The sequence below is a fragment of the Ascidiella aspersa genome, chromosome 7 (assembly GCF_963924565.1).
Source record: "Ascidiella aspersa chromosome 7, kaAscAspe10.2, whole genome shotgun sequence".
In the NCBI taxonomy this organism is placed as follows: domain Eukaryota; kingdom Metazoa; phylum Chordata; class Ascidiacea; order Phlebobranchia; family Ascidiidae; genus Ascidiella; species Ascidiella aspersa.
This window is the reverse complement of record NC_139453.1, coordinates 21,630,579-21,774,757: the sequence shown is the minus strand read 5'-3', so window position 1 is coordinate 21,774,757 and position 144,179 is coordinate 21,630,579. Positions and strand designations below refer to the sequence as shown.

Here is a 144,179-nt window from a genome sequence, read left to right as displayed (position 1 = left end):
TAAAGAACGGCATTAAAGCCGGTATTGGCAGCATTTTTACTTTTCTTTTATATTTTTTGTGTTATGACAGCCGCTTTGTAAATATACGAATTTAAACAGAGCAAAACAGGATTATAGTTCGCCGTAAACACCTATTATTTATAGGGTGGCGACATACGTCAGTTAACCCATTCAACAATGGATAGAATTTTGAAACGCGGCAAGCGTGTGAGTGATTTTTGTCATGCGCTCAAACGAGAAAAAACGTTCCAGAACAGTAAGCGGCTTTTTTCGTAGACGACTGATGATTTCAATTTTCAAGAGAGATTCAATTTTCTCGAAACGCAGTTTTAAATTGTACGCGAAGCACAGGATAACTGTTGGAGTGTTCGGTGATTTGAGCCAGGGTATTTAAAGCAATCTGCAGTAGGGTTCCTCTTTTTCCCGGATTTTTTCACTCCCGGGAAACGGGATTGAAAAATGAAACTTCCCGGGAATCCCGGGGTTCCCGACGAAAAAATTATACCTAAAATTACGTCATTATGACACGTTTTAAATTATTTTATATTAGCTCCAAACATTTAATTAAGTTCATTTACGTTTTGTAGCATAGCTTCTGCAATCTTACAAGACCTTTTTGTATTAAAGTCAGGACCCTTATTTGTTTCAATTTAAAAAAAAGCGCATGCAAGGCGCATTTTATTGCTAGAATAAATTTAATTAGGTTTTTTCCGCTGGTAAGAGCAAATAAAGCAATGACGATAACATGGTTTGTACTATTTTTCGCGCTCCTGCACTTCTGCACGTAGGCCTATAAATTTATGCAAAAAACTAAAAAAAATTACCGCATACCATAACGCACATTATTTGGGTTAGCGTTTGGGTGAGAGTGGGTCAAGTGTTATTATATTTATTACTAATAATATCACCTGACCACCCTCATTTAAACGCTAACGCGCACCCCAACGTAAATAATGTGCGCTATGGTATGCGGTATTTGTAGACCGTTTTTTTGCATAACTTTCTACGTGCAGAAGTGAAGGAGCGCCCTATTTTTTTCGTTATATTTGTCAAAAACGAAATTTTTTTTAAAGTTTTGCTATGTTGCCGAATACCCGGGATTTAAAAAAAAATTCCCGGGATTCGGGATTGTTAATTTGCGGGTAACATTCCCGGAGAGGAACCCTAATCTGCAGTACAATATATATAGTGGCAGGATTTTGCATGACGTTAACTAGCGAGAATTTTAAACATTGGAATATAACAGATTGAAAAGATAGTGTGCGCGGGTTTGACTATCAAAGCCTACACCCTTCAGTCACCACTAGAAGTGGAAACGCAAGTCAAGTCAAGCTAAGAGTGTTTCAATAACAAGAGTAGATATTGTTCTTCTTATACCATTCAGAAGACAGTTTGTGGCGTATGCTGGTGCAATGTCACTTTGAAAAACAAAAATACCGGTATAAAAAATGCCAAGGTATTCTTGAAAAGTTGGTTTCGAATCTATAATAACAAAACTCTTTCTTGGCATGAAACGTTAATCGTTCGTACAATTACATTTGATTACCACTTGATAATGATTAGGCCAGAGGCTCCCAAATTTTTTTGGTCTGTGGCCCAAACGTCTATTTTATAGCAATTCGTGGCCCACCACGTGCTCTAAATTTGGACACAAACATTTTCTCCACCACAATAGCTACAACCCATTGTTAGGAGACAATGACCTTTCTTGCTAAAGAATTATTGTTTTTCAAAACAAAGCGCATAATATCTACAGCAGTATAGTGCGCATAATGTGTACAGTATAATGTTCGGCCGAACAAACGCTGACGACGCATCCAATGACAGATTTATTGCAATATTTCAAATTGAAGCAACTTTTTTTTTAAACATGTGTTTTGAAATAGGGGAAAATTATGATCATTGAAAACAACGAAAAATAATTAATTTAGATATTTGTTAAATTAATGTTTTGGGGCTCGAAATATAGCGCTTGGTTTTCCGAAATCCCTCTTACAATAACGCTGAGTAATTATAACAGCAAAAATAACGGTGTTAGTCTGTTTGCCTGATCGGCGCTTGCATAAGCAGCCAAATGTCAGGTATTTCCTTCTATACTTCTGTGCCGAATAAAATAAAAAAAACAGGAGCTGATTAAATTTATTTTGAGGATATGCCTCACCACCTGTGTTGATATTTACAGCCCCCCCCCCCCCCTTTATATTAAATCTCATCGCGTTTGCGAACCTAAAACTGTCGAGAGCTTTACAGACAAGCAGCACATCATGTCGAGAAGGGTTAAATCGCACGACGTAGGAAACTTGGACGGCAACCAGCTGGAGAGCAAGATACACGACCTGGTGGTGAACGACTGGCATCCCGACACTTCCCACAAGTTTAAAGTAGGGCGCAAGCAGGGCTTTACCATTGAGCCCAAGCCAACTCCTGCGCAGCCCGGCAATGGATTGGTGAAGTTTCGAGGCGAAGCGCCAAACTGGAATGAGTTGGAACGCAGCATGGACAAGAACTTTGATCGGCGCTACAGGGACTTTAGCGAAAAGCCATTAAAGGTAAGTAGCCTAAGGCAGGGTTTCCCAAACTGTGGTCCGCGACGACTGCACAGGTGGTTTGTGGCAATATGACAAAAAATTAAAAAGTCACACATATACGTTGTACAGTACGTAACCTTTTAAATATATATGCTACAGTTATTCACAACTTAATGATATCGAAAGCTTTTGCTATCCACTATCGTAAATTTTAGCGCCTTTGTTGTCAAAAAGTTGTTTACGAAAAATTCTCGTATTCCTCGTCTATGGCGTAATAATATATTTTATCGCAATTAGGAATTTGCGGTTTTGTTGAGATTATTTCAACTGTTTGCCTACCAAAAGTTAGCGCCTACGCAAAAGTTTGATGTTGTCAGCTTTTGTAAATAAATAAAATTCGATTGTAACTGTTTTTACTTTGTATTGCAGTCCGCGAAAAAACAGATTCACAAATAGTTGTCCGTGGTCCAAAAAAGTTTGGGAAACCCTGGCTGTAAGCGACTAACTCCTTAAGAAGTGATTGGTAACAATTTCAGAGTCTTTAGCTCTAAAACGACCTTTTTATATATAATAACCCTTATTCAAACTAAACCATAATATCCATTACCGAATGAACACCACTATAGAACAGTTGTTCTGATTTGGCATACTTTAAAAACAGTACAGATTCGCTTAAATGTCTGCAGCTCCGGCGCGACTCTGTTATCACTTGGGGATGTGCGATAACTTTTATGGTTTATTTAAGTTGGCAATTTGATATCAAAAGTCGTTAATACTTTAAATACGAAGTCTGTTGCCTACCCCCTGTGTAAGTCCCTATGTTACATCTCCATCAAATGTAGCAGCTTGTTTTGACTAAACTTAGCCTAAATCAGTTGTAAAAAGTAGCAAATAAAATTCAAACGGCCCCTACACAAAATAACTAATAAACAATAATAGCGTAAAACTTGCAAATCGAAAAATCGTTAAACAACTTTTTCATATACTTAACTACACATCAACACTAAGCGAAGAGTGAAACCATTCAAATTGCTATACATAAAGTAAATATTGTGTAAGAGCTCTGCCCACCCCGTTCAAAAATTGGCTAGGAGAGCGCTATAAAATGACATATCGACTTCTCCTCAAACAAACAATCAAAATTTAAACAATTGAATGAAAACTACTTTATTTTTTAGCTATGAAATTTAGCTTCTTGTACCGTTGACAAAATGAAACCTTTCGGGGAAGTTCCTTACAGGTAGAACAATTTTTTAAAGTAAATTTTCGATGCGTCAATATTCTGTAGTTTTTGTCTTTGAGTGAGTTACAATAGGATATTGAGAATAACATAACCGGAAACAATCTGAAATAATGTTTAACATGTCATGATATATTGATCTAATTCATTTAAAAGCTTGCAATATCGACTTACCAAACTGAAAAAAGTTCGAAACGGTTTTCTGTAGTTGTTGCAAACGAATTACTAAAAAAAATACACAGTTAGATTGACTGGCTTCATGGATATGCTATTGCAAATCACTATATACCAGCATTAACTGAACCCCGACGTTTTCACCAAGGAATCGTTCAATCCGCGCACCAAGTCGGGAAAGGCGTCAGTCTTATCCAAGTTCGAGTCGGCCCGAAGGACCAACCAGGACAGTATGAGTTTCCCCAGCAGGAACGAGGTCCGCCAGGCAACGAGCAGGGCCGTGGAACAGGGGAGACCCCGGGAAATGATTGACGCATTCCGGGGACACCCCCACGATCGGCGCCGGGCCTGCGATCAGCGGTAGGTAGTAATGAATTAATGTAATTGATCCAGTATGGTAGCAAACGAGTGTTGCATGAATTACCGAACGAGACCAAAAAGACTGAAAACGACTGGTAACTAATCGTGTAATGTCTGTCGAATATTTGTTTGGTTGTTTTCTCGTTCGTATAGGTATTTGACCTAAATTTAACAATTCGCAAAAACTAGTCTGTGGTATTCTAACCCTTGACATTTGCAATAACTTACCATCTTAAAAGTATCATTCCTGAGTCATCCTGACGCACTTTCTGGGCCTAAATGACAAAAATTTTGGTTGGGGGTAAAACTTTTCAGGATAAACATTTTTGCAGGTACACCTCACCGGTAAAAGTATGTTATTTTTTACTAGGCCGTGTTCTTTTTCATTTAAACTAATACTTCTAATGTATATTTGTGCACTACATCGAACAACAACCTTAGGCTTCACATGGTTACTTGTTTAAAACGCCCCGTTATGACGCAACTTTATGACGTCATTTCTAAAAAAATATCGTGTCGGTAAAAAATATTTATGTTCAACCCTAGTTAAATTGGGTGATACGTTTAATTAGTAAATTACCTCGTAATTGTTTAATCTCTTTCGTAGTACCATAGATATTTAAAAAGTCGTATAAATTATTTTAAAACACACGGGTTTGTCGAGTTGTTGCTGAGTTTAATTATGTTGTAAATAGACCACTCTTATATAAAGAGAGTGCATGCTCTTGTCACAAACTTAGTGGAATAATTTTATTTGTACCAGGACTTGAAACTGATATTAAAACCGCTGATAAGACAACACCAATATCAAATCGGCCACCTGCTGACTCCCTTTATTGATTCCACAGCCTGGAGAATGTTTATCATTTGTTTAACTTTCAGAATGTGCCGTAACCTCCCGTTTTCGAAGCGCCAATATATTTAGGTCGGTAAAACATTTTAAACAATATATATTTAGGTCGGTAAAACATTTTAATGTGTAATGTCATTCCGTGTTTACGGATGGTTGCCTCTATCATTGCGCAGTGTAAAACCTCGTGCTTGCATTCAACGGTGACTGAGTGGAGTTGGCGCAACTATGGAGTAAAGCTTGCAGTCTTTTGATTAGAGAAACTATAACCTAATGTGTGCAGTTTGTGTGCGTTTGAAACTCGGCTTTGCCAAAATACTCTTCAATAAAAATATTGCTTGCCAAAATAAAGTAATGAAAAACCTTTATCCGTGGATGTTTTCCCCTAATTTCCCTGCGACAAAATATGCACTGGTATACTTTGTTTGCCGATATTTCTAGTTCTATGTGGTATTCATAACTTGCTTTTACTGTGTTTTTCTACAGAGAAAGTGGAAACAGTTCCTACTGGAACGAAGAGTTTGGAAACTGGTAAACAACCTACAAGGGAAAACAGCAAACATCCCAGCCATATAACCCATTAACTTTTATTGTAAAATGATGCCAATTGCGCATTATGCTTCATTTCTGATTCTGTCTTGTATATGGAATTACCTGTAAATATAACATCATCCAAACATTTGTGAAATAAACACAAAAAAACAAACATAGCAAACAAATGTCCCTTTTCTTAAAATTGACGATGTTTTTGCAGGGTTGCCACAAATTATTTAAATCTTTGAAATAATTTGTTTATTGAAAAGTGTTTGAATTGTAGGTATTTAAAAGGCTATAATTTTTTGTCTTTGAATGTCATAAAAGTCTTAATTTTTCCACATAAAACTGTATGGCAACCCTGACTTGTTGCCGGGCGAATAGCGCAAAAACTGAAATATAATAATCTAAACATCCTTTCCAAAAACCCAAAGGTACTATAACATTTTAAAGGAGTTTGTAAAAGACGCTTCAGGTACTTAGTGGACTGGTACCGGCCAGAAAGACAAAAATGAAAAATGATGATTTACTTAGAATCAGGTCACCGCAATTATACATTTAAGAAAGGCTGGCGCATTGCATGGCACAATGAAAAGATTGGCCAAATTTCCCCTATGACGGCGCACGAGGACCGCAAAAAATGCCTACATAAGTTGGACAGAGAATTTAAATGTAAAACAACTATTTTAATGTCGCAAAACGTGTCTGCGACGGTTGTTAAATTGCCATCGTTTCTAATTCTCCGAAAAAAAAAATTGACCGTAGCTAAGCTTCGGAAACAAACACAAAGGTACATTATAGCTTTTTGGTGTTAGTTTTCCCTACATCTACTCCCAGACAACCCTTGCGACCCCCTTGGAATCCCAAGGTTAGAAACCACTGATTTAAAGCACATTTAAGTTGTTTATTTCCCAAATACGGTTCTCAATTACAAATTTGTATGCAGCTCAGTTGTATTAAATAAAACATCAAATAGGACAGCTTTTTCCAGGGGGGGTCAATCAGGGGCGTAACCAGAAAATCAAAAAGGGGGGTCCTGAATTTTCAACTTAGGGAATTCCCCCATTTTTCGTCTGACGTTAATGAATAATGACGTCATAAAACAGTGACAGTATAACGTCATAGAATGGTGATGACAAGACGTGATAAAAAAAACTAATCAGAAACAGCCAAATACGTCCAGCAAAAGCAACCACCTGCGTCGTCGACAATCCTGTCAGGCGCCAGCTGCGAAACCACGCTGTGCAATCGTTAATTCAGGCAAAAAAACAAACCAAGACCGTGAAATATGTGTGATTAATTGTGGTAGAATCACACATAATTCGACTATCAGCAGCGCAGTTTTCAAGTTCCATAAACGAAACGAGCGCTAAATTACAAGCACGTAATTTACCACCTGCAATACTAAACGAAGATCGTTTATTCCGGGTGTTATTATGCCACGATTAGCGCAACATCTGCGCCGAGCTGTGTGCCAAGGTCAGCTAAATTACAAGCTGCGGTTGAGAGGAAATAAGTTGTGTCCATTGCACACTTAGCACGTGGTCTTATAGAGTATGCTTAAAGAGCATAATTTTGCGTTAACCATCATTACTTAAAAATGGAGACTTTAAAACGCGCACGACAGTCACCATTATACCTTCTTTTAAGAATCTGCTTCAGTTAAACAAATGTCGATGTTACACCAATATCGGATATTAGCGCAGAGACCGAACACCGAGGAACATACACTGCGTATAACTCGACGTTTTCAGCGAGAAAAAAAGAAGGAAGATTTGACTTAGCGTTGTCAGTTGTCGAATATACACACTTGCTAATCAGTCAACCTAAACAAATAACGAAAGAGAAAAACTATCCTGCGTTTACGGTCCACCAAACAAAAGACGAAAAACAGCGTTTTGCGCTCGATTTTGGTTTCGCATTAGATTAAGACGCGTGATCCAATTACTTGAAAAGCACGCCGCTTCGAACAGTTTGTTAAACCATGACAAAAACGAAAAAAAAACGATAATATCACTTACAAAAAAGGGGTAAGACCTCCCGCCCCCTGGATACGCCACTGGGGGCAATGGATAATGTATAATATTTTTAACCTTAATAAGTAATAGTCTACTCTTTCAGAGATAGAAAATAACGAAACGGTTATCGAAATAAAACAAGGGCATACTGCCACGTGCAGTGCCCATTCGGATGTGTTTGAAGGCGTGACACTTTTAAGGAAGGGGTCGTACGCTATTCCTATCCATAACGCTCGCTCTATCCATCGCGTCTACAAGAGAACATTTCGGGGTGGTGGGGTTGGCTCTCGACCGAGCGCGAAGCATCGGGAAAGCATATGTGGACGTGCGTTGAGACGTAACTCCGTCTTGCGCGTGTGTAGAGTCATCTATCGAAGTAGATCCGCCAATCAGCGATCAAATACCGGACAGAATGAACCATCTCATACATCCACTGGAAACATATGTATGAATGTCTTTATCCCGAGGTAATTGGTAACCAACGACGTGGTAAGGTTGCTGAACACTTACAAATATTCAACTCAAATATTACTCAGAACAAATATTCAACTAATATATTACTCTTAAAACCGTATCGGAATGATAATATCGCAACTTGATTTCACCTTAGAAGGTGAATTTATCGAAAAAATAGTAGGTTAGCAATGGACGGTAGAGAACTTTCTCTGGGCTTAAAGATTTTTGTCACGTGACAAAACAAATACAGTAGTGATGATCAGGTCAACGACATAAAAACAAATGAATTGAACTCACGTCACGCGATCAAATTTGCGTGTGCACCGTCACGGTCTGATTCAGACACCTACTATTGACCAGTGAACCCGATCGCACATTGTTTATGACCTTTAGACTTTGTTTTATTTCATTGCTGTGACAACAGTTCAGGTAGTGAAAAAAAATAAAAGACATCAAGACAACTGTTAGTAAGTTTATTAAAAAAACATTACATTAGTTTGGATTTTATTTAATTTTTTTGTATGTTTTGCAGTGGTACAGCTTCAGTACAGCCATTTGGTTTACCAACAATAAATGTAAGCCTAATGTTTTTGCGCAGAACAATGCCAAGTATTTGCTGCATCACTTTTTGCCAGAATAGGCCACCAACACATACCATGTTTGCTGTGCCGAATAAAAAAATGTCATGGAACGAAGAATGTGCATAAAATTTAGAAAAAGTTATCGTAAGTCAGCGTGATGATAAAAATATCAAAAAACCTTACCAAAAGCACTTCACAAAAGAGGATATTATCAAAAGTTTGTATAAGCTATATATATTTTTTCAATCGGAAGATTATTTTATATCATTTGCTATTGTTACCATAGTCTTTTTCAGTGGTATTTTCTTTATTTGTCGTTGATCAGGTGTAACGCGAAGCTCTATAAATTCAAGGAATGTATTGTACAAAAAATGAACAAAAATAGAATGCAAAGTAGTTTTACGCCTAATATTTTATCACTTCTTCTTTAAATTCATACATTCACTATGCCAGAAGCTAATAACGCAAAATATGCAAATTGAGCACATGGGCATTCTGCAGTGTCCTTGATAGACCATTGATTTGCCTTACTTTCTGAAAAGGGTACGTGTTGTTACCCTGCCATTATCCTCACCGTTGTACTCGCACAAACCACAAAAGATAGCTCTAAAGAAATGCGGATTGGACATAGTCAACTCAGGGTTGCCAGATAGTCAAAACAAAAACAAAAAAAAACTTGCCTCAAAAAGAGACAAAAAAAGCCAAATCTAATAAAACTCTAACATGCCTCTGCTTGTAAAAAAATGCAATAAATGGTCATGCTGGTACATTGAATTTCTCTTTTTGTGGCAATTTTTCTCAAGCTTTTTTTTTTAATTTTTCTTGGCAATTTTTCGCTTTTTGAGATTTTTTTGTCAGGTTTCCGTTTTTCTGTTAGTTTAATATAACACTTACGAAATTTTTGAACAAAACCCAAAAAAGGCTATAAACCCAAAAAAACAAAGCTAAAGTTCATTTCGATATTTTTTTTTCAAAACATAAAATCCAAAGGGGTTCAAAAATGCATAAATTTTCAAATTTGGCTTTAAAAATCCTAACTGGCAACCCTGAGTCAACTCACTAAGCTGAAATAGAAATATGTTATGATGTAAATTGTATAATTATGCAAACGTGTTTGGAAACATTTCGAATCATACGCTCAAAAAACTTTAATGGCAATTGTAAATTGGATTGAGGTATTTACCTTATTTAAAACTATCCTTATTGTTGAAACAGGAAATTAAGTAGTATTGTGATGCCGTTATCAAAAAAAAAACTGTTCACTAATTGATAGTTGTTTTCACACATTTAATACTTGACTTAATTGGGCTTTACAAAGCACAAAGAACAATTAGGGTTGATGCAAATTTCCCTGGTACTTTGCTCCAAATTTCCCTGGTACTTGTTTCCAGATTTTGACTAACAATGATTTTTTTTAGGAATGTAACTCAGAATTTTATGATGTTGGCACACGCGTTGTATTTCTTCAATGCAAAAATAGTAAATGCAAAAAAGGGAGATATTACCAACTTTGAACCACTGGTCTAAACTGTATTTCTGCCTCTTACATAAGGTATTAGTCAAGTAAATGTTTATAGCAAATAATTGCTGCTGTCCTACCTACCATTATGAATTAAAAAATGTAACAAGCTTAGCGAACCACTTTTAAGGCTTTGGTTGGCTGCATATGGCATATATAGGTGTACTTTATATAGTGTTAACCAGTCGGTATTAACTACAGAACAACAAAAAACTAAACAAAATATAGTACCCGCGTATGCCAATTTTACAAACAAAGTGCCAATATTTTGATTTTTGATACGACGCTCGGCTTTTTCCGTGTGCCTGTATGCTTTTAATCTTGCTATGCACAAGTAATAGTAATAAAATAAACTATAGGTGTGTTATTTTCTTAATTTAACGGTTGTCTTAATGCAGTATTTGCAAAAGATTTGACTGTAATTTCCGAAAAGTTTGTTAAATTCTGTAGTTTTTCAAAAATTCTGTGACGTCACAAGCGAATTGAAACAATGGATTTTGGCCAGGGCAAAGTTATTTTTTACATTTTTTGTCATATTCGTTCAATGTCTTTTGTCGGGAACGACAGAAATTTATGGCAGAAGCGAAAACTATGATTTTTATTCGAATCGACTCGAAACTGTTAGCGCCCTTCAATGGGTTGTTCGGCATTACGTTCGAACCAGAGCAGCCTGCGAATGATTTCCAGGCTTTGCAGAAATGCTTCTATTCAATGGTCCCTGACTCATTGGAGAAACTAAAGACCAACCCGGCTTTTAACATCGCTATGTTGTTGGTCAGTGTGATAATGTTTATCGCACTTTTCGAGGGTGGATGTGTTCTCGTGGAAAGGTAAATATGTTTCCAATTAACAAACTTTATATTTATTGAAGTGTTTTCGTTTCGATAGTCATGTAATTTAACATAATCCACACTTGAGTTTTAACAGCTATCTTACAACGTTGTTTTTTGCGATGTTGTTTAGGTTTGTATCCTTTTTACGAAGAATTGTGCGTTCGATGAACGCTTCGCTTGAAAAAGGCTTGAAGGTAAAGCATAGGTTACACCAGTATTTCAGTTGTTTGATCGGAATAGCTGCATTAATTTAAGTTTTCTTAAAAAAAAGTAAAAACAAAATTCTGAAGTTGTAGGATGCGGCTGAACTTTTGAATGCGATGTTTGCTAGCTAGCCTACTGAAAATAAACGGTATCTATACTAGGACAGTGGTGGGCAAACAGTGGGCCACGGCCCAAATGTGGACCGCAGGCCGCGAGCTATGTTTTATTGTTTTATCATGTAGTTGTGGGCCGCGTGAATGCTGTGCATATATTGTATTGTATTTGGCTACGTGTTGCTAAGAATTATTATATTGTCTCACCGTGGTTCAGGCCTGCGTGGTAAATAAGGCACTGTGAGGGCCTGTCAAATATATTTTTCAACTTTAACTATATGTAATCGCAAATTTTCTTTGTGATTCGTGCATATATTATCGTTTTATAGTAGGTTTTATACATTATGACATCGTTTTCGGCATCAAGGCGCCATGTAATATTTCACCCTTTCTTGGTGTCCACAACCATAACGCTGTGTTGGCTTAGACTCCCTACAAAATACAATTTCTACCAACATTTATCTAGTTAATGTATTATTTTATTTACCATTGTAATATTGCTATTGTATCGTGAGTAACATTTATCCAGCTTTCACTACAAGATTTACATGATGTAATCATTTTATGTGTTTCGTTCGAACTTTTACGTGACTGCGGCTGCCGCCATTCCGCTGTGGAAATGCTATGGTTTTAATCTTTTATACGTCTAAGGCAGTGGTTCTCAACCTTTTTTCTTTCGTGGCCCAGTTACGTTACAAATATATTCTGAGGCCCAATAAATATTTTTGACAGAAAAAACTGTAAAATAGGTTTAGAACAAAACACAGTGGAACATATTTCAAAACAGATTATTAATTCAACCCTGCATTAGTGAGATACTTGCGGCTGGACAATAATTTTGCATTACTTTTTAATTTCTCCGCAAGCCATTATTCCTGTAAAATTAAATATAGTGACACAAAAGAAACTAAATCTAACTTTTCTAAATCGGTCTGTTGCCCACCTCAAATGTTCTTATGGCCCACTGGTTTATAACCGCTGGTCTAAGGTAAACGTTTCGCCGCCTGGATTTTAGCTTCATATTTGCGAACGAGTTCGTTCGAAACAACAGGTATTTCTAAGAGCAATTGTTTTATGGCATAACTTTGTGACGTCATTCTAGTGCCTCCAACTCAAAACAAATATCCTGGATTCGCCCTGTTTTGTAGTTGTTTTACATAGTGAGCCTTCAATAGCTTCAAAAAGAGTAATTTGGGCCGCGACAAATAAATTTGCCGATCACTGTACTAGGATATACGACTTTTTTAACCTATGAGCCTCATTTCATTTAAGGTATGACAATATTATACGGCACAAACTACAAGCAAAATCATAACGTCGGCTTGTAAAAAGTGGTGGAAAAAATGTAACGTCGCCATTCTGTCTCAAATACCTCTACATGTTGTAATAATCTTGTTTTTAATGACAGAATTTTCTGCGAATTAACATGCTTTATTCGGAAAATGCTACATTTATAAACCAAGCAAACATTCATTTTAATTTTAAAGAACTATAGCCCTTAGTAATGCCCTTTTTTTTCGTTCTGCGTAAGCCATTGCAATGACTAAGCTTTCAATGTATAAATCCCATATTGTTGTTACCTGTAAGTGTCTATTTCTAAGTTTGTTAATTTGTGCATGCAATATTTTTTCACAAAGATTTTAAACAACCCAAACAACAATAAGTTGCTGACAATTTGCATTCCGGCAAGAAAGAAATTCGAAAATATAGGATTGCGAGGTAATTGCTGTGGGATTTTATACTGATTGCTGCCTTGGGCTTAGTTGTACACCTTTTTAACCCATCTTTGTGTATTTATAGGTCTACCAAATGTCGCCGTGAAGTCCATTGCGAAACCTTCTCTCAAATTACCATTCGAACCGTTCCTGTTACCTGCTGATATGGTCGTGTTCCTTCAAACAGGGTTTCCGACCAATGGACCACGCGTACATATCATAATCACCTCCGACATGTTTGAAATATTCCTTGCGCACTTGGAAAGGAATGTCTTGACCAAGGCTAAAGCTCTTCTGACTAAAGTAAAGAAGATTAGGGTACATGATGTCTTAACCCCATCGCCTGTAGGTTCACCGATTCTCCCCCTATGTTCAGCACAAAGCAGCCCAACTATTCAGGCCGTGTCTAAATCACCGAAGCAGGTCTTCATTTATTGCACGATTCAACCTGCCAAATCCTCTGTAAAACGCCCAATTACTCAAACCTGCTCAACCCAGACGATTAACTCAGTCAGAGCACAATTCCTATCCGTCGGAAGCCAAACCTTTCAGTTTGTCACAACGCCAATTCCAACACAGACCATCAAAAAATGCTTCATGCCCGCCCGTATCCAAACGATTAATCCGATCCTCAAGTCAGTTCCAACCCAGACTTCCCAATCTGTTGGCAAACCCGCATCCACACAGACCTCTATTTCGACAACCGCCCCTGTTTTCACTCAAACCATTGGACATGACTCGAAAAGTTCACTTGCTGTGTCGACTTCAACTCAGACCTTCCAACGTCCCATGCTCTCAGCGTCAATGTCTAGTCAGACTTCCAAAACTGTTGGTATCACTCTTTCCACCCAGACTGTACCAGTCGTTAGTTCGCCTGTAAGCACACAAACAACTCAAACTCAACCGGATAATGTACTACCATCGGACAATGGAACCCTACAAAAACGACAAAGCACAACCACATTCACCCAAACTATTTTTGGAACTGTTCGAATGTTGCCGGCGCTAAAACCCAGATCAAAGTTCAACAAAGGAACACAAACTACTACTCTTCCTGCGAGGGCTGGTACTTCGAAGAAAGTAAATAAAACTGACAAATCTTCCGTAGTGGCAAAAATACTGCGCCCAGTACTTAGTAAGTCCCATGTTGTCGTCACAAGCTATCCAGGATCAGATGAACTGGGAGGATTCCTTGATCCTGAACATGAATATTGGCTTCAGAAATGGTCCAAATGGAAGCACCCTTTTGTAAAAATTCCAAAATTCAGCAACAACGATATCATAAAGGCAATTAACAAATTGCCCAATGAAGAAAGCGTTGGAACAACTCCCACCGAAGAAGATTGGAAGAGATATTACCAAGAGGAGTTGGCGGAACAGGCAAAAGAATACGCTCAGCGAATGGCACAGAAGGCATATTGCAAAATACAGGACATAAATTCCTTCTGTAATCTCAGAGATACAACGAGCAAAGATACACTTCTTGTAGTTGAAGACATTATGAAAGCCATTAATCAACTACCAAAGAAAAAACACGTTCGCCAGGCCCCTACAGAAGAAGACTGGGAGCGTTACTACCAAGAGGAGTTGGCAGAGCAGGAGAAAGAAGACGCACAGCGGCTGGCGATGAAGGCAAGATCCAAAAAATCAACAAAATATAGGTCTTCCATTCCGTCAAATCTTGGGGAGACACCTAAGACAAAAAAACCTATTGCTGCTGGATGTCACTCCAAATTGCGCACACCAAGCACAATCAAGACAGCGATAAAAGTAAGCACTTCTCAGTTGACAGCTGCACCCACCTCTCGAAAAGCACCCGAAGGTTTTCCTTTTAAACTTTGTCCACCTACAAAACTTAAGGCACCACACAAAGTTGATTCTTCCTTGAAACTCCGTGCGCCGATTTATCACAAGGCTCAAATTGTGGTAAAGAACCAGTCAAAGCTGCGACAGCCAAGCAAGTTAGAACGACCGGTGTCCAAGCGTTGTGAATCCAATCATCAGATTACACCGAAAGACTTGAGTGATGCGCTTAAAATGGTGCCCAAGATTAAGTCGTCTCCGATTTCCGAGTCTCCAACTTTTCATGATGCACCAAAAATCGATGAGAAAAAAGAGAAAGATTGGATGGCAAACATGCAGAGAGCCTTGACAAGGGAGAAGTTGTTCAGGATTCAAGATGATCCAGAGCATCGCTGCACCTCATCCTCGGTCGTCGGCAAGATGAGAAAGCCAACTAGGATGAGAAGAAGAATTTTTGAAGAGGTGGATTTCCTGGATGAAATAAAGGAACTGGCGGAATCTTTCAATCTCGTCCCATGCGTTTCCGGTGGTGCACGGCGGTTAGGAAAAATAAACGTAAAACATGTTCATTGATTAGTTCTTATTCAATATTTTGTATGGTGTTAAACTCTTACTTGATTTACAGCCAGACGATGCCAGCTTTTTCGATCTGGAAACACAACTGCTGGATTTCGTTGACGGATTTACCGACGACCTGCCACTGATTACAAACGAAGATATCCGCCATTTGTGCGATCGAACCCCTCACCTATACAATATGACTGACGCAGAAGAACAGGAGGTGGAGGCTTGGCTGCACACTTGCAATATCCCTAGTCAAATGCAAGTCGATCCACTCATGTTTTGAGTGATATATTTCTCTAAAGACAATGTGATTGCACGGATCACAACCATTCGTCCGGCGCCGAAAAGACGCTTAAATGTTTATTATTTTGTATTTCATGACTTTTTTAATAAATTTTATATATATATTTATGTCGGTATAGGTTATTTATTAGAGAATTAGGGAGACGACGAAAAACAAACATTTGTCATTCGATTTTATTTAAAGTTCAGACCGCAGACTGTTGTGTTCCTCTTATTGTGATATTTTAGTTACAAAATATAGCATTTGTATGTACGTTTGGTGTGTAAACCTCAAACTAAGTGCAACATAATTTTTTGGTTGATACTTAATACATCACGGGAAAAGTGCCAGAAAATCCCCCCAAAAACGACGAGAAAACACACAAGGTGTTTTACACGTCATCCACATTTGGTAAGGCCTTAAAAATTACGCTCAAAATTGGTCTTATATTAACGAGTATACTGAATATAAGAAAAAAGACTAAATACGTCCAAGGCGATAAATTGAGTTGATGAAAGCATTAGAGCGTTATTAACAAAATAAATGGTATATATATCGTTAATTTTGTGATTTAGCGTTGTTCTCGGTCAAACTCGTGCAAAAATAGGGAGCTGAAATCCAAAAAATGCGTAAATTTTGTTTAAATTGGCAAAAAGGAAGGTCGAACGTGCAATTATTTATATAGCGCCTTTGGTTAAATAGATTTGCATAAAACAAGCAAAACGTACTGATATAAGTGATAGAAATAAGTCAGAAAGCATTAACTTGGTAACTTAACAATACAATGAGGAACGTCGCTATGAAACAACTATTTATACTTACATAGAATAATTGAGGTTACAGTCGGACTGGTCATGCACCAGTCGAATTTGCTTACATGTATGCCACGAGTTGTAGACAACATTGAGTTAGTAATCATAACGCTAAAGTGTAGGTTTACTTAATACTTAAACCGTGTTTATTCCGAAAACAGGTTTGTCTTTTTACATAAGTTAAAGCTTTTAATAAAGTTAAAGCTTAAAGCAGTAAAGTCTTGGCGCAAATTCGCTAAAATAAGCGTATACTTGGTTTAAAATTCGAGTCCACACGTCGTCATCCCCCTACTACTATGAAAAAGTGTAATAAAACTACTTTGAGAACGCGATAAATTTTATAGTTAATCTATTTTAGTGTTTGTTAAGCATTTGGGGCAAACCTGGCGAGCTCAGCGAGCGCGATTTTTTTGGTATACCGTTATTTCTTTTACATTTCTTGTTTTTGTTAAATTAAAAAAAATGTTTAAAAAATATTTGTCGATTATGTTTCAATACGTTTTCCGTTTGTCCGCAACGCACTTGGCAGCTTTCCACGGCGCAACAGTAAAGAAGCGCTGATCTAGTTCAAAAAGAGCATCAAAACACACTGGATGTATAAAGATCATTAGCGCGAAGCGCGGAAATTTTTCGCATTTACACACTTAAAATAGTCAAAAAGTATTTAAAATGGACTCGTGTCTAATTTGTCAAAGGGGCGGCGGGCCGGTGGAAGTATATTGGCAGGCTGGTTCCGATGCAGATTTGCACTATCAACACAAAAGCTTTTAATTGTACTTGGATTTAATTTAGTTATTATATAGTCGAGGTCAGCGTACGGTCACTTAAGCAGTCGCTGCATATCTGAAAAACGCCGCTTTGCGCGAGTGCGCGAAACGAATTTTACAATTTTTTTGAAATATTTATTATATGGCGCCATAAGCTCGTACACCACTACAAAACTTAAAAATATGTCTTATTTTGGCGAAAATAGGCCATACTACCCAGGGAACCGCGAAAATAAGTTGCCTATTAAGTAAAAAAATTTTACATATTTTTTAGTTTGGGGGGGGGGGGGGGGGGGCATGGCCATATCGCTACTCTAGTTAAAAAAGCCTGCTAAAATGGTAACTTTTCGGTTTTTTCTAAGGGCTCTGACGTGCTCTGACATTCGGTTTAGAGCAGGGGTTCTTAAACTTTTTTTCACCGCGGACCCCTAAATTGTTTTTTTGCTTCGCGTGGACCACGGTAAGCAAGAAATTAAACAATGACGTCGTAATACAAATAGACTGTACAAGTCTGCAGTTTTTAGTCAACAAAATGCGAAAAGGAGAATAGGAATAGAGACATTCAGTGCAAAAACGTTTTAGTTTCAATAAAACTCTTTCCTTAGAAAAATTGATTACTTAAATATTCACCAATATTTCAATTTTGCTTTCACGGACCCCCTAAAACTAGTTCACGGACCCCAGTTTAAGAACCCCTGGTTTAGACTGAGAGAAGTTCAACTGCTTAAATGCTAAAAATTTCTAGTTTAGAGGTTTAGGCAGGGTTTTGTGTATATATAATTTTCTCCTGTTTATAGAATTATTTTCTAAAGCAGTTTCGTAATCCGACAAATTATATAAAAGTTTGACCTTTAAAAGGTTCTTTAGGCCTACTTGGTTTAATTGGATAAATTCATTTATTAAACGGATAGATTGATTTATTTAAACGGATAGATTCATTTATCAAAAATATTAAAATTTAACTTCTTCAACAACTTCAACCCTTGTTATCCCCAAGTTATTGGGTTTTAACGGTAAAATTGATCCGGCGGTTTTCTGTTCGGATTTCGCTGCCATAGGATCAATAAGTCAAGCATTAGACAGTGTTTCTTCCGACAATTCCGCTCAACCATTGTCATCCGTTGCGAGTTGTTTGGGTTTTTCGCTCCGCCACGAAAATTAGGTTTCGTCAGGTGAAACTAACCTCCACTGTCACGAACCATTTGTCTTTTCCAGACGATCCATATTAGAACTGTCGATAATGTAAGTCATGGGGTTCGTGTTAGCTGTTGTAAAACAAGACTGTTCCAAGGGTTTTACTGGCGGTTTTCGAAACTGTAGAATCTCCGTTTTTCAAGCCAATTGTTTCAAATTTTGACACTGTCTTGAATGCGGAAATGAACCACTTGCTTGTGTAATTTAATTATTTAATGTCAACGTCGGAATATAACCGAAACTTGACTAAAACTATGAGTCGGAATGCGACCTCAATCCGTTAGAATGATGGCTAAATGCCAGAATAAGATTTATCATGTTATCTAATCAACCAATACCCGCTTTAACCAAACTTGAAACCCAAACAATGCACATACAGTCCAGTGACCGAAAATTCCAGAAAGGCCGGTGCCTAAACTGCGGGTCCCCATCGTCCCATATCTTATAACCCTGCCAATTATATAGGCAATTTAAAACTTATTCCGAAGTGCTTTTGACTTATGTCTATAGGTGAAAGACTTATTCTGTCGGGTTGAGGTCTTATTTCTTCATAAATATTATTGCTCATTTATTTTATTATATGTCGTTAATTCTAATACTATTGTATTATATAAAATCCCACTGTAGACATTGTTGTTTTATAGTGTTTACTTCGACTCGTGTCGTCAATTCAAGGTTAATATTTTTGCATTCGCCCGCTCACCTACTGTAAATAGAGAACAATTGGCTTCGGGCGAGTACTGAGTGACACCTACTTGATAAAGCAAAAATGAGTTATGTTCGTCAGACCACTGGGCGCAATTTGTTGATTTGCGATAAATGATCTTAAAAGCCAAAGATTGCAGACTAATTTTTAATTTGCCTTTTTTTCAGCGTAAGTAATTTGCCTAATGTTGTTGCCATCTACCGCACAGACGTTCACTTGAAATAATTTGTCAAAATATATGTTTTACCTCGAATGTGATGGGCCCTTAGGAAATCGTGAGATTAACACATGGCATTGTAAAGTACGACCTTACTTAGCATAACGACTTAAAATATAGGCGTTTTGTCTAAGGTGCCATTTTTTAGATCTGCTTTAACCGTACTTTTTTGTACTAACTTAATGTAACGCGATTTTCCTATCACCTTCGCCGCACGCAACTCTATTCCACTGTTAAAGCGATGTCATATTTTACCTTTTATGACAACTTATTTTCATCAAAATAAATTTTGAAATTGCTACCTGCGCTTAGAATACTAGCAATTAAATTACTTTTTTGTGGTAAACGTTGCCCACCTGCGTTTTGACTTAAATTGAGTTCGTTTTCGATAAGATATTTAATTTGTTAAGCGACTGTTTTATAATAAAACGATTGTTGGTATTATTTATAGAAAAACATACTTATTAACTACTATCTGGCCTTAATTCAGCATAAATAACAACACGCTTTTCTAAACAACATGTTTTAACGTTCTGTTATGATTCCTAGTGCAAAATATATTCTTTTTGTCGAAGTTTAAAAACTCTACATTTTACGTGCGTTTTCGTCTAAATGGATTCCTTGAAGGTACCAAACTTCAGCATATCGAAAACTACCATTACCTAGTTAAATTTATTTTACTTGGTGTAATCATAAAAAAAAAAATACAACTTAAAATTTACAAAGAGTTTCTTTTGTATAAGGTTGACGGGAATGAAAAACGCTTTTGTAAAATGCCAACATTATAATTAATCATATATAACATTTTCCGTTAACGCCACTTTTGGTTGTACGATTTGCAATTCTGCTTTAGGAGGACTACTTTTTAACTCAAAGCTTGCGTCAACTTTTTGTTTTGTATAACTATAAGAAGACAAAAAATGCAACTATATTTTGGAGTTTAACCTGTAGGTTAAAAAGTTGTAAAATGCCCTCAAAACAATACGTATAATACGCTGCTTTCCATATAGGTATTTTCTATTTATTCTACGATTTGAAAAATATTCCTGGAAACTCTGGGTTCACGCACAGACGGTACACTTGAGTGTCGTACTAAGCAGTTAATTAGAAATTTCGGTCTCGTATAGTTAATAAAAAAAGTAATTTTGTTTATGAAATATCAAGAATAATAATGTTATTAGGCGTGGCAAAAAAGGTAGTTCGTATATATATATTTACCTGTAATCCTTAAAATTATTGGAATTTATGATAATAGTTATATTGCGATTCCACTAATCCAGCTTTTTAAAGTAGCTATGATACTGCTTAATTCTAAATTACAATTGTTTTAACCTCTACCTATTTGGTTCTGCTTTCATTTTAGGGTGCACACATGTTGATGGATCACAAATATAATTTTATTTTCTGCATCTTTTTTGTCAGTAAACTAATGGACATATTAACTGTTAATCAATAAATTAAAAAAATAATTAATCAGTCAATTTAACTCACCCGTCGCTGACACCACATCAGATCTCGACAACTAAACTTTAGCTTCCTTCGAACAACACGTGATAAAGGTGCAAGCGATTATGTTTTTTCGCTGTTATCGCGAAAACTTGAGAGAGCTGTAGGACAATCAATATTTAGAACAGTAATAGGTTTTTCAACATAGTTTTTTTCATGCGCACTTAAACTGTAGTAAACTGTAATTCTCGACAATTATATTGACATAAAAGCAGGATAAAACGAAAATACTTATCAGACAATTCCGTCATTAATTAAATGTTAGATAATATCAAATATCAGTAAATTATTTTTTCGCCATTGTTATAAAAACTTTCCTTTTTATGTTGTGAAGTAACTATTTCTATGTTGACATCCGTTACCTGCTCCAAATATAAGATAAATTATAGAGATAGCAAATAACGAAACAATTATCGAAATAAAAAGATGGCATACTGTCACGTGCAGTGCCCATTCGGATGTGTTTGAAGGCGTCTCAAGACACTTTTAAGGAAGGGGCCGTACGCTATTCTTATCCATAACGCTCGCTCTATCCATCGCGTCTACAAGAGAACATTTCGGGGTGGGGGGTTGGCTCGACCGAGCGCGAAGCATCGGGAAAGTATATGTGGACGTGCGTTGTGACGTAACTCCGTCTTGCGCGTGTGGTGATTCAGCTATCGAAGTAGATCCGCCAATCAGCGGTCGAATACCGGACAGAATGAACCATCTCACACATCCAATGGAAGCATCGACATGAATGTCTTTATGCCGAGGCAATAGCAATATAATTTTATTTGTGGCTTTTACGAAATTTAATGAGCCATAAATCTGCCAACAATAAACTGAATTGCAAACTTTCATGATAAAATAAAATATTCATCCTTTGAAATATCAGCGAGATTTTTTTGCCAGTTTTTAAATGGACATACTAAATGGTAATCAATAAATTTATTTCGCCCGTCGCTGACACGAAATCAAAACTCGACAAATAAACTTTCTCCTCCTTCGAACAACATGTAAAATGGTGTAAGCTTATTTTTTTTATGTTACCGTGGAAATTGTAGATAGCGAAAGGACCATCAATATTTAGAACAGGGGTGCCCAACCTTTTAGCTGTTGACGACCGCATTGACCGTCTTTTTTGATCTCACGGCCGCCAGTAAATTTGTTTTAGAGATGACGTCAGAAAGTTAAGTCATAACGTGATGTCATAGACCAACTATTCTTAAACAATTACTTGTTGTTCTCTAATGTTTTCTTGCAAAAATATGGAACTGAAACATAGGCTAGTATAATCGCGCAAAGCGCGAAAAATGCGTTTATTGAGTTTATCATGTGACGTGTGACGCAGCTGAGCAGCTGATCATTAAAACGGCGCGCATGCAGTTCCAGGGTGGTACCAAGTTTTCCCCTAAAAATTGCTTATAAGTCGCGCCTCACTAATTTATTTTTGCATCAATCGTAAAAAAATTAACTTACATTTAGCATATCAACCATTAACGCATGCCAGCACGGACACGGCCGCCAACACATGCCTATTAAAATATGTGTTAACGGCCGCATAACTATTCATCGACGGCCGCATGTGGCCGTACGGCCGCAGGTTGAACACCGTTGATTTAGAACAACAATTTCAGTCTAGTGCTTTTTTAGCCTTCAACTGCAGTAAACTGCAATGCTCTCAAAAATGTTGGCATAAAAAAAGAATAAAACTAATGTACTGATCAGATAGTTCGGTTGTTAGTTGGATAAACAACAACAGTAAATTAGTTTTTCGCCATTGTTATAAAATGTTACCTCTATATCAGGGGTTTGGTAACTAATTCATAGTTCATCCCAGGTTAACCATTTTTTTTTTTTTTTCCGTAAGAACTGACGATCGCGGCCAGATTACTGTACGGATTGGTTTTTTGTTTTGGTTGATCTAATGATCTAAGGAAATATAAACGAATATTTCGCAAAAGAATATATAATAAACTTTTTGTATTTTTCGTTTTTTCAACTTGTTTTAAATGTTTACCTTGTATTTCAATTAAACTGTTACCGGTACCCAACGATTTTCTTAAATAATCAGTATCTTGTTTTTCTTAAAAAAGAACATATTTGAATGGCTGTTGTTTTTGTATTTTGTTAATAGAGGCATTTTTAAGAGATTTGCATTTCTTGGAAAACCAAAAATGCGTTCCCCGGTAGTCAAAACAACAAAAAAATCTTTACAAATGACTCACAACTCTTACAACAAAGCGTTGTTTAAATCAGTGTACACGTAAAATGTCAAAATATTGTTTTTTAATTTCCAGCATTTTAGGTTTAACGGATAATCGTCCAAGTAGTTAGTTATTGACGGTGTGGTTTTCGTTGCTGGTGATCAACATTTTTGTTTTTTTCAATGAAAAATCTTCCATTCTGATAATAATATATAGGCTAATTAATATCATCGTCTGTCGAGTCAGTTGAAAGAGAAACCGACTAAAATAAAAGAGTTATATGTGCTAGCCTAATTTTCGAGTTTGTTACAAGGAAATTTTACACAGTTGCCTACTAACGACGACCCAATGTTTTAGTCCTTGTACGTTATATCCAACTTTTTTAAAGATGAAAATTGCTTTGTCAAAGGAGTAGATTTCGCCTGTGGTGAGTCGTTCACAAACGAAGATATCACCTCTCGTTCAATGCAACAGGCTTGGTAGAAATTCGTCAAACGGTCGTGCCTAGACGGTCGTGTATTATCTGTAATATCACGGTCTGACCCGAGTTACCCGATCCGTTATTAGTGCATTGCCACGACCTCAAGCTCTAAAAGTCTAGACTTTTCTGCCATTGGATGCCCTAATTGTCGTAGACCTTTTTGCTTAGAAATGCACTAATTTCTAACGGATCGGGTGACGGCAGGGGCGCCCGCAGAAAATTTTCCAAGGGGGGGCAATCGGGAGCATAACCAGAAAATCGAAAAGGGGGTCCTGAATTTTTAACTTAGGGAATTCCCCCATTTTTCGTCTGACGTTATTGAATGATGACGTCATAAAACAGTGACAGTTTGACTTCATAGAATGGTGATTGCAAGACGTGATAAAAAACTAATTAGAAATAGCCAAATACGTCCAGCAAAAGCGACCGCGTGCGTCGTCGACAATGCTGTCAGGCACCAGCTGCGAAATCACTGTGTGCAATCGTTAACTTGGGGCGAAAAAACAAACGAAGACCGTGAAATATGTGTGACTAATTGTGGTAGAATCACACATAATTCGACTATCATCTCTAGCTGAGCCATAACCGTAATCTCTAGCTGAGCTATAACCAAAGAAAAATAAGCAGCGGCAATATTTTGTAAATAAAGAAAATCTAAATATTAATCCGTTATAAAGAACGGCATTAAAGCCGGTATTGGCAGCATTTTAACTTTTCTTTTATATTTTTTGTGTTATGACAGCCGCTTTGTAAATATACGAATTTAAACAGAGCAAAACAGGATTATAGTTCGCCGTAAACACCTATTATTTATAGGGTGGCGACATACGTCAGTTAACCCATTCAACAATGGATAGAATTTTGAAACGCGGCAAGCGTGTGAGTGATTTTTGTCATGCGCTCAAACGAGAAAAAACGTTCCAGAACAGTAAGCGGCTTTTTTCGTAGACGACTGATGATTTCAATTTTCAAGAGAGATTCAATTTTCTCGAAACGCAGTTTTAAATTGTACGCGAAGCACAGGCTAACTGTTGGAGTGTTCGGTGATTTGAGCCAGGGTATTTAAAGCAATCTGCAGTAGGGTTCCTCTTTTTCCCGGATTTTTTCACTCCCGGGAAACGGGATTAAAAAATGAAACTTCCCGGGAATCCCGGGGTTCCCGACGAAAAAATTATACCTAAAATTACGTCATTATGACACGTTTTAAATTATTTTATATTAGCTCCAAACATTTCATTAAGTTCATTTACGTTTTGTAGCATAGCTTCTGCAATCTTACAAGACCTTTTCGTATTAAAGTCAGGACCCTTATTTGTTTCAATTTAAAAAAAAGCGCATGCAAGGCGCATTTTATTGCTAGAATAAATTTAATTAGGTTTTTTCCGCTGGTAAGAGCAAATAAAGCAATGACGATAACATGGTTTGTACTATTTTTCGCGCTCCTGCACTTCTGCACGTAGGCCTATAAATTTATGCAAAAAACTAAAAAAAATTACCGCATACCATAACGCACATTATTTGGATTAGCGTTTGGGTGAGAGTGGGTCAAGTGTTATTATATTTATTACTAATAATATCACCTGACCACCCTCATTTAAACGCTAACGCGCACCCCAACGTAAATAATGTGCGCTATGGTATGCGGTATTTGTAGACCGTTTTTTTGCATAACTTTCTACGTGCAGAAGTGAAGGAACGCCCTATTTTTTTCGTTATATTTGTCAAAAACGAAAATTTTTTTAAAGTTTTGCTATGTTGCCGAATACCCGGGATTTAAAAAAAAATTCCCGGGATTCGGGATTGTTAATTTGCGGGTAACATTCCCGGAGAGGAACCCTAATCTGCAGTACAATATATATAGTGCTCGGTCTTTTTTCCCATACAGCCAGTGAGAGAAGTTGCGCCATTCTTTCGCAAATTGATTCTGGCGTAGCCTAAATAAAGATGGAAGTTCCTTTTGCAGTTGGTTAAAGTTAAAGCAAGCTGCCTTGTTTAGTATTTGTTTTCAACCGCGCTCGTGTGTCAATTTGTCAGTATGGCGCAGGATTTTGCATGACGTTAACTAGCGAAAAACATTGGAATATACATCATTTTGGAATATTTAAACATTGGAATATAACAGATTGAAAAGATAGTGTGCGCGGGTTTGACTATCAAAGCCTACACCCTTCAGTCACCACTAGAAGTGGAAACGCAAGTCAAGTCAAGCTAAGAGTGTTTCAATAACAAGAGTAGATATTGTTCTTCTTATACCAGTCAGAAGACAGTTTGTGGCGTATGCTGGTGCAATGTCAACTTGAAAAACAAAAATACCGGTATAAAAAATGCCAAGGTATTCTTGAAAAGTTGGTTTCGAATCTATAATAACAAAACTCTTTCTTGGCATGAAACGTTAATCGTTCGTCCCATTACATTTGATTACCACTTGATAATGATTAGGCCAGGGGCTCCCAAGCTTTTTTGGTCTGTGGCCCAAACGTCTATTTTATAGCAATTCGTGGCCCACCACGTGCTCTAAATCTGGACACAAACATTTTCTATCTCCACCACAGCAGCTACAACCCATTGTTAGGAGACAATGACCTTTCTTGCTAAATAATTATTGTTTTTCAAAACAAAGCGCATAATATCTACAGCACTATAGTGCGCATAATGTGTACAGTATAGTGTTCGGCCGAACAAACGCTGACGACGCATCCAATGACAGATTTATTGCAATATTCCAAATTGAAGCAACTTTCTAAGCCTCTTTTTAGTAACAACTGCTGTTCAACGAAGTGGGCATGGTAACAGGATATTATATTCGGAAATTTTTACACAAAGTCAAGTTGGAAGCTCGGCAGACTGCTTATGATACAATCAGAAGCAACTTTTTTTAAAACAAGGGTTTTGAAATAGGGGAAAATTATGATCATTGAAAACAACGAAAAATAATTAATTTGGATATTTGTTAAATTAATGTTTTGGGGCTCGAAATATAGCGCTTGGTTTTCCGAAATCCCTCTTATAATAACGCTGAGTAATTATAACAGCAAAAATAACGGTTTAGTCTGTTTGCCTGATCGCCGCTTGCATAAGCAGCCAAATGCCAGGTATTTCCTCCTATACTTCTGTGCCGAATAAAATAAAAAAAACAGGAGCAGATCAAATTTATTTTGAGGATATGCCCACCACCTGTGTTGATATTTACAGCCCCCCCCCCCCCCCCCCTTTATATTAAATATCATCGCGTTTGCGAACCTAAAACTGTCGAGAGCTTTACAGACAAGCAGCACATTATGTCGAGAAGGGTTAAATCGCACGACGTGGGAAACTTGGACGGCAACCAGCTGGAGAGCAAGATACACGACCTGGTGGTGAACGACTGGCATCCCGACACTTCCCACAAGTTTAAAGTAGGGCGCAAGCAGGGCTTTACCATTGAGCCCAACCCAACACCTGCCCAGCCAGGCAATGGATTGGTGAAGTTTCGAGGCGAAGCGCCAAACTGGAATGAGTTGGAACGCAGCATGGACAAGAACTTTGATCGGCGCTACAGGGACTTTAGCGAAAAGCCATTAAAGGTAAGTAGCCTAAGGCAGGGTTTCCCAAACTGTGGTCCGCGACGACTGCACAGGTGGTTTGTGGCAATATGACAAAAAAATAAAAAGTCACACATATACGTTGTACAGTACGTAACCTTTTAAATATATATGCTACAGTTACACTTAATGATATCGAAAGCTTTTGCTATCCACTATCGTAAATTTTAGCGCCTTTGTTGTCAAAAAGTTGTTTACGAAAAATTCTCGTATTCCTCGTCTATGGCGTCATAATATATTTTATCGCAATTCGGAATTTGCGGTTTTGTTGAGATCATTTCAACTGTTTGCCTACCAAAAGTTAGCGCCTACGCAAAAGTTTGATGTTGTCAGCTTTTGTAAATAAATAAAATTCGATTGTAATTGTTTTTACTTTGTATTGCAGTCCGCGAAAAAACAAATTCACAAATAGTGGTCCGTGGTCCAAAAAAGTTTGGGAAACCCTGGCCTAAGGGCCAAATGCTTCCACGGGAAATTCTGTGAGCGACTAACTCCTTAAGAAGTGATTGGTAACATTTTCAGAGTCTTTAGGCCTAAAACGACCTTTTTATATATATAATAACCCTTATTCAAACTAAACCATAATATCAATTACCGAATGGAACACCACTATAGAACAGTTGTTCTCTGGCATACTGTCTGGCATACTGTAAAAACAGTACAGATTCGCTTAAATGTCTGCAGCTCCGGCGCGAGTCTGTTATCACTTGGGGATGTGCGATAACTTTTATGGTTTATTTAAGTTGGCAATTTGATATCAAAAGTCGTTAATACTTTAAATACGTAGTCTGTTGCCTACCCCCTGTGTAAGTCCCTATGTTACATCTCCATCAAATGTAGCAGCTTGTTTTGACTAAACTTAGCCTAAATCAGTTGTAAAAAGTAGCAAATAAAATTCAAACGGCCCCTACACAAAATAACTAATAAACAATAATAGCGTAAAACTTGCAAATCGAAAAATCGTTAAACAACTTTTCCATATACTTAACTACACATCAACACTAAGCGAAGAGTGAAACCATTCAAATTGCTATACATAAAGTAAATATTGTGTAAGAGCTCTGCCCACCCCGTTTAAAAATTGGCTAGGAGAGCGCTATAAAATGACATATCGACTTCTCCTCAAACAAACAATCAAAATTTAAACAATTGAATGAAAACTACTTTATTTTTTAGCTATGAAATTTAGCTTCTTGTACCGTTGACAAAATGAAACCTTACGGGGAAGTTTCTTACAGGTAGAACAATTTTTTAAAGTAAATTTTCGATGCGTCAATATTCTGTAGTTTTTGTCCTTGAGTGAGTTACAATAGGATATTGAGAATAACATAACCGAAAACAATCTGAAATAATGTTTAACATGTCATGATATATTGATCTAATTCATTTAAAAGCTTGCAATATGGACTTACCAAACTGAAAAATGTTCGAAACGGTTTTCTGTAGTTGTTGCAAACGAATAACTAAAAAAAATACACAGTTAGATTGACTGGCTTCATGGATGAGCTATTGCAAATCACTATATACCAGCAGTAACTGAACCCCGCAAAGCATCGTCAAAAAGTAACGACAGTCTGAAATGATGTTCAACATAACACATTGATCCAATTCTTTTTGAAGTTTGCAATACATAATTGCCAAACTGAAAAAAAATCTGTGTTTGTTACAAACAAACCGTTAGATGGACTGGCGTTGGGCATATATCATTGCAAATCACTATATACCAGCAGTAACTGAACCCCAACGTTTTCACCAAGGAATCGTTCAATCCGCGCACCAAGTCGGGAAAGGCGTCAGTCTTATCCAAGTTCGAGTCGGCCCGAAGGACCAACCAGGACAGTATGAGCTTCCCCAGCAGGAACGAGGTCCGCCAGGCCACGAACAGGGCCGTGGAACAGGGGAGACCCCGGGAAATGATTGACGCATTCCGGGGACACCCCCACGATCGGCGCCGGGCCTGCGATCAGCGGTAGGTAGTAATGAATTAATGCAATTGATCCAGTCTGGTAGCAAACGAGTGTTGCATGAATTACCGAACGAGACCAAAAAGACTGAAAACGACTGGTAACCAATCGTGTAATGTCTGTCGAATATTTGTTTGGTTGTTTTCTCGTTCGTATAGGTATTTGACCTAAATTTAACAATTCGCAAAAACTAGTCTGTGATATTCTAACCCTTGACATTTGCAATAACTTACCATCTTAAAAGTATCATTCCTGACGCACTTTCTGGGCCTAAATGATTAAAATTTTGGTTGGGGGTAAAACTTGTCAGGATATACATTTTTGCAGGTACACCTCACCGGTAAAAGTATGTTATTTTTTACTAGGCCGTGTTCTTTTTCATTTAAACTAATACTTCAAATGTATATTTGTGCACTACATCGAACAACAACCTTAGGCTTTACATGGTTACTTGTTTAAAACGCCCCGTTATGAGGCAACCTTGTGACCTCATTTCTAAAAAAATATCGTGTCGGTAAAAAATATTTATGTTCAACCCTAGTTAAATTGAGTGATCGTTTAATCAGTAAATTACCACGCGAATTCCTCTCGTAATTGTTTAGTCTCTTTCGTAGTACCATAGATATTGAAAAGTATTTTAAAACACACGGGTTTTAAATTATTTTAAAACACACGGGTTTGTCGAGTTGTTGCTGAGTTTAATTATGTTGTAAATAGACCACTGTTATATAGAGAGAGTGCATGCTCTTGTCACAAACTTAGTGGCATAACTTTATTTGTACCAGGACTTGAAACTGATATTAAAACCGCTGATAAGACAACATCAATATCAAATCGGCCACCTGCTGACTCCCTTTATTGATTCCACAGCCTGGAGAATGTTTATCATTTGTTTAACTTTCAGAATGTGCCGTAACCTCCCGTTTTCTATGCGCCGCATGGTAATTTGTGCGCGGTTCAACAGTATATTTAGGTCGATAAAACATTTTAATGTGTAATGTCATTCCGTGTTTACGGATGGTTGCCTCTATCATTGCGCAGCGTAAAACCTCGTGCTTATAATTGCATTCAACGGTGACCGAGCGGATTTGACGCAACTATGGAGTAAAACTTGCAGTATTTTGATTAGAGAAACTGTAACCTAATGTGTGCAGTTTGTGTGCGTTTGAAACTCCGGTTTTCCAAAATACTCTTCAATAAAAATATTGCTCGCGAAAGCAAAGTAATGACAAACCTTTATCCGTGGATGTTTTCCCATAATTTCCCTGCGACAAAATGTGCAATGGTATACTTTGTTTGCCGATATTTCTAGTTCTAAGAGGTATTCATAACCTGCTTTACTGTGTTTTTCTACAGAGAAAGTGGAAACAGTTCCTACTGGAACGAAGAGTTTGGAAACTGGTAAACCACCTACAAGGGGAAACAGCAGACTTCCCAGCCATATAACCCATTAACTTTTATTGTAAAATTATGCCAATTGAGCATTATGCTTCATTTCTGATTCTGTCTTGTATATGGAATTACCTGTAAATATAACATCATCCAAACATTTGTGAAATAAACACAAAAAAACAAACATAGCAAACAAATGTCCCTTTTCTTAAAATTGACGATGTTTTTGCAGGGTAATTCTCCGAAAAAAAAATTGACCGTAGCTAAGCTTCGGAAACAAACACAAAGGTACATTATAGCTTTTTGGTGTTAGTTTCCCCTATATCTACTCCCAGACAACCCTTGCGACCCCCTTGGAATCCCAAGGTTAGAAACCACTGATTGAAAGCACATTTAAGTTGTTTATTTCCCAAATACGGTTCTCAATTACAAAATTGTATGCAGCTCAGTTGTATTAAATAAAACAACAAATAGGACAGCTTTAGGAATTTTTAAAACATCAGTACTATTTTATAAGGTCAAAGCAGTAAGATATTTTGTTCCGATCGAGGTGTTTTTGCTTTTGTTTTTCCACGAAAAACCTTCCATTCTGATAATTATCAACATCGTCTTTCGAGTCAGTAGGAAGAGAAACCGACTAAGATAAAATAGGCCAACCACATGCAGGGGCGCCCGCAGAAAGTTTTCCAGGGGGGTCAATCAGGGGAGTAAACAGAAGATCAAAAAGGGGGGTCCTGAATTTTCAACTTGGGGAATTCCCCTATTTTTTCATCTGACGTTAATGAATAATGACGTCATAAAACAGTGACAGTATGACGTCATAGAATGGTGATGACAAGACGTGATAAAAAAAACTAATCAGAAACAGCCAAATACGTCCAGCAAAAGCGACCACCTGCGTCGTCGACAATCTTGTCAGGCGCCAGCTGCGAAGCCACGCTGTGCAATCTGATTAATTGTGGTAGAATCACACATAATTCGACTATCAGCAGCGCTTTTTTTAAGTTCCATAAACGAAACGAGCGCTAAATTACAAGCACGTATTTTACCACCTGCAATACTAAACGAAGATCGTTTATTCCGGGTGTTATTATGCCACGATTAGCGCAATATCTGCGCCGAGCTGTGTGCCAAGGTCAGCTAAATTACAAGCTGCGGTTGAGGGGAAATAAGTTGTGTCCATTGAACACTTAGCACGCGGTCTTAGAGTGTGCTTAAAGAGCATAATTTTGCGTTAACCATCATTATTTAAAAATGGAGACTTTAAAACGCGCACGACAGTCACCATAATACCTCCTTTTATGAATCTGCTTCAGTTAAACAAATGTCGATGTTACACCAACATCGAATATTAGCGCAGAGACCGAACAGCGAGGAGCATACACTGCGTATAACTCGACGTTTTTTAGCGAGGAAAAAAGAAAGAAGGTTTGACTTAGCGTTGTCAATTGTCGAATATACACACTTGCTAATCAGTCAACCTAAACAAACAACGAAAGAGAAAAACTATCCTGCGTTTACGGTCGACCAAACAAAAGACGAAAAATGGCGTTTTGCGCTCGATTTTGGTTTCGCATTAGATTAAGACGCGTGACCCAATAACTTAAAAAGCACGCCGCTTCGAACAGTTTGTTAAACCATGACAAAAACGAAAAAACAACGATAATATCACTTACAAAAAAGGGGTAAGAACTCCCGCTCCCTGGATATGCCACTGGGGGCAATGGATAATGTATAATATTTTTAACCTTCATAAGTAATAGCCAACTCTTGCAGAGATAGAAAATAACGAAACGGTTATCGAAATAAAACAAGGGCATACTGCCACGTGCAGTGCCCATTCGGATGTGTTTGAAGGCGTCTCGAGACACTTTTAAGGAAGGGCCCGTACGCTATTCCTATCCATAACGCTCGCTCTATCCATCGCGTCTACAAGAGAACATTTCGGGGTGGGGGGTTCTCTCTCGACCGAGCGCGAAGCATCGGGAAAGCATTTGTGGACGTGCGTTGTATGACGTAACTCCGTCTAGCGCGTGTGTAGAGTCATCTATCGAAGTAGATCCGCCAATCAGCGATGGAATACCGGACAGAATGAACCATCTCATACATCCACTAGAAACATCTGTATGAATGTCTTTATCCCGAGGTAATCGCAATATAATATTATTTGTGGCTTGTACGAAATTCAATGAGCCATAAATCCCCATAATTTCCACCTATACCAACGACGTGGTAAGGTTGCTGAAAACTTACAAATATTCAACTCATATATTACTCAAAACAAATATTCAACTAATATATTACTCTTAATACCGTATCGGAACCAATACCCGACGCGTGATAATATCGCAACTTGATTTTCACCATAGGTGAATTTATCGAAAAAATAGTAGGTTAGCAATTGACGGTAGACAACTTTTTCTGGGCTTAAACACTTCTTGTCACGTGACAAAACAAATACAGTAGTGATGATCAGGTCAACGACATAAAAACAAATGAATTGAAACTCGCGTCACGTGATCAAATTTTCGTGTGCACCGTCACGGTCTGGTTCAGACACCTACTATTGACCAGTGAACCCGATCGCACATTGTTAATGACCTTCAGACTTTTTTTATTTCATTGCTGTGACCACAGTTCAGGTAGTGAAAAAAGATATAAAACATCAAGACAACTGCTAGTAAGTTTATTAAAAAAATATTACATTAGTTTGGATTTTATTTAATTTTTTTGCATGTTTTGCAGTGGTACAGCTTCAGTACAGCCACTTGGTTTACCAACAATAGCTGTAAACCTAATGTTTTTGCGCAGAACAATGCCAAGCATTTGCTGCATCCCTTTCAGCCAGAATAGGCCACCAACACATACCATGTTTGCTGTACCGAATAAAAATATGTCATGGAACGAAGAATGTGCATAAAATTTAGCAAAATTTATCGTAAGTCTGCGTGATGATAAAAATATCAAACAACCTTACCAAAAGCACTCCACAAAAGAGGATATTATCAAAAGTTTGTATAAGCTATATATATATTTAGAAGGTTATATCATTTGCTATTGTTACCATAGTCTTTTTCAGTGGCATTTTCTTTATTTGTCGTTGATCAGGTGTAACGCGAAGGTCTATAAATTCAAGGAATGTATTGTATAAAAAATGAACAAAAATATAATGCAAAGTAGTTTTACGCCTAATATTTTATCACTTCTTCTTTAAATTCGTATATTCACTATGCCAGAAGCTAATAACGCAAAATATGCAAATTGAGCACATGGGCATCCTGCAGTGTCCTTGATAGACCACTGATTTGCCTTACTTTCTCAAAAGGGTACGTGTTGTTACCCTACCATTATCCTCACCGTCGTACTCACACAAACCACAAAAGATAGCTCTAAAGAAATGCGGATTGGACATATTCAACTCAGGGTTGCCAGATAGTCAAAACAAAAACAAAAAAAACTTGCCTCAAAAAGAGAGAAAAAAAGCCAAATCTAATAAAAACTCTAACAAGCCTCTGCTTGTTAAAAATGCAATAAATGGTCATGCTGGTACATTGAATTTCTCTTTTTGTGGCAATTTTTCTCAAGCTTTTTTTTTAATTTTTCTTGGCAATTTTTCGCTTTTTGAGATTTTTTTGTCAGGTTTCCGTTTTTCTGTTAGATTAATATAACACTTACGAAAATTTTGAATAAAACCCATAAAAGTCTATAAACCCCCCAAAAAACAAAGCCAAAGTTCATTTCGAATTTTTTTACAACAAAAAATAATTAATTTAGATATTTGTGAAATTAATGTTTTGGGGCTCGAAATATAGCGCTTGGTTTTCCGAAATCCCTCTTACAATAACGCTGAGTAATTATAACAGCAAAAATAACGGTATTAGTCTGTTTGCCTGATCGCCGCTTGCATAAGCAGCCAAATGCCAGGTATTTCCTCCTATACTTCTGTGCCGAATAAAATAAAAAAAACAGGAGCTGATCAAATTTATTTTGAGGATATGCCTCACCACCTGTGTTGATATTTACAGCCCCCCCTTTATATTAAATCTCATCGCGTTTGCGAACCTAAAACTGTCGAGAGCTTTACAGACAAGCAACACATCATGTCGAGAAGGGTTAAATCGCACGACGTGGGAAACTTGGACGGCAACCAGCTGGAGAGCAAGATACACGACCTGGTGGTGAACGACTGGCATCCCGACACTTCCCACCAGTTTAAAGTAGGGCGCAAGCAGGGCTTTACCATTGAGCCCAAGCCAACACCTGCCCAGCCAGGCAATGGATTGGTGAAGTTTCGAGGCGAAGCGCCAAACTGGAATGAGTTGGAACGCAGCATGGACAAGAACTTTGATCGGCGCTACAGGGACTTTAGCGAAAAGCCATTAAAGGTAAGTAGCCTAAGGCAGGGTTTCCCAAACTGTGGTCCGCGACGACTACACAGGTGGTTTGTTGCAATATGACAAAAAATTAAAAAGTCACACATATACGTTGTACAGTACGTAACCTTTTAAAGATATATGCTACAGTTATTCACAACTTAATGATATCGAAAGCTTTTGCTATCCACTATCGTAAATTTTACTTGTTGCGCCTAGCGCCTACGCAAAAGTTTGATGTTGTCAGCTTTTGTAAATAAATAAAATTCGATTGTAATTGTTTTTACTTTGTATTGCAGTCCGCGAAAAAACAGATTCACAAATAGTTGTCCGTGGTCCAAAAAAGTTTGGGAAACTCTGGCCTAAGGGCCAAATGCTTCCACGGGAAATTCTGTAAGCGACTAACTCCTTAAGAAGTGATTGGTAACATTTTCAGAGTCTTTAGCTCTAAAACGACCTTTTTATATATAATAACCCTTATTCAAACTAAACCATAATATCCATTACCGAATGAACACCACTATAGAACAGTTGTTCTGATCTGGTATACTGTAAAAACAGTACAGATTCGCTTAAATGTCTGCAGCTCCGGCGCGAGTCTGTTATCACGTGGGGATGTGCGATAACTTTTATGGTTTATTTAAGTTGGCAATTTGATATCAAAAGTCGTTAATACTTTAAATACGTAGTCTGGTGCCTACCCACTGTGTAAGTCCCTATATTGCATCTCCATCAAATGTAGCAGCTTGTTTTTCCTAAACTTAGCCTAAATCAGTTGCAAAAAGTAGCAAATAAAATTCAAACGGCCCCTACACAAAATAACTAATAAAAAATAGTAGCGTAAAACTTGCAAATCGAAAAATCGTTAAACAACTTTTTTATATACTTAACTACACATCAACACTAAGCAAAGAGTGAAACCATTCAAATTGCTATACATAAGTAAATATTGTGTAAGAGCTCTGCCCACCCCGTTTAAAAATTGGCTAGGATAGCGCTATAAAATGACATATCGACTTCTCCTCAAACAAACAATCAAAATTTAAACAATTGAATGAAAACTACTTTATTTTTTAGCTATGAAATTTAGCTTCTTGTACCGTTGACAAAATGAAACCTTACGGGGAAGTTCCTTACAGGAAGAACAATTTTTTAAAGTAAATTTTCGATGCGTCAATATTCTGTAGTTTTTGTCCTTGAGTGAGTTACAATAGGATATTGAGAATAACATAACCGGAAACAATCTGAAATAATGTCTAACATGTCATGATATATTGATCTAATTCATTTAAAAGCTTGCAATATCGACTTACCAAACTGAAAAAAGTTCGAAACGGTTTTCTGTAGTTGTTGCAAACGAATTACTAAAAAAAAAATACACAGTTAGATTGACTGGCTTCATGGATAAGCTATTGCAAATCACTATATACCAGCAGTAACTGAACCCCGCAAAGCATCGTCAAAAAGTAACGACAGTCTGAAATGATGTTCAACATAACACATTGATCCAATTCTTTTTGAAGTTTGCAATACATAATTGCCAAACTGAAAAAAAATCTGTGTTTGTTACAAACAAACCGTTAGATTGACTGGCGTTGGGCATATATCATTGCAAATCACTACCAGCATTAACTGAACCCCGACGTTTTCACCAAGGAATCGTTCAATCCGCGCACCAAGTCGGGAAAGGCGTCAGTCTTATCCAAGCTCGAGTCGGCCCGAAGGACAGTATGAGTTTCCCCAGCAGGAACGAGGTCCGCCAGGCAACGAGCAGGGCCGTGGAACAGGGGAGACCCCGGGAAATGATTGACGCATTCCGGGGACACCCCCACGATCGTCGTCGGGCCTGCGATCAGCGGTAGGTAGTAATGAATTAATGCAATTGATCCAGTCTGGTAGCAAACGAGTGTTGCATGAATTACCGAACGAGACCAAAAAGACTGAAAACGACTGGTAACCAATCGTGTAATGTCTGTCGAATATTTGTTTGGTTGTTTTCTCGTTCGTATAGGTATTTGACCTAAATTTAACAATTCGCAAAAACCAGTCTGTGATATTCTAACCCTTGACATTTGCAATAACTTACCATCTTAAAAGTATCATTCCTGACGCACTTTCTAGGCCTAAATGACAAAAATTTTGGTTCGGGGTAAAACTTTTCAGGATAAACATTTTTGCAGGTACATCTCACCGGTAAAAGTATGTTATTTTTTACTAGGCCGTGTTCTTTTTCAATTAAACTAATACTTCAAATGTATATTTGTGCACTACATCGAACAACAACCTTAGGCTTCACATGGTTACTTGTTTAAAATGCCCCGTTATGACGCAACTTTGTGACGTTATCTCTAAAAATATTGTGTCGGTAAAAAAATATTTATTTTTAACCCTAGGTAAATTGGGTGATACGTTTAATCAGTAAATTACCACGCGAATTCCTCTCGTAATTGTTTAGTCTCTTTCGTAGTACCATAGATATTGAAAAAGTCGTATAAATTATTTTAAAACACATGGGTTTGTCGAGTTGTTGCTGAGTTTAATTATGTTGTAAATAGACCACTCTTATATAGATAGAGTACATGCTCTTGTCACAAACTTAGTGGAATAATTATATTTGTACCAGGACTTGAAACTGATATTAAAACCGCTGATAAGATAACGTCAATATCAAATCGGCCACCTGCTGACTCCCTTTATTGATTCCACAGCCTGGAGAATGTTTATCATTTGTTTAACTTTCAGAATGTGCCGTAACCTCCCGTTTTCTAAGCGCCAATATATTTAGGTCGGTAAAACATTTTAATGTGTAATGTCATTCCGTGTTTACGGATGGTTGCCTCTATCATTGCGCAGCGTAAAACCTCGTGCTTGCATTCAACGGTGACCGAGCGGATTTGTCGCAACTATGGAGTAAACCTTGCAGTCTTTTGATTAGAGAAACTGTAACCTAATGTGTGCAGTTTGTGTGCGTTTGAAACTCGGCTTTGCCAAAATACTCTTCAATAAAAATATTGCTTGCCAAAATAAAGTAATGACAAACCTTTATCCGTGGATGTTTTCCCCTAATTTCCCTGCGACAAAATATGTAATGGTATACTTTGTTTGCCGATATTTCTAGTTCTATGTGGTATTCATAACTTGCTTTTACTGTGTTTTTCTACAGAGAAAGTGGAAACAGTTCCTACTGGAACGAAGAGTTTGGAAACTGGTAAACAACCTACAAGGGAAAACAGCAGACATCCCAGCCATATAACCCATTAACTTTTATTGTAAAATGATGCCAATTGCGCATTATGCTTCATTTCTGATTCTGTCTTGTATATGGAATTACCTGTAAATATAACATCATCCAAACACTTGTGAAATAAACACAAAAAACAAACATAGCAAACAAATGTCCCTTTTCTTAAAATTGACGATGTTTTTGCAGGGTTGCCACAAATTATTTGAATCTTTGAAATAATTTGTTTATTGAAAAGTGTTTATATTGTAGGTATTTAAAAGGCTATAATTTTTTGTCTTTGAATGTCATAAAAGTCTTAATTTTTCCACATAAAACTGTGTGGCAACCCTGACTTGTTGCCGGGTGAAAAGCGCAAAATCTGAAATATAATAATCTAAACATCCTTTCCAAAAACCCAAAGGTACTATAACGTTTTAAAGGAGTTTGTAAAAGACGCTTCGGGTACTTAGTGGACTGGTACCGACCAGAAAGACGTAAATGAAAAATGATAATTTACTTAGAATCAGGTCACTGCAATTATACATTTAAGAAAGGCTGGCGCATTGCATGGCACAATGAAAAGATTGGCCAAATTTCCTCTATGACGGCGCACGAGGACCGCAAAAAATGCCTACATAAGTTGGACAGAGAATTTAAATGTAAAACAACTATTTTAATGTCGCAAAACGTGTCTGCGACGGTTGTTAAATTGCCATCGTTTATAATTCTCCGAAAAAAAAAATTGACCGTAGCTAAGCTTCGGAAACAAACACAAAGGTACATTATAGCTTTTTGGTGTTAGTTTCCCCTATATATCTACCCCCAGACAACCCTTGCGACCCCCTTGGAATCCCAAGGTTAGAAACCACTGATTGAAAGCACATTTAAGTTGTTTATTTCCCAAATACGGTTCTCAATTACAAATTTGTATGCAGCTCAGTTGTATTAAATAAAACATCAAATAGGACAGCTTTAGGTATTTTTAAAACATCCGTACTATTTTATAAGGTCAAATCAGTAAGATATTTTGTTCCGATCGAGGTGTTTTTGCTTTTGTTTTTTCCCACGAAAAACCTTCCATTCTGATAATTAACAACATCGTCTGTCGAGTCAGTAGGAAGAGAAACCGACTAAGATAAAATAGGCCACCACATGCAGGGGCGCCCGCAGAAAATTTTCCAGGGGGTAAATCAGGGGAGTAAACAGAAAATCAAAAAGGGGGGTCCTGAATTTTCAACTTGGGGAATTCCCCTATTTTTTCGTCTGACGTTAATAAATAATGACGTCATAAAACAGTGACAGTATGACGTCATAGAATGGTGATTACAAGACGTGATAAAAAAACTAATCAGAAATAGCCAAATACGTCCAAAAGTGACCACCTGCGTCGTCGACAATCCTGTCAGGCGCCAGCTGCGAAACCACGCTGTGCAATCTGATTAATTGTGGTAGAATCAATCACACATAATTCGACTATCAGCAGCGCAGTTTTCAAGTTCCATAAACGAAACGAGCGCTAAATTACAAGCACGTATTTTACCGCCTGCAATACTAAACGAAGATCGTTTATTCCGGGTGTTATTATGCCACGATTAGCGCAACATCTGCGCCGAGCTGTGTGCCAAGGTCAGCTAAATTACAAGCTGCGGTTGAGGGGAAATAAGTTGTGTCCATTGCATTGAACACTTAGCACGTGGTCTTAGAGTGTGCTTAAGAGCATAATTTTGCGTTAACCATCATTATTTAGAAATGGAGACTTTAAAACGCGCACGACAGTCACCATAATACCTCCTTTTAAGAATCTGCGTCAGTTAAACAAATGTCGATGTTACACCAACATCGAATATTAGCGCAAAGACCGAACAGCGAGGAACATACACTGCGTATAACTCGACGTTTTTTAGCGAGGAAAAAAGAAAGAAAGTTTGACTTAGCGTTGTCAATTGTCGAATATACACACTTGCTAATCAGTCAACCTAAACAAATAACGAAAGAGAAAAACTATCCTGCGTTTACGGTCGACCAAACAAAAGACGAAAAACGGCGTTTTGCGCTCAATTTTGGTTTCGCATTAGATTAAGACGCGTGACCCAATTACTTAAAAAGCACGCCGCTTCGAACAGTTTGTTAAACCATGACAAAAACGAAAAAACAACGATAATATTACTTACAAAAAAGGGGTAAGAACTCCCGCCCCCTGGATACGCCACTGGGGGCAATGGATAATGTATAATATTTTTAACCTTAATAAGTAATAGTCTACTCTTTCAGAAATAGAAAATAACGAAACGGTTATCGAAATAAAACAATGGCATACTGCCACGTGCAGTGCCCATTCGGATGTGTTTGAAGGCGTCTCGAGACACTTTTAAGGAAGGGGCCGTACGCTATTCCTATCCATAACGCTCGCTCTATCCATCGCGTCTACAAGAGAACATTTCGGGGTGGGGGGTTGGCTCTCGACCGAGCGCGAAGCATCGGGAAAGCATATGTGGACGTGCGTTGTGACGTAAGTCCGTCTTGCGCGTGTGTAGATTCACCTATCGAAGTAGATCCGCCAATCAGCGATCGAATACCGGACAGAATGAACCATCTCACACATCCATTGGGAACATCTGTATGAATGTCTTTATGTCGAGGCAATAGCAATATAATTTTATTTGTGGCTTGTACGAAATTCAATGAGCCATAAATCCCCATAATTCCCACCTATGCCAAATGACGTGGTAAGGTTGCTGAACACTTACAAATATTCAACTCATATATTACTCAAAACAGCTTCTCTGGTAATTGTAATTGTTAACCAATGTTTCTCTTTGTGATTTTTCAAAATATTGGTTTATTTGTTGTTCTAAATGCGTTTTAAAGTTTTGTCCGATAATACCGTGTCGTAACCAATACCCGACGCGTGATAATATCGCAACTTGATTTCACCTTAGAAGGTGAATTTATCGAAAAAATAGTAGGTTAGGAATTGACGGTAGACAACTTTCTCTGGGCTTAAACACTTTTTGTCACGTGACAAAACAAATACAGTAGTGATGATCAGGTCAACGACATCAAAACAAATGAATTGAAACTCACGTCACGTGATCAAATTTACGTGTGCACCGTCACGGTCTGATTCAGACACCTACTATTGACCAGTGAACTCGATCGCACATTGGTTATGACCTTTAGACTTTGTTTTATTTCATTGCTGTGACAACAGTTCAGGTAGTGAAAAAAGATAAAAAACATCAAGACAACTTCTAGTAAGTTTATTAAAAAAACATTACATTAGTTTGGATTTGATTTAATTTTTTTGTATGTTTTGCAGTGGTACAGGTTCAGTACAGCCACTTGGTTTACTAACAATAAATGTAAGCGTAACGTTTTTGCGCAGAACAATGCCAAGTATTTGCTGCATCCCTTTTTGCCAGAATAGGCCACCAACACATACTATGTTTGCTGTGTCGAATAAAAAAATGTCATAGAACGAAGAATGTGCATAAAATTTAGCAAAAGTTATCGTAATTCCGCGTGATGATAAAAATATCAAACAACTTTACCAAATGCACTTCACAAAAGTGGATATTATCAAAAGTTTGTATAAGCTATATATATATATATTTAGAAGGTTATATCATTTGCTATTGCTACCATAGTCTTTTTCAGTGGTATTCCCTTTATTTATTGTTGATCAGGTGTAACGCGAAGCTCTATAAATTTAAGGAATGTATTGTACAAAAAATCAACAAAAATAGAATGCAAAGTAGTTTTACGCCTAATATTTTATCACTTCTTCTTTATATTCGTATATTCTCTATGCCAGAAGCTAATAACGCAAAATATGCAAATTGAGCACATGGGCATTCTGCAGTGTCCTTGGAAGACCATTGATTTGCCTTACTTTCTTAAAAGGGGACGTGTTGTTACCCTACCATTATCCTCACTGTTGTACTCACACAAACCACAAAAGATAGCTCTAAAGAAATGCGGATTGGACATAGTCAACTCAGGGTTGCCAGATAGCCAAAACAAAAACAAAAACAAAAAAAAACTTGCCTCAAAAAGAGACAAAAAAAGCCAAATCTAATAAAAACTCTAACAAGCCTCTGCTTGTAAAAAATGCAATAAATGGTCATGCTGGTGCATTGAATTTCTCTTTTTATGGCAATTTTTCTTAAGCTTTTTTTTTTAATTTTTCTTGGCAATTTTTCGCTTAGTGAGATTTTTTTGTCAGGTTTCTGTTTTTCTGTTAGTTTAATACAGCACTTACGAAATTTTTGAATAAAACCGAAAAAAGTCTATAAACCCCCAATAAAACAAAGAGTTGATTTCGATTTTTTTTTTTTTTTTTTTCGATTTTTTTTTTCAAAACATAAAATCCAAAAGGGGTTCAAAAATGCCTAAATTTTCAAATTTGGCTTTAAAATTCCTAACTGGCAACCCTGAGTCAACTCACTAAGCTGAAATAGAAATATGTTATGATGTAAACTGTATAATTATGCAAACGTGTTTGGAAATATTTCGGATCATACGCTTAAAAAACCTATAATGGCAATTGTAAATTGGATTGAGGTATTTACCTCTTTTAAAACTATCCCTATTGTTGAAACAGGAAATTAAGTAGTTTTGTGATGCCGTTATTAAAAAAAAACTGTTCACTAATTGATAGTTGTTTTCACACATTTAATACTTGACTTAATTGGGCTTTACAAAGCACAAAGAACAATTAGGGTTGATGCAAATTTCCCTGGTACTTTGCTCCAAATTTCCCTGGTACTTGTTTCCAGACTTTGACTAACAATGTTTTTTTTTTAGGAATGTAACTCAGAATTTTGTGATGTTGGCACACGCGTTGTATTTCTTCAATGCAAAAATAGTAAATGCAAAAATAGTAAATGCAAAAAAGGGAGATATTGCCAACTTTGAACCACTGGTCTAAACTGTATTTCTGCCTCTTACATAAGGCATTAGTCAAGTAAATGTTTATAGCAAATAATTGCTGCTGTCCTACCTACCATTATGAATTAAAAAATGTAACAAGTTTAGCGGACCAGTTTTAAAGCTTTGGTTGGCTGCATATGGCATATATAGGTGTACTTTATATAGTGTTAACCAGTCGGTATTAACTACAGAACAACAAAAAACTAAACAAAATATAGTACCCGCGTATGCCAATTTTACAAACAAAGTGCCAATATTTTGATTTTTGATACGACGCTCGGCTTTTTCCGTGTGCCTGTATGCTTTTAATCTTGCTATGCACAAGTAATACTAATAAAATAAACTATAGGTGTGTTATTTTCTTAATTTAATGGTTGTTTTAATGCAGTATTTGTAAAAGATTTGACTGTAATTTCCGAAAAGTTTGTTAAATTCTGTAGTTTTTCAAAGATTCTGTGACGTCACAAGCGAATTGAAATAATGGATTTTGGCCAGGGCAAAGTTTTTGTTTGCATTTTTTGTCATATTCGTTCAATGTCTTTTGTCGGGAACGACAGAAATTTATGGCAGAAGCGAAAGCTATGATTTTTATTCGAATCGACTCGAAACTGTTTGCGCCCTTCAATGGGTTGTTCGGCATTACGTTCGAACCAGAGCAGCCTGCGAATGATTTCCAGGCTTTGCAGAAATGCTTCTATTCAATGGTCCCTGACTCATTGGAGAAACTAAAGACCAACCCGGCTTTTAACATCGCTATGTTGTTGGTCAGTGTGATAATGTTTATCGCACTTTTCGAGGGTGGATGTGTTCTCGTGGAAAGGTAAATATGTTTCCAATTAACAAACTTTATATTTATTGAAGTGTTTTCGTTTCGATAGTCATGTAATTTAACATAATCCACACTTGAGTTTTAACAGCTATCTTACAACGTTGTTTTTTTGCAACGTTGTTTAGGTTTGTATCCTTTTTACGAAGAATTGTGCGGTCGAGGAACGCTGCACTTGAAAAAGGCTTGAAGGTAAAGCATAGGTTACACCAGTATTTCAGTTGTTTGATCGGAATAGCTGCATTAATTTAAGTTTTCTTGAAAAAAAGTAAAAACAAAATTCTGAAGTTGTAGGATGCGGCTGAAATTTTGAATGCGATGTTTGCTAAATAGCCTACTGAAAATAAACGTTATCTATACTAGGACAGTGGTCGGCAAACAGTGGGCCACGGCCCAAATGTGGGCCGCAGGCCGCGAGCTATGTTTTATTGTTTTATCATGTAGTTGTGAGCCGCGTGAATGCTGTGCATATATTGTATTGTATTTGGCTACGTGTTGCCAAGAATTATTATATTGTCTCACCGTGGTTCAGGCCTGCGTGGTAAATAAGGCACTGTGAGGGCCTGTCAAATATATTTTTCAACTTGAACTATATGTAATCGCAAATTTTCTTTGCGATTCGTGCGTATATTATCGTTTTATAGTATTTGACATCGTTTTCGGCATCAAGGCGCCATGTAATATTTCACCCTTTCTTGGTGTCCACAACCATAACGCTGTGTGGACTTAGACTCCCTACAAAATACAATTTCTACCAACATTTATCTAGTTAATGTATTTTTTTATTTACCATTGTAATATTGCTATAGTATCGTGAGTAACATTTATCCAGCTTTCACTACAAGATTTACATGATGTAATCATTTTATGTGTTTCGTTCGAACTTTTACGTGACTGCGGCTGCCGCCATTCCGCTGTGGAAATGCTATGGTTTTAATCTTTTATGCATTAATACGTCTAAGGCAGCGGTTCTCAACCTTTTTTCTTTCGTGGCTCATTTACGTTGCAAATATGCCCAATACATATTTTTGACAGAAAAAACTGTAAAATAGGTTTAGAACAAAACACAGCAGAACATATTTCAAAACAGATTATTAATTCAACCCTGCATTAGTGAGATACTTGCGGCTGGACAATAATTTTGCATTACTTTTTAAGTCCTCCCCAACCCATTATTCCTGTAAAATTAAATATAGTGACACCAAAGAAACTAAATCTAACTTTTCTAAATCGGTCTGTTGCCCACCTCAAATGTTCTTATGGCCCACTGGCTGAGAACCGCTGGTCTAAGGTAAACGTTTCGCCACCTGGATTTTAGCTTCTTATTTGCGAACGAGTTCGTTCAATACAACAGGTATTTCTAAGAACAATTATTTCATGGCAAAATTTTGTGACGTCATTCTAGTGCCTCTAACTCAAAACAAATATCCTGGATTCGCCCTGTTTTGTACTTGTTTTACGTAGCGGGCCTTCAATAGCTTTAAAAAGAGTATTTTGGGCCGCGACAAATAAATTTGCCGACCACTGTACTATAGGATATACGACTGTTTTAACCTATGAGCCTCATTTCATATAAGGTATGACAATACAAACACAAACTACAAGCAAAATCATAACGTCGGCTTGTAAAAAGTGGTGGAAAAATGTAACGTCGCCCTTCTGTCTCAAATACCTCTACATATTGTAAAAGTCCTGTTTTTAATGACAGAATTTTCTGCGAATTAACATGCTTTATTCGGAAAATGCTACATTTATAAACCAAGCAAACATTCATTTTAATTTTAAAAGAACTATAACCCTTAGTAATGCCCTTTTTTCGTTTCTGCGTAAGCCATTGTAATGACTAAGCTTTCAATGTATAAATACCATATTTTTGTTACCTGTAAGTGTCTATTTCTAAGTTTGTTAATTTGTGCATGCAATATTTTTTCACAAAGATTTCAAGCAACCCAAACAACGATAATTTGCTGACAATTTGCATTCCGGCAAGAAAGAAATTCGAAAATATAGGATTACGAGGTAATTGCTGTGGGATTTTATATTGATTGCTGCCTTGGGCTAAGTTGTACACCTTTTTAACCCATCGTTGTGTATTTATAGGTCTACCAAATGTCGCCGTGAAGTCCATTGCGAAACCTTATCTCAAATTACCATTCGAACCGTTCCTGTTACCTGATGATATGGTTGTGTTCCTTCAAACAGGGTTTCCGACCAATGGACCACGCGTACATTTCATCATCACCTCCGACATGTTTGAAATATTCCTTGCGCACTTGGAAAGGAATGTCTTGACCAAGGCTAAAGCTCTTCTGACTAAAGTAAAGAAGATTAGGGTACAGGATGTCTTAACCCCATCGCCTGTAGGTTCGCCGATTCTCCCCCTATGTTCAGCACAGAGCAGCCCAACTATCCAGGCCGTGTCTAAATCACCGCAGCAGGTCTTCATTTATTGCACGATTCAACCGGCCAAATCCTCTGTAAAACGCCCAATTACTCAAACCTGCTCAACCCAGACGATTAACTCAGTAAGAGCACAATCCCTATCCGTCGGAAGCCAAACCTTTCAGTTTGTCACAACGCCAATTCCAACACAGACCATCAAAAAATGCTTCATGCCCGCCCGTATCCAAACGGTTAATCCGATCCTCAAGTCAGTTCCAACCCAGACTTCCCAATCTGTTGACAAACCCGCATCCACACAGACCTCTATTTCGACAACCGCCCCTGTTTTCACTCAAACTATTGGACATGACTCGAAAAGTTCACTTGCTGTGTCGACTTCAACTCAGACCTTCCAACGTCCCATGCTCTCAGCGTCAATGTCTACTCAGACTTCCAATACTGTTGGTATCACTCTTTCCACCCAGACTGTACCAGTCGTTAGTTCGCCTGTAAGCACACAAACAACTCAAACTCAACCGGATAATGTACTACCATCGGACAATGGAACCCTACAAAAACGACAAAGCACAACCACATTCACCCAAACTATTTTTGGAACTGTTCGAATGTTGCCGGCGCTAAAACCCAGATCAAAGTTCAACAAAGGAACACAAACTACTACTCTTCCTGCGAGGGCTGGTACTTCGAAGAAAGTAAATAAAACTGACAAATCTTCCGTAGTGGCAAAAATACTGCGCCCAGTACTTAGTAAGTCCCATGTTGTCGTCACAAGCTATCCAGGATCAGATGAACTGGGAGGATTCCTTGATCCTGAACATGAATATTGGCTTCAGAAATGGTCCAAAAGGAAGCACCCTTTTGTAAAAATTCCAAAATTCAGCAATAACGATATCATAAAGACAATTAACAAATTGCCCAATGAAGAAAGCGTTGGAACAACTCCCACCGAAGAAGATTGGGAGAGGTATTACCAAGAGGAGTTGGCGGAACAGGCAAAAGAAGACGCACAGCGAATGGCACAGAAGGCATATTGCAAAAGACAGGACATAAATTCCTTCTGTAATCTCAGAGATACAACGAGCAAAGATACACTTCTTGTAGTTGAAGACATTATGAAAGCCATTAATCAACTACCAAAGAAAAAACACGTTCGCCAGGCCCCCACAGAAGAAGACTGGGAGCGTTACTACCAAGAGGAGTTGGCAGAGCAGGAGAAAGAAGACGCACAGCGGCTGGCGATGAAGGCAAGATCCAAAAAATCAACAAAATATATGTCTTCCATTCCGTCAAATCTTGGGGAGACACCTAAGACAAAAAAACCTACTGCTGCTGGATGTCACTCCAAATTGCGCACACCAAGCACAATCAAGACAGCGATAAAAGTAAGCACTTCTCAGTTGACAGCTGCACCCACCTCTCGAAAAGCACCGGAAGGTTTTCCTTCTAAACTTTGTCCACCTACAAAACTTAAGGCACCACACAAAGTTGATTCTTCCTCGAAACTCCTTGCGCCGATTTATCACAAGGCTCAAATTGTGGTAAAGAACCAGTCAAAGCTGCGACAGCCAAGCAAGTTAGAACGACCGGTGTCCAAGCGTTGTGGATCCAATCATCAGATTACACGGAAAGACTTGAGTGATGCGATTAAAATGGTGCCCAAGAATAAGTCGTCTCCGATTTCCGAGTCTCCAACTTTTCATGATGCACCAAAAATCGATGAGAAAAAAGAGAAAGATTGGATGGCAAACATGCAGAGAGCCTTGACAAGGGAGAAGTTGTTCAGGATTCAAGATGATCCAGAGCATCGCTGCACCTCATCCTCGGTCGTCGGCAAGATGAGAAAGCCAACTAGGATGAGAAGAATAATTTTTGAAGAGGTGGATTTCCTGGATGAAATAAAGGAACTGGCGGAACCTTTCAACCTCGTCCCATGCGTTTCCGGTGGTGCACGGCGGTTAGGAAAAATAAACGTAAAACATGTTCATTGATTAGTTCTTATTCAATATTTTGTATTGTGTTAAACTCTTACTTGATTTACAGCCAGACGATGCCAGCTTTTTTGATCTGGAACAACAACTGCTGGATTTCGTTGACGGATTTACCGACGACCTGCCACTGATTACAAACGAAGATATCCGCCATTTGTGCGATCGAACCCCGCAACTATACAATATGACTGACGCAGAAGAACAGGAGGTGGAAGCTTGGCTGCACACTTGCAATATCCCTAGTCAAATGCAAGTCGATCCACTCATGTTTTGAGTGATATATTTCTCTAAAGACAATGTGATCGCAAGGATCACAACCATTCGGCCGGCGCCGAAAAGACGCTTAAATGTTTATTATTTTGTATTTCATGACTTTTTTAATAAATTTTATATATATATTTATGTCGGTATAGGTTCTTTATTAGAGAATTAGGGAGACGACGAAAAACAAGCATTTGTCATTCGATTTTATTTAAAGTTCACACCGCACACTATTGCGTTACTCTTATTGTGATATTTTCGTTACAAAATATAGCATTTGTATGTACGTTTGGTGTGTAAACCTCAAACTAAGTGCAACATAATTTTTTGGTTGATACTTAATACATCACGGGAAAAGTGCCAGAAAATCCCCCCAAAAAACCGACGAGAAAACACACAAGGTGTTTTACACGTCATCCACATTTGGTAAGGCCTTAAAAATTACACTCAAAATTACTCTTGTATTAACGAGTATACTGAATATAAGAAAAAAGACTAAATACGTTCAAGGCGATAAATTGAGTTGATGAAAGCATTAGAGCGTTATTAACAAAATAAATGGTATATATATATATATATATATATATATATCGTTAATTTTGTGATTTAGCGTTGTTCTCGGTCAAACTCGTGCAAAAATAGGTAGGTGAAATCCAAAAATTGCGTAAATTTAGTTTAAATTGGCAAATAAGGAAGGCCGAACGTGCAATTATTTATATAGCGCCTTTAGTTAAATAGATTTGCATAAAACAAACAAAACGTTATGATATAATTAACAGCAATAAGTTAAAAAGCATTAACTTGGTAACTTAATAATACAATGAGGGACGTCGCTATGAAACAACTATTTATACTTACATAGAATAATTGAGGTTACAGTTGGACTGGTCATGCACCAGTCGAATTTGCTTACATGTATGCCACGAGTTGTTGACAACCTTGAATTAGTAATCATAACGCTAAAGTGTAGGTCTACTTAATACTTAAACCGTGTTTATTCCGAAAACAGGTTTTTCTTTTTACATTACATACCCCTTACATTTTGTCTTTTTTTTTTACATAAGTTAACGCTGTTAATGACGAAAATTATACTGAAGGGGATGGATCAGTGGTTCTCATAAACATTTAATCAGTGATGCAAGGATATTTTTGGTATGCTTAACTTAATAAAGTCTTTCGACTTAAAAAGCTAATTTGCGTTCCAAATAAAGCTCAATACACCACGAGAGAACGCCTTAGGTAAAGGAATTTAGAGATAGGGGTCTACCTGAAACGCGATGTCGAAGGATCCCTTAAAGATATCGTGAGATCGCTCTAGCGAAATTGTACCTTCAAATCCTTGCAGTCGTGTGACGTTAATATTTTCCTGTGAGGGAATTTCCCCGACTGAATGATGTGGTAAAATTGAAGCACTGTAGGCACTAGGACAAAAAGCTGGTCAGCAAAAAAAATTCTGCCAGATTATTTTAACGCCAAAATAAACTTATTTACGTATAAATTTTTCCGAAAAATATTTAACACCGTCTAAAGACTGGACTATATTTTTCAAATTTTTGAAAACAAAATTATTATTTAAAAACATATTAATATGCAATAGTAATATTCGCCATAAAAATTAAATTAATAATTTTATCCCAGGTTGAAACTAGATTTTTTTTGAAGCGCAGGAATTAAACTTTCCAACGATGCCTGGCTAGATATAAATTTGTCAGGGAGTAAGGCTTAAATTTGGCAAAAAACATATTATTATTCATAACCTTATGCGATACTTTTTCAAAGTTTTTAAAATTTTATATTTATCTTTGAAAATATCCCCTCGGCATCGGTTGGTATCCATCACTGTAACTATTATAGTTTATAATGTTATCCGAAAAAATGCCTCTGAAGAAACTCGGTTCTAACCCACTTTTATTTTAACAGGCTTACTAACAAATGTGTATGAGTGTGTGCGTATGTGCGTGCTGCTTGTGCATATGTCTCTTTCCGCGCGCGCGCGTGTGTGTGTGCGTGGTAAGGTAAAAACCGTGATCGCCAGAAAGTTCAAAAATACGAACGCGCGTTACTCTTGGTGTGATAACAGTTCATGTTGTATGTTATAACAGAACACGACAATTTCTTTGTCACGCCATCAGTTAAAAATGCCTGCCAAAATGGTAACTTTTCGGTTTTTTCTTAGGGCTCTGACGTGCTCTTACATTCGGTTTAGACCAGGGGTTCTTAAACTTTTTTTCACCGCGGACTCCTAAATTGTTTTTTTGCTTCGCGTGGACCACGGTAAGCAAGAAATTAAAAAATGACATCGTAATACAAATAGACTGTTTATGAACCCCTGGTTTAGACTGAGAGAAGTTCAATTGCTTAAATGCTAGATATTTCTAGTTTAGAAGTTTAGGCAGGGTTTTGTGTATATATAATTTTCTCCTGTTATAGAAGTATTTTCTAAAGCAGTTTCGTAATCCGACAAATTATATAAAAGTTTGACCTTTAAAAGGTTCTTTAGGCCTACTTGGTTTAATTGGATAGATTCATTTAATAAACGGATAGATTAATTTATCAAAAATATTAAAATTTACCTTCTTTCAACAACTTAAACCCTTGTTATCCACAAGTTATTGGGTTTTAGCGGTAAAATTGATCCGGCGGTTTTCTGTTCGGATTTCGCTGCCAAAGGATCAATAAGTCAAGACATTAAGCAGTGTTTCTTCCGACAGTTCCGCTCAACCATCGTCATCCGAGTTTTTTGGGTTTTTCGCTCCGCCACGAAAATTAGGTTTCGTGAGCTGAAACTAACCTCCACTGTCACGAACCATTTGTCTTTTCCAGATGATCCATATTAGAACTATCGATCATGTAAGTCATGGGTTTCGTGTTAGCTGTAATAAAACAGGACTGTCCCAAGGGTTTTACCGGCGGTTTTCGAAACTGTAGAATCTCCGTTTTTCAAGCCAATTGTTTCAAATTTTGACACTGTCTTGAATGCGGAAATGAACACTTGCTTGTGTAATTTAATTATTTAATGTCAACGTCGGAATATAACCGAAACTTGACTAAAACTATGAGTCGGAATGCGACCTCAATAAGTTAAAATGATGGGTAAATGGATGTGTTTGAAGGCGTCTCGAGACACTTTTAAGGAAGGGGCCGTACGCTATTTCTATCCATAACGCTCGCTCTATCCGTCGAGTCTACAAGAGAACATTTCGGGGTGGGGGGTTTGGCGCGCGACCGAGCGTGAAGCATCGGGAAAGCATATGTGAACGTGAGTTGTGACGTAACTCCGTCTTGCGCGTGTGTAGATTGACCTATCGAAGTAGATCCGCCAATCAGCGATCGAATACCGGACAGAATGAACCATCTCACACATCCACTGGAAACATATGTATGAATGTCTTTATGCCGAGGCAATAGCAATATAATTTTATTTGTGGCTTTTACGAAACTTAATGAGCCATAAATCTGCCAACAATAAACTGAATTGCAAACTTTCATGATAAAATAAAATAGTCATCCTTTAAAATATCAGCGAGATTTTTTTGCCAGTTTTTAAATGGACATACTAAATGGTAATCAATACATTTATTTCGCCCGTCGCTGACACGAAATCAAAACTCGACAAATAAACTTTCTCCTCCTTCGAACAACATGCAAAATGGTGTCAGCTTATTTTTTTTATGTTACCGTGGAAATTGTAGATAACGAAAGGACCATCAATATTTAGAACAACAATTTGTTTTTCTTCAGTAGAAAGAGAGTGGCCCAAATAATAGATAAAAGATTCATTCTTTTATTAGCAAACGTTTCGGCAATTTCTTTTGCCATCATCAGTGCAGTAAGTGAGACTAAGATAAAAACGAGTCACTATATATACGCTCGGACGTTTTAGAACGTTATATAAACAGAAAAGGAAGTTGCAAAGTAACGGAGATAAGAACTGCAACGAAATATTACATCAGTAAGGCGAAAGTAGGGCAAAGATAAGACAATGAGGTCAATGGGAAGCAACAGATACACGTAAGAGGGAATTAGTAATAAATTAAAAATAAAATATGAACACGACGATGGAATTGCGCGAATATACCATTTAAGTATTAAACAAATACAGGGGGACTGAGACCGTGTCAACATTGAGAGCGGGCTTGTGCTGCTGTATAAGCAGCGACTCCAGCAGAAGGAGGCGGTAGCGGTCTCGTGCCGAGCCCAAAATCTCTGGGGAAGTGAAGTCCACTCGGTGGTTAGGATTGCTGTGCAAATGTTTACAAACTTCGGAGGACGCCGAACGCTGGTGTTCATGCATACGGGTTCGAAGGTTACGTCGTGTCTGGCCGATATAAGAATGGCCGCATGAACAATTCAGGCGATATACGACACTGCATTGATTTAACGGCTTTTGTCGGTCTTTTATGCTGCAGAACTGTCCTGACAACTTTTGCGGTAGGTCGATTACCCGGAGACGTACTTTTCCCTCCGTGGTCCGGAGAACGAACCGCGACAAATCCTTCTTGATGCGGTGGTTGATATTGCCTAGATAAACAAGTTTTATGGCAATATATCGCAAAGCATTCTCCATAGGTTCTTTCACCGTCGTGTCACAGTGTAAACGATGGAGGAAGGACTTGATGTTGGCATCAATTGAATTGATGGGGTAGCCATTCTTCAGTAGGATATTAGTGATATTCCGGAACTCGTTGTGCATCTTGGCATACGAGCTGGCAATCTTGTACGCGCGTGATATAAGTGTACGCACAAGTTGCACTTTTTTTATCTTAGTCTCACTTACTGCACTGATGATGGCAAAAGAAATTGCCGAAACGTTTGCTAATAAAAGAATGAATCTTTTATCTATTATTTGGGCCACTCTCTTTCTACTGAAGATAATCAACAGATCCGTGTTTAGTGTTCCTAAATTTGTTTTTCAATATAGTGTTTTTTTTAGCCTTGAACTGCAGTAAACTGTAATGCTCTACAAAAATTTTGACATAAAAAAAAGAATAAAACTAATGTGCTGATCAGATAATTCGGTTGTTAGTTGGATAAACAACAACAGTAAATTAGTTTTTCGTCATTGTTATAAAATGTTACCTCTATATCAGGAGTTTGGTAACTAATTCATAGTTCATCCCAGGTTAACCATTTTTTTTTCTTTTTTTGTAAGAACTGACGATCGCGGCCAGATTACTGTACGGATTGATTTTTTGTTTTGGTTGATCTAATGATCTAAGGAAATATAAACAAATATTTCACAAAAGACTATATAATAAACTTTTTGTATTTCTCGTTTAGTTCAACTTGTTTTAAATGTTTACCTTGTATTTCAATTAAACTGTTACTGGTTCCCAACGATTTTCTTAAATAATCAGCATCTTGTTTTTCTTGAAAATGAACATATTTGAATGGCTGTTGTTTTTGTATTTTGTTAATAGAGGCATTTTTAAGAGATTTGCATATCCTCGAAAACCAAAAATGCGTTCCCCGGTAGTCAAAAGTAGCTTATTATTAGAGCAAAAATTTAAATCCTAAAGAATTTGAAATATCTTTTGGCACCCTTGAGCGTCAAAAATGGCACCCTATAGAGTGCCAGGGCACCCCGGTTGAGAACCACTGCTGTAAAACAATACTTTCCAGAAGCGCGGCATATTTTATCGTTCATTTACTTTGAAGGGGCGGAAATAGTAATTTATATTGGGCTGTATTTTTATGTTATGCTCATATTAAAGACGGAAAGCAAATATAACTTATAAGTTCGCAAAACAACCATTTTAAAAAGTCCCATATAGGACGTAGTGCGACTTTCAAACCGGTCTAATACATCACAAAAATAAGGCGTTCTTTGTCACCCCCTGAATTCGAACTTGATAAGCGATAGTAATCTGGTTTATTTAATAGTGTAACCGAAAAAAAAATATAATCATAACCAAACAATTGCAGTATGATTGCTGATCCTCAACTATACGCATTACAATAATTCAACAGTGCTTCGCGGGCCATGAATAATGATGTCGGGCCTGGGTTTGGACCACCCCGGTTAAATCATTGTACACGTAAAATGTCAAAATTTAGTTTTTTAATTTCCAGCATTTTAGGTTTAACGGATAATCGTCCAAGTAGTTAGTTATTGACGGTGTGGTTTTCGTTGCTGGTAATTAAAATTTTTGTTTTTTTCTATAAAAATCTTCCATTCTGATAATAATATATAACCAATATCATCGTCTGTCGAGTCACTTGAAAGAGAAACCGACTAAAATAAACGAGTTATATGTGCTAGCCTAATTTTCGAGTTTGTTACAAGGAAATTTTACACAGTTGCCTACTAACGACGACCCAATGTTTTAGTCCTTGTACGTTATATCCAACTTTTTTAAAGATGAAAATTGCTTTGTCAAAGGAGTAGATTTCGCCTGTGGTGAATCGTTTACAAACGAAGATATCACCTCTCGTTCAATGCAACAGGCTTGGTAGAAATTCGTCAAACGGTCGTGCCCAGACGGTCGTGTATTATCTGTAATATCACGGTCTGACCCGAGTTACCCGATCCGTTAGTGCATTGCCACGACCTCAAGCTCTAAAAGTCTAGACTTTTCTGCCATTGGATGCCCTAATTGTCGTAGACCTTTTTGCTTAGAAATGCACTAATTTCTAACGGATCGGGTGACGGTCTTGTATTATCTCTCTTTCCATGCAACTATGGCTTCGTAGAAATTTGCCAAAGGGTCGTGCGCAGACAAAGCAAAGCTGTCAAAATCTTGAGATTGATGGTTACGGCCTTTAGTCAGGCGAGGGTTTGTCAATTGGTAAGCAATAGGGAGAGTATTTTTTACTTCACAAAAAAGTGAAAGTTTGGCCAATATTTGCAAAGTCGTTTACAAAATGCAGTTTAGTGCCATTATAAAGGTTGCGTTGGCGCATATGTTTTAGCTTGGTTGTTAAATAGCTTTAGGTTATTACAGATTAACAATTTTTTTTTTTTTTGCACCAAGAACTGGCATTCGCGGCCAGATTACTGTACGGATTAAATATTTTTAAATAGGGAAATATAAATGATTAGTTAACAAAAAAATAGACTGATTTTTTTGTACTTTTTGTTCAGTTTAAATTGTTTTAAATGTCTACCATTTCAATTAAACTGTTACCAAACAGTTTTCTTAAATAACCAGCATCTTGTTTTTCCTAAAAAAGGATATTGTTGAATTGGCGTTGTTTTTTTGTTTTTTTTTTGCTAATAGGGCCATTTTTAAGAGGTTTGCATATCCTAAAAAAAGTAAATTTGCGTTTCGCCGAGAGTCAAAACAACAAAAAAATCTCCGAACAACTGACTGATAACTCCAAGGCACACTAATGCAATTTATACAACAAAGCGTTGTATAAATCAATGTATACCTAAATTGTCACAATTTCGCCAAAAAAATATTTAAAAAAAATTTATAATTATATAGGTTTAAAAGAAAATCGTCCAAGTAATTAGTTAGTGTCGTCTGGCTTTTCGGTTGCTGGTAATCAACATTGATCGTATGTAAAGTATTTAATTTTGTGAAGTTAAAATAGTGTCTTTAAGGTAAACAATACGATAAACCACAATGACCTTATGTAACCTTTCACCGTCATCACGTGTGCGAGCATCCAAAAAACAGTCACTTAGCGAAGCATAGGTTTATTTGCGAAGTTTGGCGTGCAAGCACTATGCTGAAAACACAGGACAGTTCTAACTAAGAGCGGAAGTGACATCAGCAAAGAAGTAGGTCAGTGTGGTGTGCTTAGGGCTTAGACCAGTGGTTTTAAACCTTTTTAGCTTACGGACCGGTAAAATTTCAAAACAAATTTCGCGGACCGGTGGACCTTTAAAAATCAAAATCTACCCAAAATGTAATTACGACAAAAGTATGAAACTTAAAAGCATAAATGGAAACTTTAATCGAATGAGCAATTTGCTACTGTCTTTTTGATATTATATGTGTTGTACGTGGTTCTATTAAAGTTTTCCGCATAAAACTGGTCTTAAAGTTTAAGACTTGAACGAGTTTGTACTTCTTTTAAACAATTAGGCACAAAACTTGCAGCATTGTGACGTACGATAAAGTCAAAAGTAGACCAACTCTATGTTACGTAACAGAGTGTTGCGAATTACGTAACTGGCGAAGTTCTAAATTTGACATTTTGTAATTGAGATATAAAATTGTAATATATTTGGCGGACCGGCAGCAAATTTGAGGCGGACCGGCGGTTGAGAACCACTGGCTTAGGCAACATATAACTTGTAGACATTGGACAAGCTTTTCTAACAGTTTAAAGGTGATTCGTCACGCGTTAATGGTTTGCTTACGGATTTATAGCAATTATTTTGCAGAAAATAAACAAAATTCGAAATGCAAAAACATTTTGACTACGAGTAAACAAAGCACAGTAAACAGTTTAAAATATACCTTAACAGTTTATCTTCCATGGAATGCCGAACGTAATCTCTAGCTGAGCTATGACCAAAGAAAAATAAGCAGCGGCAATATTTTGTAAATAAAGAAAATCTAAATATTACTCTGTTATAAAGAACGACACTAAAGCCGGCATTGGCAGCATTTTGACTTTTCTTTTATATTTTTTGTGTTATGATAGCCGCTTTGTAAATATACGAATTTAATGAGCAAAACAAGATTATAGTTCGCCGTAAACACCTATTATAGGGTGGCGACATACGTCAGTTTTCTCTAACCCATTCAACAATGGATAGAATTTAACGCGTCAAGCGTGTGAGTGATTTTTGTCATGCGCTTAAAGGAGAAAAAACGTTCCAGAACAGTAAGCGGCTTTTTTCGTAGACGACTGATGATTTCAATTTCCAAGAGAGATTCAATTTTCTCGAAACTCAGTTTTAAATTGTGCGCAAAGCACAGGCTGACTGTTGGAGTGTTTCGTGATTTGAGCCAGGGTAATTCGGCAAATTATATAAAGTTTCGTTTTTTTTGCAATTTCATTAAGGTTTTTACACTTGTTTGCTGTTATATTAGGTATATAGAGTTTTAAACAATGTTCAACTGAAGTGAAAAAAATGATATGCTTAAAGATGACTAAAATAAATAACATGCTTTAAGCTAGCTATAGGTCAGAAAACGAAAAGGTTGGGCTTAGCCTTGTTCGTAAGGAAAGAAACTTAATTGGCTTAATTGGGTCTTTCGTGCTAGCTTATCACCATGACCAGAATGGGAGACGAACAAATGTATGCCCATAGGCGCGACTGACCTGCATAGCTGAACTTTTGTCTGGTAATACGCTGCTGAAACTGTACCTTTAGAATTTGGAACTTAAGGTTTTTTGTCGTCAGGTAACTGTACACCAGATATAATTTTCGTTGTTGTCAAACTAAACGCAAAAAACGGACTTATTTACGAATTGCAATGTTTTTGAGCCAATGGACGACATGGTTACTTGTGTGCTTTCTGGCAGTAGTTGCATCGCAGGGCACAGGTAAGAAAAGCGGTAGAATATTTTTACACAAGTATGGTATATTTGTAAATCGTGTTATTTTTGTTTCGATTTCTTCTCTCTGTTCACAAAGATTTGAAAGTTTTATATAGCAAGCTTAGGGAGGTTTTGTATAAAGAGATTGAGTATATACCAGTTATAGCTGTATTTACACTAGATAATTGGCTCTTCTACTGGTGCCTCAGGGTAACTATATGCGATTCAAACTTGTTTCTTATACAATCAACACAAACATTAGTATATATTTGGGTTCTCCTGAAACCTCACGATCGAAAAAACAAACTAAAACAAAACTAGATTTTAATTACACCGAATCGTTGGAGAATTAATGTTTTGCAAAAGAATGCAATACTATAACAACAAAGCGCATTTGGAATTTAGGGGGGGTGTTGAAATTTAAATATTTGGGTGAAAAGATTTGCATGAGAGAAAAAATAAATCTCTATTCCATTCAAGTCAAAATTTAAACAATAGTTAAAAGAAACTAAACTACAACGTAAGGTAAACTGGCTAAACAAATGTTCTGCAAAAAACACAGGTTTGAATATTACGTATCACTTTCGTTACAAAGCGTTTGTACAAGACGCTGCGATTCTTTGGTGGGAAATAAAGTGCTTAACCGTCCCATTCAAAATAAACAACTGTCTACTTACGAAGCGTCGTTTAATGCGGCGCTTACACTTCAAGGGTTCTGTTCGCTTACTGTTAATAGTGGCGTTTTGCGCCATATTTCACAACCGAAGCCGAGTGAGTGTAAATATATGTTTTTTCAGACGTTTACACCTGCAGTAACGGAACTACAATTTCGTACGCTCTAGTGTGCGACGGATATAACGACTGCTCTGACGCTTCGGACGAAACGTCATGCGCCGCTGCAACGTAAGTTTACTGCTACCCAATACCAAGTTGAAAGGCCAATGATATTTTGATACTTGTTTCTTGTTTTTCGAATAATTTGATATCTTTCAATATGATTAGCCTTCTCTTGTAGCATATAGTTTTAGGTATTTAAAAAACTTCAAGAGTTTATTGTATAAATTTGTATGCGATTTCTCAAACACACATGGATTAAATTACAAGTATTAATACAAGTGTTGTAAACAAGTCATTTCTGAGTGTAATTCAAGTCACACAATAACAAGTCAAGTCAATATTAAAGAAAGTCATCCCCAAGTCAAATCACTTAAAAAAATATAACAATAAACTATTTAAATTGGTAAACTTGCCCGATTATTATGAGCAATAACTCAACTAAAAATACCAAAAACATTATGTAGTAAATTAATCGTTTTACGTGCAAAAATAAAGATAAACCGCTTAATTTTATAAAAAAAAATGGTAAATGAAACACTAAATTGCAACCCAAGTTATTGGACTCACTAACATAAGTCCAAGTCGAGTCATTTGTCCAAAAGACCTAAGTCAAATGAAGTCATTTTACCGAAACGACAGTCAATTCACGTAATTTGTAAACAGCGACTAAAATGCATTCAAGTCAAGTCATTGACGTAAAGCCATTACAACACTAATGAATACCTTTTTGTAAAAATCAGCTTGTAATCTCGCAATCTCTTTAATGCATTACAGCAGATGCTGTAAGGCCATCTAATATTATACATAAAACTGTTTTTAGTCAATTCGCCTGTGGTGGTGGGCAGTTCGTACCCCAATCTTTCGTGTGCGATAATATAACTGACTGCAAAGACGGAGCGGACGAATGGAATTGCTTAAACCCCGACATTATGAAGTAGGTATTGCTTTTTTCCCGGATATTAACATAATATTTTAGTCAAATGTTAATTGGCCTTCACTGTTTAATAAAATATTGTGTTGATTGGGAAATAAAAATTCCAAACGCTTTGCTTGTAAAGACATTGTCTTTGAGTTGCATTCGACGTCAAAGATTTACTGTAGGGCGGGTTATAGGCAACGCATTATTTTTAGCAATGAGCAGGTTCAAATCGATTTGTCATAAATAAATACTCCAAAACGCTGTCCTTCTAAAGATTGTTCCATGCTTGAGCAAAACATGTGAGCATATGCAGAAAGAGCACACAAGCCGAATTTAGTCTTTGTGTTACACAAAAGCTATGCAGGTGTTAAGGCATTTTGTCAAGTTTTCGCTCAATATCGTTTACTCTTTCACCTTAAAATTCATGTGTACGTGAAAATATTTATAGAGCAACGCCAGGTGGTACGTAGCCAAATTATATTTCATTTTCTGCCAATTGAATTCGAAAAACTCTATTGATTAAAACAAGATATTGTCATTTTTATTGTTTGTCTTTACAATTTTGTATAATTTTTAGCAGAAATATTTTGGGTAAAAGTGTTGCTGGTATACCTATTATTCACATCCTCAAAACTGCGGTGGCCTTTGTTGGAGTTTAGCTAACATATTTTGCGTCTCCTACAGCCCTACCGTATCTGGCGGCGGCACCACGTACTGCAACAGCTCTGAAGCTGTGCGCTGCGCCGACGGAACGACGTGTGTTAAGTTGAGCGAGATGTGCGACGGCTACTTCAACTGTCCCGACCAGTCGGACGAAAGCTTTTCCGGCCCCGGATTAAAATGTGCCCTCAAGTCGGCCAACGGCGTGCCGTGCATACTGCCGCAGACCAACCTACGGGACGGGGTGGCCCAGTGCGCCGACGGCGCCGATTTGTGCTTCGACGCGGCCGGCCGACTCACCGGGAGCTGCTTCCAGTGCTTGGACAAGTCGAAGGTATACGACGGATTACTGAATTAAGTCACTGGACTGTTTGTGTGAAAAGAGTAATCCCTGTAAGTTTTTCTTCTATAGCTTTGATGGCATGAAAATCATTAGGGGTTTAACTATTTAAATACAATCAGTTCAACAATATTTACGACACACAAACAATCAGTCAATTTACTGATACTATATGCGTTGTTACTTTTCGTAAATAACACATTCTTCACAAGTATGCTTAAAGAGCGCATATAATTTCACACTGTATGTCGTACCCCCGGCTTTGGTGCTTCGTACCACCAAGGGGTACACGTACCCCTGGTTAAGAACCCCAGGACTAAGACAAACGCGGCCCGTGGGCCACGGTCTGTGAACTTGGGCCAGCGTCTGTGTGACACCTATTTTTTGGCCACAAAACCTCCGTCATGTAGTCATTGCGTAATTTCGAACGGGATCATTGGCATTTTGACTTTGTATCAATTCATCCCAATGAAATATTAATATTGCGCACACTATTATTAGTCTTCTAAGGCTACCGCATTGTTGCTGTTGCGTTATAACTTGTATTTAGTTCTTTGTGATAAATTAAGTGGTGCTTTGTTACATCAATGCGCTTTGCTTATTAAAAAAATAGTTACGGAGTAAGTATTATAGGCGATATTTTTAGTTTTTTTTGTAATTCCGCACGTTTGTTGTGTACTATAGGATGGGCAGGTATCACGTATTATGTCTTTTACTATTGCTTTTTTGATACTTATAAATCAGGTGGATTTGTGGGTACAATATTTACCAGATTAATATTTTCATAAATTTGATTTTCTATTGGTAGGTCGACAATACTTTGGAAAAATATACTTGGAACATGTATATACGATGCACTCGAGTATAATAAATTCAGTTGCTACAAATCCTAATTTAAGAAAAATCGGATATTTTTCTATATCAAAATGTTTCCCTAATTTAATTTTGTAAATCCTACCGAATACAAAATCGAAAAACAATAAACCATAACCATAACCTGTTTGCAGATCATTTCGACTTTTCAAGTTTGCGACGGAATTTTGGATTGCGGTGACTTCTCCGACGAATGTTTGTGCGAAAAATCGAAAGTACCCGCTGAATTTTGTCTGCTGTTTACTGGCGAGACTCCGCAGTGCGATTACTTCAATGGTTTTACCGACGCAAATGGATTCATCATAGCTGGTCAGTATGGATTACAAAGCAAATATAAAATTGTCGAACGGTCTATCATATATTTAAGTGTGTTATTTTACTTTAGGCCCTCTATCGTATTATAGGTCAACCAACTTAATAATTCCACTGGTGAAGCTTCTGTTTTATTAAAGGTTTGGTGGTAAATTTAAACTTTAAACGTTACACGCAATATACAGAGCCGTTTATTTTGCACACAACCCTTCGTTTAAAATAATCATGAATATGACATGAGTGGTCGACGGTCGTTATACCGGGCGTTTTTAGGACGCGACACAAGGCATGACACTTTACGGTAGGCCGTTGCTTTTATTTGTTAAAATTGTGACATGAAGCTCACCCATAGTTCGTGTGTTCAAAATGGCGTAAAACCTTGGAACCGCACCTGTGTGAGCGTTAGGTCGTCACCAATAATGGGAGACACTCACCTGGCATATGACGCGTCAAGCTAAAATTACAGAGTGGTAAAAGCTGTGACCAATAGTTCACAACCATATAGGTGTTGGGAACAGATTTTTTTACATTTATTGGTATAAATGTAAAACAGCACAAATGAAGTAAATCAGAACTTCGCTGCTAATATTAATTATTGTTTTAGGTACTTTCTTGCTTTTTTATTGCAGATTGGTTTATTTAGCCATACAGAACATTTTTTATATTTCGTTGTAGGCCATACTGTCCTTTCTTGCAGCTTTCGCCTTTTTTGTCGCTTTATTGTTAGAACAAGTTATATAGTTTAAAAACTGCAAAAAAAGTGTCAAAAATGACTTTTAGGGTTTCCTTACATTGATTAAGAATTACAAAAAACTAAATTACAGTTTAGGCGACATGATACAAAATAAAACGTGACCCCTAGATATTGTTATTTAACTGTTTTGACATTATATTCATTCGCAAGATACCATTTCTTTTGAGAGCCATGCTTTAACCTGAACAGCTAGTTTGTAATTTACCTAATTCGTTAAGCGCAATGGCAGCCGACTGTCTTCTGTGCCTGTTTTGTGTGGCGTTTTCGTGACTTTATGCCAGGAGAGCGGCTCAGGACACTGTGACAACGCTTTGCTGACTCTGACAATTAGAGAAACGGTTACGGCCGCGTTTACAAATCTCTATGTACATAAACAGGCGAGCGACGGGAGTCGTGGCTCACGGGTATCAACTTCAGCTGCCCGAACACCAGCTACAACGAATGCGTGACATCAGCGCAGATTTGCGACGGCTCGTACGATTGCGAGAACGGAAAGGACGAGGACTACTGTTTCTCGGGCACCACCCAGGCTCACATCTACAAGCTGCTCAGTCAGTCGCCCAGCAACAGCAACCAGTCGTCGACTGCAGGTTTGTTAGCAGGTTGAGAGGTTACCAGTGTTGTATTGACTTAAGTCAACGACTTGACTCAAGTGTCCTTAAGTCAGTGTTTTTAAATTACTTGACTTGGCTTAAGTCTTTAGGGCAAAATGACTTGACTTAAGTCTTTTGCGCAAGGACAAATGACTTGGGTTAAAATAAATTGTTTTCATTAATCAGTTATTATAAAATTGCGTTATTTATCCTAATATTTGCACATAAAACAATTTGCTTGCTATATGTTGCGTTTATGTTATTTTTTTTACTTTATTGCTCCTAATTGAAGGAGTTTGCCAGTTTTCACAATAAAAAGTTTTATTTTTGTGACAAGGTTTGACTCGAAGTTGACTTGCTCTAATTATGATTTGATTGGGACTTGGCTTGGGCAACCGATGACTTGGACTGGCAACTGACATGTTATTTATTCAAAAACACTTGACTTGGACTTGAGTTATCTTACGAATGACTTGACTGGGACTCAAATCATTTCGAAATTACTTGTTTACAACACTGGAGGTTACGGAGTTTTCGTTATTAGAAAAGTGTACACTTATCGGAAGCAAATAGGATAACACGTTGCTGTCAACGCAAAATAAACGGGAAAACAGATTATCACGTTACAGTTACATCTGTTTGTATGTGTTTTTAAGTGGTCTTTTACAATTGCAGTATTGAGCTTGTATGTCGTGTTTTAATTGTTGTAAAAGTCCCCGAATGTGTAGACAGCCTGTTTCAAATAGTCGCGGTATCCCGCGTAGTACACTAATATGATGCTTTATGCTTTATGTCCTTTAATCTCATTGCTTTGGTAGATACAGAACCGTCATACAACCTTAAATGGCATGATAGGAAGCATTTGTTTCTAAAACAGTGTTTTAATTTGGGACAACATTGCTTTAATTGAGACAACGTTGCAACCGGGCTATTATCTGTACAATAATAATCGCTTTGTGTAACTGCATGAGAAGAACAATTAAACAGGTTCGCATTAACGACACATTTTAAACAGAGTGACACGCTTGATATGAAAACTCATATTTCCAACCAGGTTTGGGCGCAATTGTCAAGAGAGGGAAGTGTGTTAGTGTGAAACACTCTGGGCTGACGCCCTCAACAGAGTATTATTATTAACTTAATATATCCGTATTTTTTACCTTTTAGTTAACACAGGAGGCGGCAAAAGAAACAACAGCAACAGCAACAAAAACAACAACAAGATACAATGTTACTCGTTCAGCGGACGCGTGGCCGCAGTGAGGTGCGACGGGCGGCCGACCTGCGACGATCGGGCCGATGAGTGCGCTTCTGGTTGCGGCCCGGACCTGGCGCCCTTTTGTCTGCCCGCCCTGACCTGCCTGGACGGCTACCCGTACGTGTGCGACGGCCTGTGGCACAGCGACCAAATCTGCGGATACCGAATTGCACAGGAAGAACTTGGCTGTCCGATGCGATTCTACTGCAAGAACGGCCCGGCCATTAGCATCGACGTCACTCAGGTTCGTTCTCCAAACGCATCCATTATGATGCGACCCGAAAAAAAAATAATTGCGTGCTGTACTTGAGTTTTCACGCCAGTATTTCCACGCGGTTTGATAGAAGAAAAGTTTTTTCGTATAACGTTACTGTTAAAGTAATTTCGCAGAGTTTTCTTAGAATAGCGTTTCGCAAACCACATTACAAGCTAAAAAATGGGCTAACTGGAAATTACGCTCGGCAGCCGCTGTTACATTTGATTTGAATCGGGGACAACCAATGAATTTCCAAGACATACCTTGTTCATCCGATAATAGGGTTTTTCAGGCCACAATTCCAAATGTTTTTAAACACGCTTTTCGCAATTATTAAATAAGCACTATATTCTAACCCGATTCTATTTGTTTTAACGCTTGCAGCGCTCAAGTTGGAATATTTCGAAGCTTTGTAGCGTTTACGTAAGAACATGTTTTAAGAATTGTACGCTTCAAGTGGACTGTGTTACTACTTGTTTTCAACGTTCGCTGTTCATCTGTATCCAGTTGTAAGACAGTTCGCTTGAGCGTACAATTTTTAACACATGTTCTAACACAGATGCTACAAAGCCCTAAAATATCCTAACTTGATCGCTACAAGCGTCTAAAACAAAGAGAACCGGGTGACAGTCTTTACCCAAAACCGAAATAATAAAGTTTTACCATGTTGACTTGGGTTAAAACTAATGCATATCCAATAGATAGGCCTAAGTTTTATTGCCTCTGAAATATTTAGGCTTGCATAAAAATTGTGATTTTTTTTGTTATTGATTATAATTCGCCTGTTTACTTTAAAAAATCTGCAGTAGGCCCGCATACCTCTTTCAATTTCATGACCATTGACAGCGTTTTTAATACTCGTACATCTTAGCGAAAGTGTACGTGTTCGACTTGACGTAAACCCCTGGCAACCAGACGACCAGACAAGCATTTCTGAAAATGTGTGTCATTTATCCGTTTTATTTCTGAGTATTGGTGATATCAGCTGTTGTTTTGTCAACATTTACTGGAATGCAGCGGATTTGTTTTGGGGATAATAAGTCGTGACCAGCCACAGTCTCAAACCAAATGACTTAGCGGATATGCAGCAGTGACAGAAATTAAGGGGAAATATTTGTATATTTTTGTTGCACGCCAGCAATTTTAAATGTTGGAATTGAAAAAAAGTGTTCTATACAAAACTTGTCAACCGAAAGGGCAAAGTTTTGAAAGAAATCAATTAATATATAATGTCGTAAAGCAAATCGCTTTGAGCAGGGCTGCGGAGTCTGTGTCGAAGTCCGATTCGGAACTCGGGAACTTAGTAAGGCTGTGGAAGAATACTCGGGTCCCAAGTTCGACGTGCGTAGAAGTATAAGCAATTAGAACTGAAAAGGCCGCACATTTTAAATCGCAAAGGCGTATAGCATCGGTTGGAATATGTTCCACCCACGATTTGGTAGAATACAAGGCTGGGAAATCGTAGTTGGACTTGGGACTCGACGGAGTCGGTTCGTTTGGCTGGAGTTGGACTCGGAAGTCGGACTAGACTAATTATGCTTTAAGATCCGACTCGGGAGGTTGTTTTAAATCCACTCCTCAGCCCTGACAACAACTATGACTAACTTAAAAACTATATGCCACGTTATTTATACGTCAACATATACCGGCCTAAAAAAACGAAACATTAAGAACGTTACACCGTGGTTTCCATCGCTTTTCGGTTTATCATTAATTAGTGCAGTAGCATAACACCGAAAGCTTTAAGTATAACACCGAAGCTTTGGCGACCCACTTCTATTCACTGAACTTTTTGCAAGCTCAACGTAAACACAGAAGAAATAAGACAGTAGAACTAATAAAGTCAATTTTAATCGGTCATGTCTTCGTATTGCTTCCGCAATTTTGTAAATTTTAGAAAAACCTTGCTGAGAACCAAATAAATCTAACCATCCAAAACTACTTTGGTCGGCGACCAAACCAAATGAAACCACGACCCGATTTTGAATCACTAAGTTTATATATGTTCTTGCAGGTGTGCGACGGCGTGATTAACTGCGACGACGAGTCCGACGAGGCGCAGGCGCGCAATTGCACGGACGAGCGCTTTTACTGCGAGACGCGCGACCGGAACGTCACGTCCAAGGTCAACAGGCTTTTCGTTCCGAAGAACCTGGAGCGCAACGGAAGGTCGGATTGCCTTGACGGAAGCGACGAGTGCCCGACGGTGTTCGACAACAACAATCAGTTCAGCTCCAGGGATGAAATGATCAAAAACGTGGCCCTGAAAGCAATTCTTTGGGTCATTGGCCCCGTCTCGCTCCTGGCCAACCTATTTGTGCTGGCCGAAACCTTCAGGCGCAAGCGTCGCAAGAAGATCACGAACGAGATCGCCAAGGTTCACGCCTTCATGATTGTTAACCTGAGCGTGGCCGACGGACTCATGGGCGTTTACCTCATGATCTTGTGTGTGGCCAGCAGCGTCCATTCGGGAAACTACTGCCTGGCTGACAAAGCCTGGCGCTCCGGTGTCACTTGCAAGGTGATGGGATCTCTTGTAATGCTTTCAAGCGAGGCCTCTGTAATGATTCTTCTCGTCATGGGACTATTTCGATTCTATACCATCTGGCAACCCTTCGAGGCCAACTACTCAAAGAACTCAGGCCGTGTGGTGACAACGCTGGTTGTGCTCTCTTGGCTGATTGCCGCCTTGCTCGCCGCGCTGCCGTGGTTCTTTGATAGCCTATCGTCGCATGCCTGGGTCCCAAACCCGTTCTTTAAATCCGACCTGGCCACCGTCGGAGTATACAGCGAATTCACCGCGAAGCTCAACCGAATTAAAAGCTACCTTGCTTCCACCGGATTGGTGGCGACGTCCAACGTGACACTTTCCAGCGATGCGATCTCACTCTTTCCAAAGGGCTGGATCGGCTTTTATTCGCGCAACGGCGTCTGTCTGCCAAGCTTCTTCGTGCGCAACGGCGAACCGGGCTGGGCCCTCACCATCGCGATTGTTACGTTTAACTTCGCTTCTTTCCTGCTCATGGTTCTCCTGTACAGCTTGATTTGGAAGATGACATCGTCACAACGTGACAAGGCGCTGCGTAGAAACTCGCCGAAGGGCTCCAAGCTCAACTACAACAAATGCAAGCTTCAGAAGCGCGTAACGCGTTTGTTGCTCACCGACTTTCTTTGCTGGATTCCGCTCTGTAGCATGTCCTACGCTTATTTTGCCGGCGCCCAAATAAACAGTGTCGCCTACGCGGTGGCTGGCATCATTCTCCTTCCCATCAACAGCGCGTTAAATCCCTTGCTCTACTCGGGACTGCTGGACAAGTTCTCCGACAAGGCTTCAAAGTACTGTAAGTCGCGGCGCAAAGTGAGCGCCGCCGTCTCCAAGTCCAAGTATGAGCATCCCACCTCGAATGGCAGTTCGTCGACCCGGGAAGATATAAATACCAGCTTGACCCCGCTCGGTACACCCCAACTGCCGCTCAAACCGGTCTTAAAAACCGGATCTCAACCGCAAAACAATTAATGTAGACTTTTTCTGTTATTGGTTGCACATTTTTTCATCGAGTCCTTTTTCCACACAACATTAAGTGATCACCAAGTAAGAGATTGTATTTTGAAAGGTTTCACGTTTTTCGTTTCCATTTAAGGATTTATGAAGTTGACTTATTTAAAGATTTACCTCTAAAATATTGAAATAACCTGTTTTATCAGAAACCAGTGAAAAACAATTTCAGTATTTGAAATAACTTTGTCATAAAGCTAATTTGATTATATCTGTAACCAGCTACCATTATAAACGATTTTCAATCGCTTGGTAATGTTTTAGATTTGTACAAATGTTGTAAATCGTTTCTTTACAAAACTATCAAATGGCGACAGACGATATAGTTGCGGGTTACATCACATGTGCTAGGTTAACAAAGCATCAATTTGCCAAAAAATATGTTTACCTTATGCACTTGTTTCACTTTCTTCATTGCAGCAAACTCAATACCTTGGTAATATATCTACTTAATGTTGCCTAAAGCGATCGTAATTTTTGCTCTATTATTCCGTTGACTTGGTGCCTCATCTGCTTTTTGCTTTTTTACACTGTGTGTTGCACCTACCATTCCTGTTGCACATATTGCCAAAGACTTTGTACACCTCATGCTTAATGAACAGGTAATACCTGTCTCTTAAACTTTATGTGTAATAAATTGTAAAATACTTTGGCGGCTTTTTCCAGATTACATTTTTTAAGAGGTGACTTTCCTAATAATAGGCTTGTCAGATTTTAGTGAGTGATACAACCAAGAAAATGGTGCCATACTTGGCTTTCATTTACCTTTATGCATAACATAGATCGATTATATCTTCTAAAGAACATGTATAACTTTTCGCAGACCAGTTTTTCTTTTGCCGTTGAGTTTATCTTGGGATTGTGAAACTTGATAGAATGATCGAGAATAGCTTACTTCAATTAGGGGTAATTTTAAGGGCAGTTTATAGGTAAGTGGAACGGAATTCAAACTTTCATAGGTCAAAATTGCCCTATTAGTTGCACTGTTTTTGAAAATGAAACTGCTATACAAATTCAAGCTAGTAAACAAATTGAGATGGACTCTGAAAAGCAGGAAAATAAATACAACGTTTAAAACAGTAAACGCGGGGTGTCGCGCTATGTCTGTACACTGTCTCCTAAGTTAGCTTTAGAGGCACATTAATTCGGTTCAGGCGCCGTATTCTTCCGATTTCGGAAGCTCCTTTCATAAATACCAATCCAAAATATATATTTAATCGGCAGTCGAGCAAGTATAGCTTAATAACCTAAAAATATTTTCCAAAAAATATTTAGGTATACCTACAACAACGTATTATTGGAATTATACCACAGTTTGTAAATAAACACTTCGAAATAGAGTTGCACGATTTTTTGACTACTATGAAGTTATTGCAGTAAAAAGTTTAAAAAAAACTTTCAGAAACCTTTAGTGCAGTGGTTCTCAAACTTCTTTAAAAAAATTACGCAACGGTCCCCCCAATTTTTTTTAAATTTCTCACGGTCCCTTGAAAAAATAAACATATAAACACAAAATAACACGTTGCTTTTGATGGTTTCAAAATGGGACGGGTGCACTTGCTTCTTTGCAGCTCGGCTATAACGCAGGGGCCCTTAACGCAGGGGTGTTCAAATGATTTCTGTCATGATCCAACACAGCCAAACCTGACAACATGATGATCCACCAAATAGGAATAGTAAACATGTTGGAAACGCTTTAATTTTTATGGTGCTTATTTATGTAAAAGCGATAACTTTAATATTGCCAGAAATACAAAATGCTAAAAAATATATATGTCCAATATTTTTGAATAAGTTTTCCATTAACGGTAACGAAGCGCTGATCTAGTTCAAAAGACTGCATCAAAACGTAAACAAGCCGGACGTAGAGAGATGATTCGCGCGAAGCTGGAAATTTTTTCGCACTTACGAAGTTAAAATAGTCAAAAAGTATTTGAAATGGACTCGTATCTTGTTTGTCAAGTGGCGGCGGGTCGAATGAATTCAATTGGCGGGGCGCATCCGGCCCGCGGGTCGTAGGTTGCCAATCCCTGTTTTAGACTTTAGGTCTTACAATAGCATCGAATTTGGATTTTCTGTCGCTGATCCTCAAAGCTTACAAAGATTAGCATTTCAGAGTTTCTTTCTATAGTTGATTTTTTACAAAATTCATTAACACTGACAATTGGTATTCACATGAAAACACTGTAGAAAGTTTGTTTTGATAAGACTACATTAGAAGATCCGCACAAAACGCTGAAAAGATCCGGAACCGGATCGCGATCCGCCATTTGAACATGACCGTTCTAACGAATCACTTTATTTAAGTAAAGCAATCATGTACAGTTTTAAAACCGTTACCGTACAGCTCACAGTGGCAACGCAGCAGCTGTAAAAACGTAATTCTCATTAGCACAATGCAACATTATGACGTCACAATGCACAATTTAACTCGAAGCATACAATAATGAACAATTAATCAGCTTGTTTGGAAAAGTAAGTTACCTGAAAATTTTAATGCACAGAAAAAAATCTTCTTCAAGAGCGTCGTGTTGATTTTTTGTTAGGTGCTTCGCGGTCCCAGAAAATTGTCTCGCGGACCCCAGTTTTTTGAGAACCACTTTAGTGCATAACAAAAACAAAAGTTCGTGTGTTTGGGTTTCTTATATGTTATATGCACGAATTATAAAAAAAAAAAACACGATTTGCTACGTTCCCACGTAGGCCTACGTTGTTGCAGTCAAACAGCAAATTATTGCGAAGCACAGCTGAAGGAAAATGGGTCGTTGAGCTGAAATAACTAGAACTTATAATTAAAGTCAATTTTAAACTTAGGTGCTCTTTAAAGAAGCAGTCAAATTTCAAAATACAATAAGCAAGCAATCGGCCGTCTTCCCAGTAGGCCGAACCCTGCTGCATCAATTACAAGCAGCTGTTGTCTTGTCGTGTGGAGCCGGTCAACGTTAAATATAGCATTCGTCGGCGGAAAGTTGTCGATTGCTGCTGATGGCCTGCCAAATCGTTATCTTTTAAAGTTTTTCCTCTAATAAATTAGATGTGATTATTGGTAGGCCTAATGATATTAATTACTGGCACTGAATATAATTGTAAACAAAGGATACAAAATCGTCAAATTATTGTTTCCTATCACGTGAAAGTATTGTTTTCAAAGTCGATGGAAGGCAATGTTATATTTCAAAAACTAATTTATTAAACGTTAAGTGTTAAGCAGGATAAAGTTAATTTTAGGTGATATAGGATAAGCGTCGCGAGGGCATAAAATTTGACCTGGTACATTTTCAATAATACGTCTTACATATTGGCATAATGAATGTAACCTATACCCAAACAAGCTTTGTGGATTTCGGTATTAAACGGTAAAATACTAACCTACTAAGAAATCACCTAACAAAGTGACAACCATGCGTTAAAAGCGTTAAGTTGACAACACAACTTTTGGAACGTGAAGTGTTCGGGGTAATTTGACCGCGTATTGGATCATTGATGCAAAAGTACGCAGTGACGTGCATTTGTAGAGTGAGTCATGCTACACGTAAAGTGTCGCATAAGCTACGAGACGTACAGCAGGCCTTGGCCAGCGTTCCGCGTTCAAATCATCACAAAGCACTAGACGAGATACCGACTGTGTTCTTCACGCAGTCCGGTGCCCGAGCCTGGAGACGCCACGTTAAGAGTGACACGAAACAGCGTGAAAACGACGGATTCCAAGACGTTGGAGAGGCGACCTGGCGACTAAGGGTCGAAATGCGAAGCAGTTCACAGCTGATAACGTTGGACTGTCTGTGTCCCACGTCACCGCTAATAATATGATAAACTGCACGCTGCTGCCAATCGCGTCTGGAATAAAAGCGTTTACTGAGCATCAAAACAAGTCAATTTTTTACCTGGAATTGTAAGTTTTAATGATGCTTTCGCAAGACAGCGAGTGTAGTGATTCGACAAAACATCCATCACAAGACGACGGTCTGAACAACTCTTTCTATGACGAGTATATGTAAGTGTTTTCGAGAAAAAGTTTTCGTATGGTTTACACGTAAAGTTGTCATGTTAAAAGCATTTTAAAATAATTATTTAAAGCCTAATATTTTAAAATCAAATGGCAAGACGTCTTGGTCGGTTGCCTGCAGTTATTTAAAAAAACTTATTATTATTGTTTTCAAATCGTCAAGGCACTGCACACCAAACGGCGCAGACCAAACAGTGAACACGAATCAACATGAAATCGTACGACGTAAGTGTCTTTCGTGTGTTCATAAATCGGGCCAAGTTTTGATTGCAAACGAACTAATTTGGTTCTGGAGAAATACAGCATATCGCCAATGAGACAGCGTTTTCGAATTACCAAAGACGGCAACGCAAAAACATAATGGGTTTTGCATTGTCGGGGGAGTGTGGGTGACGATAGGCTTATACAGCTGCTTGGTATAGAGAGGGTGCAAACGGCTTGCGGCCGCGAAAAAGGCGTGTCAGGAACCTAATTAATGCGAGAGGCGTCGCTTTCCAAACGCCAAATGTGTGTTGCACAAGGCTCGATAATAGATTGATGTTGCTCTGACGGTAGGTATTGCTTTACGCGTTGTTTTATCATTGAAAAGATATTAGAAGTGGAAATTAAAACCAGACGTAGCTATACATATCGTATTCGTTAATTAGAGTTTTCCGCATGAGCTAGACCAGCGCTAGCGGCATTAGAAACTGAAAGGTGGCCCAGTGGGACGACATAAACGTTGATTTGCCTCGTACTTTCCGTATAGACATAACGGATAAAAATTAATTGTAATGCAGATGTATTTTTGTGCACTTGGGAAACCAAAGGTAGTTTTGCTGGGTAAATTTAAGCGTTAAATAAATAGACAATATAGAATGCTCGTGTTTTCTATTTACGAGACTAAATAGCTACAGTTAAACGATGCAGTAAACCGGTATTCGAAATGTTTTTATAACGTAGACTGTTTGGGCATTGTAGATTTGTTTGGCATCGCCAGAACGTTCGAGTCAATTCATATTCACGTTATTGCTATTTAATGCAGCCACGAGTCTTCCGGAAGAAAGAACCTCAACGACCGGGAAACAGGAAGCGAAGAAGGTCTGTAAGAGCATCTCGAGGCTGCTGAGAGATCGCAACTCGCGCACAAGAGGATCTCGCATGTTCCAGAAGCGGAGGAGAAGATCTGAGAAGTTCGCAATTGTCGGATACGGGACGCAGCCGGTTGAGGAGGAAGAAGGAAGAGAAAGTGAGGTGAACTAAGTCTGTGTTTGTTCTTTGAGTCAATGCTCTTCAACCTTTTTTGGTTTGGTGAACCCTTAAAGTTGTTGTGACGAACTAAAGCACCCTGTTTACTTAAAAGGTAAACTGAGGTAAAAATAATTTTGAATAATATCATTATCACCGTGTCAATTAAACCGTGCGTAGCTGCAGACGTTTTACACACTGTCGGTGAGAGTTCGATTATGACTGACGGCTGTTCTGCGAGTACTATTGCATGCCATAAAACAGCTATTTTATACATCAGTTGCAACCTACATTTTTTTAATATCATGAATGTGAAATATTAATGGTTCTTTAAAAGTTTGTGATGTAACCGTGTACACCTTTTCGTACTGGTGCACCCCATACATATTTTGATGCACCCTATGGGCCGGTTAAAAAAGGACAGGTTAAACAGCGCTGGTCTAACTCACACTCAGTCAAGCTTATTAAAAAAATGCTCATGGTTCGGCCATATGTGTGTTATATTCTGTACGTTATTTTCAGGTAGATAATGGGGCGATACTACAGTTATTGGTGCCAAAATACGATATTAAGTTACAGAACATAGACACTTAAGTTATGATTTACGAGCAAACGCAGCGTTACCAACCTCAAAGCTGAATATTTCAGAAATGGAAATCATACCTGAATTTAACTTAGTTTCTTAACGGTAAAGCAAGTTATGGTCTAAATTAAGGAATAAAACATTAAAAACATATACGTTAAAAAAAAATAAATTGGGTGTTTTTATACCTGTAGAAAGTTCAAACAAACAGCCAGACCTATATATGTACAATTCCACCAGTCTCCCATTTTTATATTAACTAAGTTCTGCTTTCCTCTGAAACCGCTGCTAGGATTTTAATCTGTTATGCAACGAGATTTGTGCACTGCAGCGCGCAAGTGAAACAGATAACAGGTTTTTCTAGGTTTTTTGCCTGTGTTTTAATTTATCCATACAATTGTACTTGGTGATGACTTTTTAATGATTAAATTTTGAACGAAGGAGTCTGACTCGGAGAAGGCGGATTCCGACTCATTTTTTCTTATATCGACTGATGACGAGATTTCCGTTTACGACCACCCAGGTCCAAATAACGTGCTGGAGAAAGACCGCAAGCTTAGCACGTCCGAGCAGGTAACAATATTCCACTAAATAACACATAATTCATGTCCAAAAGCCTGATTTGCATTTAATAAAATGCTTAAATTGCTAACCAGAAATGCCAAACGCTATTTACATATGAAAGCAAAAAATGTTTAATTACCAGCCGCTGCAAAAAAGCTGTATTTATTAGCCATTGGAATTCAGCGCTCAAACGACTTAAGAGCAACCTTGTCTGCAGATTGTGCAAAATCAGCTGCGAAACCTCGCCATGGACGCTGTGCAAATGAAGGGCAAGGGCGCCAAGCTGTTCGCCAAGCGTCAGCGACGCATGGAAAAATTCGTGGTCGGCGGCGCGGCGCCCGAAGACGCGCCCCTGCCACCCGTCCCACCAAACGGCCCAATCGCCTTCGTCAACCAGGCGTACCAGCCGCGTGTGTGTGAGCGTGAGTCCTACACTCCCGTGTCCTTCAGCAACATCCACTCCACCTCTTCAGCAGCCAACAGCGTGGATCAGGTGGCTCAGCAGCTGGGCCGGGCCAAGGTGCAGTACAGCACCGACGACCCGAGCGCCGGCCGAGCGCGCCGAATGCGCCCGAGGGACAGGTCGCCCTGGGCCGGGGACGCCCCTCGATTTGCCAGTGCCGACTGGTCGTCAGACGACGAGGTGGTCCATCGTCGCCAAAGTGCGTCTTCCGAACGCGACGAACGGCAACCTCCAAGTACGCAGATCGCCAGCGGCGCTCAGACCAAGCGCAACGTTTTCAGGTCGGTTTTGCCCCCGACGCCGTCCGCGAAAAACCAGCAGCATCCACTTTTGTCCGGTGAAGTTTCCGCGTCGGCGACTCCTCCCTTTCAGCAGATGCAGTTGGCGCAAAACGGAACGAGCGCCAGCGAGAGAAATGCCTCATCTTCGCTTTACAGCAAACCGGCGAGAAAGTTTTCCGCCATTACGTTTCAGCCTCGAAAGGCCAGGCCGTCTACAGCTCAAGGTGAAATATAGATCTAATTTTTTTGATTTTGCCTTATATCTTTCATCCGGAACATGTTATTGCGGTGGCCTTTATAAATAGCAAGAATCATTTGGCTATGTGCATAAATCAATTTACAATTGTTTTCACAGAGAAGAATTGTATTCAACAACAATTTGACGAACAAAGCACTTTAGGTAGCGTTTTACTTTTTTTCTAATGCAAAAAATCTAACAACATTCCAACTCGACTGTCGGCTGTCCTTGCCAATTATTTAGCTTGCATTAATTGCCATTTATATTAATTTTACCAAATTAATACATATTGTGTGTTTGAATAGTATACCCCTATAAAAATGTATGGCGTAATCCTTACTTTCTTGGCCCACTAAACTATGGGATTTAGGTTTTAAGCCAATTGAAAGCATAGTTAAACCTATTAAAATTTTATAATTTTCCGTTTTCAATTTTGAACTAACTCTATTGAAATTGAACAGAAATTTATACTTTTTTACGACTGCAGTAAACGCACCGACTGTGGCCTATCCATTCGCAACAAACAAAGAGACACTTCCGACAAGCAATTCAAGTACACCCCTGTCAACGTGGAAACCGTCTCCAGAAAATTCGCAACTCAAACAAACGCCACAAGTGACATATCAGCCACACCAAAACGTCGTAAAAAATGCTCCACCTTCGCCATCTGTGTCTCTTCTTAAGGAACCCCTAAAATGCGCTTCTCCATCACCTTATCAGCGACAACATGTTGAAAAACTAAGGAGTCCTCCAGCAGTTGCTCCTGTCACAACATACCAACCAGCTGCCAGCGATGTCTCTTCAACTCCATCATCTCGATCATACCAGGATACAATTTTTAACGGATCAAATGTAGAAGAAACGAGTAATACACAAACCACAGAGAATGATGTTTTAAAAGCAGTAAGTCCCTTACCCAAGCCATTTCTACAAAACACCTTAGATGTAGTCAGTATAGAGTGTGAAGCAGTAAACCTCCCAAAAAGTCCATCATCATTAGCGAACGGTACAGTTTCCACAGTTCCGAACGTCAGCACCTCGCAATCTTTTGTGCCTCCGCCGCCAGTGTACAGTTCTTATCGTGCACCTTCCCCTATGGTCTATCCACCGAAGCCAAATGAGCCTTCCAGCGCGGATGAAAAGCCGAAAGTGATGGCCTGTTTGAAACTGCTGGATCCCGCGAAAGGAAAGTACGAGCCGAAAATGGAAACCGTATACAAAAGTTCGCCGTCACTAGGCGCTATTTTGGACGAAGAGAGCAAAGCGACCACCGTTAAGAACAAGTCTCCATCAAGACCAAGGTATTACGACTCTACAATACACGATTCGTTGTTTTGCTTAAAGAGGTAATGGCATGGAATGGAGTACGTGGTTGCAATTTAATCGACTTTTTTAAGAAGAAATAGCGATTTTAATAGCAATTTTTGTGTAAAAGTACTTGGTACCGGTTAAATGTTTGTTGCTTTGTCTTCAGGTTACTCAACCTTTATCATTATAACAAATATTCACAGCACGATGCTTAGTGAAAAGTTAAACCGCGATTAAGGCAAAAAGGTAACTTTTATCAGAACATTTTTTGCAGTTTATAAAATGTGATGTACTTTTCCAGTTTCACGCCACAGCAGTTTAACAAGCCAGTTTCAACCAAAGTCGCAACTCCGCAAGTGAGTTACCTAAAGAACGGCAACCAAGCAAAGCAGAATGAAGGCAAACCGCAAGCCCTCGGAACAATTGCAGGAGGTAAAACATTCATATTTTAAAAGTTTATAGAGCTTAATAGGTTAAGTGAAGCAAGCCTAAACTGTAACAAAACTTGTAAAAACTTGATTGTGTCAGTGGTTGACAGCTGTTTGATAACACATAACCCTGATATCACTCAATTAATCCGCCTTTCTACCTTCAAATTGGGTGACCATTGAACGTTGAAACGCGTCTCGCATTTGCTGTAAACGCGTGGCTGGATACTGCTTTAAACTTTATCTTCCTTGTAGGAGCGATGAAAGGAAAAGGCGCGCGAATGTTCGAGAAGCAGCAACAGCGGATGGACCGCTACACTAGGGAATGCAACGGGAGCAAGGACGCAAGGATCGTACCAGCTCCTCTCGTAAACATGGGCAACCAGCAGAAGCCGGCCCTCGACCCAAAAAGCAGGAAGAGCATGAATGACGTTATGGGAGAGTTTAGAAAGTTTTCAGACTCGGATTCACCGGTTGGTGCATGTTGGGTTAGGTTTAATGTGTTAAAATTATAGGTTTTGGGAGATTGTCATCGGTTACAAAAGCTATTCAAAAGTTGCATTGAACGAATATATTTTGAGATATTTTTATTATTTTATTCATTTATTATTGCAGTTTATTACAGTTTTATTATTTTACTATTGACTCTTGTGATATGTGCATGCGATAACTCTGGACACAATGCCATAAGCTTGATTTTCTCAAACTGTGCTTCGTTTTAATCTTCCAAAGGCGCTATACTATGATCCGTATCGAAATTTGACTGCAATCATAAACTGATTTTAGGTATTATCATTTTCTCACGGGCACGTTTTACCTAATTTTTATGTGCCCGTTGATTAATTCCTAATTGATTGACTTTAGAGTGCATCAAATAAGGGCTGGAGAAGTTAGTTCATTATGTTGAGTGCGTCACGATAAAAAAAATTTACAAGAAAAATGTTTTAGAATCACTTCCATAAGCTTATTTTGTAAAGCATTTAGTTAAAAATAGTGATAAATAAAATCATTGACTGTCAACTGCTATTTCATTTAAAGCATTTCGAAATTTTGGAGAGCGAAACACAATACTAGTTTAAAACAAAATTGATACCCACTTCAATATTTTCCTAAAATTATTGTTATTTTTTGTCATAAATATTTCCTGATTACACAATCAGACCAGACAGAACGACTGAGGCTTAGATTTAAGCCATTTAGTAAATGACCTGCCTAGTGAAGTAATTTCGTGAAATATACTTTGTGAGTTTGTTTACAACAAAATGATTGACCTTTAGAGGAGACCAAGTGGAAACAAAAAAGGTAGAGGCAAGGACCCCCTACACTACCAGCAATATTACGTCGCACGTCGTCCACCCTCGGCCGCCGACTTCGTCAACTGTGATGACGCCGCATCCGACTCGAACAACTCTGGAACGTCATCGATGACGTCATCCTACGACAAAGGTTCCACGTCATCGTCGGGTAAGGCGTCGGAGCAGCAGCCCCAGCCACTGGACGAGGTGTTCATTCATAATGATGCGAAGATGCCTGTGAAAAAGGGGCCTCCCCCAAGAGTTGCCCCCAAACCAGATCTGGTTAGATTTCTGAGCTCGGACTCCAACAAAAGTCTGGTCGTTCAATATGGTAAGTATGGCTTATGTTAAAACTGTAAAGACTCTAACAAGTGAATTATAATGATTGTAATTTTGCTTGACCTTTAACTGGTGTTTGGATCGCTTATGCAAGCTTTTGCGTTTCTCTTTAGGTAATTAAAACGGACAATACTTTAGCTCTTCTTTTACAGAAAACAAGCCCTGTAACACAGCCGAGACCAATCAACCAGAACTCCCAATAGCGCAACAAGACCCTGAAATATCACTAGAAAACGCGCATCAAATAAACCAAAGCAAAACTGAAGACCAGGAAGGACCATTAAAGAAACCTGCTTTTTCTGTTTGGTCTCCAGGCCAGCGATATGATCCACCAAACGTTGATAAATACAATTTGCCACCTCCCCCAGGTTACAAGGAGGTCATGGATAAATCTAGGGCCACGACCAAGCCAGTTTACAATGCCAGGCACGTCCATTTCGATACTTATGCTCCAGGAATGGGGGCTGCCCTGTCAACAGATGCTCCAGAAGAGACCATGTTCGATTTTGATCCACCGGCGCTACAGCGTAAAGTACTCAGTCTGCCAAACAAAGCCACTAACGTATCACCTGCCAAATGGTCACCCACTGGTCACTAGTAATAACTTTTCACTGCAATGTGCTTCAGGCCAAAAAATAGTTAAAATAAGAGATTTTATAGTTGAAAGATATCAAACAACAAATTTATTATATGACTGGCATAGGTCTATTCGAAATCTATTAACGTTCCGAAAGTCATTAGAAGATCTTTTTTGTGGTTTATTACTTGTACAAATATTGTTTAGGCTATTTTCTTTTTTTTAACTGTTTGTCAATCTTTTCATCAGTTTAAATTAATAAAATCTCGTCCTGCATGTTTTTCATCGTGTACATATCTACCTAATTTTTGTTTGTCCTAATGTATTTATTACATAAGTGTTGCATGTATTTTGTTTAAACGTATTTTGATTAGCGTAAACTTAATTAAGCAAAGCAGAGGCCGTTCCCTTAAAGTTTCCGAATAAAGAAATAGTATACTGAAAGTGCTGTTATACATTACTTAAAAATAATGGACTAACAAGGAGAAAATACTATGACTAATTAAAAATAAAATTTAACTATATCATTTGCCAGGAGTATTTAGCCTATAGGTAAAGTGTGATATGTAAGACTTATTGGACATCAATTTTACATATCTATAAAACTACTTAAAATATTGTATTCCATTAAATAGGTTTTGGACAAAACGATCAGTTGCAGTTTTTAACAAGATTTGAGACTGAATAGTTGCTGAGTTTTCCGTGGTAAACAAACTCAAGGCGTGTGTGCTGATCTAAGTTTTAGCCTTAGTTTATTTAGATTGGTAAAAACGTTTGATTATTATTTATTCTCTTTGTGGTTACACGAAATATTTAAACTTTTTTAGATTAAGTAAACAAAGATTTAATTTTTGGGAATGCTCTTAAAAACACAAATGTCACGCGAATCGTGAAAAAAATCCAGAGTATTTGGCGCAAATGTTAGTTTGTAGGGTGTGTTCCAAAGGAGGAATGTAGGCATGAAAAAAACTGTAAAAGGTTCGATAGAAGCGCGAAATGTAATATTGCTATTTAAGTTGGCAAATAGCCTATTAGGACAAGTTCTTACGTTTCACGTAAACACAGCATGGATTGCTTTGGGCTAATCAATTTCAAATTTTATTTTTTAAACATGTTTAGAGTTTGTATAGGTTATTTGTGACACTAGAATATAAACATTCAATAAATTCTAAACCAGTGCGAATTAAGCAACCTACAACCCGCAGACTTGATCCGGTCGCCAAAGGAAATCAACCATCTCGCTGACTCTTTTACAAATTAGACAAGAGACTTTTCTCGTATTTTTTTGATAATTTTACTATTATAAATGCAAAATCTTTTTAACGATTACATAAATGCAAATTGCGAAATCTTCAAAAAATTACAGGTGCGCGTGATTAAAAGTTGTTTGAATCGAATGCCTAAAAACTACTTGTCAGTATAGAGTGTATTACGGCCCAACGAGAACTTTTGTGTTTATTTTTGACCCGAGATTAGGAAAAGGTTGCCGACTCCCAATCTAAACAGGATAGAGACTTGAAATATATTAATGTTCAAATAATTCCGTTTAAAGGGCCGAAAATTTTATAAGTTATAATTATCACATAAAATAGAAAAAAGAACTTGTTAGTTATGTTATTACGCAGCAAAAAATATATTTTGAAGAAGAGGGCTGCACGGATCATGCCCCAATCCTGGATTCAGTAGTTGCTGATTTTTTATTTTAACATTCAACCAAATTTATCCAGTTTAATCAATTTGTTTGTGCCTTATATATATATAGGCTATATAATACTGTATATAAAGCTCTGTTTGACATCCGTGTACATTAATAATAACTCCTGATTTTATTCTGAAAAAAATAGAAATTCAGTACACGGTTTACATTTACATGGTCAAAATAAAATGATATGTTTCAAAGCAAGTTAAATGGTATTTGTGCCCGTTTCACGTGGATTGTTCCATATAATTGAGAATTTTGTTGTACCTTTATCAATGCAACGTTTAAGGACTGTTTGTTCGTTTAGGATTTCTTTCTCTAAAGAATAAGTCAAATGCATACTAACATAAACAGCGCCTAACGACAGTCATGGGCGGAATGTATTAACTTTATTATGAAGAGCGCGAACACTCACTCGAAGGCATTTCGCGCAGCTGACCTGCGATGACGTCACAGATTTGCGTCCCCCGAGAGCGGGCGAGATGCAGGAAAGCGTTCCCCAGCGACCAGCATTAATGGCCTTCGTCGAATCGTTCGTCACCTGGCCCGCTCAGTCGCTCACGCCACGATCGGGTTTGTGGCAGCCCGGTAAAGCGGCTAAGTAGGAAAGTTCTGTACGCCTTTGGTTGTATTTTGACTCCAAACGTGTTAATAGCAAGAAATGGTGTTCAATAGCATTGCACACACTAAGTACAAGCCCTTCCGGGCGGTGGCGGGCCCTGTGGCCAAGAGAGAGAAGACCCAGTTCGTGGCAAAGGGACCGCCCCCTGTGGCCCCAAGACCCAACGGCAGCGTGTACGTCCACGTGTACGACACCCCAGGTGACAGACCAGGGGACTTCAGGACCTTCTATCAGCGCGGGAGGCTTCAAGAGGTGCACCACAACAAAATGCCCAGCTACAGTAGCGCGCAGAAGGTGTCCTACCCTTATTCGCAAGAGCTGATCCAGGAAAACAGCGGCAGAGTTACTCCTGAAGTACGCCTGAAGCAGCGATCCAAAAAGGTCGGAAAGGGATACAAGGTTCTCGCCGAGGTGGTAAGTTTCGCAGCTAGCTTTTTGTGTAAGGGTTAAGATATATATATATCCTCATATATACCGAGCTGTACCGAAATCTATATAGCATGAACGTTTTGTGTCTAGTTGGAAATACATGTTTGCCTTGCCATAATTTTAGTTGCACAAGTTAAACTGAGCCTTTGATACGTGAAATGATACGTTAAAGCTATTCAATATGTCAGATTTTAATTGGAGCCGCCTTGACGTTACACCAATCACGGCCGCTAATAGATCGCCTCGTAACTTCTAATTATAGACTGGCCGCTAGCCTATCAGCCGTCGACAAGTAACACTTACTTACTTTCAGAACCCGAAGACGATGCGCAGCTCAACAAAAGGAGGAAGGATGTTCATCAAGCAGAAGAAGCGGATGGAAAAGTACACGAGCCTGTCTTCTGACGGGAAGCAAGTCGCAGAAGAGGAGCCCGAGCCAGTATCAATCGACCAGCGATCCACCCCGTGGAACATGGCGGTCAACTCGTCGACGGCCGTCAAGTACATGCCATCGCATATCTTCAAAGGCCCTTCGGCGCGTTCCATAAGGAGCGGTAACTGCAACGTTCTGCCGCCGATGTCGGAGCCGCCGCCGGAGTGGCGCGCCAAGGTGGAGGCCAATTACAAGATGCCCGAGGAACAAGAGAGCAATCCGCCTCCGCGAAGGTGGAACACAGCCGACTCTTATTACCGCGTACAGCAGCAACGAAGCGTTTCGGCCGAACCTGCGTCCGGAAACTACATTGAAGGTGGCGACGCCGACTACTACATGAACGGCGCTGCTGAGGAAGAGTACGTTGGCAGCGAGAATGAGCCCCAGCAGGCGCTCTATGTGAACGGAATCCCGACCAGCGCCATCTACTTCAACGCGAAGAACCACCGCAACGCGCCGCACCGAAAGCAGGGGCTCAGAATCGGTCGGGGCACTTTCGTCACCGCGCCCAACTGCCAGCTCGATTTCAACGCGAAGGCGGTGGGTTGGAGCCGCTCTTTTGCCGACCAGTACTAGTCAACACCAAAAGCTGAGAATTTGGCCGGCTGCAGACATTTTATCAGCGATTCAAAACTAGACATAATTGCCAGCTACTTATGAGCGCGATTTTTAGATTACAACAAAGTTAATACAAGCTTCATACTTTGAATTGTCCGATTTACTTCGAGTTTGTATGTTACCATAACCCGAACTTATTGTGTTGTTTACCTTCCTAAGTTTGACAGTACATAGTAATTTGCACATCTTTGGTCTATTTATCGTTATATTTCTTGCCTAAAATATATATCGACTACGATGGTTGTTGAGAAAGGGGTTCAGTTTGACGATTGCCTTATGCAGTAAATGGCGTCTGTGGAAAACCAAGCGATCGTTAGTTGGTGTACAGCGTGTGTTTTACGTGTTGGCTTGTAGAACATAATATACAAGATTTTTGTTGAAAAATAAAACCGTGGACTGGAATTTATATTAAGGCCTGAACTAACGTTTAGTTTGATAAGCAAGTTGTATTTTATATTATCAGAAAGGTTATATTTTTAGGTGGCATTTCCCAAACTGATTATCAGAAAGGTTATATTTTTTAGGTAACATTTTCGAACTGATAAGCAAGTTAGTCTCCCTATAGCTTAAACCACGCAGTTCCATACATTTTCAAAGTTTGTGCATCGTACTTCAGTTACGCTATCCTATACGGTTGCATCCGAACGTTTATAACCTATAAACTAACGCAGTTCAATTTTTAAACAGGGGTTAATTACTTAATTACCTCCACCCAAAACTTAGACGTCTTATATTTTTAAGACACTTTGCTAAATAGGTTTTAATAAACCCATCTTATAGACTTTATGAAATCCTATTTTTTATCGAACGAGCAGTCAAAAATCTCACATTCATTTGAAATCAGTATAAGTGTCCATCCAACGCCAAAACCTATTCGAAAAAATGTCATAAAATTTTATTACCGGGACTACGATAAATTTTTGATTTCATTCAAAAAAACGGGTGACAATTATTAGCCGAGAAATGCCGCGAGCCGAAGGCCAACGAGCTTCGCGTGAAAAAGCAGGCACGACACGTTTTTCGAAGAAAAAAATCCGAGACGGCAAAAGTAAGACACGCTAGTGATTTGGTCGCCAAATATACGGAAAAACGAAGAAAAGTACGGATCACATAAGAACAAGAATAAATTCCGAAAAATAACGTGACATCTTTTATCTGCTGGCCTTTCATCTCTTGCTTGGAGAGGTAACACTACGCTTAAAACAAGAGGCAGTGCACTGAATCAGGGTAGTTAGTAGTAAAAGAAAAAGTGTTATATTGGAAATAAATAGAAGTCTTAGAGGAGGTTGGGTGGCTTCGTTTCCTGTACAACATTTTAACCAAGAGAAAATTTTCGACAAACAAGTTGGGTTTCCGGGTAAACATAGTAAGAGTTGGTTCAAATCAATACTAATCAGATTATCCTAGTTTTGTTTCTGCTAATAACATTTAGTGCTCATCATCGTTAGGATTATGTGCCAAAAATAGTAGTAATACAACACTTAAATGACCAAGTTTTTATTCTAGGAAGTATTTAAAAAAAAATTCGTGTGCATTGGGTCACAGCAAGGAAGCGGTGCTGAACAAAAAAGTAGTCAAATTAGTTGCAATATTTTAAAAAGGGTATTTTGGTAAAATATTTTGAAGTTCCCAAAATTTGCTTTCTACCTGGATGCCAAAGTAAGCACTTGACATTTTAGGTTGGCGTGTCATGGATTTTGAGATTTGCTTTTTTGGCGTAAATATGAAAGATGGTTATCAGGGAGCACTTACATTGGCTCCATGCCCTTATTTTACATTTGTGACAGCAATGGGATTTTTACGTACATCATGGCTCAATAAAAAGGAAAAAGCAATCTTCGTCCAACTTTTTATGCAAAAGTGAAAAACCGACGATGAAAAGACAAGTTGCTGCATTCCAACGCCACGAAAAGGCACAGCTTCGCGTGACGTAACTATGACGCTAAAAACGCAAGTTTTCGGTTTTCGGAAACAAGTTTTGACACGGGGGCAAAAAAGAGCAGCTCAAATGACGACGAGGGATAAAATAAAAGGGAGAATGATTAAAACGTGCTCGACGCAGAAAAGTCGCAATAACAGTTATAATGGTAATAACAACAACGAGAAAAAACGACGATTATAACAAATAACAGGTCGGAGAACGCTGCGGGACAATGGAACTACTAAATCGCGCGCGCAGCTCGACAGGCTGGAGGTCATATGTGAGAAGGAAAAATTCCAAGGTCAAACCTGCGAAACTTGCTCTTGGCTTTCACGAGTGTCTGCAAAAATAAACAGAAAACAATAAGTTATCGGTGCTGATCATTTTTTGCAAACGTTGAAAACACAAGCAAAAAATCCAATTGGGACAATAACAATTGATCACAATTGCGTTTTACAACATTTAAGAACTTTCAAGTAAACTTTGCAGCTATTTCCATAAAGTTTAACTTTAAAGTAGGATAAAAAACATCTGTATCAATAAAGTAAAATACAACGGTACGGAATCACAATTGTTTCACACACTCCTCTAGAATTGCTGGTGACTCACCGATATTAAACGAGCGGTAGTTGTTGGGCACAGCAGTAAACATGCTTTTCTGCTTTGCGCTGATTTGCTTCACAGCTTCCGTGTAGGATGGCAGCGATCGCCTCTCAGTATTGTTGTGATCTGCACAGCGTTCATAGCGTTTAAGATTTAGTCTAGCGTTGAATTAGGCTAATAGTGTCGCGACCAAAAATTGGGTCGCAGTTTGATTTGTTTGGTTTGACTTACTGAGATAAGTTCTTGACTTCTCCTAAATTTGACAAAATTGCAGAGGCCATACGAATAAATGATTGGCTCACATTAATTAAATTATATTATTGCCACTGCCCAATCTGGTATTTGAACTTCGTTTATTTTAGGCTTGCAAAAAGTTTATTAAGTAGAACTGGTCGCCAAAGCTTCGCCGGTAAAAGCTTTTGGGTTGTTTACGTTGCATTTCATTTGTTCCCAAACCAACGTTGGCTCTCAGCGATTAGGCTACGAAACTGCGATATCTAAATTCACTTTAACGATATCATAACGAAGATACAGCTAAACATTGTGCACTGAAGCTCCTGGATCTAAAATCACGCTCTCAACTTCAAACATTGTCAACGAAACTCGCCCAGTTTTTCACAAGCTCGCAACACTACGAATGCTTACCGATATCATACGCATAGCTCGTCCTAGGTAGTATACAACTAACATAAATAAATCACAATTAATGGTAAAACACTCACCTGAACGAAAAGGGGTTCTGCCCTGATGGGACACGTGGCCATTGGCCATTGCGCCCGAGGGGGTGACAGCAATTCTGCCCACCGCTGCTTGCGTCATGATGACGTCATCGAATGTCGGGTAATCCCCAGTGGGTGAGGGGGAGAGGGGCGGCGAACTGAGGGGTGAACTGGAGGCGCTTTCGCGACGAATCTGGTCTGGGCGGCCGATGCTGTGAAGTAAAGTGAAAAGTGTTAAAAGAAACATTACCAAAAAATAGGGCAAAGAATGGCAAAAGATCACAATTTAATCAATATTCAAATGATAAGGTAATATATTCCTAACGCATGAAATCAGTACATTTAACCAAAACTTAATGGCAAAGGCAAAGGGGCAAAAAAAGGCAAGGGCCAACTTAAGAAAAAAAAATGTTTTAGAATTACGTGAACGTTAAACTGTAGTTTACGTCTCAATAGACCAAAGTTTCTCAGCTTTTAATGGCTAGCGGCACCCCTCAGAAATAATAAATAAATTGCGGCACCCCTACAAGATTTTTCCGTAGGTAATTCACTATAATGTCGCAACAAAACTGGAGCAGCACACATCAACTCTAGACAAAGTAGAAAGCTACAATTGGACTTATTCAACTGTAATCTTACACAATTTTTTCAAGAGTTGAACAAAAAAGCAGATTCTTAAAGATTCTCAAATATCTCTCGGCACCCTTGAGCCTTAGAAATGGCACCCAAGGGTGCCGCGGCACCACGGTTGATAACTACTGCACTAGACCCACTGGATCTAGACGGACAATTAAATTAAGAAATAGTTTAGTCAGGATAATAAGTTATGACAGGCTTGCCAATGTCAAAACCAAGTTGCGAAGTGTTGCGATTGCGATAGGTAAAACCAAACAAAAAAACAATCAACTAACAACGGTATTGAAGGGTCTTCCAACCTGGATGTCCTCTGTGGTGGTGGAGGAGGTGGTTGCCTGGATCCGGACTTGTTTCCTCCCTGTGAGGAGGAAGTGTTGTGTCCCTGGCCGTGGTGGCTTGGAACAGGAGGAGGTTGCTTGTGACCGGAGGGGATGGACTTGGTGGAGAGGGGGGTGGCGGGCAAGCTGGTGCTGCTGCCCCAGGCTATGAAGAATAGGCAGGTTGGGAACGAATGCAATCGTAATGTGATACCCGTTGTTATTAATAAAAATAATCGGTTTTTAAGACGTTTTAGAAAATAACAAACTATAGGATGTGGGGTTGATCTATGATTTAAATGACGAAAGATATTAATTCATTGCATACGCTTCTGGCCGCGCTTGCATTTGCCGATATTTGGCAAACCCAAAAAACTAAAATATAGTAAACCAGAGTAAACGCATCATAGCAAAAAAATTTATATATAAAATTTATGTGGACCATTGGACATTTTTAGATACCTGCTCCATAATGGTACTTGGATATGCCATTTAAACTTAGGCTATATTATATTACACAACATATATTGTCTAAAACTCTAAAGAATAAGCTACTTTAGTCAAATCAGTTGGATATACTGGCTATAAATAGAACATACAAAAACTACGGTCACAGAACAGATTGAAGTTTAATTTGCGGCCAAATCTTTAGTATACACACAGTGTTGAAACGGGGTTTAGGTTAGCGCACTCCATCCAACTTCAGCCATAACAAATAATACAAACCAACCTTTCATGGTCTGCTGCAGCTTGTCGCCGTCCAGATCGGTTTCACCCCAGTCCTGCTGCTGCGCGGCTTTCCTGCGCCCCTGGGGCCGCGACAGGTGTTCCTCGAGGGGGTGCCGGCGCCGGGGGTCGGCCGCGTTTTCTTCGAGCGTCCTCATCGGGTAAAAGTCGCGCGCCGCCGCCGGGGCCGAATGCTGACTGGCCGGCTGCGAGTTGTAGATGTCGAACGAGCTGGACTTTACCATGTTGGAGCGCGGCAGGGCCGGCGAAATGTCGGGGTAGTGCGACGAGGCGCTGCGGGAGAACACGTGCTGCTGTTGCTGTTGATGGTGGTGATGGTGAACCGGCATTGTGGCGTTCAGCCGCTCGCTGATTGCTTGGGGCAGGAACGAAGAAGGAGTGTTGGCCGACTTGGACAGCTGCTCGTTCTGCCCGGGATATTGCCAGTCCATGTCGCCGCCGCCACGAAGCATCTGTTGATGTTGCTGCTGTTGCATGTGGACGGCCGGGGAGGTAGAGTGGATCGCATGGCCGTGGTTGCGTGTAGGCGGAGTTGAATATGAATAGGGTTGGTAGCGAAGGTCGCCTGTGGTCGGGCCGTAGCCAGAGTCCCCACACACCGGGGAGAATGGCGACATACCAGCTTCGAGAGAGCCCGGTTGGTGCATGGGCGGGCATTTGGGCGACGAGGTGCGGTTGGGCGGAAGCCTTACTGCAGACTTGACAACCTCTGTTGGCTGGTTCGGATTGGGGCTGTTGCTGTCCCACTGCGTCGGGTGATTGTGCAGCGACGGGTCGGACTTGCTCAGACTTAGGCGACGCACGTCGACCAGGTTGCTCTGCATTTCGCGCGCGTCAGGCGGCGACACCTTTGCGCGGCGGCCCTTGTGGAAGGCGCTCTTTTGCTGCTGGAGCTCCATGAGCAGCTGCTCCTCCAGAATGGCCTCAGGCGTCTTCAGGCGATCGGCGCGGGGCGAGTACTGCTGCACCACCGGGCTGTGCGCGAAGTTTTGTCGGAACTGGCGCCTCATGGCCGCGTGCCGCTCACAAATCAGGTATTCGTGGATGCCTTTGAGCGCGGTGGCGCCGAGCGGCTTCTGCTGCCTGGGGGGAAGCCCCACCCCTGGCGGCACGTGCCCGGGGTGATAGGCCGCCGGGTCGATGACGTAGGGCGTCGCGCCGGCCAGATTGAGGGTGGTCGGCGGCGCCATCATCATCGGAAAGGGATCTTTGTTATCTGGTCGCGGGGGATCCCCCTGACCCCTAAATCCAGATAAAAAAGTCTGCTCCACTTTGTCTTGCTCGCCCTCTTGCGGCTGCCCGGCGGCGGAGTGGCTGCCCGCATGGGGGCGCTGACGGTCCGCGTTCGGGTCGCCGTTCGACGACATGGGAGAATTTCTATCTGGCTCCGCGGGCAGATCGCCCCTCCTGGGAGCTCTCTGCTGCTGCTGGTGATGTTGGTGGTGGCCGCGGCCGAACAAATCGGCGTCGTCGGCCACGTTGAAGATGGCCGAGTCGGCCGAGGTGGATCCGGCGCTCATGACGCCACTGTCGATGCTGGGCGTGCGAGGAATCTGCGGGTGGTTGGGCAGGATCAGGCTCGCCTGTAGAAAAACCGAGGTTCGTTGAAACTTTTAGGGGCGTTTTTTATTTAGATACGGGTTTGAGCAAGAGGCAGTTCATAATTTATTTAAGGTATTTATGCTAGCTACTTAAGAAAACACGCTTTTTTGGTAAACAATGGTCGTTCGATTGGAAATACTCGAGTGAGTTTTGTTGGTTTATGCGCTACCTATTATTTGCAAGAAACTTTAAAAAGATATCTCGCTTGGGAATAATAGGATAAAACAATTCGCTAAATTTAAATGTTCTTGTTTATATATATCTAAACGGTCAGCAAAGTGTTTTAAAATCATTAAAAATCTCTTAGCATTTTTATGACAATAGAAATCGAATCTTCGCAAATTGAATCAAACTTCTTTTCACAACGAACCTGATTGGAGGACCCCGGAGCGTTGAGGAGCGACGGGGTGGATGAGGATGATGAGATGTGCGCCAACCTCCGATCCATCATGTTGCCTCCGAACGATCCGCTTCGAACGTTGGGGCGGGTCTGCTTGATCACTGGACGCTCGTGATGCGAGTGTCTCCCTCCTGTAAAGTAAATAATAAAACGTCTCAGTTTAACGTGGGGCAGTATGAACGCAATATTTGCAAACGCACAAGGTCTTAAGTAGAGATCGAACGATATCACTTTTTTGGACCGATATCGATACCGATTTTTTATATACTTGGGAAATGTTCAAAACTAGAATAATTAAAAATAAAACCCAAATAACGTTTTAATTTATATATCTTTATTAATTATTATACTATTATTTCGCATATTAACTTAGCGTGATGCTAAAACTCAAATTTTTTGAACAAAAAATGGTTAAGTTGTTAGTTGTACATGAAAAATTATATCACATTTTCGCACTAAAATATCGGCCAAAGTACTAGCCTACATTTACCGATACCGATATATCGGTAGAAGCCAAATATCGGCCGATATTATCGGTAAACCGATATATCGTCGGTCTATCTCTAGTCTCAAGGTTTTGTTTTAATTTGTATTAATAAAAAAAATCGTTAAAAAAATTATATTCCACCAAACGGGTTAGGATGGTTTATTCCACTGGATGCAAAAAAAATTCGACGGATTTCCTCATTTTCACTTTTTGGCAAATCGCAAAATATGCGAGACCAACTTTTGTTTGGTTACCTACTATTGGTTGTTCTTCAAAGGTTTTTATATAAAATTTTCTATTTTGCATGTCACTGCCCCTTGATGTGCATGGTAAGCAGCCTGTATTTTAAATGATCGTTTTCGAAGAATTTACCTCCTGACTTGACTGTGTCAGCCGAAGAGCTGGAGCTCGATCTTTGAGCGTTGGAGGAGCTCTTGTGCTGGTTGTGGAGAAGACGAGGTGATGCAGACGAAGCTCCGCTGGAGAGCGATCCAAGAGAACCAGACCAAGGAACAGGAGAACCGGATCTCGGACTGTTGGTTCCTCCCAGTGATGAAGTGGAGGAATGAGTCGGGTTGGAAGAGGATATTGTTCCGAGGCTGGATGTGGATGCGATGCTCGAACGGGAGCTGGAGGGAGCGCTGTTGTTATTTCCTCCTGTGGATGCTGATCCGGGAGCGAGACTTTGCGGGAAGAATCGCTTGTTGGTGGCAGGTGCTGAGTGGATGGCAGGAGAAGATGGTTCGCCTCCTATCACTGCAATAACAAGTTTAAGAATATGGGTTAATTAATTGAGCAGAAGGAGATTACACAGCACATTGTTAGCAAGCCGTTAAGCTTTTCCGCTGATCCCAATTTAAATTTATACTAACTTAAAAAGACAAATGTTTTTATCGACTCTTTTCTTTTAGAGCGAAACACGCAGTCTACATTCACATTTAATAATTTTTTGTTAACACAAAGTTTTTAAGGAGCACGGGGTAAGTGAAAATAGAGTTAAAGTCTGATAGTTTTCGTGTTATTTATCAAGTAAAACATATGTGTTGATCGAGCAGCAGGAGATTACACAACCTATGGTTAGCAAGCTGATAAGGTTTCCCCCTGATCCCATTTCAGTTTATACTAACTGTAAAAGACAATGTTTTTATAGACCCTCTTCTTTTAGACTTAAGAAAGCAGTATAAATTCACATTTAATATTTTTTTGTTCAACACCATGTTTTCAAGGAGGACGTTAAGTGAAAATAAGAATGAAGTCATGTAATACTATCTGTGTTATTCAGCAGGTAAATGTACAATGAAGTTCAGCAATGAACTGACCTGGCGGTAAACTGAGCCGGTTGTTGTTTCGGTTCATGTTTTCCAATCCGACGCTGTGGTTCGACTGGCCCATCTGCGAAAAAAACAACAACATGAAAAATATTAAAATAAAAGGAATACATAGATAGGCCATTATCCTGACGAAGGCGTCTTGTATAAGACGTCAAAATGTCGATTGTTTATAATAAAACTGCTGGATGAGCAATACTCGGTTGTAAGAGGAATAGATCAGCCAACGCGGGGCGTGCACACAAAAATATAATCGACTTCTGGTACTCGCCCCTGTCCGAGAAACAGTAAACAAACTACTAATAGTTACTATTAGTATAAAGGCTCTATCAGAAATGCTTGTGGACAAAATATACGAATATTCAATAAAGTAATGTTTATAAGTGCCTTTAGCAGCTGCAACTTCTTACATCACGCGGACCTAAACCACAAGCAAGTAGGCCCTGCTCATAAACGGGGTGTGCGATCGGCACCGTTTCGTGCATAATTCATGCGCGCGACATCGAAGAACAATAACAAGAGCGTCGCGTCGTCGTTAAGCGTCATGTGATGACGGCGGGAAGGCGAATGCCACGCTCGCAGCGCGATCAGGCACTTCCGTAAAAGCGGACACAAACACACGACGTGCGTTGGCAGTGACGAGCTGCGTTGGGCGGTACTGCGAGCTGGGAAAGTGGCTTCGACTGGCAGCTTAATGCTAGCTTTCCGCCGCGGATTTCAGCTGTGCCCTTTTGAGTAGGCAGTTCGGTTATGAATTTTTTTTTGGGGTGGAGCGGTCCCGAAACGTAGTTTCGAATGAACACAAAGACGACCCATTTAAGTAATCGGGTCAGTGAAAAGTACGTAAGAAATATATTTTTTTTAAACGAATACTGCACCATCAGGTTTGCAAATGGATGAATGTTTTGTGTAAGCCTCCTTTCTTACAATATGTAAAACTATATTGATGAAAAAATAATTTACTCTGCTTTGCCGGCAATGAACAATGATTTCACAGTTTACAACTTTAACCTGAAGTAGTTGTTCAACAGCTAAAGCAGTGATTCTCAAACTGTTTGTCGCGGCATACTAGTCGATCAGTGTGTAGCGAAACTTTTTCTAATTTAGGAAAATAAGTTATTTATATTACTCATAAGCATGCGTGACTTTAATGTAAACTATGGTTTAAAAAAATGGCAATACTATGGCATTAACCTATTTCCGCGTCGTTAATTAAAGGCGTTCGTAACGTTTTGGTATTACTCTTTGTATAGATAGTGTATTATGAACTTTCTTTACTTATTTTAGTATACCTCAAGTAGAAAAAAAGTTTATGAAATGCTGAGCTATTCGGGCGGGCGGCATCCTACCTTTGCGTTGTGCCTCGGCGACATATAGGGCGAGTTGCTTGGCGACAACTCGTGGCTACTCGACGACTCGGATCTACGGAACTCGCGAGCTTTCTTTTGGCCTTTGTCACCACCCTCGCCTTCCTCTGAAAGCGCCATGAGTTTCTTCAGAGCCTGCGGTGATTGGGCGCCTGAAAAATCAAAGACTTTTGCATAATGAAAGATAAATTGCTTTTATCTAAAGGCCGCGTTCACACTACAGCTGCACTGAGCTGAGCAAAGCGTAATTTAAATTAAATTCTATTGTTTCGAGCTTTTCACGCTTTGCTAAACTCAAGCCCAGCGATTTCTACGCCCAGCTCTGTTCAACCCAGCTGTAGTGTAAACGGACCTCCTATGGGCAAAAGGTAGACGATTTTCGCGTGTTATTAAAGGCCAAGTGTGGCATGCACTGTGTATTGAGAATTCGAAATGTTAAATAGATAAAAACACTAAATGAACATTGTCTACTTACATGTAGTGACCATTTAGAAAGATATATTCCAGAAATTGAGAATAGTTTCCAAAGAGAAGTGAAAAGGCCCTATTCGGGCGAGAACTGTTAACAGGTTAGTGAAGATTTGTTTCACTTGAAGCTTAATGTGTATAAATAAATAGAAGAAAGTCACAAAAGGAGAGGAAGTAAAGTTTATTCGTTTTCTTACATTTTTTTTGAACAAAGAAAAAAAGGAGAACGCGAGGTATTAGCGAAAGGCATCATTGCAAAACAAATGTAATCGCGTCAGCCCCAGCATAAAATTGAATATGAAATAATGAAACTGCTGAATGACAACACAATCACAAAGCGGCAGAATACGTGTTATTATAAAATATTCGTAAGAACATATGTTAGTTTCTAGAATCTAGATTGTCCGTCAAAATGCAACAATAAATATGGAACTTTAAACAACCTTGTTCTAACTACAAGCGACATATTAAATAAACAAATGTTTAGGGCTTCCATCTGTTGCTACGTCTTTGCCAAGACAACAGGGCCTGGCGTATTTCGTCCGGCGAGGAAGCATGCTTTGTTACGTCATGCCGGGCCAGCGTCACGGTTCGCTGGCTACAAAACACGCTGGCCGTGACGTCACAGTTGGTCGTATACGGAAACTGATAGCTGACCGAGAGCGGCTGCTCGCCGCGTGCCAGAGTATTCGAATTTGACACCGGCATTCCAGCCTCTGTGACGCAGAGCGGTCGATTATGACGTGGTGAATGTGGGCATTGTTCGACTTGTTGTTGTTCAACGGCGTCGCTGTAAGCAGGCTGGCACGACTGCATATCTTCGTTGCACTCGTCGAAGATAACGGGGCCTGGCAGTGACGTTGATCGAGTGTGGCGGAATCTTTGCCTAGGATTGACGCGCAAATGAACCAGAGATGTGACGACGGGGTTAGTACTTGACTCCGAACAAGTGTTTTTTTCTGCAGGTGGTGCAAAACTGATGCCGACCAGGTCCTGGTTCAGATGACTGATCAACTTGGGGGCCCCGATCACCATTTTACGACCAGCACTGTTTCGGTTCTTTTTTAAAGTCCTGGTCAGCGATTTCGACCGCGACCTGATGGCCCTCAGAAATGACCGTGATCGACTCCTGTGCTCATTCGAATGGTCGCCGTCACACACGATCTCGCTCGAGGTCGATATCGGCCTCAATTTACTTTCTTCAGGGATATCTTCCCTTCGAGCGTAAGTTTCGCGCTGACGGCCCCTTTCAGGTTGACCGGGGGACCTTGGGGACAAGCGATTGGGTGGATTTTGACGCCGACCAGATCTAGGCCTCCTGGGTGGGGTCGGGGGCTTGCATTGGGGATCGTGGTTTGTTAGTTCTAACGTGCTTGTCTCCGATTGGTGCTCTGGTGTCGTTTGTGGTTTAGGTTGGTTAGATAGGCGTGACGTGGGAGTCTTGGATTGGTGCGCTAAAGAGGAGGAGGGCGTGGGAGAAGGAGGAGGAGTGACAACTGGGAAGAGAGTGGGAGGAAAAAAAGAGAGAAATGCAAAGAAAGTAAGTGCTTTTCATGCAAAGTGCAGTGGTAAGAAAAGCAAGAAAGTGTCTTGACTCGAAATTTGCTAGTTGTACTATTAAAACAAAGACAAAGACAAGAGATCATTTTATATAAAAATATTTAGGAAAGATATAAATAAAAAAATGAAGCTCGCATCGAAACGTCTTAATCAAGAAGATGTCAATCCACTCGACCTTTATGGCTTTGCGATTCACTATCAAGATTAATCATGTGCGTCGAATAAAATTGATACCTGTTAAAAAAATTAACCTGATGTTAACATTATAAAACATAAGCATACCAAATTTTGGCAGCGATGATACAGGAATCTTCTTCCTGGATGGATGCAGCGCGATCACGGGCACGGAGGAGATCTGGGACTCGGAGTTGTTTCGTGCGGGAAGAGTTCCGCTTCCGGAACCTCCGGATCCGCTCCGGGCTCCTGCTGGGAGCGTTTTGGAGGAACGGGATGGCGAGTCCATGCCCTGGTTCTTGCGACGGTTGCCGGCCGAGTTGGATGCTGAAATCGGAGGAATGATTATATATAAAGCTGTGGTTTATTTTAATAAAACCTTGTAAGGTTTGAGCTGTTAGTTTTTAGAAAGGCTCTCTGACGGTTTATTGGCTGAATGTGAAAAGTCAAATTAGATTTGCTCGGGTTAGCAAACATTTGCGATTTACGTCGGACAAATGTTTAAATTTTTAGGCTTGTGTCGAGAACATCGAATATTTGACAAAACTGTTTTTTTATCAGGGTTTTAACATTAAATATTGCAAGGACTGTTTAGAAGCATTTCAAAAGTCTTATCAGAACACATGCAAACAATAACTGAACAAGAGCCTGATGTTTGTTGCTTTGTAAGCCTATATTATTAAACAAAACATCGCAAGGTTTCTACTTGAAATTGTAGTTAAAAATGAATGCCGCTTCCTTTAAAAGGTCTTGTCAAAGTTACGCATTCGTTACAGGTTTCAATTTTTTTCTCGCACACTCTTTTGAAGTTGCCCTACAGTATACGCAGAGCTAAATAAAGTTACAATAATATTTCACGTCACAAGATATCACAAGTCACGAACCGACGACTGGCTCGACAGTCTTGGACATCTCCATGAGCTTGTCTTCGTCCGAAATGATCTCCATCTGTTGCATGAACTGCTTGACCCGCCTGATGTTCAGCTGGTCTTCGTACATTCGACGCGCGTTGTTGAACGATGACCTTCGACCCCGTCGGGTCAAGGTCGTGTAGATCGATGACGTACCCTTCTCCATTTCCTTCTGGTGGGCACTGTGGCGGCAAAACGATTGGTCGGTTTGGCGCAACGCTTTTGGTTGGTATTTGTTGGCTTATTGTTTATTATTCTTTGTTTCGAAACGTTGGTTTTACATTTTGTGATCAAAAATCTCTTTCAGTTTATTTTTTCCAATCTTTAAAATGATTCACAATTTAAGGAAAGGAGCCCATGTTTTTTTTTTTCAGTGTTAATTTTCAAAGAGTAATACAAAATAAAAGAGATCTCTGTTGTTGTGGCAAAACGTAAATTGTTACCTGGCGAAAAGATAAAAAACACCATAATATGCTGTGCGGGCATAGCACTTATAACAACACCTAGTAAGCCGGGTTGACCAATGCCATAGAAAAGGATACATTATAGGCAGTGTAAGGTGGTATACCAAACAGTACATATACGAGCACTAAAATAAAAATGTGTAAGCCGGCAAAGGACGACGAAAAGATTGACCAGGAGATGTTAACTTTTATGGATCTAATTCCAGCTGAGTAGCTGCAAAACTAATGAATCAACAAGTCACTTACGCAGCCGCGCTCGGCAGTATCTGGGAAGAGTCGGACACACAGAGGCGGCAGATGTTCCGGATCTCCTTCCCTATCATCCTCATCTTTTCGAAGTTGATCAGACCCTCGACCAAAGTGTCGTTGCCTGGAAAACGAGGATTTGGAAACTATTACAAGGCTGTTGGAAATTGGAATTACACGGATTTGGGAAACATTTACAAGGCTGAAATTTCGAAAGTGTGTTTATTGTAGGATGAATATCAAAGCCCATAAAGAAGTATAGGTAAAAATTTACAACACATATATTTATTTCCCAGTTGTTATCTTCTTCTGCACCGGATGACGTTACAAAGGCTCACCGAAATCAGTCAGCCTAATCAGGAATTTCTGTGCCGCTATCATTGGCCAATACGAGCCCAGAAGGGTTTGATCACAGAATACACATTGTGTATATTTCAGTTGCTCAATTCGGGCTGTTGATACCCTTTAAATATGTTTTATGTACGAACTGGATGCAGCAGGTAATGGAGCGTTTCTCGACATGCTCCATTAGGAGCCTGTGTAGCAGTGTTGTAATGACTTAAGTCAATGACTTGACTTAAGTCACTGTTTTCAAACGACTTGACTTGACTTAAGTCATTTGGGAAAAATGACTTGACTTGACTTAAGTCTTTCGGACAAATTACTTGACTTGACTTAAGTCATTTGGACAAATGACTTGGGTTAAAATAAAGCGTTTTTTCAAATGTTTTTTATAAAATTGAGCTATTTATCCAAATTTTAGCACATAAAACAAATTGCTTGCTATATGTTGCGTTTTTTCTTATTTTTTAGTTCAGTTATTGCTCATAATCATACAAATTTAAAAATTTTAATAGTTTAAAATTTTATTTTTTAACAAGGACATGACTTAAAGTTGACTTGCTCTAATTATGACTTGACTGGGACTTGACTTGCGCAACTGATGACTTGGACTGGGACTTGACTTATTTATTCAAAAACACTTGACTTTGACTTTAGTTGTTTTACAAATGACTTGACTGGGACTTAAGTCAATTTAAAATGACTTGTTTACAACACTGCTGTGTAGTGTGTACTCAGTTTGTGGAGCGATGGTCCCGGTATGACCGGAGAGAGTGAATTCGAATCTCACCGCAGGTTAGTTTGGTGAACCCATTGTGCTCCAAAGATTCATTTTCGCTTTGGGCAGTTTAAGTTAATACATACTAAATTACATGTACTTTGCGGTCTTTCAAATGGGTGGTATTTGTTAGGTTAATCTCTAGTAGTGTGTACGTCGGAATAACCTTGTTTCCGCGCTGTTTTGCAAAACCATGAGATTGTTTATTTGTTAAAAAGGGGTTCAATAGACTTTGGAGCATAATTGTTGGAAGTTGTAGACGTAAAAAGAATATCAAAGCCCATACAGAAGTAGGTATCATTTTGAACATTTCGATGAACTCTAATGAAATAAAGAGAATAAAAGAGTTATTCGAATAAAGAGTTATTCGAAACGTTCAAAATGATACCTACTTCTGTATGATGGGCTTTGATATTATTATTGGGTTCAATAGACTTTGTAGGATTCAATAACAGGGCGCATAAACAAAGCAACGTGTTAACTGCGGCAAAACAGCGCTGATACGCCTCTTCGGGCGAAACAAACGGGAAACACAGACTTTCTATTTATAGTAACCTGACGCAAAAGATGAGGTAAGCTGTTTTCGAACAACGATCTAATTTTCACTATGTCACATGTCCGAAAAGGCACACTTACTATATTTGCTACAAACGGAGTTGGCGTTTATATAGGCTTCAAAGGTTGGTAATAATACATTTCACTTGGCCCTATGAGGCCTTTCTTTAAATGTTAAATATATATATTTATATAGTAACTGTACTGTAATACTTGGATGTTCCCGATCTTGTAATAAATATGGACAAATGTAACAAAGAAGTTGCAAATAACATGTAGTGATTTAGAGGTAAAAACTAAGACATTCCCTTTAAAGTATTTAAACTGAAAAAATCATAATTTTAGTGGGCGTAAATATTTTAGGGCTGTGTTATCACAAAATTGAAATTAAACAAGCCGTTAAAAGATTCTCCTTGTTTCTTTGCTTTTTAAATAATACTACACTGGGCCAAGTTTTTTGCTAAGCCCAGTAAGCAAATAGCAATTATTCTGCGCAAATTGTACGGCGGTACTTTGAAATCGAGCAAGTTAGAGGGAACACTGGCTAAAATTTCAATAAAAAAAAAACGTGAAACAATGAGAAACGACGGAATCCTGAACTGACAGAAAAGAAGAAAACTCACCGAGCTGTAGAAACGTAAGGTCCTTCTTGACGACGGGCACGTACGGAATGACGGGCGGCTGCGAGATGTACTCGTTGAGCAGGGTCCTGTACTTGGACATGTTGCGCGACGGGTCCATAAGCGCTTGCAGTTCCTCGAACAAACGCGTGCTCTTGGCAGGAACCTTCTCCCAGGCCTGCTTCATGCGCGACACGGCGCGGTAGCCCAGGCCACTGCGAAAAGGCGAGGCATGTTTTGATGTTTAATTCGCGCCTGGATTTCATTTTGAAACTAATAGTCCGGATTTATGGGTGAACACATCTTACGAAATTTAATCCTTCATTGCTGAAAATAGCCTAAAAATTTGTTAACATTGAAAAATGCAAATGAGGTGTTGACCACAATATTACGAGTTTTTTTAGTTGAATTAGTTGGTTGATAATTTTTGGTTTTTGCCTGTTATTAATATGTTATTTTTGGCTATTTTTCAAGCCACAATTTCTGGACAAAAAATGTTGCATTGGAAAGCTTATGGCTAAAGTGCCTGCAAGAAATATGTTCGGACAAGCAACGAAGCTATGGCGAATCGGTACGCTTCCTATACAATCGTGTATATTCCTTATTCGGAATCAAAGAAATGTAAAAACTATTGATTGTCTACGAATAATGATCAACTGCTAGTTATTGTGCAATATAGAAATATATTCAGTTGAAGGTTGGCTTTCATATTACATGGACGACAGGTAGTTCACGAGAGGAGAAAGGTTCCAATTGGGATATTTCCCTTTATTTCATTCAACAGTCTATTTATCATGACACGATAACATCTACACGTTTATCCAGGAGTAGTTTTGAAGCTAGAGCAAGACCTTGTATAATATATAAACCTCCAAACCGTTCTGGGGTTAAGCCGTGTAATTACAAACTACACGAGCACGAGGCGCCAGTACGTACCCACGAAACTAAATTCCGTGGAAAGCGATGTCTACTGCAGGGTTTTTAATTAGATTACAAAAGGATCGTTTCTCCTTTAATCTGATCTTTATATTTACATTACATATTATTTCCCACGTAAAACTAAGATATTTGGGTTACAGTCAAAAAGGATTTCAAGCGTAAACAATCGTTGATTTCTCCCTTACTTTGTAGTCTCGAGCAACTCAAGTATGAAATGTGGAATATCTAACGAAGATTTGTATAATGGAATCCAAAATTTACAACTAAATGTATCGTTTAAAAGTATGCCGATCTCTCAATCTGGTATAATATAAAAGGCCAGCAAAACACAAACTGGTTTGGGCAGAGGTGGGTGGAGTTGCAGCACATCGCTTTGGTTCGCAGCAACGCGCATGCTGGGCTTAAGCCTCAGCTGTGACTATTTTAGGAACTGTGTGGCAGGCGGAATGTTGTCGGCGCGAACCGCACTATTTGCAGCGCAACACACAAGAGGCGAGACAGAAGCATGGGAGAATTTGTTTTTCCAAATCGCGAAGTTCTGTGCCAGGAAGCACATGGCCGCCCGGACCGCTTCCTTGAATGTAAATTGTCTAACGGTTGGCAAACATCGTGGGTGAAACTCGGGTCTCACTTTAACGCGGAAATTTTAAAATAATTTCTTTCGCTGCGCCCGAAACATTAAAACCAAATAGACTTCTTCCTTTTTTATTGAATGCTAAGCAAAAAGTCAGGAAAACGGATCTTTAAGAGACCCGTGGTGAACCTGGAGAGTCTGGTTCTGCGCCGAGGTCTATTGTTGTTGCCAAGTGCTGACGCTTGATATATAAGCAAGCTTTTAATGGCTCTGCTCTGAACCATTGACATAGCAAAGTCAGTAATTAAAAGCCTATCAACTATGATAAATTTGCATTAAATTTTCTTTATGAAGAACTGAAAGTGCTTTAATTAATCACGACGCAACAAAAACACATAGGGAAACGGATCGCTCTTTCTAACCAAACAAGACAGTGAAATCATACATGTCAGAAGAATCTTTGTCATAGGTTTTGCAAAAATGTCGTACGTGTTGCTTATGATGTCAAAAATTAGAGCGTGTTTGCACATTTTTAATGTAACGATACAACTTGCGTGTCAACGTTGATGTTCACAGTTACAAGTCTGGAATATGAAAATGGTGAAAAATCGCTTGAAACACCTTGCACTAACAGTTATATAACTAACTTTTTTCCCGATTTGTTTTACCGTTTGAATAGACTTGGGTTTATAAATGGTAAACACATTTATGAACTTTTCTTAAATAATTATAAATACCGCCAAAATTTGAAATCCAATGTCACATGTTGTTATTGTAATATTTGAAATGGCTGCTGTCAGTCAATTGCTCATCGAGATTATTGCTGAAAAAATACTTCGTCTAGTCAACGCTGTTATAATTAGTGCACAGTCTGTGATAAAACAGACGCGTAATAACGTGGCGCCATATTAGGAGAACCTTTCTAAAAAAACAGCGGAGCGGTTTTTAAATGGCGCTCTTTTGGGCGCAGACAAGTTTTATTTAGACGCGATTAGCTACGTAGGCGCGTTAAGTGTGAAAAGGTATTACTATAAGTGGCCTTCGTTACACTTCAAAGCCAATGGCAAATTTACGTCAATGCAAAAAGGCTTTGAGGTCATTTGAGATACGGACAATTCCATGTGAACTGAGTTTGTTGTTTGTTATTGTCGAAGAGCGTACACTTGGCAAAACGATAGTGGTAAAAAACACACAAAACTAAGATTGCTGTTGTTTCAAAAGTCTTTTTTACGATTAAAAAAGCATGGGCGATATTCTGACTATTTTTATTTATACCAACACTTTACAATAATGTTGTAAAGAGAAAACAAAACCTATTGGTAGAAATTTTATAAATGAGGAATGACGAATATGACCTTACAAGTAAGAAGCGTGATATCTAGCGTAAGCATTGATGCGCCAAAATATGCCAAAACGCACAATCATGCTAGACCGACATATTTTTACGCTCAAAAAACTTTTTACGAATTTTATAAGATAAGCGGCGAACATCGTTTGATGGGCTAAGATAAGCAACCAGTAGCGTGAAAAACAAGCCGCTAACCTGATGAGGGCGAAGGTGGAATTCAGGTTCTTGATGATCTTGCAGTGGTGTGCGATCTTGATGAAGTGCTTGATCATCTTCGAGCGTTGGATCACGTTCGGCTCCTTGCAAATGGTAGTAACCACCCAGAAGAGCTCGCGGTTTACGAGGTCTGCAACGAACATAAGTTTTTAGTTTTCAGGCAGCTGCAGTTAATTACGGAACAAATTCGCGGGTCTTTCAGTTTGTTTGTCTGGTTTTTTTGTGAGAGACGGGGAAAAAATTCAACGCAAAATCGCCGTTTATTCAATTTTAGTTCGTAAAAAAATTTTATGAAATATGAAAAAAAATTAACAATTTTTTTTTTTCTTACCGCTAAACGAACTGATCAAAAACAAAACTATCCTATGGACTTTTTCATTTTTTGAAACAATAACAACAGGCCAAAACAAAAGCCCAACATCTAATTGATTCGTATATCGAGATGATTGTCCTTCAGACAAGACACGAAACAACTGATTTTTTGTCACGAAAAAAAATACCTTCGAACTCGCGAAACTGCTTAAGGTTGGCGGATCCAAGCTGGAATAAGTCCTCCACGAAATTGGTGGGTTCGATCTGCTGGAACATCTTGTAATCCTGACGCGTCAGATGAAGGGCCACCTGGTGACATTTTCAAAGCTTGTTAGATATTAGCAGGTGTTGTTTTAAAGGGCATAGTGCAGATGAGTAGCAAAGCGGGGAGGTTAAATGCAAAATATTTAAACAAAAGTTGGCGAATATGAATCGTTCGGCACACAAAAAGCAGCTTTTATTTTTTGAAGGATTGTTAAACTTAATATTTTTTTAACTTCATTGAACACCAGTCACCACCCATTTAAACAAACAAAGTTAATTTATGGGAGAAAACCGACAAACGTCAAATTAAAACATTTTTTTGTAAATGTCATGGATAAGACTACAATATGTCAAAACCGAATCGAGCTAAAACGAAATTCTAAGAACCAACCTCGAAGCCATTTAGATCGAGGAAAGAACAGTTGGCTTCCTTTAGGAGTTCCGGGATATTTTCGTCTGGCAGCAAATGCTCGCTGTTCATCGTGTTCTTCAGGTAATACCTGGGTGGAGCAGTAACAGTTGGTTGAAAATAAATCACTTTATTCAAAAAAACACTAGTGGTGAAATTATTGCAACTTGCCTCAGACATGAAACTCTATTTCTGATAAAAAAAAACTCAAAGAAGAACGAGTCGGTAAAGCTGCTATTTATTAGATAGGGGGCGTATGTCAACAAAAGTATCCCAACTTATCGACATTAGACGGTTACACAAATTAAAGTAAATCTGCTTGTTTTTGAGTTATAACAGAATCCAGTTAGTATTTATTAAAACGTGGATTGCAAAAATAATGAAAAAGTGAGCTCTAGCGATGCACGAAACAGCTCAGTACGTAATCTAACCTGGAACCGAGGGGAATGTCGGCGAGTTTTGCCAGCGGATCTGGCAACTTGGACTGCTTGACGAACTTTTCGCCTTGGACTGAAACCTGCAAAGAAATGTGGCGAATGAAAGCAGGAAAAAAAGGGTTTTGCAACTTTATAGCTGTCGGTTACTTTGGAAATATAGAACAAAAATACAGCAGTCTACCTGGCAATATATACACGACATATAGCATACATTTTACACGAACCTGGCGATATACACGCGATTTGCATGGACGTTACAATTCCGAGAAGATAAAAAGTACAATCAATAAAAAAGCCATAAATTTCGCGACCGGTGTTAGATTTAAATCTCTTTTTTGCAGATTGCGATAAAAACTTATCTTTCTCTAACGTTTATGGTCAGTCTACTCCACATGAAAACACCACGGTTTTGACATATATTGTTCAGATCGCGTCTGAGTAACATTAAAAGAAATTGCCATTATTCGATAAAAAACACATAATTTTCAAAGTGTGTTTCAAGTGGCAGCTAATATCAACGGTAGTTATCGAAAGCGAGCCTCTTACTCTATACAGGGCGTAGTTATCGACGTCGTCGATAATGCCGAACTCCTTGCAAGCGAAGATCACCGCATCCCCGGCGGTCGTGTCTCGGTTCACGCAAACGAAGCGGTGCGTTTGGTCGGCCCGGTACACCTTCAGTACGTCCTCTGACACCTCTGCAAACGCAACAACGTGCAAAAGGCCACTGTTAGCTGGGGTTGTAAAGACAAACCGGCTGCCTCTGCTTTAGGGGTGACCTATGTACCGCTTACCAGTACCCGATATTTAACAAGACAGTCTGATTGGATAACAAGTGGAAATCATGAAAGTATCTGAAGAACCGATTTCAACACTTGGTACAGGCATTTGTCCTAATTACAGAATATAGGACTTTGGCTAGCCTTACTCGCACGCCCTACTTAACCAGGACTGGAAATGTTAGGCGACGATTGGCGTGCACTAAAACGGGTTGTACATTTGGTGTCTCGCGAAAGGACAATAAAACAACGCATAAGTGAGAAGAAAAGGGACAAACATTATGATCTAAAGGCGGCCTACTGCAGCGAGGATACTTGGCTCTAAATATTATATTTTTTTAGGGGAATACACAATACAATTTTGGGGCAACACAGACATGAAAAGTCGATTTGCTAAAAGTTCTGGTGTTTTGAGAATCAGCCCCAACAACCCAGAACAGGCAAAACATAACTTTTTGTATAACACAGATAGATTTACAAGACATTTCAAAAAGCCTTGTACAACCCTGTACACTTTACTGAACAACCTTTATTATAGCAGTCTCATAGGACGGTTATTGATTGACCGTTGTAACAACAACGAATTATAATTTCTTGGGTCCCCAATAGATAAAAGCTGAGATAATCGTTGCTCGCAGCTTTTTGGCACCAAAAAGCATAAAAATACTCAAAAAAACAAAAAAAAAATTCCCTTCCACAAAGAAACGTTGGAGATTTTCGTCCGCGCGAACAGCGCCTTGCTTTACCTTGCACCATTCCGATTTCGAGCGCAGCCGGATCAAGCAGGTCCGGATTGCTCAGGCTCAAGGTGGCACTCTGCCTGAAGGACCTGGGGCCGTCCACGGTGGCGAAAGAGCCCGGCGCCAGGCGTGCCCGGGCCGAACTCGGCGCCAGGAACGAATCGTCGACGCTCATCTGACCCTCTCCCCCACTGTTTTGGTTTTGTTGTATGATGGGTGGTTTTGTGGAGGTGGTGAATAGGTGTTTTTGAGTGTTCGGTGTTATTTATTGTTTGGTGGGTGTTGAAGTATCGTATTTATGCGATTGGGGATTTTTTTTTTTTTTTTTTTGAGGTTTTTCGTGTGTGGTTGGTTTTAGTTTTAACGAGTATTAGGGCAAGTGATTTTTATTTTTACATATAATGGGAAAATGGATTGTGGATATCATGGATAATTAAATTTTACACAGAAAAAATATAAATATTTATAAGCACGGTGGAATTTTTGAAATGGCAGTTTTTGCGTTATTAAAGGAAATTTTATTTAAAAGTCAAGTGTGTGTTTACAAAAGGTTACGCAAAAGAAAATGCAACACGTTTCGACGTTCAACGTTTTGCCAGGGGTTAATGGCGCGGTGGCATTTCGGAAGTCGTCACGTTCGATAAAAATCGAGAACGTTTATCGCGAAAATTTGAAACGAATAAAGAGTTGTCACGTTTTTTTGTTTAAGGTGGGGTAAAAAAAAAAAAAATTGAACGACGGCGCAAGAGCAATGAGCGGCAAAACCAAGTGGCGAAAACAGAAATGGGATGTTTACAGGGCAATGCAGATGTAGACGAGGGATTCGTGCGTGGGGTTTCAGTCATACACAGGTAAATATGGGCGCGTGATTGACAGGACGTTGTGTATGCGACAGAAGTGAGGGTGGGCGTGAGTGTTTGTTTTTTAGGGTGTATGTGTATTTGTTGGTTGGTTGGTTGGTGAGGCAATGCGGAGGGAAAGAAAAAACAACATGCAGATGGTTAGACGACTGTCGGTTAACATGTCACCAAGTGCACAAAGTTACGTTTATCATTATTTTTTTGTTACAACAAGTTCAACACCTTTCGACAGCCACAAGCGACACAATGCCAAGCAACGCCAAAATGCTGCAATTCAGAGCCAAATTTCAATATTTACCGTTTTGTTATACAATTAAAATGTTTTTGTTTTTTTTACCAAACAAACATTGGGCTGCGTGGTTGTCGGCATTTTTAAATTGTAAATTATTTGTTTATTAATTATTCAAACTTTTACCAGTCACGAATGTGGCACGGTTATACTATACAACGTTATAAATAAAGAATTTTGTGTTTTTTAATAAAGAAAAAAAAAACTTTTTAAAAGTAACATAGGTTCTGGATGAGCTTATGGCAAACAACTAATCTTAATACAATAAAAACAAATACAGGGAGTACTGTTTACAAGTGCCACATTCCTACTGTAAACTGTAAATTGTTTTATGTTATGTTTTTAAGTAAAAAAACAAGAACAATTTATTACATGCTAAAAATGTACCAGGCAAAAATCATGCGGCGCCTACAAAAGCTACTCATAAGCACATGCAAACTCGAACACACGGTAACACACCACAAAACAAAACTGGAACTTATGGTGGAAATCAGAATATTTTGAACAGACCATGAGCACGCCTGTATGCAGAACACATTGCAAAGAACGTAATGCGAAGTAACCTTTTTTAAAATTAAAAAAAATATATAATTTTTTGTGTACCTATTTAGAAAAAGAGAACACTAATTTTATTTAAATTTCATTTATTTTTTTATTTTTTAATTTTCTAATTCAACATACTCCAGTCTTTAGCCATAAATACAAATGAGCGTGCTCAAGATATGTTAATCATGCAAGTGTTAGATTTGTGTTGTGAACGAAAATTTGTAGAAAACAAGTAAATGATGACAAATGAAATGAATGTGAGTGATTTATGATGCTCGCGCCTTAAGATAATGCAGAAAACAATCAAGATTGTATATTCTTTAAAAAATGTAATGGAAGTTAATTTGTTTCCTAAGAACGAGTTTGTATCTAGTAGCTTGCTACTCATTTGTAGAAGCAAAAATCTTCCTAAATCAATGGATGTTTGTTCAAGGAACTTCAAAAGTATATCCAGTCTAACATTCAGAGTAATCAAAACCAAAAGAAAAACAAAAAACTGATTTGATTGTTTTGTTTCTCAATACAAAGATTTGAGAAAAAGTCATTCGAAAATAGAAATAGATCGGCGCAACGTAAAAATAAAAGTAAAAAAAATAAAAAAACGGAATCCAATATCACGACGACTTACTGTCTGGCCATAAATTCGTTATAGCTATTGTCTTTGCGAAACATTTTCTTAAGTTTACTTGTGGCGCGGCCGAGCGTCCCACCTGCAACGTTTAATTGTTGTAGTTGTAGAAAGGGAAAAGCAAAACAGGCGGAGGTCAACAGGCTAGCAGTCTGCTATACAACGAAGCAGCTACATATTTTTATAGAGTCAAGCGGTTAGCGGTGTGGGTGTGGGATAGGATCGCAATTACGCGACGCAAAGGCTGCAAGTAGACTGAGGTAAGAGCTTGGGACACGAAATAGATCGTGAGTGCAAAAGTGTGCGCGAGAAAGAAGCTTTTTACGAGAGAACTTACTCGAACGTGATCATCTTCGGCAGCACGTGAAGTTTCGTGATAAAACGCTTTGTTTTGGCGGTGAACGATCCGCCGCCTGTCGGGTGGTAAAATAGTTTTTTCACTATTCGATCCTCCAATGACTTTAATCATAAGCGTTGTGCTAAATCCACAGCGTGACAAAATTTCCTCGCCAAAAAAGGTTTAGGAAACGGCATCACGTAAGCAGATGTATTTATGGGTCTTGTACGAAACCGAAAACGACCCACCCCCACAGTAATCAAAACTACCCTCTACCAAATGAATTAATGGCCACCGTTATGCACTACAGACAATATCACGGCTAAAACTAAAACATCTACATTTCGGGGTGCACTGTATAGCAGCCATTAGACTGCTACAAGTCGTTTTTTTTCTGGTGTTTGGACCAGAAATGGGGCCACTTACGACATAAACACGTTCAGGTAGTTGGGAAAACTGGATATCTTGTTCAGAATGCTCATTTTTCGGGTTTTTCCCGCAAACGAGGCTACAAAAACAAGGTTCATTTGCCAGCGTTTTGTATGCACGACATAGAGGAAATTCTCGGCAAACCAACAAGCCGCCAGCGGAACATTAATCAATATAATAAAGCTAGTTTACTTTTAGGATTTTAAAATTCTACAGTAAATAGGAGTAAAAAACAACATTTTTAAACAATAGTTATACCGATATCAGATTTTTATATATAGAGAAACTCTGTTACTTTTGACCAATCATATGATAGACCAATTATTCAATATGTTTAATTTTGCAACAAATGGGTTTACAGATTATAAAACTGCCGCCAAACAGCCGAAATAAATTCAATAAAATAATAGCCTTTCTTACACAAGGCAAAGCCCATGAAGATTATTATTTACATCGCTCAACGTTATATAAAATAAGAGTTTTTCGGGAACACAATAGTAACCGAAGAGAATACGCACCTTTTCTGTGCTTGGTGTCGTAAGTGTCGGCGCCGCTCTCTGACATCATAGTGAGCGACATGCGCCCGGCGCGGTGCCCTGGCGTGTGCGGTAGCTTATCGTCGCCCTTGCCCTTTTTCTTCTTCTGCGGGTTGTGCAGCTCTTCCAGCATTTGCTTGAACGCTGGAAGGGAAACGAGAGAAGAGATAGCGTCATTGGACGGGTGCGTTGTTCGAGAAAGTTCGTTGATCAAGAGTGGGTTTGTTTTTGCTTTTTTGCGGTCGTTTATAAGTTAAATACACGTTCGGGAGAGGCCACAAGCCTTTAAGCGAGGTTGAAGCCGACAGTTCGTGAAAACATTAAACTAATATCTACAGGTTGTGTTTTGCAAAGCTGACCGTTATTTATTACTTTGGTTTATCAAACACTTTTTTATAGACGCCGTAGAATAATCCCCCAATGCAATTGTACTAAAAAAAACACGAAACACTTTTTAGGGATATAAAAATCAATTTATTCTGTCAAGAAGGGTATTCGGCGACAAATACAATCACAAAGCATTTCTACTTACCAAACAAGCTGGTTTTAAGGGTCAGATTTAATTCGGTGTTTTTCTTCAGAATGGAGAGCGCCTTTTCCTTGCTAAGTTTTTCGAAGTTCTGGCCGTTTACTTCCATCAAAAGGTCGCCTGAAAATAAATGTTGGTTCTGATGTTAATAATGACAAAACGTTTTAATAAAAATAGTAGTATCTAGTCCAGTCAGTCGCCACAATGAATTTATTACACCATTCAAAGGATATCGGAATGGGAAAAATTTATAAAAACTACACCAAACCCATTCTCAGTCTTTCTTGCGCATACTTTTTTATAAGAAAAAAAAAAAAAAAATTAGTACACAAACAAAATTACACGAACGCGCTCACTCAATTTACATATAATGGCGGCAAAGTGATAACAACAATACATTCTTTGTAGGAAAAGACATTTAATTTGAAAGAAACTCGCATCTGACAGTGAACAGTGCGGATTAAGCACACCTACCTCGGTTAACGCCCTTTTCTTCAGCCATCGAGCCCTTCTTGACGGTGTCGATGTAGATGGGGAAGTTGTTCTCGCTCCCTCCGACAATCTCAAAGCCAAGGTCGACTTCGCACGTTTGACGAGTCTGCGAGGAAAACGCGGAAATAGTTTATTGCGAAACTCACGTTCGTTCACTTGTCCAACCAACACCAAAGGCCGATTATATATTTTTTATTAGCTTTTCGTGCCATATCAACCAACCGACAAATTTTGTAACAAAGGTTATACAACCAAGCTTGAAATTAAATAACAAATATGTTTAAGAGTGAAGGGGTTAAATCAAACGAGTCTTTCCAACTAAGCTAGTGCTACTTCGATAGTATTAATTAGAATATGTAATCGGTTCCATATTTGGATCTCTAGGGCAGTGCTCTTTAACCGGTGTGCACGGTGCACCCTAAGGTGCACAAAAATATACATGGGGAAAAACCAGTACGAAAAGGTATACAAGGGTACATCACAAACTTATTATGAACCATTGATACTTCACATTGAATGCTGTTTTAAGACATGCAGTACTACTCGCAAGCCGCCTGCAGCCATAATCGAACTCTCGCGGACAGTGCGAAAACTTCGGCAGCTCCGCTCGGTTTAATTGACATGATGGCATCGATATGCACAATGATTTTTCGTATTGCTTTTTATCTCACCTTTTAGTAAACAGCATGCATGAGTTCGTCACGACAACTTTAAGAGTTCATTAAGCCAAAAAATGTTGAATAGCACTGCTCTAGGGTTTCAAATTTGGCTTTGGTAGTGAAAGTAACCACATATCGAAATACATGCCCAGCAAAACGCCCAGCTAGCTATACTGTTCATATCCAACGAAACTACGAAGTTGGTCGAAACTGAAGAATTATAAACCAATACCCACATAGCGACGCCGAAACTGACTTGACGCCACCCGCAGAAATCGACTTATACAGTCTATGGACCTTTTTCGGGTGCTAGGTGAACATATGCTCGAATATAACCTTATAAGTTATAACCAAATAAAATTTACAAAAATCAGGGAAAAAGAAGTGACAAGTGGAATGCGTTCGGCGATTTGCAGCGCAGCGAATCATCATCAGCCAACGCCTCTAGCTGTAGGCAGGAAGTGTCTGTTTTCAAGAACTCGACTGGCCTCGACGCTTTGCTATTGATGTCACGTTGTGCTGTCGACTGCATAAGGTCGCATTGGGCGTAAGCTAGGTGCACGTGGTATCAAAATAGCGCACAGTGTTCGCTTCCTGTGGCCGTGTGAATCGCATTGAGTTTGAACAAATTTAAATGATGCACACCCGGGGAGGTCAACGATGCAAGCAAAACGAGATGGCAGTGCTTTTCAACGAAGAGATAGACATATTTTTTGGTTTGAATGACCGACTTTATTTCTTAGGGACAAGTCGGTGTTTTATTTCGGAAGTTTAATTAGGGAGCCGTTTGTAAAATTTATGCGTAACAGGACTTGGCAAATCGCGATGGTTGTAACAAACTATGCCGTTATTCAGTGGTGTTTAACCTTTAAGTATTTAATACGATTATAAAGAGATTTTTCAATTACATCCTTATATAAATCTAATGCTTTAATGAAATTAAAAATCAATTTACTAAGTTGTGAATTGATTGGTGGTAATATTTCGTTAATTTTTTAATGAGCGCTACCCTAAAATTCACTACGTTCCAATCATGGACAACAATACGAGGATTTCAACAACCACTTTCTGCAGCCAACATCAAACATTGCTTTAGGACAACCGGACTTTGCGCAGGAGGCAAATCTTTACTCCCTAACAACAACATGCAACACATAAATCAAAAAACAGCTCCTCTGGCAATTTTAATTCTTGACCAACGTTTCGGCAACCTATGCAAGGCGCCTTCGTCGGGGTAATGACACCATCAGTAAAATTGCCAGAGGAGCTGTTTTTTATTTAAACAACATACAACATTTTCAACTTACAATGAGCACGGCCCTCTGCTTTGCCTTGGCGTTGCAGGCAATATTGAAGAGCATCATCTCGCCTTGCAGCTTGCCCTTGTGGAGTTTGTCCTCGAACTGTTCGAGCAAGTCCATCATGCGCCGGTCGCGCTCGAAATCGTTGAAGTGATTGTTGACCCACAAAAGGATAACGCGTACCACCTTGAAAGCGACACGGGATTTTGACATTTTTCCTAATAATTTTGCAACAAAATTGCATTCGTCAACGTAAGTGGAGAGAATATTATCTCTGCTAGTCAGAACGGATTTGGTTTTGTAGATTCTGAGTTGATTTACCTTTGAATCAGTGTTTCTTAGAAGTTTTTCAGAACTCGTCGCACAAAGAAAACTAAATGCGTCACACTTTAAAAATTAATCAACCTTGAGACAACGACAATAAAGAGGGTAATTATTTAAAATTGTCTGCTACTGTGCTGCACAAAGGTCCTCAATGCCTGCAGGTATGTTTGAATTACAAAAAGGTCGAAGGTTATATATAATATTTCTTTAGGACAAAAAGTTATGTGACACGCTTGAAAACCTTCATGGCATACTGCTGTGCCATTGGACGCTGTTGAAGAACTACTGCTTTAAACAATTAAATTTCGATTTCGAGGTACAGCCAAGAAGTGACTCTTTATTTAAATGAACACAATCAATATCATGCGATTATATTGTAACAAACCTGTCTTTGATTAATCAACCGTTGTTACCAGACGTAGTAAGATAAATAAAAAAACTGTTTATCGATGTATTATTGTACGAGCGTGCGGTGTCATTCAACCTGACGAAGACGACTTGCATAGGTTGCCGAAGCGTCGATAAATAATTACAATTATTAGAGGAGTTGTTTTTAGTTATACGTCTTTGATCGTTAAAGCAGTTAAGCAGGATAGAAATGCCCACCTTGTCGCGAAACATTGTGTTGTCGAACCAGTCGAGCAGCTTCGTACAAATCTTCACCGGGTCGTTAGCGAAGGCTCGGTAGGTGAGCAGAAAGTCGTCGGTGTATGTCGCGTCGATCGTGTTGTCCTCGAGCAGGTGACTCAGCAGATAGTCCGCGTTGCCCTGGAAACAGGCCGGGTTAAACACGGTGACGAAGCCTTTTGATTATCTTTTGGTGTTATACTTCGCTAAATATTAAAGCGACGGTACCCAAACTTTTATGTCTCACGGTAGGTTTTTATTTAATTTATTATTGTACTCCATTCGTGTACAAAGCGTTGTACAAAGAAGCCTATGATCGAAAAATTCCATACTTGAAGAATCCTAAATACTTCTCGGCTCCTTAAGCATTAGAAGTGACACAAAAGTGTGCAGCGACATCCCGGCTTGGATATCCCTGGTTTAAATAATATAGCTGGACAGCAAATGAAGGTAAATCTCAGCGTATAAAACAAAAAAGACACGTCAGGGTTTTTGATTTAACGAAAACTGTTAGATTACTCTGAGGACAGTATGGATTTCAAGGAACTGAAATCAGTCGTGTAAAAAAATACCGCCGAACCGAAAAAACATACTGGCTTTACGTTTCAATTTAAAACACCTCTCCTGTCCTCTCCTGTTCCTAAAAAATTTGTTAAGTTCAAAAAGGACTGCCACTCAACAAAAATACACCTTTGCAAATATGGAATTTCGAAGATAAGTCAGACGTTCAAATTAATCTTACCCTGATAACGATGTTTCCTTTTTTGGTTCCGTTGTCGAACTCTCGCTTCTCCTTCACCATTACGATTTCTCCAGACTCGTCGAGTACATTCTGGATGTTCTCCTGTCCTTGGTGGAGGACGTCGTAGTATTCCTTTTGCGCGATGCACAGAAACTGAGGAAGAAGAGGTTCGTTTAACTCAGCGGTTCCCAAACTTTTCTAAAAATTTTGCTCTGGTGGACCCTTTTAATTATTTTGATATTCTTTGTACTACATTAGTGCAGTCACGATTCTTGCTAATGTAACAACTTTCTAACTAATGCGAACGATTCGTTAATAGCAGGTAGTACAGCATAATAAATGCTATGCTGTCACAAGAGACAATATGCTTGAATAATAAAGCATAACTAAAGACAATAATGACTGATGACAGATAATGTTTAAAAACATTCGCTAAAGCCAAGTTGGTCCGGAACCGCTGGATTAACCGGTGATCATGGGGCATGGTGGGACAAGAGTAGAAGATTTAATTGCTTAGGATCATATTTAAAAAAAAAAGAACAAGCACATTTTGCTAATCCATCATCCAAAGGATACGTTAGTTAAATTATCTTGTCGTCTAAAATAGAAAGCCTTTCTATTTCTAAAGTTGAGGCTCGCGCGAATGCTAAAATCAGTCTAACATTCTAGTTTTTATATTCGTTGATTTCACTTTATTAAAATAGTGGTTTAGTAATCTTGGGCATTGTACTTCATTTATATGCAATTTATTTAGCGTAGCGTAACCATCGCTATTTTGTAACGGACATGAGCAAAGCAGAAAAAACAATTCTTTAACAAATAGTGATAACACGCAATGCGGAACTAGCCATTGCAAGAATCAAACGAAATGGAAAATTTAAACCAGAAAATATAGGACGTAAATAAACCAGGGAAACATCACGAAAAAATGACTCGAAAAAGGTCACCTGGCAATCGTCGCAGCAGGTGTACATGACGCCCTTGTGGTTCTGTGGCGAAAGGGTCGGCTCCACGCCAAAGCTGTCGCCCATCGTCAGCTCTTCGTTCTGAGCCTTACCTTCTGGCTGTTCGGTGCGCACCATCACTTGGCCGTTGATGATCACCGACCACGAATCAAGCTGAAAACAGGGTACACGATTATTTAGTTTGAGTTGTTTTCAGCTTTGTTTCGGTGTACATGGGATAGCTTAAAGACACTTGGCTGCAATTTCATACGTTCTTGTTCGAGTACTGATCAAAATCGAAACCCGGCTATGGCATGGAGTTTTAAGGTTCGTTGAGGGCTCGAGGCCTTAAAGTCAGCAGAGCATATAAGCTTTTTACTTAATTTAAACTGCTTTCATATTTTGACAATTTAATAAATTGTTTTATTAGTTTTATTATTGCTATGTGTATGTATTTTACTTTACTTACAGCAACTACATATACCAGAATACTAGACATATACCTTTAAAAATACCTGATCCTGGTTTCATTCGGGTTTTTGAGTTTTATTATTGTTAAACATATTAAAGCAAGTTTGAATATGAGATTGCTTGCGTTTAATTGACATTCACAGTAATTGTAACTAACGGAATACCGTGTTTGGTATATGTTTGGTTCTTTTTGCGTTATGCTGGACAGTTTTCGCAATCTTATACATTAAACCAAGTTATTACGCAAAAGTATCAATGGCGTATTTTTGTGCTGTTTTATACACAATAAAGAGCTTGATGTGCGCGCTTAACAGATAAAATCGATAAATAACTTTGCAGAAGAACCTTTTAAATTTTGTAATCAACGAAACAGATTTCGGCACATTTTGTCCTAATTACATGTCTTTGCGTGATCAACGTGTTACAACGTGACAATACTTCGAACCAAGGCTTCGATAGGGCATGATCGTGTCAGATTTTAATTGACGTTGTCCAATGTCCCTTTGGCGGTCGACACGTTTTTGTCATAAAGTGTAAACTGTGCCAATTAAACGATACACTCGGCCATTTCTGCATTAAGACCAATGTTAAAACGAAAACCAAGGCTCGACAATGCTTGAGAGCAAACTCAAGTAGGCGGCGCATACAGCCAGCACATTTATCAGTTCCCTGGCACAACAACAGCATATTTTTAAACACTATCAGACGCTTTGGGCGTTTATGGCATATCGGCAATTGATTTCAAGGTGTATACGAAATCTTGTGTACGTTTGCGTGTGCGTACCTGCTCGTTGTCGTTGAGTACCACGGTGTTGGCTTTTTCGACCCACGCAAAAACCATGACCTTACAGAGCGCCCGTCGAATGGGCTCGGTCATGTTAGAGAACGCCCGCAGGCTCTTCGTGAATTCCAGCAGGATTTCTGGAAAACGGTAAGTGTTTAGTGGTCTTGAAACGTGCAACGTGGGTTAACAGTTGCCGTAAATAAAGATGTCGTTCCCATTGCTACAAGAACCGCGAAATTTCAAGGTAGTGTCCTATCTTATAAGTGCTTTAGTTTTGAACACCGAGCACATTAATCTAATCAGTTGGCAAATTGAAACATTTATTTTGGTCTTACCTCGTTTTTTATGTTATTAACAAGTACGTATGGAAAGTCAAAGGTGGGAATATATTTTGAAAGGGATTCATACATTTTAAACTCGAAAGCAAGAGTTTAAACTGTTTTGTGGTCTCGTTTTTGTTCTGACTCCAAAAACAATACTTATAGACGAAGGTTTAACTATAACACAAAAACACATTTTAATAATTAGTGTTTATTAGTTTAGGCCTAATAACCTTGGGGAGGGGGGATTATCTTTAAAAGTTTATATTATTTTACTTGTATGTTTGAGCATGGCAATAACGTCATTGATATCAGATCGCGACTATTATCGTCTAAAACTTTGGGTATGGGAATCGGTATCTTAGTACCTAAGTCGTCGCCATTTCGATCAGCAATGTCCTTCTTCACGACTTCGATGACGAGATCCTTGATGACAATGGAGGAGGTCGAGTGAAGTGAGATCGAGTCATCCTCGTCGAGGTCGGGTTCCTCCAAATAATCTTCGCCGTCATCCTGCATCGAAAGAAAAAAATCGAGGGTTATTCTACGAATTGGCTACTGTTTTGACTAAACCAGTTGTTCTCAACCGCCCTGTTGTGCCATTTCAAATGCTCAAGGGTGTCCACTGCCTATGGCATAGGTTTTTGAGAATTTTTAAGAATCTGATTTTTGCTCAATTGGTAAGCTTCTTGGTACAACTATTTGTGTACGATTAGAGACCATTATATCAAATGACATTTTCCTACATGTTTTAAGTTGATTGTATTGTTCTAGTCCCATTTATAGTTACATTTCAGTAAAATACTCAACAAAAAATTCCAGTCGGGGACAAAAAATTCCAGTCCGGCCAAGGCATTATTTTTTGTATTACTGTATCAAAATTGTATAAATGTAACACTTCGGTCTGTCAGGAACTCACGATGTCTTTGGATTGAAAACTTGACTGCGAGATGTCGTCTCTCATTGTCACTTGACCGTTTCCCTTGTGTACGCTGCCTTGTCGAGAATGGTGGAGTGGTGAACCTTGTATCGACTAAGGTAAAATAGAAATATTAGGAGAAGATAACCAAAAGATTACGAGTATTTACAAAGCCTCTCAACCTAACTCCCATTCCCAACCATACATATGATATATTAGAAACTATAAAATGTAAACATTCTGACGATAACGAAAGTTTATTGTGACATGGAAGTAAAATTTAGTTTAATATCTCTATAAATTCAAAAAAAATGTTTCGTTTAACGCGAAACGAGGTTTGGTGGATCTAAAAATGAACTTGAAAATCTTCGCAAAAGGTCGCAGTTTAATATCAATGAGGAGTGGTCATGCCAACACACCACGGTTTGTTGAACGACATTTAATAGGTCATAGTGAACTCCGTGCAAAAGCCTCATTTAAATCATTTCGGTGACATTACATAAAAAATGAGGTTTCCAGTTCCTGAATATCATTCCTGAATACTTCCTTGAATATCAAATTAATTGTGTTTAAACCTGGCAGATGACTAATTTAAAGTAACAACCGGCAATTTAACTAGCCAAAGGCCCTATAGTTGTCTTAAAACGTCGATTTTTGCTTACGCCTGAAGAGGTGGATTCGACTTCCACGACGCTGTCCAGGGTGCTTGAAGCCGAATTTGCGCTGCTGTTGCGGAAAGCGTGAGGTCGCGTGCTTAAGTTGGCGCTGTGCAGGGTCATGTCCGGGTAGTCAATCTGGGCGTCAAAGCAAATATACATAGATATGGAGTATAAAGCGGCCGTGGCCTTTGTGAGTACGGGAATAGAACAATAGAGCATGTGTACAAAGCGACTGGTGCTATGGAGTGATATGGTGCAACTCACGTAGCAAAGCCGTTGTGTGCCCTATGTACTTTGGTGAGCAAACATTTTGAATAACTTAACGTTTTTAAAAGCCATCACCCACCTATGACCTATTTTAGGGTGCATGAAATGTTGCCCTGGACCCTTGTGCTATATTAGCAGGAACATAACAAGTAGTGATTTTTTTACTAAGTTTAAGGTTTATATAAAGAACATTTTAATTGCGTAAATCGTAAACTAATAACTTCAAAATTATAAATAATCACAACTCTTTGAAAAAAATCTACTTTTGATGTATTGCCACGTTGATTTGTCACAAACATAGCAAAGCATAGACAGCTACAGAGAAGATATTTTTTTTCCGAAATCTGGTTATCTGGTGTTCGAAAGCTTCAGTTACGCAGTGCGTTTATCCTAAGACAGGCAATGCCGGGCCAACAACACTTAAATAGACGAAAACTTTAACACGAGACGAGATACCGCCACCACAATCGCTGACACTTTACCGGGCGATATTGACTTCCACGGACGCAGTTAATGGCAGGCAAGGAGCCGGCTTAGCGATTTATCAGATAAACCAAACAACGCTGGCGCGTAAGGGCCCTGCGGCCATTTACAGGCGAAGTATCTCGTCGCAAAATGGGCCGTGGGGAGGCGAGATGGACATGAGAAAAGGGCAATCCAATTCCTCGAAACGATACATTTTTGTGAATGGCAAGCCGAGTTAAGTCGGCCTGCTTATGCCGTTTGCCTGGCGTGCGCAAACTGTACAGCACACAGCGCCACAAACGCCCATGGGAGCAATTTTAAGCCATTTTCGTAAAACTCATGTTGAGCTTTGATGTAAAAGCGTATTGTGGCTATATTTGTACGCCGTTAAGCACACAAAACTATGAACGCCGGGCCCAATTTGACTTGCCATATATGTCAGTGCTATCAATATATATTACTGTATCTTTATAGCAACTGATTAGAAACAAATTCACACAAAACTTGACCACTTACTGCAATCATTTCCGAAGGTTCCAGCACGAGGCATTGACAACCTCTTCGTTTCGTGCCAGGTATTTGTTTACCAAAGCTGTAAAACAAAAAAGTGCGTTTAAGGTCAATGCCGGGAATTCTTGAACGGTGAAACGCAATGCGCGGACCGGATACAATACAACGTGTAAAAACAATCTGCTAAGAACTGTTTGCTGTTTTTATATATTCACACGCAATTCGTTTTACAGAGCCTGCATCAACAAAATAAGATTGCAGATGATTTCATCAGCATTTTGTCAAGGTACCCTACAACTTGTATCTTTATGGTAGCATATCCTGTAAAGCTGACTAATTCATACCTCGTCACTAGTAAGATATCTTTTTAACGTTTACGCAAATATTAGTGTACTATGAATTGTTTCTAAACTGGCGCTAATAACATAAAATAGGACACGTTTCCAGCTGGTTATTTCACTAATATTTTTTTGGTTGTAGCGCTTATAGCGACAGAACAAAATTCAATTAATTAGATAGAGATACATTAATGATTAACATTTCAACTACTTTAAATTATTCTCTCTATTTCTCTAGGGCCAAGGGAAAACGTTCTCATTATAACTCAATTTAAAATCATTACACAAGGTTCAGATTGGTAGTGATTACAACGCGTGAATAAGTTATCGTGTAGCTTCGCTTTCTAGGGTAAACACTTCCAAAGAGTTTACAAACAAGCTTACTACTTTCTCTTTCCTTGCTGAATGAACAGTGATAACAAAACTACAACTCGCATCCCTCATTTTTAAACCAGGCTCAACAACAGCAAAAACCTCAAAGTGCTTACAGCAGGTTTCAAACCGCCATTCGAGCTACAACATCACATTAGCGTTAATGGCTCCTATCGTTCGACTCCGCAACAAATTCCTTGATCAACTTTCTGACTTGCGAGACCACGACGGGCGTTTTGCACCATATCGTGTCTGACTTTTTTCAAGACGATGCACCGCCCACGCTAAAAGCGTGCTGGAATATTACAAACTACTCTTATAAAATGACGATGGGCCGCTGACAAACTGGCGCGAGCCTGAATCACCATGAGGTGTTATAAACAGGCAGAAAAATTAGCGTTCAAAGGCACTTACATTCATACACACGTTTGGCATATAAGGAAGGTCAAAACGCGTTCTGTAAACAAGTTACTTTTAAAGACCAAGCGGTACAAACAATCCATTTGCAATGAAGTTATCATAACCACCTTTAGCTCTTTCTTAAAGTCTACAAACCGTTGCGTCGGTCCATATATCCCCATCGCATGCAAAACACAAAAAAAACGTGCTCAAAGAAAAAAAGGCGCTTGCATAAACAATAGGCAGCCGGGCTCGTCTATCATATGGTTCCCCTTCTCGCGGTTTCTGCGCCTCGTCTGGCAATCGACGGAAAAATGCAATTTACGGTTTCCAAGGCAATTTGTCGTTTTTCGATTGGATTGCCAAAGTGGCGGTCGCGGTTGGCGCGAATGAGTAAACACATTTTTTTTCAACTTAGCTGCGAGCTTTGGCCTCTTGTGCTATTTGTAAATGCAAGCAAACCAGAAAAGTTGCACCACAGTATATTGACCTTAACCGCCAAGTACAAGCCCTTTTGAAGTGATTCGAACACAGGTCAAAAGGGTTGAAGCGACATTATTACAAAAAGCAGACATTTTAGTTGAACTTTTTTCTATATGGCATACAAAAGCAGATAGCTGTTATAAAATGGAGAAAGCTTATTACAACCATCACTAAACAAAAAATACAAAAGAAGTCAACAATAAACTTTAAAATTTCCATAATATCATCCGCAATGTTTTTTTTTACTTCAGGATTGAGTGGTAAACAACAAATAAGCGAGTTCAGAAAACGTCCACGCGGCTACGTACGAATAACAAAACTTCCTTTTGCTTTTCGCTTCCCATTTGCAAATCGCTACACGTGAGTCAAAAAGTAACCGAGTTCAGTTGAAGCTAGGCTTGTTTACATTTTCGGAGCGAACCCGAATGGCCAGGTTGCAGTCGACAAAACAATGCGACACGATACACAAATAAAAGTTGTCGCCTGGAACCATAAAACGTCCCGTGCCATATTGCACTACGGGCTTGGTCTTAACAAAAACAAGCAAAAACCTAAATTTACAGGAACGAGATAAAAAACGGCAATAAAATTCGTGTTTTGGTAGAGCGCAAGTATAAAAGCAACAAGGATGCACTTTACTTCCCATTTTATTGCCAGAAGATACGTCGACGCCCAGACAAAACATATACGCGCAATGGCCAAACGTGACCGTTTTGCGTGACTAAAAGGTGGATTTTTTTCGGAAGGCGAGCATTGGTTTGCAAATAAAGAAAACCGACGTTGAGCTAAGCTTGGAAAGCTCTGAACACCTTCGCTTTATTTACTGATTATGTCCCATTGGCCCTATTTTTAAACTTCATATTCGCTGAGTATCTTATCTAACTTAGTAAGCATTATCTTGCTAGATACGACAATACGGTCGACCACTGAGTTTTAAAAACCTTTTGGTGCTGGGCTTGCTAAAAATACACGCCCAACGGAGAAAGTACAACTTTTCTCAACCCGAGCGTCACTGACCAGCGTAAACATCGCACAGGGCTCGACTAACTGTGGAGCACCTTCCAAGTGGTGATGGTAAACATTCGGATCAAAGTTAAAGCACTTTCGCCTGGCGACCGGAGATCAGACGGAAGAAAATAAGGTTCAGAGACCTTCGCCGCTCGATCGTTCATGCGTGAAACGTCAGATCGTCCGAATGACGTCAGACTCTCCCTCGCCAGCCGTGACTAAAACGCGAGTCGGAAATCACCGGACAACTCACAGTAGCCTGCCTGCTGCCAGCAGTTACGCGATGGGTGTAAATTGCTGGCACCTCGGTTCAGTTGGAGTTCAAGGAAAGTACACAGGTGATCATACCGAAGGTAAGAGTTCAAACTGCACGTACGTACCGTACCACGTACACCTTTCCACGTGGCGGCTAAACTGGTAACGACTTTTGGTAGAACAATCCGCAAGCAGCAGTCTTTAAAATCAGCTTACTTCCCAAAGTCCACATAGTGAAGGAAAGACTATTCGCGCAAACCTTTACACCTTGTGGCTAAATTGTTAGCGTTTTCAATAACAAAAATCTGAAAGCAGCAGTTTTTCAATCAGCTGCTAAACTTCCCAAACCCCGCACGGTGAAGGAAAGACTATCCTTTCGCTATTTACAACCAGGACTTCTAATAAGCGCCCTGCAGTGGTATAACCTTACATATTGCCAGTCAACAGTACATCAGCTAACACTTTCAAAATACCTAATCTACTCAAAACCGAAAAGTGCGGTAGAACGTTAGCTTAACCGCAAACTAGCTGCACTAAACCCTGTCAAGCAGCGCAAAGCCGTCGTTTCTACGACCATTGTCGTGCAAAGCCAGCATTTACTAAACGCTGTGCGTCCTTTGTGCAGCTGCAAGCCAACACCGAAACGCTACTCTCGCGCCGCCGTTGCAACAATACAAGCTTTCGGCGACGCCACTTACTGCTTACCGGCAGCTCGACTGCGTGTTGCGAGCTCTTGGGCGGACAGCGGCGGATCGACTATTGTTACCCAGAGGCGATGACATACCGCCGCGCCAATGCGTTTAATTGCCGCAACGAGCGATCGCGATTTGGACGAAATTGCCTGGTGTCTTGAAACGCGCAAGCGAGTGTATTACGGCGGTCTATTTAAAGCGCTAAAAACAGCTCGTCTCTGTCGCATATCTCCCCGACTTTTCCAGCTCCAGGAGAAATAATTACATGGAATTAGGATTGTGAGCTAGTTGGAGCCAATTCTTAATGAGGAACCTCGAATAGGTTTACTATCGGTAGTCTTTAACTTTTCTATCACGACGAGAATTTCTTTCTGTAATCATTTTTCGGTCAAATTTGGCTTTAGAAATTCCTAAAATTCGACGATTTGTTCCACATCAAAGTTATTGCTTTTTTTAGGAAAAAATATAATGTTGAAAATAAACGAATCTTGTTGCACCAAAACACAGAGAAAGACATGACCATTTTGCCCAAGCATAACACTGACCGGACAGACTAGCGAGACTGCAGGACCAGTCTTCCCACAGATATCCAATTTCCGCTGCAACGAAAGTTATATTTATCTCTCCATGTTTACACTCGATTCGTCCGGCCTTTCTGCAGTATACCCGCCTGTTCCTTTTCCGCGTCGCGGGTTTCTCTTCCAAACAGCAACAGAAAAACGCATCGGGTCCGTCAGGTTTTACTGATTTAAGGCGCCCACCTCTACATAAATAATAATACAAGGTCGCCGTGGGAACTTCAAAAAGGAGCAATGACATTCTTTGAGCTGCTGAAAATCTAAACGATGTAAGAAACTTCGAAAAAAAAAAAAGTTTTACAAAAAAGAACTAGCTCATCTTGGTCCAATCCAGGGATTTCAGCTTTGGCGTTAGACGCGCTTTTGCGAATATCAATAATAGAACGCGTAGGCTTTACCTCTCGCAGCAGTCTATTCGCAGAGGTGACCAACCCTTTTACCTTTGGCGAGGGCAGACGGGGCTAAAGCTGTAACTATGGCTTTTGATTTACTGCTTTCACGAATATCCGCTAGTACCATTGCCGGAGTGCTACAGACACGGAAGGGATTAGACAGTTGGACGCTGTACCCTTGTCTAGCTCTAACTGCCGTTCATTGTTTTGCACTGCGGTGAGCAACGCTTGTACGCAATTAAGATTGGCACCACAACGACAATCAGCGGTTGTTTCTTCGAGAAAAGCTGGCTTCACAAGCGAGCTGATGGACTCAACTTGCCAAAATAGCCATGTAACAATTAAAAAAAATAGAGCACTGTTCAAGTTGTCATGAGCCAGTGGTAAACTCTCTGTAGAAGTGTTACACTTGGTGGCATTTAAACCGCCAAAATAAGTCATTTCGGTCTGATATAATTCGTTAAAATTCCGTTAAGATTACCGACAAAACTTAAACGATGACACGATATACTAACTTCTTTGGAAGCACGTAAAGCCTGGGACGGTCATATTGAAAGTTAGTCCCGATATTTAAACTCTTACGACAAAGCAAACAATTCCTACACATTCTTAGTCGACCGGGTAAGGAACAGTTGCTTTCACTGCAATCCCGGGATCACTAAAAGAGGCAGTAGTAATGGCAATGACGACGCCTGGCATGATTAACATCCAGCAACGGAAGCGAGATTTCGAGATTGGAGCAAAGTTCGATCAAGATAGGCCGATCCGAGTGTACAACTATATCATAGACTGACGAACGTGCGGGCGTGTCGTCGATAAGACGAGGCAATACAATTTCGCAGTGCTTTCGACTGTAGCCGTCATTAAGGATCAGTGTGTCAAACAAATCCGCATCCTTGAGTCGATAAGGTGTCACGTTTATTTGACAACAGAGCATCGGGCATTTGCCTGCTGACGGGGTAAATCATTTCCACGAACTAAAGCCACTCCGCGGCGCGTACACAAACGGCAGGCCTTTCGCTGGCATTGCGACAATAAACACAATTTTCTCCGGCTATTCCGCGAAACAGCTAGGTAACTGAAACGTAAAACCTTGCAGCTCAATAAACAATGTCTGTTCAAAAACGTACACATAAAACGTCAGGCATACAGCCCACAAGAGCTTTCACTTAGTAAAGTAAACGCGATTATACGACTAAAAGTTAATATAGGCAACAAAATATCAACAGAACAGGCTGTTTAGCGCTACTAGATAGCTATATCGCATTATACTGTCAAATGCGCCCAAGTGCAAAGAAAATCCGCAAAACAGCATTACACGTCAACTGGTACCTTGCCTCGACAGGGCTATGCACCAGCAGTGCTCTCATTTTTCAACTGATCGGCGTTAGAAGGCTCAAGGCTTGTCGATCAAGCCAAACTCGACGCTCTGCCAGCACACCGTAACGACTTAACCGCTTAAACCTTTGCGTTCGGCTGCTGAAACACAAGGCTCTGTCGTTTTTCCTCGAGCCACCGAAGACGGCCTATCTTTCCGGCAAGTTAAGCAGACGAGAGCGATGACACCCACACGCAGGTATGTTGACATTCCAACGGCAAGGAAGCACACTGTTGGCATCCTAACGCAGGACGGCAAGAATGCCAAGGCGCGGACAGGCCACTGCAAACGCACACCGATTGGCGAATACACGCCTTCCCGGCCGATCGCGCGTTTCAACTTTCGTTGTGTAGGTGAGATTGGTAAAAGGAGAGGTTAGAAACTAAATGACATAAAGAACGCTTGTTATTGAAAAGTAAGGTACGACAAACCTACTCAATGGTGGCCCACAAGGGTTATTGTTACAAACAACATTATATTTAGGCAAATTATTTTTTGAACAACTTCCTGACACGAGCAAAATTTCTGACACATAAAAGATTGTTTTCCTCTTTAGCAGGTTTTTAAACGTAGTATAGATGAAGCAAATAGCTCATACGAAATTTGAAAGGATTACTAGCAACAAAACACATAGAGTTAAGTGGTCCGTGACATTTTCGACAAACCTTTTAGGCAATTTGCCACACAAAGGTCGTAAAGCCGCAATTTTCTTTTAGCGTTAAAAGTGTTACACTATACACCAGAAACCGGGAAAGAAACAACGAAAAGACCCGATTTGAGTTTAGGGTTAAAACACAGCCGACGGATATGCCTGAGTACGAGTGAGCTTAACGCTGGTGGCAGCAAAACGCAGTTACGGTTCCACGCCCGAGGGAATGGTTGGACTGCCGCTGAATGGGGCGCACTCTAGGCGCGACGTTCCGCTCGGGCGCACACGGCTACGGTGCCAGCATCGCCTGTTGTTTTCTTTCTGGTCGAACGCCAAAGGAAGCTCTGTATTTTATTGCCGCTGCTATCTCTAGGGGACGAAAGCCATAAAACCTGCGAGTCAGATGAAAAATTTCGTAACGAACATTATTAACTCGATTATCGTTTAGCGAAGGAAACTTTAATAGATTAAACAAACTAAGACGAAACTATCACCTAATTTAAAAGTTATTTCAAATTTAGGTAAGATTGCATTTAACCGAATTTTATCTCCTTTAGGGCAATATGTCGGGAGTGGAAGAAATAACCGGGAGGCTAAAATGTGCCGAGTAAGGATTGCATAAACCCGGCCAAGGGTAAGCTTTTCGGGGGAAGCGGCCTATCACGATTTGGGAGATGATCCTTAACCGCGGGGGTCTGCAGGTATGTCTGAGCGATCAACCGACGCTGAGGATCAGAGTTTAAGTATGGGCGGACCGCTGAACCATACGTATTTTGACCTTTCGCTGTTCCGCTTACACAAAAAAAAACACGTTTAGGCTTGCAACAAACCTAACATCTTCATTTATTATTATTATCATTTAATAAATGCAAAGTACTACTGCCAAGTATAATATAAATAAAAACAGCCCTTCTGGAAATTATATTTTTCTATAACGTTTTGACGTCCTACTATTAAATATTTGCCTTAATGTATGTTCATCGTGGAATGTACTGCATTCGTTCCATGCCATTCACCTCAAAGAAAACGACCTGTATATGACGTCAAATGTTGAAAGTACAAATATATTTTGGCAGAAGTCATGTTTTGTTTAATAGGTATTTACTCTCTATTCCTGCCTATTAAACTCAGAAGTAGATACCATGTCCATTCTTTCGAAACAACTACCTAGGCTCAAAGACAATAAGAGAAACAATCCTAACCTAACATTAATAACCGAAATCCGCTTTTGGTAATTAACTATAAAAAAACACCAGCAGCAGTTTCGTCTGAACACTCAAACATGACTTACAGAACTGACTGGATGATACATTCAAGTTACTTTCCTTCTTCGGTTTCTAAACTGGCCGACTTAAATCACGATTCGCAATTGTGCAGCTTTCGCAGTGACGTCACGTATATATATAAACGATAGAACTTTTTTCTAGAAAATGAAACATTTTAATTGTACTTGGCTTTACACAATGTACAAGAAAGAGCGAGAATTATTTCGACTTCTATATTGATGCACCAAGACAAAACTTTCGATGAAACAAGGCCTACAATCCCTACAATACATAAACACTACACAGAGTATACGAGCGCCCCAGCTGTGTCGGCAAATACGCGAACCAAATTCGCGCGGGCGACTGGCAACACGAATCACCAGATTAGAAACTAAATACACCGCGAAACTAGACTGGGAATGGAGGGCTTCTTCTAGGCTAGGCGAACACAATATCACAAAAGGTCCACAACTGGCTGCAGCCTGCACATATCTCTACCTTCTCTAAGCCTCACGTGGCTCTACGTACGCACAAAGCGGCTTCGAGCTTCCGACTTATCGTAGGCGTTTGCCAAATGAAAAGAGAAGTCAACAACGAGGCATTGCGACGCGCAACGGAATAGCGCAAATTCCTGTCCTTGCATCACGGTGCAGATAAACAACGCGTGGTGCAGAGTGGCAGTTGGTCATAATGACGGCATCTAAGCTTCAGTAAGAAATTCAGCCTACGTTTAACCATCAAGAGTTGAAAAAAAGTGTGGAGGGTTGGTGTTCCTGGTAACATGAAATCACTCGACTGCTATCGTTTACAATTAATGACAGCAAAGCTCCCTGCAAGTAAAGCAGGGACTCTGCCAGTCACAGTAGTTCGGCATTTTCAACTCCCCTTTAAAACATTACGTAATAAATATCACTTTGCAAACTACGACCATTGACGTGAAGCCAGAAATCATACCAAACACAAACATATTTCTAAATTAGCTCATCATTTCTCCACTCTTCCTTATTAAACACAGAAAAAATACCGCCACTAAGCACAAAAAGCCTAAAACAGCTGTAAGACGTTGCATTGTGTTGCCACACCCTCTAACAAAATTTCGTGGCGTGACACAAATCCTAGCGACTTCTGGTCTATCTTTAGTAGGACTGCGGGTCCAAGATGAATCGTAGGAAGTTAACGGCGTCGCACGTTGCTACTCTAAGTTGTCCTTGCCAGTAGACGCAAGCTAATATAGCTGCATGGCGAAGGGGAAATGAAAATACGGGTCACAATGAAACCGAATTCTTCCCAAAGAACAATAAGCAGTGCTGGGGAAAATAACGTATGAACCGAACGAGAATAGAGTCTCGCAGCGTGGCTTGCTTAGGCGCAGAAAATGTACCACACGTTGCAAATTTCGGAGTTGGGCAGTCGCCTAAACGGGAGAGGACGCGAAACAGAACAATGGCGCGTCGGCATGCAAAACCGAAAGCGTTTTTTTATAGCAAAGGCGGTAATGGCACTATTCGACATAATACGCAATACATCCTGAAATAGAACAACAATGACGCGCGAAATTTTGTCAAGGAGAGAATATGTTTCGAACGCGTGCAGCAAAGATTTTCTGTTCTACACGGGATTGAAAAACAATACACATTGAACTGTAATCAAATGTAGTTGTTATTTAAAGCAACAGCCGATTAATGGGGATGTGATTCCAAAATACCAATTGAGTTGGACCAATTTTGAATTTTAAAAAGGTTACAACCGGAAAGTCCAGGACAACTTGTCTGCGATAGGCAGGGTAGCACAAAATCGAAATAAAGTAGGCAGTTTGGGCAATAGCTAAGATTAAATAGTAAACCTCCGATCTAACACTTACTCACAAACAGTAAATGCAGCAACGTTTGTATACAAAACATTGCAAAGTACGAATGAGGAAGGTGGGCAGCTGGGGGTTGCTGACATTAGCCAACCTCTTTTTAAGCTAAACAAATAACGCTTACTGACAAACCATACAGTAATATCATCAAGTTGGGTTTATATTTTTGTTGTGCTGGGCAGGTCTAGATTTCTAAGTGCACTGTTTAGTCATCCATGCTTTACTACTACAGTTGCACTGGTTCCAATTTTATTCAAGTGTTTATGACATTACCCTTTCCTTAACCCCCCACTCCCAGCCCAAACCCCAACACATGGGGCATGCCTGTCGTACTTAGTTAAGTGCAATGAAATTACGCTGAGAAATATCGCTATAGCACGAAAACGAACATGTAAATTAGTATCCGTAAATGAGTATCACAACATACAGCAATGTACGTGTCGGATTGGTGTCGACCAACATTTCAACAACAACACTATAGGTCGACACACAATAAAACTGCACAACAACTGGACCGCATTGACATTAGCAACGCATATGTATATGAACTCAGCCCTTTAGAGCTCGGTAAACAACGCGATTACGTAATTTTAATGACATTTACTAAACTTAACTGAACGAAACAGAAATTGCTTAATCCTGATCTATAATATTTCCTTTCTTTTTCAAACAACATAATATACACTCTGAAATTACACCGCACAACAAACCTGCTGTAAAATCTTTAAAAAGCAAGCCTGAGAAACCGCTCTGTGCTGAAACCTTGTGGGTGACAAACCATCGAAAAACAACATATATACCGCGCATTGCCACCTTTTCAAGTAACCTGCGACCTGACATGTCTTCCCAGCCGAGTCAGGCACACAACTGCAATATGCCGCGACCAACAACGACGAACAATCGCGATCGGCGTTTGATCTGAGCGCGACACAAGGCCATCGTCAAACCGCAGAGGTTGGCTGGCTCGAAGAGGCTTTGAAAAGCGCACACCGGGCCATCGGTGCCACACTGCACTTATAAGGCTGGGCCAGGGAGTAAAATACATGCTGTGTGAGTCCGGACGACACTCTTTGCCTTAAGCGACCTAGGCAGCTTGCTTTCTTTTTCGCTCTCACCCTGCGACACGAAGAGCGTTTGAACTGCTTCGCATTGAATTTTACTGCGCTTCGAAATGGCGCCCAACGTTGAACGGAGACAGATAGCGGTCAATGTAACAAATTGTCGCTCGATGACAGGAAACTTATAGTGGCCAAAGGTCGTTTTTTTGAAATGGGAGTATGATTTTAATGTGGCATTTGTTCCATCTATTCAAAAATCAGGATTTTAAGGGTTGAAAAAAAAAGGTCAGAAGTCTTACTTCTGAATAGTTTAGGTGGGATTTGGTCTTATTCAGTTCAATTAAAAACACAACAAGACGATTTAGGTTATCGTCAATGCATAATGAAAGAATTAATAACACAAACTCTGGGGCGCCTATTTATACTGACGTCTCAGATTTTTTTACCGCGTGTAATGTTTTCCTAACCTAGCAGCAAGTATCGCCAAAGCCTAGCATCTGACTGTAGCAACTGCCAATTTGAGGGGGCTCTGCGTACCAACGATTCTGTCTGCGACGTGAAAGAAAATCCACTTAGTAAGCCCAGTCCGGTGCGTTTTTGAGACGGGTACGCAGTTACAGCGCCAAGATTATTTTGGCGCATTACCAACTACAAATATATAAATTCATAAATCCATTCAAGGAATAGATTCAGGAATTTACCGCATTTTTTGCAATTTCGGCACCACCTCTAAATTTTTCTTAGTTTTATATCATATTTGACAGATTTTTACTCAAATATATCTACGAAAAAAAAGCATCAATCAAATTGCAACTGGGCATTAACTTCACATTCACATGCTTTACGAAATAAAAGAAAATGCAGTGATTGTTGTTTGTCGCGCCTTAACTAGTTGATTAGTGTCATCAACGTAAACTATAAACAGACACGTCAACTATTTACCCACAGTGTACATTTAGACGTACAAGCACCTCCACTTTCTTAACTTCACGTGAATTCTTCAAACTATAGATTTGGAGTTTAGCTTTTTGTGCACTTAGACGTCTTTCGCGAGTAGGTAGCTACATTTTCTTAGATCCAAACTAGCGGTTAACTTGCACTTTCTCACTATGTTAAGAGTACGGTAAGGGTCTTAGCACGAAACTATTTTACCTATTTTGGCCTCCAACCCCCATTCGCGATATAACGTGATACATACGCGGGTAGCGCGCTTCTAAGCTTCACTTTCGCCAGATAGCAAAGAAGACACGCACAGACGAGCCTACGCCAAATGCTCGCGTCGTTCAATTCCTCCAAACCCAAAGGAAACCGTGAACTTGTTTTCGCTGGGTCGGCGGGCCAGTTACCTGCTGCTACGACGGCGACGATATGAGTAAGAGTCCGTCTTAAGTAGCGCCGTTTCGCGGTCAAGGAATCGGCCTGTCGGTTGGCTAAACCTGTGGCTGGTAAACAAGCAGTGCCCTGCTACTGCCTTCGAAGGATGACTAAACATAGATGGCTTTGGCACCGCTGATGGGGAATATAGATAGAAAAAGGTTGTCGGAGAACATCGATCAAGATGGTTTTAACAGAAGACTGGTTTCTAAAATTATGCAGAAGGATATTACGCGATCTTAATGTCGCCTCTGTGACAAGGTATTTTTAACCACAGTACGCATCTGATTTATGCAAAAATTAAGTCTTGAAAATGAAACGACCGAGTCGCCAAACTGTTTCCTTAATAACACAACAATGTGTGCTTTACAAGAATCAGTGGCAATTTTAAAACCAGGGTAGCAAAAATCAGTAACTAGAAGGCGTCAGTGGCGTATCCATTTCATTGGGTCGCTGTTAAAAATTTGAAGGGGTTTGGGTTTGGGCCTTACAGTTGTACACAACCAACCAATCGTATCGGGAAATAAGGGCATTACAGGTAATGTTGGAGCGCTGACATTTCGGAGCTGGTCTTATTAAGGTTTCTCCCAACGTGTGGTGACCGTAAAAGGCAACTACGATCCATAAGAAACAAAACGGATAAGGTTATCGGAATCGGCAGGCGAATTACAACAAATGATTGGGCATCGCATTCTGAACTTGACAAAATGCTTAAAAAAAAAAAAAAAAAAAAAAACTGGAGAAACAAATCCTATAATTCTTTAAATCTTTTAAGGTAGCACTTCTTTGTAACAAAAGTCAATCCTGTTTAAGGTTGACAGTAAACATATTTATTAATAACACTTTAACGTGGCCGTTTTACACCGCGTTGTGTATTAAACGAATAACGTGACACATAAGGTTTAAAATAGACCATATCGCATAATTTCGACGACGTAAAAGTCCTTGTCGTCACAGGTTTCCGGTAATGTATCATGGAGAAACGTTACGAATACATTTTGAACGTCCAAAGGTCAGCGTTTTTCGGGACATGCGCTGGTTTAGGGTTATCATTGCGTTATCTTAACAGTGCCCACTATTTTTCTTTCTTCAAAAATATAGATGGATTTACTGTTAAAAAAACTGTTAAAATGCTCGAGATAATGTAATCCCTCGTTTGTAGCCACAAAAGAGATCACAAAAGAGCTTACGTAGATTCCTGGCCTCGTGACCCTGAACGGATATGCAACCTACTGTACATCTTCGTCATTGTTGCATATGCTAGAACTCGGGCTGGTGGCAAACTCTTTGACCGTAATGGAAATTTGGTTGCAGTACAGGAAGAGCACCCCTAAAATAACCTCGCTGTCATTGTGGTTATATATAGAAACCTGGGTAATCGCCGCGCCACCACTGCTCTTCGCCCACCGTAAATCAAACTTTTTGATAGTTTGACGAGAGCTGCGTTTACGATTTGATTCATTGTAGATATCAGTACAAAAAATGGTCGCGAAAATCCATCCACTTAATGAAACTTTACAAAAATGGTTATTTACTTTTTGTAAATAAAGCAGCACAGACAATTTCAGCACTGCGACATCGTGAATTATTGAGTAGCAAACTCTGTACAACAATGCGGACGTCCAGTACACGTTTTATACTACAAATCTCACATCAGCGTAACGTCGCCTCAATATCGAATGTATTATTTCCGTCGATTTAGAGGAGGTTATATAAACCCAGCTGAACCCGTATAAAAGCTGTGTTCGCACAGGAAAGGCAGTGTAGGAGTCAAAGCGTGTAAACGGAAGTCCCTGTGCGTATTCGGCCAATATAGACGCAAGTTGCAAGCATAAAAAAAACTAAACCGCATTACTCGGAACACGCCTAGCACGCTGACGGGTTGGAACGCGCAGTGTGCCCAGTGCAGAACATACTACGCCTGTACGTTACAACAGGGGAAATTGGCCGGTGACAGGGGGATTTTTCATTTGCCATTCGATAATGGCTCGCTGCAACCTTTATAGTGCGGTGAGGTTAGGTTGGTGAAAAGGTGAATTTTCACATAAATCATTAGCCAGTGAGTCATTATGTATTCATTCCAAAAACGGCATTTACATTTTTTCCGAGAACAGCTATCTTTCAAAAATGTGTTTTGAGTACAATTCATAACAAGCATTTGTTAAAATTATTACAGCTCTTTTCCATATGGAAATTGAAAGACGCGATTTTAAAGACATAAGTGTTGCCAGTTTTTTCAGGGCAATTTACGTCAGTCAATCATCTGTAAGCAAAAACAAATTAGCCGACAAAAAATTCCACACTGGGCTATTTCTTTGAGAAAAACAACAACGAAAAAAGTTAACTTCCAATTCGAAAGTAATGGTGGTTATCCGGATTGTATACGCGAAAAAACCCAAGCATATTTCTCCGTGGATAATTGCTTGGACAATTAAGTTTAATAGGAGGTTACGGCAAAAGGAAGGAAGACCAGTACAATCGCGTCACGCGCGCAACAAAAGGGCGCCATGTCCTCCAAATAAGACCCGTGGTTGGTTTTAACGCGGCTTTTAAGCTGCTCATTCATTTACACAGCAGCAAAAGAAAGCTCCATTGTTTTCCGAAACGGGAAAAACGGTCGAATTTACGAGAAGGGCCGACGCAAATATATTCTTTCCATTGAAGAGCTTCGGCAGAAAGACTGAGTAACATTCTACAAGGACGATTCGAAAGTAGCTATGAAATAACAGCGCCTTATCCAAATCGACAGTCACAAAAAATCACTCACATTTTTATGGCAGTCAGTATGGCCAATAGAACAATGAACGCGCACCTATAGCGCACTCTAGCGACCACACCTAAACCGTTACAAGACAACAACTGCAACGTTTTGTGCCAAATAAAGCGCCATTCAGGTTGCCATGTATTACTTGATCAAACGCGAAATTGATGTATTATATAGTTATGCAATGCATACAGCCTTACTAATGGCTGATTAGTATGTAATTGTTGTTTTAAAACGTTTTTATTAGAGCGTAGCACGTTGGGCATCCGAATCGGCAAACAACTGTTTCGTTTCGCCTAGTCCGTTAATACATTCACCCATCAACGCATCCAGCATTGGTTTCTTGGCAAGCAACGGGATCAGTGTACACGAGCGCACAAAAGCACTTCAGTCGTGACAAGACTTAAACCAACATATGCGGGGCATGCGACACAGCGTGCTGGACATTCTACTTGGGACGGGTGCTGGTCGCCCGTTGATGTATTCCGATATGGCGTACGTGTACGTTAAGCAAACAGCGAGAATGTTTCTCATGACATTATCAAGGATTAGCAAGAAGGACCAGTCTAACTTTGTGGATGCCGACTGCGTGGTCAATATAAAAAAATCGCCCCATTGCTTTGAAAGTTTCGAAGAAAACCTTGTTGACACAATAAAACAGGTGTCTCGAACAAATACACAATACGCTTCCAACTTTTCAATTTGATATTTCCCCTTTACGAAAATCAAAAAAGCGTTCAAGCTTTTTAGGTTATTTTGTACAAACAAGAATTATACAATTTGAGGAACCTGCGAGCTGCGGTACAGACAACAGATAATTCTTATTTAAACTTTAATTTAACCCAGTAAAAACTTAGCATTGAAAAGGCAATTCGCATTTCTTAGGCAATTCAAAATGTTTTGGGGTTATGGTTAAAAAACAGTCCGGGGTTTGGGCACTTTTTGCAGCCAGTCTAGGCATGTTCAAATAAAAAGAGAAATAACTGGAGCAGAGCCATGCAATTCGTTTGACAGATGTCATTTCGATTTCTTAAAGCAGCCGATCAAGCGACGTCCGTGGGTGATCCGAAAACGTGTATTTATGACGCACCAAATTGGTCGGGTGCGTCGAGACGCTTCCAGGAACTGCCAGCTCTGGGGCGCAGTGGCCGGCCGCTCGGCGCTGCTGTACTTAGAAGTCAGATGTAATCAATAATGTATATCGAAAGAGAGAACGTACTAGCTCGTTGAATTCAACAGTTGGCTGATTTTACCTGGCCGCTTAAAAAATCGGCCGGCTCCATATTTTTTAGCCAACTTTGCTATAAGTTTCAAGGTGACACAAAAACAATGGTGGCCATAAGAATCAGCCGCTTTTTGTGGCCAACGCTGCCGCGTGATTAAATAAGAAACCGGGGATTCATGCATTTTACATGGCGCTTTTGGAAGGCACACACTTTATGCTGCAGCACTACAGGCTGGCTTTAAGATATCTTTAAAATCATGTCATTCCCAATGCAGACAAAGTTTAGGTTTGGGAATATCGCCCTGGGATTACCGACGTTTGACAGCCCAATGGATTAAAAGCGGTGTGATCTGCCACAATGTCCAATCTACACAAACGGCAACGCTTTATTACAGAGAACAAAAACTTAACATTACATAGGTAAAATTTTAACAATTAAAGTCCACGCGATTAAATATTATTTACCCTTTTTCAGGTTAAAAAGTAAGTTAAAAAAACGCAGCGTACGTAAAAAATATTACTTTTGCGTCTAATAACTTGGCCTGCGAACAATTTCTTCGCAAAAAGTCGTAGTCACCTGATGGATTGGAGAATCGACTTTGTTTAACAGAGTTTCGCGGAAACGCGACTAAAAGTTGAGTAAAGGCATATATTAAAACCGTACGCACATGACGACGTTTACGCTGTAATTGGACGCAGCAGCAGTAACTCTCAGTTCTGCACGAGACGCTCCCTGAAGGAAGGAGCTTTTGAAACGCGGCCCGCAGAGCTTTGGCGTCGGGTTACGACGCTGCTCAATTGTGGACGATCGTTCCATTTAGGAAAGACGATTTCTGCCAGTTAAATTTTTCCTAACAAATTTGAAGGCTTTGTTTAGCCATGAATAGAACGTACTGCGAACACGACCCAAACATTATTGCTTGAACATGATCACAAAAGCATTAATAACTGGCAATTTGTCTAAAAGCAATACACAACAATCATCGTCAGTACACTAGGTTATTGAAAAGAAAGGTTGCAGCGTTTGGTATTAGGCGACGTATCACGAGAAGCTGCAATGGAAAGAATTGTTCACATTGTTAACGCCATACACATACACACTAGAAGCGAAATGTAATGACGATGCGTTAGGCCGCCGGTTAAGAGTAAACAGGCGTGCCCGGCATTTCGAGGGTCCATTCAGGTGGGTTAGGAATAGATATGGCCAGTTCTCATGGACACTTAAAGCGTAAGGATCCCTTTTCTTAAGATATTCTTTGTGACATTTGCACCCTCTGGCTAGTTTACGCGGCCTGGCAGTTATTAAGGAGCCGGCTGCTTATAAAGTAGACATATGTAAACTAGCCGGCCAGGGCGGTAATCTGTGGAAGGGCGAGACAGCAGCGTTTTTTTTAATGCGCGACTGACCGAAAAGAGTCAAGATGGCGACAAAGCCTTGAAAGCACGTGAGCGGAGGTAAAAATCCAAACAAAAGACGCCTATGCAAACACGCACACACTTGTGTACGTTTGCCGGTGGAGCCAGTGATAATGGCCAATGAGCAGAATGAAGCACAGCACACCGTTTGGCATTAGGTATTTGTTGCGCGTTTGGGGGGTTTAGTAATACATAAATTACTTCGGATTGTTGACATCCGTGTTTTAAACTGGAATATTTTTCTCTTAATTTTTATCGAACGCTTAGTTGGTGGAATACGATAACATTGAGTAGTACAGAAAGTTTTCGTTCTACAAAGCTGTTGAAACCAACGATGAAAAAAGAGTGACACCAATGCAAATACTCTTCCCAACAGGGCCTTAACTAGTTTTGCAAAAGCATGTAAATATATCGGAAAAAACAAAAAACAAATGTTGTACAAAGAGGATTTAATATATATATGTGTGTAAAACTGTGTATATATACATACATAATTACAAAGACCAGTGCCGCCTAGAAGAATCCAATTAAACGTGGCCTAAGTCGTCTTTAGGTAGCACGAGAAATCACTTCTTTGAAGTCGATTGGAAAATACAGTAGAAGAGCACGTCGCAAAATACGCCCTTCCATGCCACAGATTAAGATTGGAAAGCGGCCTTTTCAAGCCTACACCATAGGTCACATGTCACTGCTGGGCTATCAGGCGACTCGTCTTATCTGTATCGCTGAGCGGCTAAGGCCGTGCCAATGCTCTGGGCCAGAGTTCGTCTCATCAATGAGTAACGCCAGCTGCGGATGTTAGGCTTGCGCCAGGGCTGATAACACGTCTAGCGTCCGCTCAAATGTACACAAAGCCCTTTGCCGCAAACTAGAGAAAGATCGCCTTGGCGCGGCGTGGAATCGGATTTGGGGCCTTGGTGATTTGAAGTGAGTATTGTTTGAGGGTCGAACAGTTGCGAACACGTTGGCTGCTATTGTTAAAGCATTGTTGCAATGGCTGACGGTCCTAAATAATACGTGTGGGTGACACCCACTTTTTATTAGTTTGCCCATATTGACCAAGCTCCATTATTTTCCCACAAAAATGGCTTTGTAGTCACACGACAAAAGTTGACTTAAGGGTATTAGATCAGAAAGAATGCCGCTTATTAGCACCTACTGAGGCAATGCTAATATATCCACGTTTTTAACGCTTGGAAACAACATCTAAAAAACGGAAACCATAAATTATTAACTAAATGGAATTGATATCGGAATTATAACGAGAGTTTCGCTTTGGGTATGATTCGAACTTGGTTATTCCAGTTCCAATAGAATTTTGAAAAAGCTTTGCCGCGATTTTTTTGTGTGTTTGCATTGCTTTCCATTTTGCACTTACCAAGACGAGATGATACGCCCACTCCCATATAATCACGTATAAATTTACAACGTAACGCGACAAAACGGGGCAGAAAATTCACGAGTTGCCCGACACAGAAATCTGCCACACGAAGTCGTGACGCCGAGTTGGAAGAATCGCACGAAAAGTACTTCGTCAAATAGCGAATGTCGTGCGCAATGGGAAAACGTATAGTGAGAGAATGGCGAGGGACCGGGCCGCCAAAATAGCCACATAAGGACACACAGGACTAGGGTCGGCTGCGCATGTGTGGTGGACGTAATGAAAGCTGAGAATATGTGAACGGTTCAGCTGACAGGCACGTCGTCGCCTGTCAAAAGATTTGGAGCGGGAGGGCGTGAGACGATTAGGAACAAACCGATCGGCAAACGCGTCATAACGCATTAGCAAATTGGGGGAAGGCAAAAGCAATTTTTCGCGAAGTTGGCCCGACGTCAACGACCGATCATTAGCAAATTATCGATTGGCGCCGGTCGCTGCTAAGAAGGGAATACGTGCACGAGGATATTGTGGCGGCCTTGCTTTGTGGGTTTTATATTGCATCGGACCTCGAACGCTGGTTAATTTGCTTTTAAATACAGTTGCAGCAGCGGCTTTTGTTTCTTCGGTCGCTCGAACAGAGGACGCCGCTCTATTCTGGCAATTGCGACGACAAACGTGTGCATTACTGGCGGGGGGACGTGCGTTGCTGGGAGCTGATGCAAAGGAGTGCACTGACGATGTGAGTGTAAATGACACAAAGCAAACACGAAAAAAATGCAAAGTCACCCGATATACCTGTTAAATTTCGCAAACGACGCCGCACACCGGTCGCCTCACCGATGTCAAATGTTTTCGTGTCCACACATCGAGTATACTTGTGCTTTGTATGGGTTACAGCGAAAAAAACTAAGCGCATATTCGCAAGATAACCTCCGGGCAAATTACGTTTCTTTAAACTTGAAGTTTAAACCACCAAAAAGAAAATCGAGGCGGTTTGATAAGTGCCATTCGGGGAAGAGTTCGAAGAATTTTCCCGTGCGATCATCCTTCCGACAAAACGCTTGATTTGCCCGAACTCCGTTCGAAACAACAACATTTGATCGGCGCCTAACTAGAATCAGGCTTCCTTGTTCGCTGTACCAACGCGAGCTTGACTCATAACATACACATCGGTGCAATCAGCAAAGAAAGACGCAAAAAGCGCCCTAGGTAAGTAACAACACATGGTTGCCAGCGATATACCTTAGATTAGCGTTTTCAACTCAAAATGAAAATTCCAGGCCATTTTGCCAACTGAAATCCGCCGTTTTTTGACAAAAATAATTCTGTTTGAAACAGTTATTTGCCCGTGTTGACAATTATATGCAAATAACCCTAAATTATATGGGAATTTAAAAAAAGGTTAATTGCGTTGGAAAAACGCAAACAATATAATGCACTTTTTTTCTGTGCATAGGCCAATCTTACTCACAAGCAGGCGCAGTGACGGATTTGCGTGGTTAGGCAGTTTGGGATCCGGTTTGTTCTGCGGCCACTGCGTCATAACACTAGTCACCACACACTTATCACTTTGGCCAGTAGCCCCTGCGGGCCTCTCAAGGCCCATTGAGCTACATCCACTCCAGTCAAAGCTATATACTACAACCGCTGCTCTGTTAATTGCCATAATTTTGACCTCAGATCGTAAGTACCAATCATTATTGGGAAGGTTCAGGGTTTTCAGCCTGTCAATGTTCGCGCGTTATTGCTGTCAATTAAACGTATTGACGGTTTAATAGGCGACAAAACGGACGACTCTTTATGGCCGAATTCCTTATAGCAAGACATCTTAAAACGATTTAAGAAAACAATTAAGGTACCGGATCTTAAGACTGTTTACAAAAACAGGTATAAAACATAATCATTATTTAAAACTTTAGAGAAATAAATATTTCGCCTTATAAATAGGCATCATCAGTTTCTGTGTTAAAAGCAAGCATGTATAAAATGCCAATAATAGAAGTAAAAAGTAAACTATAAAATTTATAAATTATATTCTGTTAAATTTTAAGAACTGATTTCAAGTTTTATACCTGTTTTTACAAACATTCTTAAGATTATCTGATACGAAAGCAAGAATCTTTCTTTTACATTTTATTGTCGGTGGGAGATTCCTTACTTACTAAAGTGTTTCAACAATTTAGGCACAGTAGAATTTTTTATGTCGCTAGGCAAATAAGAAATCTGTGCTGTATATATTAGACAGGGTACTTTATGAATGGTCACTGTAGTTTGCTTTAAAACTGTAAGGCCTGTTCAGAACACTTTTGTTTGATTTGGTATTCTTCACTTCACTGTTAAAAGCCTTACTGATTGGGGGACTGCAACTGCAACACACATGCTTTATAGAGCACTAAACTGCAGCCCACAACAGCAGCTACTTAAGCTTCTGTGTCAACATACACTAAACAAATGCTTGTCACTTACCATGCATAGGGCAGGAACATGGATCCTTGAATAAATACAGATCCACACATGAGTATGTACCAACATCGGCAAGGGTCGTCTTTCCTGTGACATTTTCATACTCAAAATTAGAATTTTGTCTAAGAAATTTTTCTCCGGGGTTTTAACATTACACAACAATGTGAAGATTGCTCAGTAATATACAAATCAACTTTAGCTCCTTAGTACGGTTAATTACAAAATGGATAAATGCAACGATATTTGAATACCCAGAACCAATCAAAAAACAAATTGTTTAACAACAGTAGATTAGTTTATCTTTGCTTGCTGTAAAACAAAAAAAAAAAACTTTTTAAGTAATGCTAACCTAAAAAGTATTTCATTGGCGTTGTGCATTTCGTATCTTGCCAAAGAACAAAGCGAGCGAATGCTCTTCTCTCTCATGCTGGATAGCGATTCCAATCGACATAGTGAGGAATATATTATGTTCAGCTCCTGAAAATATCAGAATGTCAAGGTAAACTAGAAAAAATGGTAATTAAGGAAAACATATTTTACAATAAACTATTTGGTGGACTTTTTTAAGAGTAGCTGGCTTATATAAGTATGATAATGTTGATATCATAAACTGTTTGTAATGTTCTCTAAATTCAATAGAAGATGTAAATATCAAGCTATTCTGGATAAAAGATGAAAAAAAAAAATTAAAAATAAAATCAACAAAATTAACTTGAAGAGTTAACTTAAGAAAAACAAACAGAATTTTAAACAGTTCGATTCCCCGGTAAAAATTGGCATCAGTATAGTATGTACTCTAATTTGTCTAAAATTCCTACACGATAATAAACGCTGCATTACTGTTAACAATTTAAAAAAAAAATTTAGACATCAAGCAAACAAAAAACTAACCCTATCCGAGCGCTTTTCCCCAGGTGTTCGGAGAGCAAAGAGCAGCTCTTTATCCAAGCTCACAAGAGACATTTCAGAACTGAAATATTTCCCAGGTATTTGTCTTGCGATTCCTACTGGACAACCATTTCATCATCCTGGTACGGCTTGCCTTAAGCATGTGCACATCATTTTTGTTGCGAAACCAGTTGCAGTTAAGTTTTATTTTAGTTCCTATTTACAGTAAGCTTGGGTCAGGCTGCAAATCTAAAACATAAATGTTTTTTAAATATATGTTTAAAAACTTGCTGTTACCGACATTGATAATTTCAATATCAAAAATTCATCTGTGTGTGTTTGTAAATATGTACGACCTAAATTATGCAGCAGTTGATTACACTGGTTACTTTAAACAACAGTTTAAAACCAAGATAATATTAGTCCATTGTAAATATCAATATAGCTATCCATCTACATGGCCACTATGCAATAATAAATGCCTTTCCAATACAGTATTGTGTAAAAACAAGGGCACACCAACTTGAAACAAGGGTACACCTTGACAAGCGAGCCAAACTCAACATTTGAAATGAAAGGTTAACTGAGTCATAGCCATAATTACTTTAGAATTATATATGATAAAGTCTGCACCAAATGCCAAGTAGATGGCTTGGGGCAATTTTTGCAGAGTGTTTGTATGCTGTCCAAGAAAAAATTGCACAACACACAACAGAATTGTTTGCATAAGATAATCAAAAAACACATCCAGACATTGTGAAATTTAAATTTCTTATCACTTAAAAAAACTACTCTGAACAAAAGCAACAAAATTCACCCTTAAGTTGAACCTCATTAATTAGAAAGGGGATACTTGGCAAATTGATAAAAAAAATTTCCATTGTATATTTTATAGTATGGCTGGGGCTTTATTACAAATTTTAGTTGAGCTGTATGTCAGCAATCCCAGTTAATAAGTTATTGAAGTGCCAACAGTAATAAACAAGTAGGATGTGTAATAAACTTAACCTGTAAAATTTGATAGTTTTAATATTGTTAAATCATGATTGTTATCTGCTAAACTAGGCACAAGGTTGTGTGAATACATCAGCAAATTCTGTATATAATTCAAGTTAAATCAATAAAGTAAAATCAACTAAATTAAGTTAACAATTATATATCTATTTCTTTTGATGTCTTATTTTTTTCATTTAACAAAACTTCCACTTTACTAACATATCTTGACAAGGTCGTTAAAGTCTGTAAATATATACATCTTAACTTCAAAATAATCAAACTTATGAACACTACTAAAATTGCGACCATGTTACTTTTCTAAACTCATCTGTACCATGTTGAGTTACATAATTTTTGTATACCAAAATTTATACCTATTGTACAAAAGTTCAGTATGAGTAATTAAGTCAACAGTTTCAATCCACTGCGGAGCCCCCACACACAAGGAAGCATGTGAAATAGTTGATTCGACGTCATACAGATTGCTCATGCACACTACTGCCTGCTTCCTTATAGTTTGCATTTATCAGACGTCCAGCAATAAGTCAAGCCAATGACCTAATAAACAATAGTGCTGAATGTAATTATAAATGCTATGCCATAAGCAAACAAATAACATTGAAAATGCAATCATTTCAGTCCTTCTTTAAAACAATGCTTAAAAATTTTAAACTATAAAGTTATCTGCTTACCAAATAATTTTGGATTGAAATTAATGTGTTTTATATAAACAACCTTGTATTTTTGAATACTAAAAAGAACATCAACCAAAATTTAGTTGCCACCTTGGCTATAACAGGTTAACAACAGTACCAAAATAAACATCCATGTTAGACATTTAACCAATGAATTGTTTATACAGGCAACACAATGCAATACCTACACTAAAATGCCCAATAAGCTGTTATTTTACATGTATTAATCCTTTAAAGTCAGTTTAAAGCATGTAATTACATTAATGTAAATTATAAATCAATGAGAATGTCCTTCTAACATCTGTCTTTAAATTTACATGCAGTAACAAATGATTGATATGTTTATGATTATTAAACATGTAACATAAAAAAACTATGTCAGTGAGTCAGACAAAACTACAAGAACATTTAACCAGTTGTAAGAGAATATGCTTACTAGGACAGGATGTGATTTTACAGTGGTACACAAAACTTACAACAAAATACAAATGTTAACCTCTTCCCATGTACCAGTTGTTGGTTGTTAAAAACTGTACAACCAAAGTGTAAAAACTGCTGGGGTTAAACTAAAAATTCAGGTTTGGGTTTGACAATTTGCATAAATAAATCATTGTTCTCCCAATAAGCACATGCGCTGGAACAGCAGGTTTACGTGAGTGTATGTGCAAAGCAACGCTCGTCCGGTCGTACATGTGTCATAGAGAGCGGCTGCACCAGCGCAGGGACACGAGTGTATGTGCGAAAAGAGGAAAGTCACGTTTCCTATCCAGAAGCAACAAACTATTGCGCAGTGATCGTGAGAGAACTTTGTCTGGAGAGCCATTGTCAAAACCAATATACAAAGAA

The 144,179-nt window shown here is 39.3% G+C and overlaps 6 protein-coding genes across 6 annotated transcripts; 4 read left to right on the top strand and 2 right to left on the bottom strand.

The window, feature by feature from the left end:
• The first annotated feature begins 26,856 nt into the window (after positions 1-26,856).
• Positions 26,857-30,751, top strand: LOC146138314 (uncharacterized). The gene is made up of 3 exons (XM_083394285.1): positions 26,857-27,210; positions 28,986-29,197; positions 30,549-30,751. The coding sequence occupies exons 1-3, from the start codon at positions 26,926-26,928 to the stop codon at positions 30,595-30,597; spliced, it is 546 nt and encodes a 181-aa protein (XP_083250411.1). The 5' UTR covers positions 26,857-26,925; the 3' UTR covers positions 30,598-30,751.
• Positions 30,752-52,671: 21,920 nt separating this feature from the next.
• LOC146138313 (uncharacterized) lies at positions 52,672-53,283 on the bottom strand. Its single transcript, XM_083394565.1, has one exon. It carries the CDS (start codon positions 53,281-53,283, stop codon positions 52,672-52,674), a length of 612 nt encoding a protein of 203 aa, XP_083250691.1.
• A 4,181-nt stretch (positions 53,284-57,464) lies between these two features.
• Positions 57,465-68,983, top strand: LOC146138312 (uncharacterized). Its single transcript, XM_083393545.1, has 8 exons — positions 57,465-58,040; positions 58,832-58,937; positions 59,692-59,805; positions 60,475-60,784; positions 61,798-61,972; positions 63,107-63,319; positions 64,502-64,824; positions 66,851-68,983. Exons 1-8 carry the CDS (start codon positions 57,971-57,973, stop codon positions 68,351-68,353), a joined length of 2,814 nt encoding a protein of 937 aa, XP_083249671.1. The 5' UTR covers positions 57,465-57,970; the 3' UTR covers positions 68,354-68,983.
• A 3,775-nt stretch (positions 68,984-72,758) lies between these two features.
• Positions 72,759-79,982, top strand: LOC146138311 (uncharacterized). The gene is made up of 10 exons (XM_083394564.1): positions 72,759-72,783; positions 73,423-73,631; positions 74,650-74,781; positions 74,990-75,740; positions 75,872-75,916; positions 76,242-77,055; positions 77,364-77,494; positions 77,746-77,963; positions 78,768-79,116; positions 79,277-79,982. Exons 1-10 carry the CDS (start codon positions 72,759-72,761, stop codon positions 79,720-79,722), a joined length of 3,120 nt encoding a protein of 1,039 aa, XP_083250690.1. The 3' UTR covers positions 79,723-79,982.
• A 1,954-nt stretch (positions 79,983-81,936) lies between these two features.
• Positions 81,937-83,908, top strand: LOC146138310 (uncharacterized). The gene is made up of 2 exons (XM_083393454.1): positions 81,937-82,436; positions 82,765-83,908. Exons 1-2 carry the CDS (start codon positions 82,062-82,064, stop codon positions 83,458-83,460), a joined length of 1,071 nt encoding a protein of 356 aa, XP_083249580.1. The 5' UTR covers positions 81,937-82,061; the 3' UTR covers positions 83,461-83,908.
• A 1,415-nt stretch (positions 83,909-85,323) lies between these two features.
• On the bottom strand, positions 85,324-141,885 carry LOC146138309 (rap guanine nucleotide exchange factor 6-like). The gene is made up of 35 exons (XM_083394828.1): positions 141,646-141,885; positions 141,104-141,231; positions 140,758-140,841; positions 119,410-119,485; positions 118,165-118,296; positions 117,503-117,616; positions 116,952-117,096; positions 116,264-116,400; positions 115,012-115,182; positions 114,065-114,217; positions 113,302-113,463; positions 112,378-112,557; positions 110,394-110,517; positions 109,923-110,039; positions 109,373-109,534; positions 108,089-108,170; positions 105,772-105,956; positions 104,793-104,944; positions 104,241-104,326; positions 103,792-103,900; positions 103,325-103,445; positions 102,804-102,954; positions 99,751-99,962; positions 97,453-97,576; positions 96,716-96,924; positions 95,936-96,158; positions 93,612-93,783; positions 92,230-92,326; positions 91,307-91,681; positions 90,418-90,578; positions 88,429-90,028; positions 87,681-87,864; positions 86,749-86,957; positions 86,033-86,152; positions 85,324-85,763 (listed from the first exon to the last, which is right to left on the bottom strand). The coding sequence occupies exons 1-35, from the start codon at positions 141,715-141,717 to the stop codon at positions 85,726-85,728; spliced, it is 6,567 nt and encodes a 2,188-aa protein (XP_083250954.1). The 5' UTR covers positions 141,718-141,885; the 3' UTR covers positions 85,324-85,725.
• Between the last annotated feature and the right edge of the window lie 2,294 nt (positions 141,886-144,179).

Bases quoted from the DNA above. Each gene is read 5' to 3' on its own strand.
- LOC146138310 (XM_083393454.1), top strand. From the start codon at position 82,062: ATGGTGTTCAATAGCATTGCACACACTAAGTACAAGCCCTTCCGGGCG. The intron at 82,437-82,764 runs GTAAGTTTCGCA...ACTTACTTTCAG, and splicing joins ACAAGGTTCTCGCCGAGGTG to AACCCGAAGACGATGCGCAG.
- LOC146138311 (XM_083394564.1), top strand. From the start codon at position 72,759: ATGGGTTTTGCATTGTCGGGGGAGT. The intron at 75,917-76,241 runs GTAGCGTTTTAC...TTACGACTGCAG, and splicing joins TGACGAACAAAGCACTTTAG to TAAACGCACCGACTGTGGCC. The intron at 79,117-79,276 runs GTAAGTATGGCT...CTTCTTTTACAG, and splicing joins AAGTCTGGTCGTTCAATATG to AAAACAAGCCCTGTAACACA.
- LOC146138314 (XM_083394285.1), top strand. From the start codon at position 26,926: ATGTCGAGAAGGGTTAAATCGCACGACGTGGGAAACTTGGACGGCAAC. The intron at 27,211-28,985 runs GTAAGTAGCCTA...GTTTTCACCAAG, and splicing joins TTAGCGAAAAGCCATTAAAG to GAATCGTTCAATCCGCGCAC. The intron at 29,198-30,548 runs GTAGGTAGTAAT...GTTTTTCTACAG, and splicing joins CGCCGGGCCTGCGATCAGCG to AGAAAGTGGAAACAGTTCCT.
- LOC146138313 (XM_083394565.1), bottom strand. From the start codon at position 53,283: ATGCACAACGAGTTCCGGAATATCACTAATATCCTACTGAAGAATGGC.
- LOC146138312 (XM_083393545.1), top strand. From the start codon at position 57,971: ATGTTTTTGAGCCAATGGACGACATGGTTACTTGTGTGCTTTCTGGCA. The intron at 59,806-60,474 runs GTAGGTATTGCT...CGTCTCCTACAG, and splicing joins TTAAACCCCGACATTATGAA to CCCTACCGTATCTGGCGGCG. The intron at 61,973-63,106 runs GTCAGTATGGAT...GTACATAAACAG, and splicing joins AAATGGATTCATCATAGCTG to GCGAGCGACGGGAGTCGTGG.
- LOC146138309 (XM_083394828.1), bottom strand. From the start codon at position 141,717: ATGTCTCTTGTGAGCTTGGATAAAGAGCTGCTCTTTGCTCTCCGAACA. The intron at 119,486-140,757 runs GTAAGTGACAAG...TTTGTTTTACAG, and splicing joins ATGTTCCTGCCCTATGCATG to CTTTGGTAAACAAATACCTG. The intron at 93,784-95,935 runs GCTTATGTTTTA...CTTTGATTTTTC, and splicing joins TCGCTGCCAAAATTTGGTAT to AGGCGCCCAATCACCGCAGG.